We start from the raw sequence: 142,076 nt of genomic DNA on the forward strand, positions 1-142,076 counted from the left end.
AGAATAATATATTAAATAAATATTTTTATAATTTATTTTATTAATATTATTATTTCTTTAAAATTACTAGTATTTAAATTTAAATCTAACTTTTTTTCTTTATACTAGTTATATTTTTTTTAAAAAAATTAAATATTTAAAATATATAGTTCTTACCACCTTGGATATAAGACTATATTAATATATTAATATTTTTTTTAATTATAATTTTTTCTTAATAATCAATAATTTATTAAATAAGTCTTAACTTTTCTTCATGATAGCTGTTATTTTTATTTTATTAAATTTATTATATTATTTCTTTATATTTTTACAGATAATATAAAACTTATTATTATTATAAATTATATCTAAGTTCTCTAGCATCCTTTTTTCTATTAAAATAATTTATATAAATATATTAGTTTATATCTCCTGTAGAAATATAAATATTATTATAAAAATTAATATTTTATATTACAGAATTCTACTAAGAATAAAGTTAAATTAAAAGTTTTTAATAAATTTAACTACTATAATATATAAAGATTACTTTATATTAAAGAAATTATATATAATATTTTAATATAGTATAATACCATGCCTGAAAATAATTTTCTAGAATATTTAATATATATTATTAATATATTTTTTTATATTAATAAAATCTATAAATAGATCAAGCATCTTGTCTGATCGATTCTAAATTAATTATAATTAAATAATTTTTAAATAAATTTATTATATCTTATATTTTATATATTTATTATCAGATTTAAATAAATTTTTATTAATTAAATCTAGTAATTTAATATTCTTAAATATCTGCTTAACTTAGAAATCTTATTTTAAAAAATTTATATATCTCTTTAATAAGAGTAGTAATTCTGGAATCTTATTAAGTATTTATTTAAATAATTTATTTATTTATAACTTAGATATTATTATCTTTTCTTCTTCTAGAGAAAGATTTTTAAATAATATTTTATATTTAATTTCTCATGCTATCCTGCCTGTTTAATATATTTAATATAAATAAATAAATAAATTATATAATATATTTTCTTAATATATATAAGTAATTTAATTAGATTTATTAGATTTATTAAAACTAGTATTCTATAGTACTAGAATATCTTATCTAATAGTAAATAGCTGGTTGTAGCAAGTCCTGAATAGCTTTATAATATAAAAACCAGGCTTATAACCTGTTGAGGAGTGCTCTACAGAAACAATTAAATAAATAAAATAAACAAATAGAAGCAAAAGAGTGAGTTGAATTGAGCTATCTAGGAGAGCAAAACAAAGCAACACAAAGAGGTGCTTTGTGGGCGGTCCGAGCGCAGCACGTGACTAGCCTACATGAATGCCTCGACATATTACACCAGGAATGAAGGATGATGAGTGAGTATATGCGGTTAGGAACCATTCCAGAGGCATGAAATGGCGGAGGAAGACGGGGAAAGAGAAAGCGATTGTTAGGGGTCGCCCCTTGGTTCCAAGAGTACATCGCCTGTTGGACAAGAAGGAATAGCTGCTGTTTAAAACAGGGTCTCAGAGTTCTTAAGATTTTATATATTATATTTAATTAGTAAATAATAATAAGACTAGTTAACCAAGTTTTTTAATAAAAGATTTATTTTATAATATTACCCCTCTTCTCTAATAAGATGATAATATGGAGACAGGTATATTTATAAATTAAAATATTTTAAATTTAAATTTTTAATTAATCTACTTTACTATAGTTTTATATTTTATTTTAGTCTTTAATCTTTTTATTTATACTTTTATTTTAATACTTAATTTCCAGATTTTATACTATTCCTGCTTCTCTTACTCCCGGATACTTAATATTTATAAGTTTTTCTTTCCTGTATGACGGCAAGTGACATCTCAGGATCACATGACTTCTGTTTTGTTTACTTTATTTATCTGTCTTATATAGCTTACTTATCTTTATATAATTATATATTTTTCCTGAGCTTCTTTCTTTCTTTTCTCATACTAAAAATTTTTATTAAATAATATTAAATTTAACTATTTAAACAGCTTCTATATAATTTCTAATATTACTTTATTTTTTATTCTTTAAATTAATATTATATACTGCCAGCTATCTAGCTCAGTAACTGGTATTATTTCTTATATATATTTAATAATATTAAATACAGCTAAAATAGAATAACCTGACTAAAATCTAAACTAAAATAATTAGTAAAAATACTTATAATAACCAGAGAAAGCTATACTAAATCAGTATTATATACTATAAATCTTTAATAACACCTGATAACCCTGCTGGTGTGACAGTGAGTGACATCTCAGGGTCACATGACTTCTGTTTTATTTACTTTGTTTACCTGTTTTATATAGCTTATATATCTTTATATAATTATATATTCTTCCTGAGCTTCTTTCTTTCTTTTCTTATACTAGAAATTTTTATTAAATAATATTAAATTTAATTATTTAAACAGCTTCTATATAATTTCTAGTATTATTCTATCTTTTATTCTTTAAATTAATATTATATACTACTAGCTATTTAGCTTAGTAGTTAATATCATCTCTTATATATACTTAGTAATATTAAATATAGTTAAGATAAAATAATCTAACTAAAACCTGAATTAGAATAATTAATAAGAATATTTATAATAACTAGAGAAAGCCATACTAAATCAGTATTATATATTATAAATTTTTAATAATATCTGATAATCTTACTAAAAGAAAAGCCTGATAATAAAAAAAATATTATCTATAATTAATTCTATGAATTATATGTAAAGGATTCTGATAAAATCTTTAATATAATTTTTTATATTATAAAAGAAATAGAGATAAAGATATATAAGATTATTTATTAGTAAAATAAGCTTAATAATAATTATAATAAATTAATATATAAATATAATTTATATATTATTTAATTTTTTTAATTTAATAACCAGAGTAGCTAAGCAGCTGAGACTTCTAAATCTAAATAATTAATAAAAATCTTTAATCTATCTTTATTTAATAATAATAAGATTATTAACTTTAAAGACTAGCTTCTTATAATATAATAAAAGCTAAAAATTAATATAAATTATCTAAGTATAGTTATTATCTGATAAACTTATATAATTAATTATTATAAAAATAATATTAAAAAATATTTAATTTTCTGATTTTATTCTGATACTTTAAATCTTTATATAAATATAACTAATATATTTAAATATTTAAAAATTATTTATATTAATTTAAATAAGTCTTATAATATACGCTGACAGTATCAGGAGCTTAAAATAATAATTAATAATAAATTTTATAATTTTATATTTATATTCTACTATCTTACTGTAGAGATAGATATTGTTAAAATCTATTAAAAAAAGAATTTTTATTAGTATTTTTTATCTAAATTATAGAAGCTGATAATATTCTGCTTTAATAATAATAATATAATATTTAAATAATATATTAAAAAGTATACTTAATTATTAAACTTAATTAATAATATAATAAAATATTATAATAAAATAATTATTCTGAGTTATTAATTATTTATATTAATTATTATTATTACTATGATTATAATCTTTTTTATTTTAATTAAGATTTTTTATAATACTAGCTGTACTACTAGTATAGAGCTAGAAAAATATATTTATATAATAATTAAAAAATATTATTTTATTTATTAAAAATAAAAATACTTAGCTCGGGACTGTTTAAAAAAGAAAATAAATTAAATTAAATTATTAAAAATAATAAAAAATAATAATTTAATAAAAAATAATATCTAGAAAAAGTCTTCTTTCTAGATAAAATAAATATTAATATTAATTTATTAAATTTATAAGATCTGCTAGATCAAGAGAATAAAAATTTTATTATTAAAATTTTAATATTAAATAATAAATTAGTAATATCTGTATATACTCTTACTAATACTAGAATTAATATTTATATTTATATAAATACTATCTTTACTATTCAGATAATTTATTAATTTTAAATTAATATTATTTTTTTAAGATTAACTGTACTATTATAAGCTTTAATAATAAAATTATAATATTTTTAATTTATATTATTTAATTTATACTTATAATTAATAAATATTAGTTTTATAATATATTATTTCTGATATTAAAATTAAGCTACCATGATATTATTCTAGAATAAATATAATTTATAAAATAAGAAATTTTATTAAATTACTAGTAAGATAAGCTAGTATAATTTAATTATCTTTTTTTATAAAATAAAATTAAGACTAGACTACTATAATAAATCCTCTAGAATATTTTATTATAATATTTAATTAATTAAAATTATTAATAAAATATTATCTGATAAGACTATAATTTCTAAAAGATAATTAATATTTTATTATAAATATTCTTTTTTAAAGTAAAGCCTGAAGTACTTTAAATCTATTAAAGTATTTTATAAAAAATTTTAATTAAGATATACTGAAATTTGGTAGACCAGAGCTTTTAATATTAAATTTTTAAATTTTTTTAGAATTTTCAGAAAAGAAATATTCTAAAAAAAATTAAGATAGCTTTTATTAGAATTATTATCTTTTATAAATATTTTTAAAATTTTAAATTAAAAATATTTATTATATTTTTAAATATAATTGAGAAGACTATTACAGAGAAAATAAATTTTAATAATAAGATATTTAAATTAATTAAAAAAAAAGATAAAGTAGACTCTTTTTAAATATTATTATAATTTAATAAATATTTTTTTTTAAAAAAAATTAGATATTTTACTTATCTTCTGATCTTATGATTATTATATTTAATTAAAAAAAATAATTTATTAAAAATAATTTTTTTTTATAAGATAATCTTAGAAGAACTTAAAACTATCTGTAATTATATTATTAAAAATCTAAAAAAAAAAATTTATTATATTTAATATAATTCTATTTATCTCCTTTATTCTGATAATAAAGAAATCCAAAGAAAGACTATATTTATATATTAATTATTAAAAGTTTAATATTCTGATTTATAAGAATTCTTATTTTATTTTTTTAATTAATAAGATAATAGACTGCCTCTAGAATATAAAGATATTTATAAAATTTAATATTTATTAAGATTTTTACTGTATTTATATAGATTCTGAATCTGAAGATTTAATTATTTTTTAAACTTATTATAAAATTTTTAAATATTAAATATTATTATTCAGATTTATAAATAAGCTAGTAGTTTTCTAATATTTTATTAATAAGATTTTTATAGACTTCCTGGACAAGTTTATTATAGTATATATAAATAATATATTAATTTTTAATAAAAATAAAACTAAATATAAATTTTATATTTATTAGATTTTTAAATATTTTTAGACAGCTGGATTCTAAGCAGTAATTTATAAATATAAATTCTATATAATAAAAATTAGATTTCTAGATTTTATTATTATTACTACAGGTATTCAGGTTGATCCTATAAAAATTATTATAATTATAAAATAATAATATTTAATTATTATTAAAGAAATCTAATTATTTTTTAGATTCTGTAATTTCTACTGATATTTTATAAAAAATTATAATTAGATTAATAAATCTATAAATTAATTTATCTAGAAAAATATTTTATTTATTTAGAACTAGTTTTGTAAGATAATCTTCTAGATTTTAAAATAAGTTTTAATATTAGCTTCTGTACTAGTCTATTATAATTTATTTAGATTTATATATATTAAAACTAATATAATTAATAAAGTAATTATAAGAATTCTTTATTAATAAATTAAAAATATATAATATCCTATAATTTATTACTTAAAGATTATATTTTTACCTGAATATAATTATAATATTTATAATAAAAAAATATTAATTATTATATATATTTTTATAGAATAGAAAGCAGAATTAAAGAATTTATAATAATTAAAAAAATTTATAATTCTTACAGATTACTGAGTCCTGGAATATTTTATAATTATTAAAAAGTTTAATGCCTGGCAGGCCTGCTGGATAAAAATATTATTTTAATATTATTTTATTATTAAATATTAATTAAAAAAGAATAATATACTAGCTGATTATTTTATATAAAAAAAAATTAATTTAAAAATAATTAATAATTACTATTATTAAGTACTGCTAAAGCCTGAGTCTTTAAAATCTAATATAATTTTTAATCTAGTATTAATAATCTTTGTGGAATAAAATCTTTATATTATAAATTATATTCTAAAAATAAACTATATTTATTATTTTTTAAAAGATCTCTGGGAGTAAGCTTGCCAGTAAAAAATTAATTATTTTTTATAAAATAAATTACTTCTATATTAAAATAGACTAGTAATTCTTAATAAAAATAATTTTTAAATTTAATTATTAAATAAGATTTATTAATAACCATCACTGGCTTATTCTAGGTAAATAAAGATAATAATATTAATTAAATAATAATATTTTTAGAGTACTTAGAATAGAGATATCTGATATTATATAAATAATTATTTAATTTATAAAAAAAAATATATATTAAGATTTATTATCTAGACTATTTTAATTTTTTCTGATTCTTAATTAACTATAATAATATATATTTATAGACTTTTACTTCTTCCTGAAAGATTATTATAGGTTTAATATTATTTTTATAATAATAAATTATTTTAGTAAATATATAGTATCTATTCTCTGTATAAAATAAACTTTTATATAAAATATAATTTATCTGTTTATTAACTAAATTTATATTTAAATAAAACTTTCTAATATTATTATCTCTAACTAAGAAGGTTAATTTATAACTAATTTTTAGAATAAATTATATTAAATTTTATAAATTAAATTAAAGTTTTTAATAATATATTATCTGTAGACTAATAAGTAAACAGAAATTATTAATTAATATATAATTTAATAATTTATTTTATTTATTAATTATTTCCAGAATAACTAGTTAAAATTATTATTATTTATTAATTTTATTACTGCGGCTCTGTTCTATAAATTTATTAAATTATTTTTATTTATAATTAAAAAAAAATATAAATTTTAAATATTATTTAATTAGACTTTTCTAACAGATCTGTTATTATATATTATTATTTAAAATTAAGCCCGTGAGTTCACTCATTACATGGAATAAATCTAGATTTTTATATAAAATAAAATCTAGAAAATACAGGGCTGGTAGATATAATAAATTAATTAATTTTATTATTTTATTAATTTTAATATTAATAATAAAATCTTTATTAATATCTATAATTAGAGATGAGGCTAGCTCTTATAAAAGTTATTAAAAAGCTAATATAATCCTATATTTATTATTAATAAGATTAATAATATATATAAGATTTATTTTTTTAAAAATATATATATATATTCTATCTTTTATCCTGAGAAGCTTTATCTGTATAATATATTTAATTTATTATTAGAATAGATTTAAGATATTACTATATTTATTAAAATTAATAATTAGATAAAATAAGAGATTAAGAATATTCTAATTAATTATCTATAATATAATTATTTTTAATATAAAATTAAATAGCTAGTATCTAATACAGCTGATTATATTTAATATTTAATAAAGAATTTCAAGAATATTTTCTTTTATTTCTGGAATTATTATATAAAATATCTTACTTATTCTAGATCTTCTAAATATTTCCTGTAATAATTAATGATTATAAAGACTAATGAATTTATACTAGAGTATAAAGAAGATAATTTATCTCTGGTTAAAAATAACCAGACCTAAATAAAAAAATAATATAATAATAAATAATATCTTAAAATTATATAATTTCTGTTTTATTTACTTTATTTATTTATCTTATATAGCTTACTTATTTTTATATAATTATATATTCTTTCTGAGCTTCTTTCTTTCTTTTCTCATGCTAGAAATTTTTATTAGATAACACTAAATTTGACTATTTGAACAGCTTCCACAGCTGGAAGGAAAGCCTGATAATAAAAAAAATATTATTTATAACTAGTTCTATAAACTGTATATAAAGAATCCTGATAAAATCTTTAATATAATTCTCTGTATTATAAAAAAAATAAAAATAAAAATATATAAAATTATCTACTAGTAAGATAAGCTTAATAATAATTATAATAAAGTAATATATAAATATAATTTATATACTATCCAGCTTCTCTAACTTAATAACTAAAATAATTAAGTAGCTGAGATTTCTAAATCTAAAAAATTAATAAAAATCTCTAATCTATCTCTATTTAGTAATAATAAGATTATTAGCTTTAAAAACTAGCTTTTTATAATATAATAAAAACTGGAAGCTAATATAGATTATTTAAATATAATTATTATCTGATAAATTTATATAATTAATTATTATAAAAATAATATTAAAAAATATCTAATTTTCTAATTCTATTTTAATATTTTAAATCTTTATATAAATATAACTAACATACTTAAATACCTGAAAATTATTTATATTAATTTAAATAAGTTTTATAACATGCTCTGACAGTATCAGAAATTTAAAATAATAATTAATAATAAATTTTATAATTTTATATTTATATTTTATTATCTTATTATAAAAATAAATATTATTAAAATTTATTAAAAAAAGAATTTTTATCAGCACCTCCTGTCCAAGCTATAAAAACTAATAATATTCTATTTTAATAATAATAATATAATATTTAAGTAGTATATTAAAGAATATATCTAATTATTAGATTTAATTAATAATATAATAAAATATTATAGTAAGATAAGTATCCCAAATTATTAATTATTTATATTAACTATTATTATTATTATAATTATAATTTTTTTTATTCTAGTTAAAATCTTTTATAATACCAGTTATATTATTAGTATAAAACTAAAAAAATATATTTATATAATAGTTAAAAAATATTACTTTATTTATTAAAAATAAAAATATTTAATCTAAAATTATCTAAAAAAGAAAACAGGCTAAGTCAAGCTATTAAAAATAATAAAAAATAATAATTTAATAAAAAATAATATCTAGAAGAAATCTTTTTCTTAAATAAAATAAATATTAATATTAATTTATTAGATTTACAAGATCTGCTAGGCTAAGAAAATAAAAACTTTATTATTAAAACTTTAATATTAAATAATAGACTAGTAATATTTATATATATTTTTACTAATACTAAAGCTAATATCTATGCTTATATAAATATTATTTTTATTATTTAAATAATTTATTAATTCTAAATTAATATTATTTCTTTTAAAATTAACTATACTATTATAGATTTTAATAATAAAACTATAATATCTTTAATCTATATTATCTAATTTATACTTACAGTTAATAAATACTAATTTTATAATATATTATTCCTAATACTAGAATTAGACTACTATAATATTATTCTGAAATAAATATAATTTATAAAATAAGAGATCTTATTAAATTACTAGTAAAATAAATTAATATAATTTAATTATCTTTCTTTATAAAATAAAATTAAGACTGGACTATTATAATAAATCTCTTAGAATATTTTATTATAATATTTAATTAATTAAAATTATTAGTAAAATATTATTTAATAAAATTATAACTTCTAGAAAATAATTAATACTTTATTATAAATATTCTCTCTTGAAATAAAGCCTGAAGTATTTTAAATTTATTAAAATATTTTATAAAAAATCTTAATTAAGATATATTAAAATCTAGTAAATTAAAATTTTTAATATTAAATTTTTAGACCCCCCCGGAATCTCCAGAAAAGAAATATTTTAAAAAAAATTAAGATAACTCTTATCAGGGCTGTTATTTTTTATAAATATTTTTAAAATTTTAAATTAAAAATATTTATTATATTCTTAAACATGATTAAGAAAATTATTATAAAAAAAATAAATTTTAATAATAAAATATTTAAACTGATTAAGAAAGAAAAAATAAAATTAATTTTTTTAAATATTATTATAATTTAATAAATATCTTTTTTAAAAAAGAATTAAATATTTTATTTATTTTTTGATTCTATGACTATTATATTTAACTAAAAAAAAGTAATTTATTAAAAACAGTCTCTTTTTATAAAATAATTTTAAAAAAATTTAAAGCTGCCTGTAATTATATTATTAAAAATCTAAAAAAAAATTTATTATATTTAATATAGTCCTGTTTACTTCTCTTATTTTAATAATAAAAAAATTTAGAAAAGAACTATACCTGTATATTAATTATTAGAAATTTAATATTTTAATTTATAAGAATCTTTATTTTATTCTTTTAATTAATAAGATAATAAACTGCTTCCAGAATATAAAAATATTTATAAAATTTAATATCTGTTAAGACTTCTATTATATTTATATAAATCTTAAATTTAAAGACTTAATTACTTTTTAAATTTATTATAAAATCTTTAAATATTAAATATTATTATTTAAATTTATAAATGAGCTGGTAGCTTTCTAGTATTTTATTAATAAGATTTTTATAGATTTCCTAGATAAATTTATTATAGTATATATAAATAATATATTAATCTTTAATAAAAATAAAATTAAATATAAATTTTATATTTATTAAGTCTTCAAGCACCTTCAGATAACTAAATTCTAAATAATAATCTATAAATATAAATTTTATATAATAAAAACTAGATTTCTAGATTTTATTATTATTATTACAAGCATTCAGGTTGATCCTGTAAAAATTATTATAATTATAAAATAATAATATTTAATTATTATTAAAGAAATCTAATTATTCTTTAAATTTTATAATTTTTATTAATATTTTATAAAAAACTATAGCTAGATTACTAAATCTATAAATTAACTTATTTAAAAAAATATTTTATTTATCTAAAACTAATTTTATAAAATAATTTTTTAAATTTTAAAATAAGCTCTGATATTAGCTCTTATATTAATCTATTATAATTTATCTAGATTTATATATATTAAAACTAATATAATTAATAAAATAATTATAGAAATTCTTTACCAGCAGGTCAAGAATATATAATATTTTATAATTTATTATTTAAAAATTATATTTTTATCTAAGTATAATTATAATATTTATAATAAGAAAATACTAATTATTATATATATTTTTATAGAATAGAAAGCAGAACTGAAGAATCTATAATAATTAAAAAAATTTATAATTTTTATAAATTACTAAGTCTTAGAATATTTTATAATTATTAAAAAATTTAATATCCGGCAGGCCTGCTGGACAGAGATATTATTCTAATATTATTTTATTATTAAATATTAATTAAAAAAGAATAATATATTAGCTGATTATCTTATATAAAAAAAAACTAATTTAAAAATAATAAATAATTATTATTACTAAATACTATTAAAATCTGAATTTTTAAAATTTAATATAATTTTTAATCCAGTACTAATAGTTTCTGTAAAATAAAATCTCTATATTATAAATTATATTCTAGAAGTAAACTATACTTATTTTTTTTTAAAAATTCTTTAAAAATAAATTTATTAATAAAAAATTAATTATTTTCTGCAAGATAGGCTGTTTCTATATTAAAATAAACTAGTAATTTTTAATAAAAATAATCTATAAATCTAATTATTAAATAAAATCTATTAATAATTATTATTAACTCATCCTGGGTGAATAAAAATAATAATATTAATTAAATAATAATATTTCTAGAGTACTTAGAATAGAGATATTTAATATTATATAAATAATTATTTAATTTATAAAAAAAAATATATATATTAAGATTTATTATTTAAATTATTCTAATCTTTTCTAATCTCTAATCAGCTATAATAATATATATTTATAAATTTTTATTTTTTCTTAAAAAATTATTACAGGTTTAATACTATCTTTATAATAATAAATTATCTTAATAAATATATAATATTTATTTTTTATATAAAACAGATCTTTATATAAAATATAATTTATTTATTTATTAATTAAGTTTATATCTAGACAGAGTCTCTTAATATTATTATTTTTAATTAAAAAGATTAATTTATAACTAACTTTTAAGATAAATTATACTAAATTCTATAAATTAAATTAAAGTTTTTAATAATATATTATCTGCAAATTAATAAATAAATAAAAATTATTAATTAATATATAATCTAGTAACTTATTCTATTTATTAATTATTTTTAAAATAACTGGTCAGAACTGTTATTACTTATTAATTTTATTATTATAATTTTATCTTATAAATCTACTAGATTATCTCTATTCATGGTTAAGAAAAGATATAAATCTTAAATATTATTTAATTAAATTTCTTTAATAAATTTATTATTATATATTATTACCTGAGACTAAGCCTGTGAGTTTACTTATTATATAAAATAGATCTAGATTTTTATATAAAATAAAATCTAGAAAATATAAAATTAATAAATATAATAAATTAACTAGTCTTATTACCCTGTTAATTTTAATATTAATAATAAAATCTTTATTAATATCTATAATTAGAGATGGGGCCAGTCCTTATAAAAATTATTAGAAAACTAGTATAATCCTGTACTTATTATTAATAAGATTAGTAATATATATAAAATTTATTTTTTTAAAAATATATATATATATTCTATCTTCTACCCTGAGAAGCTCTATTTATATAATATATTTAATCTATTATTAGAACAGATTTAAAATACTACTATATCTATTAAAATTAATAATCAGATAAAATAAAAAATTAAAAATATTCTAGCCAGCTGTCTGTAATACAGTTATTTTTAATATAAAATTAAATAATTAATATTTAATACAGCTAATTATATCTAGTATTTAATAAAAAATTTCAAGAATATCTCTTTCTATTTCTGGAATTATTATATAAAATATTCTATTTATTCTAAATTTTTTAAATATTTTCTATAATAATTAGCAGCTGCAGAGACTGATAAATTTATATTAAAATATAAAAAAAATAATTTATCTTTAGCTGAGGGCAGCCAGACCTAAATAAAAAAATAATATAATAATAAATAATATTTTAGAATTATATAATTTTTATTTTATTTACTTTATTTGCCTGTCTTATATAATTTATTTATCTTTATATAATTATATATTCTTCCTGAGCTTCTTCCTTTCTTTCCTCATGCTAGAAATTTTCATTAGATAGCATCAAATTTGACCATTTGAACGGCTTCCACATCCTGTACTCTGATCTCAGTTGCCTATCTAATATAATTTTTATTATTATTTTAAACAGAAATTCTCTCTCTAATACAGATTTGCCTGATTAGTTTATTAGTTAGATAATTAATTTAAATTTTTATAAAAAAAAATCTTTTTTTTTCTTTTTCTTCTCTTTTTCTTTTTATTTATAAGTAAAGGCGGTCTATATCTCTAGCCAGATATTAGATTAATCTAGATTAAAAATAAATATATATAAAAATATAGACTTACCATCTCCTGTATCTAATAAAAATAAGAAGATTTATTTTTTTTATTTTTAGTTTTATATTATTATTTTTTTTATTTTAATTTTATCTTATTTTCTATTCCAGCTATATTACTTATAGAGCTGCTTTACTTAACTTTAATAAATAAAAAATATATTCTTAGTATTTCTCTCAGAATCATGATCTTCACTCTAAGTCTAGTGTGATGGTGAGTGATGTCTCAGGATCATGTGACTTCTGTTTTATTTGCTTTATTTATCTGTCTTATATAGTTTATTTATCTTTATATAATTATATATTCTTTCTGAGCTTCTTTCTTTCTTTTCTTATACTAGAAATTCTTGTTAAATAGCATTAAATTTAATTATTTAAATAACTTTTATATAATTTCTAATATTACTTTATTTTCTATTTTTTAAATTAATATTATATATTACTAGCTATCTAGTTCAGTAGCTGGTATTATTTTTTATATATATTTAATAATATTAAATACAGTTAAGACAGAACAATCTGACTAAAATCTAAACTAAAATAATTAATAAAAATATTTATAATAACCAGAGAAAGCTATACTAAATTAATATTAAATATTATAAATTCTTAATAATATCTGATAACTTTACTAGAAAAAAAGCTTAATAATAAAAAAGATATTATCTATAACCAGTTCTATAAATTATATATAAAGAATCCTGATAAAACCTTTAATATAATTCTCTGTATTATAAAAAAAATAAAGATAAAAATATATAAAATTATCTATCAGTAAAATAAGCTAAATAATAATTATAATAAATTAATATATAAATATAATTTATATATTATCCAGCTTTTTTAACTTAATAATTAAAGCAGCCAAGTAGCTAAAATCTCTGAATTTAAAAAATTAATAAAGATTCTTAATTTATCTTTATTTAATAATAATAAAATTATTAATTTTAAAAACTAGCTTCTTATAATACAGTAGAAGCTGAAAATTAATATAAATTATTTAAATATAATTACTATCTAATAAGCTTATATAACCAGCTACTATAAAAATAATATTAAAAAATATCTAGTTTTTTAATTTTATTCTGATACTCTAAACCTCTATATAAATATAATTAATATATTTAAATATTTAAAAATTATTTATATTAATTTAAATAAATCTTATAATATATACTGACAGTATCAGAAGCTTAAAATAATAATTAATAATAAATTTTATAATTTTATATTTATATTTTATTATCTTGCTGTAGAGATAGATATTATTAAAATTTATTAAAAAAAAAATTTTTATTAATATTTTCTGTTTAAGCTATAGAAGCTGACTATATTTTATTTTAATAATAATAATATAATATTTAAATAATATATCAAGAAATATACTCAATTATTAAATTTAATTAATAATATAATAAAATATTATAATAAAATAAATATTTTAAGTCACCAGCTACTTATATTAATTATTATTATTATTATAATCTTCTTTTTTTTATTCTAGTTAAGACCTCTTATAACACTAGTTATATTATTAATATAAAACTAGAAAAATATATTTAAATAATAATTAAAAGATATTATTTTATCTACTAGAAATAGAAATATTTAATTTAAAATTATTTAAAGAAGAAAGCAGGTCAAGTTAAACTATTAAAAATAATAAAAAATAATAATTTAATAAAAAATAATACTTAAAAAAAGTTTTTTTTCTAGATAAAATAAGTATTAATATTAGTTTATTAGATTTATAAGATTTACTAAACTAAGAGAATAAAAACTTTACTATTAAAACTCTAATATTAAATAATAGATTAATAATATTTATATATACTTTTACTAATACTAGAGCTAATATCTATATTTATATAAATATTATTTTTATTATTTAAATAATTTATTAATTTTAAATTAATATTATTTTTTTAAAAATTAATTATATTATTACAGGCTTTAATAGCAAGATTATAATATTTTTAATTTATATTATTTAATTTATACTTACAATTAATGAATATCAGTTTTATAATATATTATTTTTAATACTTAAATTAGACTACCACAATATTATCCTGGAATAAATATAATTTATAAAATAAAAGATTTTACTAGATTATTAGTAAGATAAGCTAATATAATCTGATTATTTTTTTTTATAAGATAAAATCAAGACTAGACTATTATAATAAATTCTCTAGAATATTTTATTATAATATTTAATTAATTAAAGTCACTAATAAGATACTATTTAATAAAATTATAATTTTTAAAGAATAATTAATATTCTATTATAGATATCTTTTTCTAAAATAAAATTTAAAATATTTTAAATCTACTAGAGTATTTTACAGGAGGCTTTAACTAAAATATATTAAAATTTAATTAATTAAAATTTTTAATATTAAATTTCTAGAATCCCCCAGAGCTTCTAAAAAAGAAATATTTTTAAAAAAATTAAAATAATTTTTATCAAAGCTACTATTTTTTATAAATATTTTTAAAATTTTAAATTAAAAATATTTATCATATCCCTGAGCATAATTAAGAAAATTATTATAAAGAAAATAAATCCTGATAATAAAATATCTAAATTAATTAAAAAAAAAAATAAAATAAACTCTTTCTAAATATTATTATAATTTAATAAATATTTTTTTTAAAAAAAGAGTCAGATATTTTATTTATTTTCTAATTTTATAATTATCATATCTAACTAAAAAAAAAATAATCTATTAAGAATAGTCTTTCTTTATAAAATAATTCTAGAAGAACTTAAAGCTGCCTGTAATTATATTATTAAAAATCTAAAAAAAAAATTTATTATATTTAATATAGTCTTATTTATCTCTTTTATTTTAATAATAAAGAAGTCTGAAGAAAGATTATATCTATATATTAATTATTAAAAATTTAATATTTTAATTTATAAAGATTTCTATTTTATTCTCTTAATTAATAAGATAATAGACTGTTTCTAGAATATAAAAATATTTATAAAATTTAATATTTATTAAGACTTCTACTGTATTTGTATAGATTCTGAATCTGAAGATTTAATTATTTTTTAAATTTATTATAAAATCTTTAAATATTAAATATTATTATTCAGATTTATAAATAAACCAGTAACTTTCTAGTATCTTATTAATAAGTGTGGAAGCCGATCAAATAGTCAAATTTGGTGCTATCTAATAAGAATTTCTAGCATGAGGAAAGAAAGAAAGAAGCTCAGAGAGAATATATAATTATATAAAGATAAGTAAGTTATACAAGGCAGATAAATAAAGTAAATAAAATAGAAATTATATGATTCTGAGATATTACTTACTATTATATTATTTTTTTATTTAAGTCTAGCTGTCTTTAACTAGAGATAAATTATTTTTTTTATAATTTAGTATAAATTTATTAATCTTTACAGCTATTAATTATTATAGAAAGTGCTTAGGAAGTCCGGAACAGATAAAATATTTTATATAATAATTTTAAAAATAAAAAAAGATATTCTTGAAATTCTCTACTAGATATTAGATATAATTAATTATATTAGATATTAATTATTTAATTTTATACTAGAAATAATTATATTATAGATAACTAGCTAAAATATCCTTAATTTTTTATTTTATCTAATTATTAATTTTAATAGATACAGTAGTATCTTAAATCTATTTTAATAATAAATTAAATATATTATACAGGCAGAGCTTCTCAGGATAAAAGATAGAATATATATATATATTCTTAGAAAAATAAATCTTATAAATATTACTAATTTTATTAATAATAAATATAGAACTATACTAATTTTCTAATAATTTTTATAAGAACTGGCTCTATCTTTAGTTATAGATATTAATAAAAACTTTATTATTAATATTAAAATTAATAAAGTAGCAGAATTAATTAATTTATTATATTTACTAATTCTGTGCCTTCCAGATTCTATCTTATATAAAAATCTAAATCTATTTTATATAGTAAATAAACTTATAGACTTAGTCTTAGATAATAATATAAAATAACAGATCTACTAGAAAAATCTAATTAAATAATATTTAGAATTTATATTTTTTTTTAATTATAAATAAAAATAATTTGGTAGATTCATGAAGCAGAGCTATAATAATAAAATTAATAAATAATAATAATTCTGACTAGTTATTCTGGAAGTAATTAATAAATAAAATAAATTATTAAATTATATATTAATTAATAATTTCTATTTATCTATTAATCTGTAAATAATATACTATTAAAAACTTTAATTTAATTTACAGGATTCAGTATAATTTATTTTAAAAGTTAGTTATAAATTAATTTTTTTAATTAAAAATAATAATATCAGGGGATCTTATCCAGATATAAACTTAATTAATAAATAAATAAGTTATATCTTGTGTAGAGGTTTATTTTATATAAAAAATAAATATTATATACTTACTAAGGCAGTCTATTATTATAAAGATAATATTAAATTTATAATAATTCTTCAGAAAAAAGCAGAAGTCTATAAATATATATTATTATAACTAATCAGGGATTAAAAAAGATTGGAATAATCTAAATAATAAATTTTAATATATATTTTTTCTTTTATAAATTAAATAATTATTTATATAATATTAGATATCTCTGTTCCAAGTACTCTAGAAGTATTATTATTTAATTAATATTATTATCTTTATTTATCTAGAGTGAGCCAGTGATAGTTATTAGTAAATCTTATTTAATAATTAAATTTATAAATTATTTTTATTAAAAATTATTAATTTATTTTAATATAAAAATAGTTTATTTAATAAAAAATAATTAGTTTTTTACCAGCAGGCTCACTCCCAGAAATCTTTTAAAAAGAAATAAATATAGTTTACTCCTAAAATATAATCTATAATATAGAGATTTTATTCTATAAAGATTACTAATATTAGATTAAAAATTATATTAGATTTTAGAGACTCAGGCTTTAGCAGTACTTAATAATAATAATTATTAATTATTTTTAAATTAATTTTCTTTTATATAAGATAGTTAGTTAGTATATTATTCTTTTCTAGTTAATATTTAATAATAAAATAATATTAAAATAATATCTTTATCTAGTAGGCCTGCCAGATATTAAATTTTTTAATAATTATAAAATATTCCAGAGCTCAGTAATCTATAAAAATTATAAATTTTTTTAATTATTATAGACTTTTCAGTTCTGCTTTTTATTCTATAAAAATATATATAATAACCAGTATTTTCTTATTATAAATATTATAATTGTACTCAGGTAGAGACATAATTTTTAAATAATAAATTATAAAATATTATATATTCTTAATTTATTAATAAAGAATTTTTATAATCACTCCATTAGCTACATTAATTTTAATATATATAAATCTAGATAAATTATAATAAATTAATATAGGAATTAATATTAGAGCCTGCTTTAAAATCTAGAAGATTTTTTTATAAAATTAATCTTAGATAAATAGGATATTTTTTCAGATAAGTTAATTTATAGACTTAATAATTTAATTATAATTTCTTATAAAATACTAATAAAAGTTACAGAATCTAAGAAATAATTAAATTTTTTTAATAATAATTAAATATTATTATTTTATAATTATAGTAGTTTTTACAGGATTAATCTGAATACCAGTAATAATAATAATAAATTCTAGAAATCTAGTTTTTATTATATAAAATTTATATTTATAGATTACTGCTTGGAATCTAGTTATTTAAAGATATTTAAAAATCTGGTAGATATAAAACTCATACTCTATCTTATTTTTATTAAAAATTAATATATTATCTATATATACTGTAATAAACTTATCCAGGAAGTCTATAAGAATCTTATTAATAAAATATTAGAAGACTACTAATTTATTTATAAGTTTAAATAATAATATTTAATACTTAAAAATTTTATAATAAATTTAGAAAATAATTAAGTCTTCAGATTCAGAATCTATATAAATATAATAAAAGTCTTAACAGATATTAAGTTTTATAAATATTTTTATATTCTAGAGACAGTCTATTATCTTATTAATTAAAAAAATAAAATAAAGATTCTTATAAATCAGGATATTAAATTTCTAGTAATTAATATATAAATATAATTTTTCTCTAGATTTCTTTATTATCAGGATGGAAAAGGCGAACAGAATTATATTAAATATAATAAATTCTTTTTTTAAATTTTTAATAATATAATTATAGGCAGCTTCAAGTTCTTCTAGAATTATTTTATAAAAGAAAACTGTTTTTAATAAATTATTTTCTTTTAATTAAATATAATAATCATAAGATCAGAAGACAGATAAAATATCTAATTTTTTTTTAAAAAAAATATTTATTAAATTATAATAATATTTAAAAAAAGTCTACTTTATCTCCTCTTCCTCAGTTAATTTAGATATTTTATTATTAAAATCTGTTTTCTTTATAATAGCCTTCTTAATTATACTTAAAGATATAATAAATATTTCTAATTTAAAATTCTGAAAATATCTATAAAAAACAGCAGTTTTAATAAAAATTATTTTAATTTTTTTAAGAATATTTCTTTTTTGAGGACTCTGGGAGACCTTAGAAATTTAATATTAAAAATTCTAATTTATTAGATTCTAGTATATCTTAGTTAAGATTTTTTATAAAGTACTCTAGTAGATACAGGATACTTTAAATTTTATTTTAAAAAAAATATTTATAATAAAATATTAATTATTCTTTAAAAATTACAGTTTTATTAAATAACATCTTGCTAGTAACTCTAATTAATTAAATATTATAATAAAATATTCTAGAAAATTTATTATAATAATTTAGTTTTAACTTTATCTTATAGAGAAAAATAATCAGATTATACTAGTTTATCTTACTAATAATCTAGTAAGATTCTTTATTTTATAAATTATATTTATCCCAGGATAATATCATGGTAGTTTAATTTAAATATTAGAAATAATATATTATAAAACTAATATCTGTCAACCGTGAATATAAATTAAATAATATAAATTAAAAATATTATAATCTTACTATTAAAGCCTATAATAGTATAATTAATCTTAAAAAAAATAGTATTAATTCAGAATTAACAGATTATCTAAATAATAAAAATAATATTTATATAAGTATAAATATTAGCTCCGGTATTAGTAAGAATATATATAGATATTATTAGTCTATTATTTAATATTAGAATTTTAATAATAAAACTTTTATTCTCTTGGCCTAGCAGATCTCATAAATCTAATAAATTAATATTAATATTTATTTTATCTAAAAAAAAGACTTCTTTTAAATACTGTTTTTTATTAAATTATTATTCTTTATTATCTTTAATAACTTAACTTAATTTATTTTTTTTTTTAAATAATTCTAGATTAAATATTCCTGTTCCTGGCAGATAAAATAATATTCTTTAATTATTATATAAATATATTCTTCCAGCTCCATGCTGGTAATACAGCTGGTATTATAAAAAATTTTAGCTAGGATAGAGAAGATTATAATTATAATAATAATAATAATTAATATAAATAGCTAGTAACTCAGAACACTTATCTTATTATAATATTTTATTATATTATTAATTAAATCTAATAATCAAGCATATTCTTTAATATACTACTTAAATATTATATTATTATTATTAAAACAGGATATTATCAGCTCTTATAACTTAAATAAAAAGTACTGATAGAAATCTTTTTTTTAATAAATTTTAATAATATTTATCTCTACAGCAAGATAACAGAATATAAATATAAAATTATAAAATTTATTATTAATTATTATTTTAAACTCCTGATACTGTCAGCATGTATTATAAAATTTATTTAAATTAATATAAATAATTTTCAGATATTTAAACATATCAGTTATATTTATATAAAAATTTAGAGTATTAGAATAGAATTAAAAGATTAAATATTTTTTAATATTACTTTTACAGTAGCTGGTTATATAAGCTTATTAGATAATAATTATATTTAAATAATCTATATTAGCTTCCAGCTTCTGCTATATTATAAAAAACTAGTCTTTAAAATTAATAATCTTATTATTACTAAATAAAGATAAATCAGAGATTTTTATTAATTTCTTAAATTTAAGAACCTCAGCCGTTCAGCTGCTCTGATTATTAAATTAAAAAAGCTAGATAATATATAAATTATATTTATATATTATTTTATTATAATTATTATTAAGCTTATCTTATTAGTAAATAATCTTATATATCTCTATTTCTACTTCTTCTATAATACAGAGAATTATATTAAAGATTTTATCAGAGTTCTTTATATATAACTTATAAAATTAATTATAAATAATATTTTTTTTATTATCAGGCTCTTCTTCCAGCAGGATTATCAGATATTATTAAGAATTTACAGTATTTAATACTAATTTAGTATAATTTTCTTTAATTATTATAAATATTCTTATTAATTATTCTAGTTCAGGTCTTAGTCAGATTATTTTATTTTAGTTATATTTAGTATTATTAAATATATATAAGAGGTAATACCAACTACTAAGCTAAATAACTAGTAGTATATAATATTAACTTAAAAAATAAAAAATAAAGTAATACTAGAAATTATATAGAAACTGATTAAATAATTAAATTTAATATTATCTAATAAGAATTTCTAATATAAAGAAAGAAAAAAAGAAGCTCAGAGAGAATATATAATTATATAAAAATAAGTAAGCTATATAAGGCAGACAAACAAAGTAAACAAAACAGAAGTCACATGATCCTGAGACGTCACTTGCCGTCACAATAAGATTCTTATAGATTTTCTAGATAAATTTATTACAGTATATATAAATAATATATTAATTTTTAGTAAAAATAAAATAAAATATAAGTTTTATATCTGTCAGGTCCTTAAATATTTTCAGATAATTAAATTTTAAATAATAATTTATAAATATAAGTTTTATATAATAAAAATTAGATTTCTAGATTTTATTATTACTATTACAGGTATTTAGATTAATCTAATAAAAATTATTATAATTATAGAATAGTAGTACTTGACTATTATTAAAAAAATTTAATTATTTTTCAGATTCTATAACTTCTACTGGTATTTTATAAGAAATTATAATTAGATTATTAAATTTATAAATTAAATTATTTAGAAAAATACTTTATTTACTTAGAACTAGTCCTGTAAAATAGTTTTCTAGATTTTAAAATAAATTTTAATATTAGCTTCTGTATTAGTCTACTATAATTTATCTAGATTTATATATATTAAAACTAATATAATTAATAAAATAATTATAGAAATTCTTTACCAGCAGGTCAAGAATATATAATATTCTATAATTTATTATTTAAAGATTATATTCTTATCTAAGTATAACTATAATATTTATAATAAAGAAATATTGGTTATTATATATACTTTTATAAAATAAAAAATAAAACTGGAGGGCCTGCAGTAATTAAAAAAATTTATAATTTTTATAAATTATTAAATTCTAGAATATTTTATAATTATAAAAAAATTTAATATCTAGCAGGCCTGCTGGGCAGAAATATTATTTTAATATTATTTTATTATTAAATATTAATTAAAAAAAAATAATATACTAACTGACTGCTTTATATAAAAGAAGATTAATTTAAAAATAACTAATAATTACTATTATTAAATATTATTAAAACCTGAGTTTTTAAAATCTAGTATAATCTTTAATCCAGTACTAGTAGTCTCTATAAAGTAAAATCTTTATATTATAAATTATATTTTAATAATAAATTATATTTATCTTTTTTTAGAAGATCTCTAGGAGTAAGCTTACTAGTAAAAAATTAATTATTTTTTATAAGATAAGCTACTCCTATATTAAAATAAATTAATAATTTTTAATAAAGATAATTTATAAATTTAATTATTAAATAAGATTTATTAACAGCCATTACTAGCTTATTCTAGATAAATAAAAATAATAATATTAATTAAATACTAATACTTCTGGAGTACTTGGAACAGAAATATCTAATATTATATAAATAATTATTTAATTTATAAAAAAAAATATATATATTAAGACTTATTATTTAAATTATTCTAATCTTTTCTAATCCCTGATTAGCCATAGTAATATATATTTATAAACTTTTATTTTTTTCTAAAGAATTATTATGGATTTAATACTGTTTTTATAATAATAAATTATCTTAATAAATATATAATATTTATTCTCTATATAAAGCAGATCTTTTTATAAAATATAATTTATTTATTTATTAATTAAATTTATATTTAGACAGGGCCCCCTGATATTATTATTTTTAATTAAAAAAATTAATTTATAACTGATTTTTAGAATAAATTATACTAAATCCTGTAGATTAAATTAAAATTTTTAATAATATATTATTTATAAATTAATAAATAAATAGAAATTATTAACCAATATATAGTCCAGTAATTTATTTTATTTATTAATTATTTCTAGAATAATTAATTAAAATTATTATTACTTATTAATTTTACTATTATAGCTCTGTTTTATAAATCTATTAGATTATTTTTATTTATAATTAAAAAAAAATATAAATTTTAAATATTATTTAATTAGATTTTTTTAATAAATTTATTATTATATATTATTATCTGAGACTAAGTCTGAAAATTTATTTATTATATAAAATAGATCTAGATCTTTATGTAAGATAAAATCTAGAAGATATAAAGCTAATAAATATAATAAATTAACTAATTTTATTATTTTATTAATTTTAATATTAGTAATAAAATCTTTATTAATATTTATAATTAAAGATAAGGCTAGTCCTTGCAAAAGTTATCAGAAAACTAATATAATCTTATACTTATTATTAATAAGATTAATAATATATATAAGATTTATTTTTCTAAGAATATATATATATATTCTATTTTTTATCTTAAGAAACTTTATTTATATAATATATTTAATCTATTATCAGGACAGATCCAAGACGCTGTTATATTTATTAAAATTAATAATTAAATAAAATAAAAGATTAAAAATATTCTAGCCAGTTATTTATAATATAATTATTTTTAATATAAAATTAAATAACTAGTATCTAATATAATTAATTATACCTGGTATCTAGCAGGGAATTTTAAAAATATTATATAAAATATTTTATTTATCCTGGACTCCCAAGTGCTTTCTATAATAATTAACAGCTATAAAAGCTAATAAATTTATACTAGATTATAAAAAAAATAACTTATCTCTGGCTGAGAACAGCCAGACCTAAATAAAAAAATAATATAATAATAAATAATATCTCAGGATTACATGACTTCTGTTTTATTTACTTTATTTATTTATTTTATATAACTTATTTATTTTTATATAATTATATATTCTTCTTAAGCTTCTTCCTTTCTTTCCTCATACTAGAAATTCTTGTTAGATAGCACCAAATTTGACTATTTGAACGGCTTCCACATCTAGTAATAAAAAATAGATTCTTATTATTTTTCTTTTATTTTTCTTATTTTTTCTTTAAATTATATTTATTCTCCCCTGTGTTCTTCTTTCGTGTAAGATATATAAAAATAATCTCTTTTTTTTTTTTTTTTTTTTTTTTTTTATATTTCTTTTTCTCTTTCCTTCTCCCTCTCCTGCCTCTGGCTTGGTTCTATTAGCTCCTGTTCTTGCTCCAGTCCTGCTTTACCTGCTCTAATCTTGTTTTACCATATTAACTGGCAGGCCAAAAACCTTCTTTACCAGTGTTTACTGTATTTTCTAGTTTACTAACCTGCCTAATAATCTATTACAAGAAAAAATAAACTTACTTGTACTTTAGAATCTTATTAAATTCTATTATAATTTATAATTTAAATATAATATTCAGCTAGTTTATATAGCTTCTTATCCTTTATTACTACAGTTTATAAGATTTCTCTATAATTTTTTTAAAAAGATTAAGGTTATATTAAAGAATAATAATAAATAAGTATAATTATATTTTTATAATATCTATTATTAATATTATTTATTCTAGTTATAATTTTACTAATTCTGTTTCTGTTTTGGTATTTATTTTAGTATTTAATAAATATATTAGTAATCTGTAAATTATTTTTAATAATAAGTATTTTTAATTCTAGACTTACTAGATTATATTAATTTCTAGTTATATAGATAATTGAGACTGTTATTATTATTTTTTAGAATATTAATAATTAATTTTTTAGAATATTAATAGTTAGTTCTTCAGGGTATTAATAATTAATTAAATAATTTTTTTTATTATTATTTTAGTTTAATAAGACCTTCTCTAGTCCTGATAAAAATATACTGGATTTAACTATAATTTCTTCTAGAAATTTTTTTATATATAAATAGCAGTAGTATTTTAGAGAGTCTTAACTAGTTTCTAAGTATTTTATATATAATTTATTTATTTAATTTAATAATAAAATCTCTAATCTTATCTTCTTAGTTACCAGGTTTTTCTAAAATAGTTTCTATTAGGTATTCTTCTTTTTTATTAATATAGATAACTAGGAATTACTAATTGTTTTTTTATTAGAATAATAATTAATCTATAGCTATTAAATATAATAAATTTATATAAAATATATTATAAATTCTAGCAGGCATATCTAGATAAATAAAATAAATATTTAATATTTTAGTAATTTAGTACTTAGTATTCTTTTAATCTAGTTTCTTACTTAGTTAATTAATATTAATATTCTTTAAATTCAGCTAGACTATATCTCTAGCCTGGTATATTAAAATAAATAACTATAATTAATTTATTTATTATTTTATTTTTTATTAAATATATATTAATAATACTCTAGTCCAGTTACTAGTTTTTTTAATAATATAAATAATATATTCTTTTACTTATACTGGACTTTAGAAGATCTTATTATATAAAATAAATTAATTTTTAATAAGATTAAAAAAAAATAATTTATATTTATAATTTAGAAAGAACAGGGATATACTAGTAAATATTAAAATTTAAATATTAATAATTAATTTAGTAAATAAAAGAAACTAGTTCTAGTTATTCTAGTTATACTGGATATAAGTCTAGAAATAGATTTTTATAATATTATTTATTTATTTAATAGTTCTGTCTGTTTGGGAATAATATATTATAAATAATTATTTTTTAATATTTATTAATAAGTATAATTATTTTCAGATTTTATTTATAAATTATATTTTATAATCTAAGATAATTATTTATAATAAGCTATATTAATATATATAATTATTTAAAATTATTTAAATTAAGTTTTTAATTATTATTTTTTTTATGATTATTAATACTATTTTTTTTATAAATTAATTTATAATAATTAGAATATTTGTACAGCTGCTGTTTTCTGATAGTTTAATAATAAAATTTATATTAATATTTTATTATAAGTATTTAGAAATTAAAAAAGATTTTAATAATTTATATTTTTTTTATATTAGACTTTTGTCCTCCCGCAGGTACTGTAATTTTATATAAATATTTATATATTTTATATTATATTAGACTAAAAATATTTTTAATTTATTATTAAATATATTTATTTTTAATCTAGATATTTTATTACTGGTAAATTATAGATTTCTTATATTAGTTTTATTTATAAAAATTTATAATCAGAAATTTATTTTTATTTTTTAAAAATCAGGTTCTCTTGCGAGTCAATTATATATTTTAAGTGTGGAAGCCAATCAAATAGTCAAATTTGGTGCTATCTAACAAGAATTTCTAGCATGAGGAAAGAAAGGAAGAAGCTCAAAGAGAATATATAATTATATAAAGATAAGCAAGCCACACAAGGCAGGTAAACAAAATAAATAAAATAGAAGTTATATGATTCTAAGATATTACTTATTATTATATTATCTCTCTGTTTAGGTCTAGCTGTCCTCAGCTAGAAATAAGTTATTTTCTTTATAATTTAGTATAAATTTATTAGTCTTTATAGCTGCTAACTATTATGGAAGGCACTTAGAGAATTTAAAATAAATAAAATATTTTATATAATAATTCCAGAGATAGAAAGAGATATTCTTGAAATTTTCTACTAGATATTAAATATAATCAGCTATATTAAATACTAGTTATTTAATTTTATATTAAAGATAACTATATTATAAACAGCTAGCTAAAATATTCTTAATCTTTTATTTTATCTGATTATTAATTTTAATAGATATAATAATATTTTAAATTTATTTTAATAATAAATTAAATATATTATACAGGCAGAGCTTCTTAAGATAAAAGATAAGATATATATATATATTTTTAGAAAAGCAAATCTTATAGATATTATTAATTTTATTAATAATAAATATAAAATTATATTAGTTTTCTAATAGCTTTCACGAGGGCTGGCTCTATTTTTAATTATAAATATTAATAAAAATTTTATTATTAATATTAAAATTAATAGAATAATAAAATTAGTTAGCTTATTATATTTACCAGTTTTATGTTTTCTGGATTTTATCTTATATAAAGATTTAGATTTATTTTATATAATAAATAAATTTATAGACTTAGTCTCAGATAATAGTATAAAATAATAGATTTATTAAAGAAATCTAATTAAATAATATTCAGAATTTATATTCTTTCTTAACCATGAATAAAGATAACCTGGTAGATTTATAAAATAAAGCTGTAATAATAAAATTAATAAATAATAATAATTTTGACTAATTATTTTAGAAATAATTAATAAATAGAATAAGTTGCTAGACTATATATTAATTAATAATTTTTATTTATTTATTAATCTATAGATAATATATTATTAAAAATTTTAATTTAATCTACAGGATTTAATATAGTTTATTCTAAAAGTTAACTATAAATTAATTTTTTTAATTAAAAATAATAATATCAGGGGGCCCTGTCTAAGTATAAACTTAGTTAATAAATAAATAAATTATATTTTATATAGAGATCTGCTTTATATAAAGAATAAATACTATATATTTATTAAGATAATTTATTATTATAAAGATAATATTAAATTTATAGCAGTCCTTTAAAAAGAAGTAGAAATTTATAAATATATATTATTATAATTAATCAGGGATCAGAAGAGATTAAAATAGTCTAAATAATAAATTTTAATATATATTTTTTTTTTTATAAATTAAGTAATTATTTATATAATATTAAATATCTCTGTTCTAAGTACTTTAAAAATATTATTATTTAATTAATATTATTATCTTTATTCACCCAGGGTGAGCCAGTAATAGCTATTAATAAATTTTATTTAGTAATTAAGCTTATAAATTATTTTTATTAGAAATTATTAGTTTATTTTAATATAAGAACAGTTTATTTTATAGAAAATAATTAATTTTTTACTAGCAGACTTACTTCCAGAGATCTTTTAAAAAGAAATAAATATAGTTTACTCCTAGAATATGATTTATAATATAAAGATTTTACTTTATAAAAACTACTAGTACTGGATTAAGAGCTATACTAGATTTTAAAAATTCAGACTTTAGTAGTACTTAGTAATAGTAATTATTAATTATTTTTAAATTAGTCTTTTTCTATGTAAGATAGTCAGCTAGTATATTATTTTTTTTTAATTAATATTTAATAATAAAATAATATTAAAATAATATTTTTATTTAACAGGCCTACCAGATATTAAGCTTTTTAATAATTATAAAATATTCTAGAGTTTAGTAGTCTGTAAAAATTATAAATTTTTTTAATTATTATAAATTTTTTAGTTCTATTTTTTATTTTATAAGAATATATATAATAACCAATATTTTCTTATTATAAATATTATAATTATACTTAGATAAAAATATAATTTTTAAATAATAAACTACAGGATACTATATATCTTTAATCTACTAGTAAAGAATTCCTGTAATTATTCTATTAGCTATATTAATTTTAATATATATAAATTTAGATAAATTATAATAAATTAATACAGAAACTGATATTAGAACCTGCTTTAAAATCTAAAAAACTATTTTATAAAATTAATTCCAGATAAATAAAATATTTTTCCAGATAAACTAATTTATAAATTTAATAATTTAACTATAATTTCTTATAAAATACTAGTAAAAGTTATAGAATCTAAGAAATAATTAGATTTCTTTAATAGTAATCAGGTATTGTTATTCTGTAATTATAATAATTTTTATAAAATTAATTTAAATACTAGTAGTAATAATAATAAATTCTAAAAATCTAGTTTTTATTATATAAAATTTATATTTATAAATTATTATTTAGAATCTAGCTGCTTAAAGATACTCAAGAATTTAATAAATATAAAACTTATACTTTATCTTATTTTTATTAAAGATTAATATATTATTTATATATACTATAACAAACTTATCTAGAAAGTCTATAAAAATCTTATTAATAAGATACTGGAAGACTGCTGATCTATTTATAAATTTAAATAATAATATTTAATATTTAAAGATTTTATAACAGGTTCAGAAAATAATTAAGTCTTTAGATTTAAAGTTTATATAAATATAATAGAAGTCTTAGTAAATATTAAGTTTTATAAATATTTTTATATTCTAGAGACAGTCTATTATCTTATTAATTAAAGAAATAAGATAGAGATTCTTATAAATCAGAATATTAAGCTTCTGATAATTAATATATAAATATAATTTTTTTTCAGATTTCTTTATTATTAGAATAAAAAAGATAAATAGAACTGTATTAAATATAATAAATTTTTTTTTTAAATTTTTAATAATATAATTACAGGCAGTTTCAAGTTCTTCTAGAATTATTTTATAAAGAAAAATTATTTTTAATAAATTACTTTCTTCTAGTTAAATATAATAATCATGAGGTCGGGAGACAGGTAAAATATTTAATTTTTTTTTAAAAAAAATATTTATTAAATTATAATAATATTTAAAAAGAGTCTACTTTATCTTTTTTTTTTTAATTAATTTAAATATTTTATTATCAGGATTTATTTTCTTTATAATAGCTTTCTTGATTATGCTCAGAAATATAATAAATATTTTTAATTTAAAGTTCTGAAAATATCTATAAAAAATAATAATTTTAATAAAAATTATTTTAATTTTTTTAAAAATATTTCTTTTCTGGAAGCTCCAGAGAATCCTAAGAATTTAATATTAAAAACTTTAATCTACTAGATTCTAGTATATCTTAATTAAAATTTTCTATAGAATATTTTAATAAATATAAAATATTTTAGACTTTGCTTCAGGAGAGAATATCTGTAATAAAATATTAATTATTTTCTAGAAGTTATAGTCTTATCAGATAGTATTTTACTGATAACTCTGATTAATTAAATATTATAATAAAATATTCTAGAGGATTTATTATAGTAATCTAGTCTTGATTTTATTTTATAAAAAAAGATAATTAGATTATATTAATTTATTTTACTGGTAATTTAGTAAGATTTTTTATTTTATAAATTATATTTATTTTAGAATAATATCATGGCAGTCTAATTTAAATATTAAAAATAGTATACTATGGAACTGGCATTTATTGATTATAAATATAAATTAGATAATATAAATTAAAAATACTATGGCCTTGTTATTAAAACCTATAATAATATAATTAATTTTAAAAGAAATAATATTAATTTAGAATTAATAAATTATTTAAATAATAAAGATAATATTTATATAAATATAGATATTAGCTCTAGTATTAATAAGAGTATATGCAGATATTACTAGTTTATTATTTAATATTAAAATTTTAATAATAAAGCTTTTATTCTCTTGGCCTAGTAGATTTTATAAATTTAATAAACTAATATTAATATTTATTTTATTTAAAAAGAAGACTTTTTTTAGATATTATTTTTTATTAAATTATTATTTTTTATTATTTTTAACAGTTTAATTTAATCTGTTTTCTTCTTTAGATAATCCTGGGTTAAGTATTTCTGTTCCTGGTAGATAAAATAGTATTTTTTAATTATTATATAAATATATTTCTCTAGCTCCATGCTGGTAGTATAACTGGTATTATAAGAGATCTTGGCTGGGATAGAGAAGGTTATAGTAATAATAATAGTTAATGTAGATAACTGGTAATTTAGAATACTTATCTTACTATAATACTTTATTATATTATTAATTAAGTCTGATAATTGGGTATATTTTTTAATATATTACTTAAATATTATATTATTATTATTAAAATAGAATATTATCAGCTTCTATAATTTAGACAGAAGATACTAGTAAAGATTTTTTTTTTAATAAATTTTAGTAATATTTATCTCTATAATAAAATAGCAGAATATAGATATAAAACTATAAAATTTATTATTAATTATTATTTTAAGCTTTTGATACTATCGGTGCATGTTATAAGATTTATTTAAATTAATATAAATAATTTTTAAATATTTAAGCATGTTGGTTATGTCTATATAAAAATTTAAAATATTAGAATAAAGTTAAAGAACTAGATATTTCCTAATATTATCTTTATAGTAGCTAGTTATATAAGTTTATTAGATAATAATTATACTTAGATGGTTTATATTAGTTTTCAGTTTTTATTATATTATAAGAAATTAGTCTTTAAAGCTGATAATCTTGCTATTACTGAATAAAAATAAATTAAAGATCTTTATTAATTTTTTAGATTTAGAGGCTTTAGCTACTTAGCTGTTCTAGTTATTAAATTAAAAAAGCTGGATAGTATATAGATTATATTTATATATTAATTTATTATAGTTATTATTAAGCTTATTCTATTAGTAGATAGTCTTATATATTTTTATTTTTATTTCTTCTATAATATAAAGAATTATATTAAAGATTTTATCAGGATTCTTTATATATAGTTTATGGAACTGGTTATAAATAATATTTTTTTTATTATCAGACTCTTCTTCTAGCAGGATTATCAGATATTATTAAGAATTTATAATATTTAATACTAATTTAGTATAGTTTTCTCTGATTATTATAAATATTCTTACTGATTATTCTAGTTCAGGTTTTAATCAGGTTGTTCTGTCTTGACTGTATTTAATATTATTAAATATATATAAGAGATAATACCAGCTGCTGAGCTAGATAACTAGTAATATATAATATTAATTTAAGAAATAAATAATAAAATAATACTAGAAATTATATAGAAGCTAATTAAATAGTTAAATTTAATATTATTTAATAAGAATTTCTAGCATGAGGAAAGAAAGGAAGAAGCTCAGGAAGAATATATAATTATATAAAGATAAATAAGTCACGCGAGGCAGGCAAACAAAGCAAATAAAACAGAAGTCATGTGACCCTGAGATGTCACTCACCATCACATCAAGATTAAAATTTTTAATTCTAGATTAGATAGGAATCTCTGGATATTCTTTTAAATTATTTATCTAATTTTTTAATATTAATTATCTTATTTCTTAGTTTTTTTTTATGGTAATGTTATACTAATAAATATAAGAATTATTTTTAAAAATCTAGTCTTAATAATTCTATAATATCTTTTTGACTAGAAGAGTTAGAAAGTTTATATAATAATTTATTTATTTTAATAATTAGATATATCTTAATTCTTTTAAAAAAATATATTAGTTTAATTATTCTTTATATTTTTTTAATAGATAAAAAAGAAATTAAATTTACTAAGAAAAAGATTTTATTAGATATATTTTTCTAATAATTTTCTTAGAGTGTAGAAGTATTCTAGATTTTTATAATTTATAATTATTTTAAATTTAAAGATAAAGTATAATTTAATATTTTAAATTTTTATATATTTAATAACAGCTAATAGTTTCTTATTATAAATCTTATAATTATATTTTATAAATATTAATTATTTTAAAAAGTAAATATATAGATATAGTTTCTTTTTCTAATTATATTAAAATAAGTATTTTTCTAGATTATAACTTAAAAAATTAGTTTTAAGAATAGTCTATCTATTAGAATTAAAAAAGATAAATATTAATTTTATATAAAATATTTTTTTTAAATATAAGAAATTTTTCTGATATTCCTGAGTCTACTAGAACTGTATATTTTTTTTAGTAAAATTATAAAGAGACTTAAGTAATTCTAAGAAATTTAATATAAATTAATAGTAGAAGTTAGTAAATCTAATAAATTTCTATATTTTTTTAACTGTTATAGATAGCTCTTATTTTTAGATTATATAAATTTTTTCTAGATTTATACTTATTTTCTGTCTAGCTTTAATAATAAATTTAAAATATTTTATTTTCTTCTACTTAAATTTATATTTATTAATATCTAGATATAATTTAGTATTTTATAACTTGATTAGAACTCTTTAAATTTATTTTTAATATTATTATAAGATTTTAATTAAAAAAATAAATATATTATCTAAATAAATAGAGTAGAATTTATTTAAGTATTTTTATAAAATCTAGTTAATATATTTTTAAAAGATATTAAAAATATTTATAAACTTAAATAAAATAATTAATTATTTATAAAATCTATATTAAATACAGAAAGCCGTCATCTATTCTTATTCTTTAATAATATATATTTTATAGAATATTATAGAAATATTAAGCTTGGTAAACTACTATACTTTTTTAATCTAATTTAATATTTTATAAATTAAAAAAAAAATATTAATTCTTTTTTATAATAATATTTAATCTATAATAATTAATATAAAAATAAAAATCTTTTTTTAATTTCTAGATAAAAAGTATAGAAGTCATAGCTAATAAGTTATTTATTTAAATAAATCTCTTATTTAATAATTCTATAAGTTTTTTTTTTAAATATAATAAATTCTTTCTAGAATATATTATATAAGAATCTCTATAAAAATTAAAATATTTTTTTATTTTTTTTTTTTAATTTAATAAAGTAGTTGATATCAGATTTATAATATAAAAATAAAATTTTTATATTTCTTAGTTTAAATAAATTTAAGAATTATTAATACTGTTCTAACAGCTTATTTTTTAGATTTAATTTAAATTTAATATATAAAGTCTTTTTTATATTCTTTAAAAATATAGTAAATATTTTTATTCTTAATTTTAGTATTCTTCTCTTTTTTTTAATTTATATTTAAAAGGCGGCAGCTGATATCTAGATAAAAATATATTTAAATTATAATATTTATATTATCTTAATCCAGGTCTGGATTATCTGAAAATAAATTTAATTTTAATTTAATTTAATCTTTCTATTATAATACTCCAGCTAAAGAAGATTTAAGATAATATTATATTTTAAATTATAATTAAATATATATATATATAATTTAGATTTAGTATATACTCTGATATCTAAATATATTTAAATAATATAATTAATAATTTTTCTTTCTCTAATTCCAGATACTGAAATTAGGGTGATAAAAATTAGATTTAATTTATTTTTTTTTATATATTTTAAATTAATAATATTATAAATAAAATATTTAATATTAATTATAACACAGGCATTAGTTACTTAGTTAATAATAATTTTTAAAAGTAATAGTTTAAAAGTTTATATACTTCTTTTTAAAAGTCTTTTATTAAAAATAATTCTTTTTATTTAAAGACTTTTATCTATAATTTTATATAAAAGTTATTTTTTTTCTAGTTCTTATTTTATTTATTATTTATAATTTTTTTTATTAAGTATTTTTTATGCTCTGTAATAGCTGCTTAAACTAGAAATTAAAATATAGATTTTTAATAATAATCTTAGATTAAATATCTGTTTTTTTTATACTAGAAACAGAGATTTATTTTTTTTTATTATAATTTTCTAGTTAAAATTTATTTAATAGAATAAGAATTATATTAGTTCAGACTCTTAAATTAAATTATATATTTCTATCTTTTATTATTTATTATTAAAATAATATATTTTTAATTTATAATATTTTTTATATTATTTATTAAAATTATATAAAAATTATAAATCTGTATATATAACTAGTAGTTTTAATATTTTTCTTTAAGTATTATTTATTTTATATTATTACTGTATTATTTAAATTAATTATAATATTTTTTATAAAAGATACTTTTCTCCAGGCTAATAATAGCTTATAATAATATATAATTAATTAAATTTTTTAATATTATAATTTTAAAAATATTTTTTTATATTGCGTTACCTACCTAGATTAAAATAATATTAAAATTTTTTAAAAATTTTTTAAAGCTCTTATTACCCTGTCAGAAAAAATATAGTTTTTCTAAAATTTTTATTTTTTAATTTTTATTTTTATAAATTTTATTTAATTTTTTTATTATTCTATTATAGATAGCCGTGCTATTTATATTTTAATATTATAATAAAAATTTTTTTTTATATTTTTTTTTAATTATCTAAATATATAAGCCACCTGGGATATATTATTTAAATATATAATTAAATTTATAAGAAATTTAAATTATAGATATATTTTAAATCTAAAATAATTTTTCTTATTCTATCTGTTAAAAAATTTAACTTTTAAATATATAAATTTTAATTATAGAACTATATATTAAAAAAAAAGAGTAATAATATTATAAAAAATATTATTTATAATTTAAATATTAATAATATTTTATAATTTTATAATATATTAATTCAGCTGTTCATGTTTATTCTATTAAATTTATTAATAATAATTTTATTAATTTATTATCTATTATTTAATTTTCTTTAGTCTATTAATAAGGTCGGTGAGGAATTATAATTATATTATATTATTTATTATTTTTTTATTTTATTTTATTCTATTTTATTATATTTTATTAGCTATATAGTTGGATTCTATACTGTGGGTTTATCTAGAAAACTATTTCTAATATTAAAGATTATTTTTTAGTTCTAAGAATACATCACTTATTAGATAAAAATAAATAGCTGCTATTTAGAACAGGGCCTCAGAGTTCTTAAGATTTTATATATTATATTTAGTCAGCAGGCAACAACGAGGCTGGTTAGCTGAGTCCTCTAGTAGGGGACTTGTCCTGTAACAGCGATGGGGTAGTAACGAAAAGGGCCCTTAGTATTAGATAGGTCTCTGGAACAGACCTGTCAGTGGAATATGCACAACTTAGTTTACAGCTATATGAAGCCCAAGCCAAGAAAGGAAAGGTCCACTGAGGACAAATACCTATATACTATTTAAAAACTCTGTTTTACTTGCCCAGATCATCTATTTCAACGATAGGATCTTCTTTTCTTGACTGTCAGCTGTTATTCAGAGTATATAAATATTAGTTAATGTGGCAAGCAACATAGCAGACTATTATCAAAGGTCCTCATATAAACATAGAAATCTGAGTTTAGCTAAAATATGAAATAGCTTGTGGCACTCCTTATATAAAGTTAATGATACATAAAATAACATATCATGGCCAGCGTATGCCCGGAGTAATTAACTCCTAGAGCGTAGCCTAAGATCTTAAATATAGCGCAATGAAATTTTGGAGCAGTAGATCATTCTTGGCGATTTTGAAGGTAATAGAGTTCTTGTTGGCCCAGTGCAGGATACAGTCTGCTCCCTTTCTGTGTTCAGATATGCCTTAGCTGCAGGGAACCAACAACGGAACACAATTGCGCTATTCGTCCTAGTTCTTTTCATGGACCGACCAGTGTAGCTGAATGCAAATTCGAGCTACAGTGTTGCACAGTAGAACCAAAAACTCTTGTTGAACCCAAGTAGTAGACATATTGATTGAAATATATTTTCCAGGCCTGCTTACCTCATGAAGTTTTCGTCCCGTACTGTTACATAATCCTATGTATATTAGTAGATATGGTATACATAACTGACTAGTTAGTTAGTTATGAAAGGCTGGCTTTAGTCAGCAAGGAACTCATAAGGCCTGTGCAGGCTCCTTCGCAGGAGACGATTTATTATAGTCAAATAACGAGGAACTCCTTTTTGTAGCATTAAAAAGGTTTGAAAAAGAAGGGCATACTACTACATAGAAAGAAATAATGAGGTATAGTGTTAAATACACCTTATTCTACGGGATTTTGACAAGCGCAAAGCTGCAAGGGTATGGTGGAATTTACCTTCTTTCAAAGACATTTGGAGGCACTTATCATCAATATATACTCAAACCCAATTCGAATTAAAACCAAGGTGTGGGGAGCTTGGTCTGATAATACTGCGATGAGCGCGCGGTGATAATACCTCTTATCTCTTATTCATTTTTCAAAACAGGAAACAGCTGCGCAACCGAGGTATACAGTTTCGGGAAGGTGAGCCGAGAGAGGCTCATAACCTAGTAGGTAGTACTTTGCATGTGATAAGAGGCCAATCACCCAAGATTCTCAAAAACCTTTTTGATCCGCGGAGTTTGCGTGGCGCCATCCCCTGTTATGCTTACTTTGTACAAGGTTGCAGCGGATGTGGAGTAAAGGATTGTAAGTGCGGCACCATATGCGCTGTCAGCGTGGGGTCCAAACGGAACCCTGGAGTCGAGTCCTGACTACTTCGTAGTATTGTCTTAACTGAATTTCTCCGATTCCGGCTATCCTCAGAGAGCCCTCTTACAGCAGAGCAATTAATTAAATTTAATTCAAATTAAGCGGTCGCACTATATGGCGCCTTTCCTGTGCCAAGAGAGTCCTCCACTCTATTAGTGCTTAGTACATTTTAGTAAGGACATCAATCAATGAGGGAATTATTTGTGCCCTCGCTGCTTTTTGGAGCGGGAAGTGGGGCCGGAAGAAAATAAAGAAATAAGGAGAAAAAAAGAAAAAGAAAAAAAAAGAAAAAAAAGAAAGAAAGAGGAAAGAAAAAGAAAAAGAAAAGTAAGAAAAAGAAACAAAAAACGAAATGGAAAAATGCAAAGGGAGAGGAAAACAACTTACTAGATACGTCTACTTACAGTAAGACTACTGCTGATCCGGCGCTAAACAGTTACAACTTTGCTCGCCTGTAACGAGCGAGTAAAGAGACTGAAGGGGTAAAAGGCTAACACAAGCAAACATTTTACATAAGCAAAAGCAAACAAAACGAATAGAATTTGTGGTAACGCTTGACCTAAACCGTGGAAGCCAGGCTTTGATACAACATAATTCCAAAATGGTAGATTGGGACATGCCCGCCTGGATTGCAATAGTGAATTTGAGCCATTGGATCTTCCCCATCACTCAACATAAATCTGGGCTCGACAATTTGTGGTCACCGCTGACGAGACCGACAGTAGAATGATTGTTGATGTGCACTTCATTTAGTGCAAGTTCATCATCAAGCTGTTCGAAATCCCGAGTAAGGTTGCCTTTCACTTTTCCGTTGAGCTTTCGACTCGATCTGCTACTATAAACACCACCGCTGTTGGAACTACCTTTCGCGCCATGGAGTGTGCCACTATTGAGTGTTAGCTTAAAGCTTTCGAGATAAAAATCAAGATTCCTTGTCAAGCAGTCAAGTGGTCAGGAGGTGTACGTACGACCCAAACAGCTCGTTGATAGCAGGTTTTATTGTGGGTAAACACGCGTTTACAACCCCAAGGTTTGGTTCCAATACCGAGTAAATGGCACCGGGTGTAACGCTGTAGGTCATGTCAGCTAGATTCCAAGTCCACAACCAAACGACCCTCAACAGCGAAATAACACAAATCCTGGCAAGTGTGATCATAGTAAGCAACCTGCTCTGCAAGCGACAAAGAAACAAAGGAGGAAGAGTATACTTACAACGCCCCGAGGCTAAACATTGCAGAGACGGCAATCTTTTTGGATAAAATCAGTTGTAAGTTGAAAACCAGAGGCATCGGTAGAACAACAATGAAAGTGTCAATAGTGAGATTGACAATGCCAGCAACGAGGTAGGCAATATTTTCACCAGTGCAATGTCCTTCAATCGATTTATCCCAGTTATATTGGACCGGTTTGCAAAGCGCGAAGGCTTCGATCAGTACCATGGTGAAATACGCGGCAGTGATGAACAGTGTGCCATAGCACAAACGGCAAAAGACCTTATTTGGAAAGAGGTCGATGTAGAGGTACAATATTGAAGCCTTGACACACGAGTTCGCCGCTGCCCACAGCAGTTGTGCAGGCACGAAAAGCTAAAGCAATGGCGAAGGAAAATCAGTCAATATTGTACCGTACAGGGTAGGACATTTACTAATATTCATCAACTTACCTTCATGTGTAGAGCAAACTTTTGAGGCGCCGTTGCTAAAAGCTCCTCTAAATGAACTCCCAAGCCAGCAGCAAAGCCAGCTAGATTGTGTGTGAGTTCAAAATGCTGTCTCTCCATTTCGAGGGGACCCAGAGTTGGAGAATCATACCTGCCAGAAACACGGACAAAGCAGATTCAGCCAGTACCAATGCTACCAGTGCCAAGTAATCGTTTGCAGCGAGCTTCCTTCCTTGTAGATATCTGGACCACAGTCTGAGCGCCACAGCGATGATAGCCATGGGGCCCACGATGAATGAGATCACGGCTAGCTGCACGGCTCCTAATGGGAGAGTCATTTTGGGAGAAAATGATATATCAGATACAGTCACTGTTTTAGAAGGAAGAAAAGATCGAGTTTCAATGATGTTGTGTCTTAAGGACTCTGAAATATGACGTGACTTCCAGTCTTAAGAGACCGAGTACCAGGGAGCTGTAAATAAGAGAGAGTCTGGAGAGTTGTGGGGGCCATATGCGCAATAGTCACAGATAATTCTCACGCTTGACAAGGATCAATTCTGCCTTGTGCAGCCTACAAGACAAGCCCACCAAGAGCACCGATCTAGGTACGTGGTACGTGTACACATGGGGATTTAAGGGGGCTGAGTTAGGAGTGCACTTCGCACTTGCCCTCACACTTCTTCTCTTTTCATCTTCTCCCCCTTCTTCTCCTCTCGATCTTACATCAAGCTCGAGAAGCAAACATCACCTGCTGTTACAACAACAATGAGTGGCCCACACACATCACCCACAGTCCCATTGTATTCTGAAGGTCTCCGGGACTGGCCGAACCGGCCGCCCCACCGCCGGCCGCGCACGGGTGCTTAGAGCCTTAAGAGTCTAAGCGCTTAGACACTAGGGATGGTGGATTGTAATTACAATTTCATGTAATACACCCATTTTTGGTCAAATTTCATGTAATGGGTTTGGCTGTTGTAAGGATTAAATCATACTAAATTTATATAGACTTAGCACCATGATTTAGCTAAAATTATAGGTAAGCAGGTAGATAAGCAGGTAGATAAGCAGGTATATTAACCAGTTAGCTAAATAATATGGTAGAAGTTACTAAGTATATACACAGGCAGGTAAGGCAGATAAAGTCTAATTTATTAAAAAATACCTTTAAATTATATAGATGCTAGTTTTCTCTTAAAATTAGTTTAAATAAACTAATCTTAAGCAAAATCATTAAAATTTATATATTCTTATATATATAGCAGTGTTTTCAATGTTTAAAAGATTAATATATATATATTTATAATACAAAATAATAAGAAATCTCTGATTTTCTTAGATTACTAAGGAATCAGGATCCTGATAATTTAATTAATTAAATTAGTTAAAATTAATAATATAATTAGTCAGTTATAGTATTCACTAAAATCATATAATAAATTGAAATTGTAATAGTTCAACTGAGTGAAATTACAGAATTACTGTAATGGCTTCCCAAAAATGAAATTACACCATCCCTATTAGACACAACTAAGTGTGATGGGCTAAGAAGCCGGGAGGACTACGTAAAGTACAGTAATTAGTAGAGAAGTTGAATTTATTAAAGAAAGAATTATCTAATCTATAAATAGATTAGTTTTTCTTATAAATAACTCTTTTAAAAGTTTTTCTTTGTAACTCCGGTAAATTCTTTTATTTATTCTAGAAATTTTTATTTTTCTTATAGATATCTTTGGGTCAAGATCCAGAACCAGATAGATTAAAATATAGATATTCTGATTCCAGATAACTGATAGAATTTAGTCTTTTTTAATTATTATTCTCCCCATTATGACGCAGCTGAGCTGATATAAATTTCTTTAAATAAGATAAGTAGATAGGATTATACTAGTATTTATAGACTTTAATATTATAAAACTCAGTTACTAATTTCTATATAGATTTAGTATATTCTTTTTATTTAATTAAAAATATTTTTTTATAATTATATTTTTTTTAGGGCATATTTTTCTTATTTATAATTTTTTTAATAATATATTTCTTAGTGCTGTCTTCCATGATAATAATATCTAATTATTAATTAATTACTTTTTGGATAGGTAGAGGATCTGTAATAATAGATTAAAATAAATTAATATAAAATACTAGATAAATTCCAGATAATATATCTAGTCTATATATATATATTCTAATTTATTCCAGTATTATAAATTTTATATTTCACTAGTCCAATTTCTTATTAAATTAGTTAGTTATAATATTTTTCAGATTTAACCAGATTTTATTATTTTTTTTATAGCAGGGAGCAAGATTTTATTATTAATTAATATATTATTTCTGTATTTCTTATACTGCTGTTATTATTAAATTAATAATATCTCAGATTTTTTAAAATTTACTGAGAATAACTTTAACCTGCTTTCAAAAATTCCTGGCCTGATTATATTTTAGAGAATTTATTTCAATACTTAAATCTAAGAATTTTATATAAAAGCCATACTATAAAAAAAAAAAACTTATTTTTATTAATATAGAGTTCTAGTTATTTAGAATTAGTTATATCAGAAGCAGTAATTCTTACTAATTAATTTATTATTAATTTATAAAGTATTATAGAAAGATCTTAATAATTATAATTTAGTACTTTGTTGCTCCATCTATTTCAGAATAATAAATAATAGAAAAATATTATTTAATATCTAGTACTTTATATAAGATTATTTATAATTTACTTATAAACTAAGAGCCGCAATCTAAAACTACTGACTAAAGTATCTTATAATAACTGTAAAATATTTAAATAAATATATTTATAAAATTTTTTATATCTATACTCGGGATAATTTTAATAATAATATCTTTAATTAACCAGTTAATAATAATTATAATATTTTTATAATCTTAAGACTCTAGAAGATTTACCAGAAAATTAATAGTAATATCTTACTAAGATTAATCAGAAATTAATAATAATTTTAAAAAATTTTATTTATAATTTTTTTAAATATAATTAATCTTATAGCTGTTATAGTTACAGCAGAACTAATAAATATTTTTATTTATATTTAGCCAGTAATAGTAGTAAATAATTATTTTATAAGTCTAGTCTTATCCGGGGTATCCAATAATTATATTATTATAAATTTCTTAAATAATCTAAGTTTATAAGAACTCTAAATTAAAGATCTAGACTTATTCTTAAAAAAATAAATATTGGCTCATATCCAGCTAGTATTTTATAATAGAGATTTTTAATTTTAATTATTTAAAGAGCTCGGGCCTGTCTTTAATTATTATTTTATAATATTTTTTTAAATTCTTATTAGCCTGTTCTGCTTGCTTCTATAAATTATTTAATATTAATTTTTTAGATTTTAGACTGGCAGGAATTTCTTTATTAAAGATTTTATTAATAAATATTATATAAATAAGTTCTTCTTCAGGTACAAGATAAAATAACTAGATCTCTTAATTTATAATATATTTATTTTTCTTCTTGGGCATGTCCTGGAATCTTTAAGATAAAATATTTAATTAAGTATTTATTATTTTTAGATAATAATTAATTATAAAATTAAAATAATTTAAGAACTAGGCCTAATATATTTATTACTTTATAAATTGCTGTTAGATCATAAAATATTCTAGATTTTAATAGTTACTGAAAATTTTAAAATAAGAAAATATAATAAACTCTAGTTTTTATTTTTACAGGATTTAGATAATTACTAGTAATTTTTTATTATAAATTTAGTAGTTATATTCTACAGGCAGGTTTTTCTTTAAAAAGTATATTACTAAATAAAAAATTTTTTAATTATTTTACTAGAATAGTACTCCTCCTATATACTATTTAGAAAAATTGATTTTTATTAGTATTTCTTATTCAGAATCTTAATATATAAAAATAAAAACAGTAGTAAAGATTTTTTTAAGAATTTTAAATATTTTTTAGATCTCTGGTATCCAGCTGAATTTAATATTTTTTTTAATAAATTATATTAAAGATTTTAAGTAGGTCTTCCAGTCTTTGAGAAATTATTAATAAAAATTAGTAAATCTTAAAAAAACTTTAATATTATAGATGGTCTTCAGTATTTTCTAATTTTATATAATTTAAATCTTAACAGGATCTATACAGATTCCTTTCTTTATTTTAATAATAAATTTTAGGTATTTCATAGTAGTTATCTTAAATTTATATTTATTAATATTTACTTAGAGATCTGTATCTTATAAGTATTCTAATATTTATTATATCTAGGTATAGTATATAGTTAGATTTTTATTTATAAAGATAAGAATATTATTAATATAGATAAAGCAGAATTTATTAAGGAATTTTTATAAGGTTCAGTTAATATATTATTAGAATATATTTAGATAATTAATAAGCCTAAACAGGACTACCAGTTATTTAAATAATTTAAAATAAGTATAAAATATAGTTTTTTATTTATCTTTTTTTTTAATCCGGATGTAGTAGAAGATTTAAATAATATTTAATTTAATATAGTAACAGATCTTTGAAATATATTAGAGAATTTCTTAAATAAATAATAAGAAATATTAGTTCTTTATAATTATTTAGTTAAGTATTCAGTAGTTTATGTAAAAATATAGATTATTATTAAATTTTAAAGTAAATAACATAGATATGGCTGCTGGAAAGTTACTAATTTTTATAAATCTTTTTTTTAAGAAGTTAATCAGGATCTTCCATAGTACTAAAAGTTCTAGTTAATTTATCTAGTAGAAAAGGTTCTAAAAGATCTTCTTTTTTTTTTTTTTAATATTTTTAATTATTTTAATAGCATGGTCTATCCCCGGGTAATAAAATAGTAGAATATCTGCTATTATTTTATTAAAAATATTTAAGTATTTATAATAAAGATCTGGTAGCTTGCTTTCTACTTTTATAGAATTTTTTAATTAATTAAGTTTATAAAAGACTTTATTAATATCTGTCAGGCTTATTATAAATAATTTTATTAAATTTTTTTTTTTTTTTTAATTTTTTTAAGTACACCACGCATTGACAGAGATTATAAATAATATTAAGAAATAATTTTATTTTTATCTATATTATACTTCCACTCCTGTACTCTAGATATTAAGTATAGAATCCTTAATTTAAAATATTATGTTTTAGTACTTTATTTATAAGAATTTTAATATAATATTATATTTATATATATATAGTAGAATATAAAAATATATATATTTCTACAGATTTTTATTTATATTTAATAATATTTTTATTAATTTAATTATACAAGCTTTCTTTTTTTTGAATTCTTTAATATTTCAGGATTTAATAAAAATATATTTTAGTTTATTTTTATTTATAAAGTTCTAGCTGATCATCCTGTAAGGTATATAGCTAATATTAATTAAAATATTTATAAAATAAATTTTATTAACTAATTCTAATATGGAGAAGATATAATGGCTTTTAAATTTTTAAATCTTTTTTTTAAATTTTTTATAATTATAATTAATTAATATATACCCTCCTAGGTAATGATCTAGGAGAGTTATATTTTTTTTAAAATAGGAATTTATTAAGTAACTGAATTCTTTAATACCTGACTAATTTTACTAGCTGGATTATCTTTAAGTAAAGCTTAGTAGACTTTATTTTTTAAATTTTAGAAATATTGTAGTAGCAGATAAAAGTATTTAATAATATAATATTTTAAGAATTTATAATATAAACAGAGTCCTGTCTTATAATATTTAATTAATATTTTTTTTAATATTTATTAAACTTATTAAGCAGGTTCTGCACTTACTACTATAAGTTTTTAATCTATAATATTATTTATAATTACTTTTTTAAGAGTGCTATCTACCTAGGTATTAAAATATTTTAATTATTTTTTTAAAAATTAGTTTATTTTTATAAATTTATCAGCTATCTATTTAACTTATTAGTAAAAGTCTTTAAAATCTGATTTTTATTTAATATCTATTATTTATTAGTAAATATTATTATTTAGAGCTTGATATAAGAGATTCTTTTTATTTAAATTCTTCTAATTATATTTTCCAGCCTTGATTAGCAGGCTATTAATTTTTATTAAAAAATTATTAATTATTTAATTTTCCTGCTTAAGAGTGAACAGCTTATTAATAATTTTTTTTTATTAAATTAGATTCTTATAGATTAGTTTAAAATAATTAATTAAAGCTATAATTAAGAAGAATAGAATCTTATAATTAGCTTTTATTTATAGATTAATCTTTATTTTAGCTTTTTTATCCAGGAATATAAATATATACCAGGCTTATTTAGTTAATATACTAATAAATTATTAGTTAATCCTGATTTTTACCTGTATATTATTAAATTAATTCAGAAACTTACTTTTATTTTTTTTATCAAAACTTATAAGTATTAGTAATTTTAGTTTCTTTATATCAGCTAGATTTTAGATTAGTACTAATATTAATACTAATATTAATATAAATAAAAATACTATAATAAATACCTAAGAAAGCAGGAGTTAAATATTAATAAATTATTTAATTTATTTAAAATTAGTCCTAATTTTATTATTTATTATTATATTCTATTAGAAAATAATATATTATATTTCTATACTCTAGATTATTAGTTCTTCAATACATTTAGTTAATTAGTTAATAATATTAGCTTGGATAGTATCTTTATAATAACTAAAAATATTTATTAATTTATTATAATTATTATATATTACCAATCTGTTATCTGATAAATACTTTAAAAAGAAATAAATTTAAAATTATAATAAATTAAAAAGCCAGAAGGACTACATAAGATACAGTAATTAATAAAAAAGTTAAATTTATTAAAAAAAAAATTATTTAATTTATAGATAAATTAGTCCTTCTTATAGATAACTTTTCTAGAAGTTTTTCTTTATAACTCTAGTAAACTTCTTTACTTATTTTAGAGATTTCTATTTTTTTTACAGGTATCTCCGGGTCAAGATCCAGAACCAGACAGGTCAGAACATAGATGTTCCGATTCCAGATGGCTGACAGGGCCTAGCCCTTTTTACTAAGGGAAGGCACGGGCGCTGACCCTATTTGACACAGCCCCTTTCATGTTTTCAAGTCTCCACATTTCACCTCCCTAACCATTAGTCTAAAGCAGCCGTCACACTCCGCTCTTGCACAGTAAATTACCCTCAAAGTACATTACCCTCAAACAGGCATATGCAAAGAGAAGCGAATGGTTTACTCTGAAGCCAGCTCTCCCCAGTCTCCACAGCAATAACCCCTCGAACACCCCGTCCACTTCGCAAACTACTACGAAAATTAGTCTCTTTCCTATCTGGGTAATGATAGTCGGACTTTCACCCGATGTATAAAATCTCGAACACTCTTAATCAATATGCTCTAATGTACTCTCTTATCTCATATGATCATGTGAACCTCTTAGCAGAGGGCTATGCACAGTCGAATAACTCGCTAGTCTAAGCATCGTAATCCCTACGTTGCCTCGTCAAGTTTACCCATATGAACTTCTTAAGAGCATCTCCACCAAAAAAATGTAGAGCATTTCTCACAGTAGAAGTCTTTTGCAACAAGTTCTATCTGTCCTGTAGCCTCATCTGCGCTTCATAAAAGGACAACAGAATATGTAGAAAATTCATCTTTCCCATTTTTTTAAATGGCCTTGGTCGTTACTAATTAGACAGCCACTTGGCAAGGTTGGCAAGGATCTAAACTAGAACTATACAAAGTCTACCTTACTGAACAAAGCAGGTGCACTCAGATAATCCACGACTTTAGCACTTTGATTGCAATGTAGCACTTTCCACGGTTGGCAGGCTGCAATCAAGAGTTTAAGCTAGTTCAGGGAGTTTACGCTTGACCAATTGGTGCGGAATACCTCATTCGCGTTCTCTATCAGCCTGCACTGACCTGACCCGTTTTCCTTATATTTTACGTCAAGTTTTCTATCTAGCTGGGTCCCACCAATCAACCGACTGGCGGCTTTACTTCCCACTTTCACGCACACCAGTCCCGACCATCGATGCAGCCCCGGAACCGCTCAAACCGCTCCAACCCCAATCCATGGGGGCAAAGTCTTTGAGAAGGGACCAATCATGCCACGTAGTAAAGGATCGGCCCCAAAATACTACAGTTTCAACCAGTACTATACAATGTAATCTTGATATATGAAGGGGAACTTGGGCGAAGGGTGGGTTCTCGCGAGTGTCCCTCCGCCTGCGCTTCTTCCCTTTCCAAAGCGTAAATCATACGAATTGAGCACAGTTTACTTGACTTCCAGGCTTACACTTCATGCGTCGTAGCCACCTTCCAATATATACGATTACAGCAGCGCCTAGCCCCTTACAAGCACCTCAATCTGAGAAGGAAATTTAAGTTACTGTATCATTTGTGATAACCTAGCCAATCAGAACTATTTGAAGAGCCTACCCGTTATTCTAAGGCAGGCCAGATTGTCTTTCTTTGGCTTTATTTAGAGAATACGCAGAGGCATAACGAAAAGTCCAATGAGCCACAGTGGGTAAATCTTCCAAGACCTCCGATCTCCTTCCCGAGTTTTGTTGTAGTAAAATCCCCAAACCACCATGGTGCCCGCGACGCACGCGGGGATGCAGGAAAGCCATGAGCGTTCAGCCGAGCCAACATCCCAAAACCAACAGGACAACGCTGTCCAGCCTATAATTCCCACTGCCAGGGCAGACCTCGCATTTTCATCTCCGATTAACAAGGGCACTGTTCTTCGACCGGTGATTCTATCTCCATCAATGTCCCGAAAATCCTGGGCGTGAGAAGTCGTCGTAATTGCTCCAGCGAGAACAAGGAGCCACATGAATGCCTTCATATCACCCGAAAAAACTGAGCTCTTTGTTGCAACTTCCAGTGGGCCGGAAAAGAAGCATGCGAACCCAATACCATTAAGCAAGTTCTTCAGTAGTGGATTTGACGCGCCGTTCCATTCGTTGTACCACAGACAGGAGAATGCCTCCAGAAGACAAGGCCCAACACCCCCCGTGGTGCCTGCAATTGTAATTGTGACGGGATACATGCAATATAAAAGAAGCTTGACTTGATGGGGAGTTATCCGGCCTGCTGGAAGAGGTCTCCAGGATTTGTTGATCTTGTCCTCTGAGATGGCAGACTCAGAGCGCTGATTATGGAGAGTGAAAAGAAACAGATTGCTCCATGACCAGAGGAACATTTGAGGTAAAGATAAAAGTATCTGGTGGAAAGGCAAAGAGGGACCCATGCCGAATTCAGGCGCCACAGATGCATTCACTACCCCGAATAAGAGCCCCAGGCAAATGATTTCTTTGATATTATCACGGACAAATAAATGGGCAGTGTATGCATGATAGAACGAGTATGATAGAAAAGACGCCATGATTGTAAATATAAGAGAAGTTAACTGATTTGAAGATAGGAAAAGTGAAGCAGTGTCTCCCAGCAAAGATCGTGTGCCAGGATCCATGATCTTGACTGCCTCTATTTATCGAGCGCCGCAATAGGCTCACTGTAAAATGGGGCTAGCTCGAAGGCTCATTCGGAGTTCACACAATCCATAAAACGTTTACGTACCCATGAAAAAGGAGGTAATACTTCAGTGGTGGAGCTGTATGACAAGTGGGTAATTCTATAGCAGGCTGGGAACCATCTGTGTCTCCATTTTACCTTAACTCTCGAGACGAACTTCTACATTCGCTTGCATTATTATTGTTAAGATATTTTATGTTTATCCGCTTATACTCATCGATATGTCTTTGGATAGTGGCGTCTAAGTAGTTCAGAAGCAATAGCTGCGTCAGGCTTTGGGACAAGAGCCCAACACATCTCAACCTCTGCCTTGAAATCAAAGATGAAAGGAATATCCATATTTATCGTACCTCTCTCCGTTAATATCTGTACCTCTCTGCTACATCTAGGTAGGGTTAAGCCTCAGTCATCTGACTTCAGCAAACACCCTCTTTAGTAGCAAGTTATTGTATTTGAAAACGGAATATTATCCGTCTGATTTTCCTTGTTCAAGTGCGTGCCCCTTGTGCTACTAATTTTACTGGTCAATCCTATTTCTGTGACTTCCCGGAGTGCCCCAGGAACTCTTACGTGAACGTCTCTGTTATCAGGTCTCTCTCGGAGGCTGTCCCGACCCACCAAAATTTATGATTATATTTATGTTCCTATTCCTTAGAGATGTGCCAAAGATTTCCTGTACATACCTCCATTAGAGACTCTAGCTGATAGACTGTCAAGTAACACAACCAGCAATTCTACCAGTAACGTTATCAGGTGTAGGCGGAGCCCTAACCGGGGACATTTGTTGGGGTTCCTTCCCTGTGAGGCTCTGGGGAACTCGGGAGGGCACTAGGTGGGGCTCCTGGCAGGGTAAATCATCCTGATAAGAAAATCATTTGCGTATGAACTATATGACTGGCTACTACAATTACCTATGAAGGTCTAGCGTATGGCCTAAGTGAGACTACACTGCGGCAGTGCCACTAATAAAACTCAGTACCAGGATACCATCATACGATGATCGAAGACAGGGTTACTGTTAGGACCCGCTGCACCTCACGGGACGATCCCCTAAGCAGTAAGTACAGACAACCAACCCGTGTCAGATCGCTGAACTCACAACCCGTTTACTCCATAGTCAATGCTGAATCGGCCGGGAGGAGCCCCGAGTACGCAAACGTCTCATGCATGGGGCCAAAATGCGTTCCACTAAGCAGATAGGAGTAAAATTCATGGGGCGGAAAATGCATGGGGCCAAATGAAGGCCGTTAATAGCCACGGAGAAGTCTACAGTCTTTGGCCGCAGATTACTTAAATTTCCGAAATAACGCAAGAACAGCCAAATTCCCAACTGGGCTAGCACTAGTAAAGAATACAGTATTCAACACTTTGATATTCTGGATAGGAATAATAGGTCGCAGCTATGTGAGTGTTATATAATATGAATGCTGACCATTGGCGCCCAATAGTACAAACCCTAAATTGTTTATTTTTCGAAAATTTAACAAATGTACAGCCAGAGACTGTATGGGTTTGGTAGGGCTGGGATTGCGCGAATGCATGTGACTGTTATTCGCACGAGGCCAAGAACACTGACCTCTACAAGAATATCGTTGAATTAATTTAGAGGATTGTAAGCCAACTTTCGGGCGGCCGAAAGTCTGATTTTCATTGGCTCATAACCAAACAAACATTCCAATGACCAATGGAAAGCCCCTTAGCACCGAACTTATGCAGCCGAAATTTCAGCTTACCTTTACACTGCCACATAACTCGTTATCAGCCTTCAAAGTCTGTAACCTAACCTAAAATCCTACGATCGCGGCGCGAAAGTAAGCTTTCCCAGTCTTCCAAGCTCTGTTCTCATTATGCTCCCAGAGTCCTCTCCCTAAGCCAAAAGTATGTTAAGTTTAGACTCAGTTAATATTTCAATATAGTTGTCTGTTCTCCACTTTTGAGGTTATTTTCTAGTAGTGATACATTTGTCTAGTACTGATACGTGTTTGTAATAAAGCCCACAATGACTATCTCAGACTTCGGTTTCATGTTACGTAACTACTAGCGGTTAGATATATTGGTGGGGCAGAAGCCGGTGATTTGAGATGGGTACTGTTGGGCGGGGTATAACTGGCATTTGTGGAGCTCATTCTAATGTTTCTTTGTTGACTGATGATCCTAGATAGCAGGCCATTCAATTATTCCCTCATATATATCTCTCTCCCGTCTCGGGGTATTCCTTCCTTCTTAGCAAGCTACTTCCTACATCCGAATTCTTTTTCTTTTCACACTCTCATCCAATCTGAATCTAAACCTGCACACAGTACAGAATGGCTACTACTGCATATGACTTTGTCGTCATTGGCGGCGGTACAGCTGGCCTGGTAACTGCTTCTCGACTGAGCGAGGACTCCAACAGCTCCGTCCTTGTTCTCGAAGCAGGTGCCGACTTGACAGCAGATCCCCGCGTGAACATTCCTATCTTTTATGCCGCGTTACTTGGATCTGACGCTGATTGGAAATTCCAGTCGGCCCCTCAGGTATGAATGGCCCCTGTCCCTATGAAGAGAGAGTGTGTAAGATAGCTAATTTATAATTCTTATAGCCGGGTCTCAATGGCAGAGTGATCGGTCTTAATCAGGGCAAAACACTCGGAGGATCCAGTTCATTAAATGCACACGTCTTTGTTCCCCCCTTTGAAGGGGCTGTTGACTCATGGGAAGAACTCGGTAATCCCGGATGGAATTGGGCCATATTGAAAGACTATTTGACCAAGGCCTACAGCAGTCCAACTGTAGCACAGGATGACAAGGAAAGCCTGGCAATTGAGGACTGGCCTGAATTGAACGGAGCGAAAGGTCCAATCCAAACATCTTTTGGCAACGTGACACATCCTATCCGCAAAGCATGGGCTGAACTGTTTCGCAGCTGTGGAGAATACAATGCCGGGGATCCGTTTATCCACAGTTCTGTAGGCTCCTTCAGCTGCCTTGCTAGTATTGACGCGGAGGGTAAGAGAAGTAACTCTGCCTTGGCTTACTATAAGCCTGTGGAACTTCGCCAAAATCTTCATGTCCTTACAAACGCTCTTGTTGAGAGAGTCTTGTTTGACGAAAGCAAGCCTCCCAGGGCTATTGGGGTCCAATACAGTCATGATGGGGCCTCAAAGACTGTTCAGGCAAAGAGTGAAGTCATACTTGCTGCTGGCGTTTTCCAATCTCCGAAAATCCTCCAACTTTCGGGAGTTGGTGGAGCAGAACTTCTAAACCAGCATGGTATCGATGTGGTTATGGACCTTCCCGGAGTTGGGCAAAATCTTCAGGGTATGTGAACAGCTTCCAGTCTAGCACCGGCGACATAGATAACAGGAACCCCTCTCCTTTTGACAACTACTCGCTTTGGGTTAAAAAAAGCTAACATTTAATGCTCCTAGATCACATGATCTCATATACCGCATTCCAAGCAAAGCCTGAAGTGGAAACGAAAGACTCACTCGTTAGACAAGAGCCTGAAGCCATTGGTCAGGCAATGCAGGAATATGCTGCCACGAAGTCTGGGCCCCTCGCGTCACTTGGAGTTCATACCTACGCCTATTTACCTCTTCCTGAACAGGACAGAAGTGATCTCCAGGCACTGTTCACCAGCGACGCTGCTGAGAAATCACAGCACAAGGCAACGCAATCCTACTATGACATCGCCAAGACCACTATTCTTGATCCCAAGCAACCATCAGCTGCGTACCTATCCGCCTTGGGGCAGACAAATTATGCCAAAGATCTCAGGGACGGAACTATCCCAGATGCTTCACCAGGAAAGTTTGTTACGCTTGGAGTAATGCTCTCTCAACCGCTTTCCCGCGGAAGCGTTCAAATGTAAGTTCATCTTTGTTGTTTACATCTTTCTTGATAGAAATTGTAGAACTGACAAACCGAACCCCAGTACCTCCAAAAATCCTGAAACCCCTCCAATCATTGACCCTGGCTACATGTCAAACCCTCTCGACCTGGAAGTCATGGCACGACACTTGCTCCGTATCAAGAAATTAGCAGAGTCACCTCAGCTTGGGGAACTGCTTGAACAGCCATTGAAGTTCCGTGACCCAGATGCAGACTTCCAAGGAGACTTGGATGCTGCAAAGAAGTACGCTCGGGACAATTTGGTCTCCATGTGGCACTTCGCGGGAACCTGTTCGATGCTGCCTCGCGAGAAGGACGGAGTGGTGGATTCCAATCTGAAGGTCCACGGTATCGAAGGCCTGAGGGTTGTGGATGCGAGTGCTATCCCGCTTATAAGCACGGCGAATCTGCAAGCTACTGTGTATGCGTTCGCGGAGAGAGCGGCGGACCTCATCAAGCAGGATGGGAAGAGAGAGTAAAACTAGTGTTGTAGATGTCTGTACCCACAAGATCTTTAGTAAACGAGTGGCAAGAATGGGGAGGCTGCCGAACCTCCCAGGGTTCTCACAGCCCGTCGCGCATTTCGTGGATAGTAATCAGTTGCGCCGGAATTCTCCCCGTTTGACCTCAGTGGATTTATGTTGAAGACTTCTAGATCTGCAATGGATTACTTAAATATCGAACCTGCACAGGATTTAGACCCTTTAATAATTTTGGAGTATACAAAAGCCTTATCTTCCCTTCATATACGCTCTTGCCTTTTCCTGAACATGACTCTTCCCAACCGTCTGCATGTAGATACTCATGAGCAGTCTCATCTAAGGAAATCCATAGAAATAAATGCAACTTAATGTTCTGCTTCTTGACTTTTTTTTTTTTACCCCTTTTTTCTTTCGTCTTCTTTTTCTTCAGGTATATATACATATTCATTTATCGGTCTATCCTATACTTCCAATTCAATCCAATCGATATTCTTATACCTCATAGAGCCTGCTCAGTAAAATGCTACCTATACCGGTGCTTACCTTTTGAAGCAAAGTATATGTTTCACACATAAAGAAATATGTGGCAAAAACTCCAGGTGTCTAGTAATGATTTAGATGACATTACGTACAGTATACGGCATCCGGGCATATGACCACAGAACTATTCTGCAGGTGGCCAGGGCGTCTGGATATTTAAAGGACATCAGAAAACCAAGACCCTTAACATATTCAACATGTTGCATCTTCTACCCTTCGAAGACAAGTCTAGACACGGAAAACAGTCACGCTACTCACCCTCATTGTGGTCATCAAACGGCCAGTGTCGATCCGTCATTTCGCGCTCGTGGTCTGTATCCAGTGAAGCGAGGCCATCAACTTTCATCTGACGAGCACGGGCACAGGCAGCTTCATAATCTTCTGAAGGGGTCCATCCATCAATACTGATACCAATAGCATTACGGATATGTTTCAGTTGGAGGTCAATCTCTTCCTGCATGCTTTGCAAATGCATGATAGAATCTGACCTGGCCGTAGAGATGGATGTTGGGCACGGGTCATTTGAGTATTCGTGCCAGGATTTGGCCAACAAGACAAGGTCGGCTTGAAGCGGAATATTGTTGCCCTCCCAGGGGTCGCCCGCATGGCTGAAGATGCGCCGAGTGAGCATGTTCGTGGTCTGATCCATAGCGCGGAAGTGAGGCTCATTGAACCTCTGAGTGAATGCCAAATAGAAAAAGTGGGTATGGCGTCGTCGAAAATCATAGAGAGCGTCGACCTTTTCCTCTTCGTCCAGATCGCTCAAATCAGGAGTAGGCGGCGGGCGGAAATGAATAGATTCAGGGTCATCGTAGTTCTGGAAGAACTTGGGGATCCCGGCGGCGAGGAAGAGCGGAAGGACAGCTGCATGTTGCCAGTCAATTAGCCCGACAATGTCCAGGTCATCTGAGACGAAGATGTTGTTAGGCTGAAGATCAGGGTGGCGAAGGACCGGACGTAAGAATTCATTTGATGGGAGCAGTCGAGGAGCAATCTTGAGGTAGGATTCCAGTGACTCAATATGCTCACTGGGGTCGGACAATCGGTAACCCATGGACTCGCGATATGCACGCTCAAAAGGGAAGCGTGGGCGGCCATATGTGCGCAGCCAGGCTAGTTCCTTTAACGCAGGATTTCGGAGAACATCGATCGGGTCCGCACCTAATATATGGTCAGCATTGAGACAGGCTGGCCTAGGAAGCACCTACAAGGACCGCGATCGACACGGAGAGAGGCACGCTCTGCAAACCACCATTTAAGAGCTGCACTAGGACCAATACAGACATCCGAATCTGGAACGGCGATGCGTGGTGAGTCTGATGGTAGATCGCTCGCGTAGTATATGCTTCCACTCGCAGGGAGCTGGATCGCATGAAGCTTTGCTTCAAACTGTACAAGCTGCAGGAGCACCTTAAGACGTTCACGATCAGACAATTCAAACCACCGGTCACCAAGTGGTCGTCCCGGTAGCTTCTCCATGATAATATACTCCGAGCCAACGGGGTTTTTTGCATCTGTGGAGTACGCATATACTCGGGGTACAGGAAGACCATGACCCCGAAGGAAAGCCAAGGTCGCCACCTCGCTAGCGACGGCCAATTGTCTTGGTTCAGTTGAGGGATATGGCAATCGGGCAAGAACCTGAGTATCGTCAAGCATGGTGATCTGTAGAACACGGTTGAAGCCTCCTTCAGCCAATTTTGTCAGACTCTGGATATCTGTATCGCATCTCTGTAGTGACTGAGCAGCGGTGCTTCTTAATGCATCACCGTTGAATTCCCCGCGACGCTCAGCAAGGCGGATGTTCTCGTTATATCTACCCATATAAGCTACCAAAAAGGAAGAGAAGAGGGCATCTATGAGCAACTCACATCCATCGACCAGACGTGCATTTGAAGAGTTGACTGTCGTCATTTATCGTACACACCATACGGGAGGTAAACGTTGATGAATGCATGATCCATATTGGAAACAGAAGTTTTCTAGTCACCGGACTTGGATGCCAGGTCCACGGTGCCATCGTAAGCCTGATCATGCCGATATGGCTTTTAACAGAAGTTCATTTGGAAGGTTGCGGGTTGCGGAGCAAGGGGGTGAAACGCGCTTAGTTTATCGATCAGTAGGCGGCTGAGTCACGTTGTGAGCTATAAATATCCCCGGGGAAATCTTTACTTCCTTTCCAACGACTTTTGTAAATTATAATCACCATTTTTTGTAGCCAAATAATGCATGTTCCGGCTCAGAAGACGAGAGTCCAACGATTCGAGGCATGTATGATCGCGAAGGGGGAAAGAAGGGGAAAGAAAACAAAAGAAAAGGGTGTAGAGTCAGCGTGTCCTTCATCTTCCAATGACAAACCATTTACGCAGAGCCATTATCCAAGTCTATGGAGAGACCTCTAACCGCATATGCAGTCCTACTACAGCGTAAAACAGCAACCGAGTCAGTGATTATAACAGCTTAATACGCTAGCAATGCTGAGTTATATGGTATATAGAATCCGGGTGGATATACTCCCTCCTTAAGGGGAGTGAGTCTGAAGCATAAATCACAATCACGTCCATCTGCCATATAGATCGGACTACTGGGATGCAGGACTTCATACATAATGAGGGGATTAACTTACCAATTGTTACCATGAAATTCGTAATCAGCCCTGAAAACACAAAGGTCCAACCTCCGTGGCAATGTCAGTCTAAAGTATCATTTTGGACAAGAAGAGTCTGAATGGAGCTGATGGGGCAATATTGACTACATAATCCTGAATTGAGTAGGTTCTATCTATTTTGCTGCCATTGATGAAGAACCCTAAAGGACAAAATTCCAAGGTTCCCACTTGCCAATTCGCAGTCACAAATAAGCCAAAATACCTCAACCTGAAACCTTCTTAATCTCAATCCAAGGTCCTGGATCCACTTTGCTGTCACCTGTGATAGGGTTGAGTAACCTTTTTTTGCGGGGCACGCCTTCCTTGTCCTTTATGAGCTGGTTATCCAGCACAATAATCTTCAGTTTCCATTCTCTCTGGCCTCCATCCGTAAATTTGTCTGAGTCCGTTGGGGATGAGCCGGGTGGTAGATGTGCGTGCAAAGTTACCGTCAGAGAGTTGCTGCAGTTGGCACAATTTGGCACATGCCACCGGCTGAAAACCGGCTCGAGCCCAACTAGAGTAGCTTGATCCCAATCATGCTCGTTGTCGGAAGGGAAGGCCCAAATAGCCACAACAAAAGAGCCCAGTCTTTGGCTCCGGCTGATACCTGTCACCCGTACAGCTGAGCGTGACGTGGATGGCGCTAAAGCTCTGACTGGCGGTGCTGGTACCGGCAGGACATCAATAGGTGGTGGAGGGGTCTTATTACGGTATTGATCGCAATCGTACGTGTATCCGAGCTTCTCAATGTTCACAACATGCTAGAGGTATTCATGGTTAGCGGATATATGAGATATCGTTCTTGGCCTTGTGGTTAACAGTTACCTTTGAAGTGTAGCGAAAAGGGGTTAACGGGGTTTCCATGTTGAGCTGGGAATCAGCACTCATACCCGGAGTTGGACCTTGACTATCAATCGGACTGGTTCCGGGGTAAAACGGAATAATATCAAACTTCTCTGTGGCCTCATGATGGAACTGCCAGAGCCAAAAGACCATGTCAATAAAGCAGTGATGAAAAAAGAAGATCGGATCGAACGCCGCCGTGTCATTCTCGCCCATGTCCCCGTTTGCTTGGGAGGGAGTTGTTCGGTGAGCATCCTTGTCAGGCATGTCATATCCACCAACTGCCAGATGAACTCCATTGTGTGGCCGCTCCACGGAAACCACAAAGTCATCCATCCATTCATGTTCACGACCAAATAGATCATCGTTCCACTTAGCAGCTGATGTGGTGTTGGAAAACACGGTGTAGTTGGGAGCCTTCCAGGCAGCATTGATGTAAAGCTGACGCATGCCTGGGACTCTATTCGTAGCGGGACTTCTTAGCCAGTAGAACACATTTTCATTCAGCCTCTTGGTAGCATCAGCCTCACTGATGGTGGCGTTGTAATTCTCTGTAGCGTCCTTGTCATCTTTCCCAACAAGTCCCGAGTAAGGACATCGAACTGTTTCATACTTTTTGGGCTTGCTGTAATCAACCCTTCTGGTCGTGGTGCCGGATTTGTCGGATGCAATTCGACCGAGGTTGTCGAAGAATCCTTGGGACAGTTTGTATGAATATAGGGGATTGTCAATCTCGCCCACATTGGGTAAAGTGTATTTTCTTTGTGTGAAGATTTTCGGCACCAATGAGTCGGCAAACTCATCCCAGTATGGCAGAGCTAGATTCGGCATCTTTGCAACTTTGCGGAGGGCGTCCTCCAAGCGAAGGACATACGCACGATGCCAGGTAGGAAAAAGCACATTGCCATGATGACAGTATCCTCCCCACCAATCTCGATTTCCATAGCCAGCACCCCTGAAGGGCTGGCCATGATAACCTGCGATGGTATAAAAGGAATCCTCATTTGGAGACTCTGCCGTTCCTGGACCCTCTTTCTGAAGTAAATGGAATGCAAGTACCAGATCGTCACGCTCTTTTTCCTCGAGAGCGGCAATGTTTTTGCGGAGCCGGAATGGAGACATAGCGTACGTGTTCTTGTGGTGAGAAGTCAGTCCTGAATTCGATGTGTTTGGGGAACTGAAAGAGAAATCAACTCGCTGATCAGAGGCAAGTCTTATAAATAGCGAACTTCACCAATTCAATACTTGCTTAGGTAGCGAGAGGAGCTGATTTACAGGTACGTACCTGCAACATTTTGAATTTTCCCGACCATACCACATCTGGAACAACTTGCTGATGCTGTCGTCAACACGCATGCATGGGCCTTCGCAAGGAAATGGCTCATAGCAGACGTCGACACGAGGCACCCAATTACTGAAAAGTCGCTATACCGTATTGTGGCTGCCTGAGTATCCATCTTACTGACAATACTAAAGATGGTTTTGACAATCCTCCTTATGCTTGGTGGACTAACCTAGACGACCATGCATCTCAAGGACAACAATCAGCGCATGAATTTCGGTCAAGTACAGCTATCCGCCTAAAACCAGCAGGTCTGTCGAGTTTGAACCCCACCAGCCCTATCACAAATATTATGGGGCACTGGCGAGTCAGAAAATGGGTATCGCGGCGGGGGTTTGCCCGAACCAACAAGCCAACCACCAACCCATGTTGGTGCGGGGTCAAACAAATCACATACTTAGCGGGCTCGATTAGATACAACCTTTTGCCTTGCAATGGATCAAATGAAAGAGTCAATATGCATAGTAGGCCAAGTGTTGAATGCCACGCACTATCTACAGCACACCATACTACTCGTACCCACATATGCGTATAATACGCAGAGGTTGCTGTCTTCCAATCCGATACTGTTCTTTATGTATTTCCTTCCCGGCCAGCAGTGACTACCACCTACTAGCTTCCTGTCGATCATAATGCGGAATTGTCTGTAAGAGCGCCGGAACTCCATTTACGGCAAGTTGCATATCAGACTATGTCGCTTCAACCGAGCTGATATAGTTGCACAGACCTCTACACGCCTTTAAGCACTTCGGGTTACTTAGGACCAGCATTACGCTAGCTGATGGTAACCATCGTGGGTAGGATCAACAGCTGCATGTATGAACAAATTGCTTATCGGACTCGACGGAATAAAATGGTACTGGGTATTAACGTGCTTTGACACCGTCCACGTAGGCAGTTGTTATTCCTGAGACGTTGCCATTTCTCACCCTATCGTTATCTGCATGCTTCCTACTCGGGAATGTCAATCCAACCCCGATGATGAGGTGTGAAGCTGCAGCATCATCGCTTGCCTGGACATCTCCTCGGAGCGTTAGAAAGTAAGCTGCATGCACTCAGGGAGAAATCAATGATTGAAAGAATTTAGAAGCCGGCATAGCTTCGTTTGATGAGCTAAGCCCCTCAAAGGGCAAAATACCCACGGCCTAATCTAACAGTCACGTCGGCTCCTCCAGCAACAATCAAGCCCCAAACCCACTGTGGACGGATGGAAACTCATTTTCTCCGTGGCACTTTCATAAATCTTTCATAGGAGTCATAAGTACAGAGCTAGCGAGCTGGAGGCCTCTTCATGCTGACCTAGCTATGGGGATCTGGGGCTGGGAATGAATCAAACATACATACACTAAGTGGAGCCTGTCAACAACCGACCCGAGCGCGTGTCTTCTAGTAGGCCCACGAATAATTGCCTGTGTTGGCACTCCAGCTCAGTCACAGTTCTCCCAACAACGAATATCACTTATATTGAGACAGGATAATTACTACTGGGTCGCTCGCAAACTACCAGAGTCAGTTCTCAGCATCAAAGCCAACCCCCTCCGGCTCAATCCTTCTTATCTGACCGAAAGACTCGATGGCAAAGGAGTGTTGCGGAGCCAAACTACTCAATCAAGCAGCTAGACGTCAACGGAATGAACTTATTGGATTTTGTATTACTCGGCGAGCAGAGCCGCGGCCAGTAATAGGCGTTGTGTCTAAACCTATCGGAAATCCAAAAATATATGAGTGGAACAGTACTAGGTTAAGGCTACTATACAGGAAGACTCTACCCCCACACCAGCCTATGCTTATGCCACAGCCTCCGACTATCCGCAGCTGCCCTCTTTCTGCACCCCGCCCACCCTGGAAGGTAAAGACTTGTTTTAGTAGATGCAGGAATCCTACTGCTATTATACTATGCTCAGATCCTGCCTGAGGCCCCGAGATGGTACCCGAGGTGTTATTATAATTACCTTGAGGTATCAAGCTGACGCTTTATGCAACAGGATATCATCAGGCAGAGGCAAAGGAATAGATGGTGCCTGACTGACTGACGACAGTGACTGTTTCGACATTCCTTTCAAGGTCCGCAGTTGATTATGACGCTAGACCTTGAATCTATATATATTGTCCACCTAATGAGCCGTCACTAAGCCAGTTACTAACGGCTACGAGGCTTTAATAACCACCTTCAGCTAGTCCAGGCAACCAGCGGAGCTGTCGGCATGTAAGATCTCCTTCACTGTCGAGCTCTATATAAGTCATTACTTCTTACACTTTCAACGTCCCACCGTGTTGTGTATACACCTTGTCACTGTTGGCGTTACCCAATAGGTGGCTGAACCTCTCGCAGCTGGACATCTCTCCAATCTACTGCAGGTGAGCCAAACCACCATATCTGGGGGATACTCCTTTTCTGTTACTACCAATAGCCCGATGAGTCTCGAGACTTCGCACATAGTTGGCCAACAAGTGTTATGCGAGCCATTGCCTCCAGAGAACACAAAACTTCCTCCACTACGGTGCCGACGTGAACCTCTCATGCAGTGATCCCTTCCTGCAGCACGGGAAAAGTCCCTATAAAGTCATGTTTCATTACAAATGCTACTTAACGCCGCAGCTACCATCGGTCATGACACATTGGTGCGGATGTTGCTGGACCACGGGGCTGAAATAGACGGACTGGAGCACCATGGTGGGGCTTCCCGAACATGATTTCAGCCTGATATTACGGATGCTCTAGTATCGGGACAGTCAAGTACTGTTCGAGTTCAGTCTGATCATGGCACGAGTATTCAAGGTCGCCTGTATGGAGGCTGGTCGGTTAGTCATGTACGCGGTCAATACAGGCCACTTGACGCTGCTCCAACTTCTACTGGAGAATTGAGGCAGACACGAGCATTCCTTATAATCCCGTGTATACCCTACGTAGCGCAACCTGCTCGATCATCGCGCGGAACGACGGCGCCTGATCATGGTCATGAACGCTCGGCTGCTGCTAGAACGCGGAGCGGTATTTCCCCGGGATGCAATACCCTCGGCTGCCTGCCACACAACACCTGACTTAATCCGCCTGCTCCTTCATTACGGAAACATCCCTACTGTCGAGTGGCTAAATCAGGGTATAAGGAGCCGGTGGCTTGACATGTTGCAGCTAATTCCCCAGGAGGGCATTGGCCTCGATTCTAGGGAAGTTAGATATTGCGCAATCATGTATTATGCAGCAAAGTAGTGCCGCGATCAAAGCCTCACGCAAGGAATGCCACAAACGATATGCAGGATCCCCCGCATCGAAAGTAGAGCAGATGCTCCTAGATAGCGTTGTTATTTCTCAGAAGCGCCATACATGGGATGGCGAGCGCTGATTTACGATGAATTCACGGCCTACGCAGGAAGGCAGGCCCTGAAGATCCAGATAATTCAGATGCCTCTACTCAGATGTAGGCTAACATCTGACTTTATATTGGGCGCGCACGTTTGCTGATTTGGTCCTCGGCGCCATTCGATATTCTTTTCACGGACCGGGACTTGGGACGTATCAGTCGGTTGTTTAGGTGACAGCGGTGAAAGTCTATGATCAACGCTCGCTGTAGCTCCTCATTCCAGAGAATATTTTCAAGCCGAAGATCGTCATGTACGACGCCCAATGAGAGAATTTTCCTTTCCGACCGTGAGATGGCACGCTGAATGGTTGGATTGTTCTCCATAAGGCGGCGCACATTCTCGCCACCCCAACCCATCAGAAGCATGTGGCGGATCTCGCCAGCACCGTGAAGGAAATATACCATATCTAGATCAATGGGCCCCAGGAAGACGGGCACCGCGGAGCCTTGCACACTTTGCAAGATCTGATATATCTCCGCTTCGCGCGAGACAACTGGCCATCGCCGTGATGTGGTGCCCTTTCCCACCACTGTATAACCATATTCGGCGGAGGTTATCTTGAACGGTGCTCCGTAGGACCCACGTTGTCCTATCGGGGTGCATAGTTCATCCAAATTCTTGTCCAGCTGCTGCTTGATCATCTGTACTAATTTAGCTGCCCGGATCGGATGATGGTCGATATCTTGTCCAGCCCGGTGAAGTTCTACATTGGGGCAACTTGTGTCTAACGCTGCGTCTCGTTGTAGGCTCAAGAGGCACTTTTGTGTACAAAAGTCATGATCATGTGGACGGCGCTGACCGGCACGATATTGAGAAGACTTCTGCGGCGTAGTCGGCGCCGATCGTTGCGTGGGCGGCGAGGACGCGATTTGGCTAAAGCCTCGCTTCCGTTGTGTTGCCGCTGTAGGATCGCTGTCAGAGCCCGGGGAATCTTCTCGTCGATAAGCATCACCTGTGGGCGCACAGCTAGTGAAGGCGCGGGTCGGTACGCGGCGACCCTGGGAGACAGGGGACTCAATAGGGGACGATGGCTGGTATTCAGAAGGGGTCACCTCGGAACTGGTGCCATCCAGGCTGATATAGTCTGACCCAGGAGGCTTCATTCGTAACTCGTTCGTTGGGATCTGAGCTCGCTCGTGGCTGAAGCCGGTCTCCCATTTTGGCAGCCTCGCCCGAGCAGCATTTCGCCATACCTGATCCCGACAATGTGAACGAAAACTCATTAGACAAAGACAAAGAACTCTCCCGATTGCCGTCCAAGGCACTTGCCCGTCTCCACCAGCACCTACATCCAGATTCGGCTCGCACAGACGATAGTACAGGATACCGCAATCGTCGGGTATCCTGAGCAGCACGATCCCAAGACCTGTCGTCAGATAGGAATACTCGAGTCCTTCCTGTATCATCACATGATACTCCTGCACAATTGCCGATCCTGCGAGACGGGCAGCGTTGAATGACAGCTTCTCAGGCCCACTAACAGGAATTGTTTCCGTTTCAACAATCTCCTCATAGAAGTTCATTGGCCGTAGCCCAGCCCTGAGATTTTCAATGGACAGTTTATGAGGCGGTTTATACTCGACAGTAGTCAATATTGCCTTTGTATTTCCGTGAACACGGTGGATGCAATACTGGTCAGGGCGGGAGTTTCCATTGTAAGGTGAGGAACCAGCATGATGCTCCTCTGGCATGATCTCATCTAGACCATTAGTATGACTATCGAACAGCAACCCGTCTCCTAGCCCAAACTCGTCTCGAGCGGCCGGTATCTTGCTTAGCGCAGCGATGATATCTTGGACCTGACTTTCCACGGCGGATCGCTCATGATACTCCAGGTCCTTTTCACTCGTGATAGGCCGATTGCTGAAACGCCGGTTGTCTTCCTCGAGTGCGTGTCGGGAACTGAATAACCGGGGAGGGTCTCGACCTAGGGGTAGGAGGTAATGGCAGACAGCATTGTAGATCTCCTGTTGCCTAGCATCGCAGTCTGTCCAGGGCTCTAGTCGCAGTGGGCAATATTTGCCAGTGGGCTGCGGGATCTCGCCAGTAGTTGACTCGGCGGGATGTCCGGCTCTCAAGGGGAGCGAACGAAGGGCGTGACAATATTGAATGAACTCTCGGAAAGTAGTCCGACGGGTTTGCTCCTGCTCGTGCTTCCTCAGAGACTCCTCCCGCTCCCTATCCTCTTCGGCCTGCTTTCTCGCCTCTTCGGCCTGTAGAAATAGCGCTTTGTAATCAACAGGGTCCTCGGACATTATCACACGTCACAAATTCTGAAGACAAAAAGATATATAAATTTTCGGGAGAACGCGAGGGCTTTAAACTCTCTCAATCCACATTAGTGGTGAGAGTTGGAGACGAGAGTGGGAGACTTGAACCCCTTCGGTAGTTTAAAAGCAGTACGGCCTGGCGGAAAAACTGATTGTCCGGATCGGCACCCCCAAGCTGTTCGCCTGCCCTACAGGGTATATTCTGGTCAGGTTGGTGCCTGATTTTACCAGCTGGATCTCGAAGCCCAACGAGGGCATGGCGTGCTCTGCACGTATCTACGCTCTTTCCTTTCTCCGCACAATCATGCTCTTGCCGGCGGGGTGGGGAAGTCTACAAAGTATACCAACCATTGGCTTAGACCATAGTTTGATCCGGGTTAATCCACAATTCGGGAACCGCTTGTGGGGACTGAGCTATCTACCCGTTAACTCCGCCGCAACGTTGACCGAGGTCCTTCCTAGTTCATGACTTGTCCAAAGACATCTTAGAACTGGCGCGGTATCGTTAACGCTGAAACAAGGTGGATTAGAATCCAAGGATGGCCTATATGTATAATCAGTGATGAAAGACAGAAAGCTGTCTACACCGTGGTCATTGTGAGCTCGGGCGGCATCACCATTCACTTTATTTCGCACAGGTAGGCTTGGCGCATACGTCTGCACCTCTTTCACTCAGACGAACCACGGTGACAGGAGGCTAGTTGTGATCGGGTAGATGACCTAGGTGAGTATCATATGAAGCATTGGCGATATCGAATATAAGGAATACGCGAGTTTCCCCCTTCTGCTTAGCCAGCAGGTTCAGTTCAGGTGTGTGGGGGTATGAACCCTACAAAAAAATTAATGTTTCTAATACCTCGACAGCTATTGGGGATATCCCCTCTGAAGAAGACCAATATTATTCCCAATATACTTCCGTTGGATACGATGACAAGGACTCGCTGCGGCTTCTGCTCCACCATACAGATAGCTACATGCATCAATTCCTTGACCGACATCATTAGCGCTCGGTAACTCAAATTACACAGCTTCAATTTAGTCTAAATTCTTCAAGTCGACGAAGCTGTAATTTGATTGGTACATGGATGTAGATGCGACTCCCATGAAGGCAGTATGTCGGGATACATGTTTCGCATGATACTTAGACCGATGGTGTCAGCGCCAATGCCTTGCCCTGAAAGCCCATCAGAATAGCACTGAAGGTTATAAGAGTAAGCCAAGAATAGAAATCATGACAGACGAAAAGGGCAGTTGCTTTTCTTTACTATATGACCGGTGGAGGCAAGAATCAAGTTCGTGGGAACACACAGCCTTAAAAGAGTACGGAGTACCAAATGCGTCTATTTTCTCGTAGGATCCTAGCATGCTTTCCAGACGGTCTCTCTGAGATACCATGTTTTCTCCCCAGATGCTAAGCCTCCGCGTCAATGCTTGTTCATTCGTGGGCTAATAGCTTAGTTGCCATGTGACGATTATGGGGCGGTGGCGCAGGAGCTCACGGACCCCCAAGAGAGAGACGTTTCTTAACGTACTCAAACATATTGCAATGCTGTCGTATCATTCTACTCTCACATAAGATTCACCCTGAACTCAATCCTGATTAGGTTCCAACAAACTAGAGTACATAAAGCCGAGCCCCTTCTACTAACATGGTAACTTCATCACCCAATCTTATGCAAAACCAGTCATACTACCCACCGAAGGCATCTCAATACCTTCTACACGTTTTTCAGACTACTTGTCCTCTTCTCAGTGACAGTGTTAGCCACACTCGGCGACCTTACACATCAGGCTACGCCCGTCGTTAAGACTGTAACCACTTGGGAAACTGTCACCGGATCTCCAGTTACCACGGCTGTTACCAAAACCGCGACGCCAGATTCCAGTGGAAATGCTATTAGCCTTTCCTGGAATTGTCTAACATCGACGCCATTATCGTTCTCTATCTCCTCGGCTTCATCGTCATCGACGGGGACAAGTACGTCCGAATCTACTGCTGCATCGACCGCCTCAGAGAGTTCTTCTGTGTCAACTGGGGGTGCACCTGACGTCACCGGAGGCCTTGCTATGAGCCTCGCTGGTGCTGCTGGAGCTCTCGGCTTTGCTCTTGCTCTGTAAGAGTCTTTAGATAGTAAAGGTGTTGAATGTGGTGGATGGAAGCTGGAAGATATAGCATGGCTTGCCGAATTTCATCGAATATTCTGTGCCTGGTTCTGTATACGAGCACCTGTCTACTTTTCTTGTATCTAACGAAATTATTCTTCGACCTATCATGCAGATCATATTGCGATGTAGCATACCAACCAGGTACACTTATCCGGGAAAAGAATCAATGGCATCAGCTTAATCATGAGTCATGCAATCAAATCCAACACCGAGCAAAGACATACTTGCGGGCGAGACCGCTCAACCGTCTCGGGGCGAGGCTGAGCTACGCCAAAGTAAGTAATAGCACTGGCCTAAAACCGCAATAGCAATTATAACGCGATTACTTAGCGGATCCTTCGTCCTAGCACGGGACCCCACCAATGCACATAATCAACAAATCGGATAGAGGAACGGGTGTACCTATGCTAAGAAACCTTGTCGGGTGCTTATCTGTCCAGCCTTCTTGGCCAGTGGTTCAAATTGCGGCGCAGTCAGGATGCATGAGGGCCCCGCTTCCTATTGGTAAAATGCACGCAATCATTCCTGCGCTAACAAAGACCATACTCAGCGCCGTGGTGTATAGGGTATTCCGCATTTCAGCAAAAATACACATGCAGCTAAAGACCCTAGATGCATACATCCGTACGCTCCGCACCAATCTATTTACCTATCCACACACCCAACACCATCCCTAACAACGGGCCCTATACACGGAAACCACCCCCGAGCACCCGGGCCACCATCACCTCCTCCTTCTTCTGATCCCCCCGAACGCTTTCTACAGTATTCAACAAATTTACCCTCTCCATATCCACTTCCATAATCATGCCCATGTCCACTACATCAACCTCCACCTCGACATCACCCAACACCTCACTATCAGATCAAGCCTCCCTCACAACCAACCCTCCACACCCAAACTCCCACCCGAACCTACAACTACCACCATCACCACCCCTCCTCTTCCCCTCCGCGCACCACGAATCAACCGAACTACTCCAGACCCTCACGCACATCCGCACGCAGCTCCACCGCGCCTCGCACCTCTACGCCCAAAAGGCAGCGTTTGTTGACGATTCAGAAAGACAATGGATTGAGTCTACGATTGCAGATACGGCAGACGCGGTGCATGCGTTAGCGGTGCTGGTTGAGCCGGTGCGCGTGGAGTGGGGAGTGAGGAATCAGCCCACTAGTCATCATAATGTCAAGGGGAGGAGTAAGCGGATGTCAATGGGTTTGGGGACGCAGTTGAGGTGGGTGTGTAGGGATGGACAGAGGGCGAAGGTGCAGAGGAGCAGGTTGATGGTTTGTTATTCGAGCTTGATGGTAGTTTTGGAGAGGTTGATGGGGGTGGGTTGCGATGATGGAGGGAAAGGGGTAGTAGGGAGAGGAGGCGGGGAGGTATTGGGTATAGAGGAGGTGGAGGTACAGGAGTTGCCTGGGGAGGGTGAGGCGGTTGGTATTGGCGCTGGCGCTTGTACTGGTGGTGAGGCGAGTTCGGGAGTGAACGTTATGAAAGGAGGAGGGTTGGGGTTAGATGTTAAGAATGAGATGCGGGATTTATTACGCTGGAGGCAGGCAAAGGGAAATAATATTTAGACGGTCGTTACTTGCGATATTGGAGTATCAAGGGGGCATTCATGGTCATGAAGCTATTACGACTCATTATATCTCGAACTTGGTTGAGGAAATCATATCTGTGAAATCGTCTCCTCCACCATCTTCTGGGGAGCCGGTAGTATGTCTCCCCGTTCATCACTGGTCTTTATGACGGCTGGCAGAACAACAATAGAGCCAGGAGATGGAGCAGACCAGACAAACTGGAACGAGCACGGCTGGGTAAACAGCCACACACTCAGCTGAGCAGCCTCCCTCACAACACTTGCCAAATGGCGCCTGCGATCTCCATCAGAGAGTTCGGGATTTTGGTATATTGCAAAAGCTTCTGAGAAATTGACTGCTAGAGCAGTGATATTATTTTGTGCAGCTGCCGAAGACAGGTCCACGTACTCCGGATGGAGACGAGCTGTCAGCATGCGCCACGCGAACATGTCACGAGTCGACGTCGAGGCTGAGAGAGGTTCAACCCCATGAGACTCCATGAACGGAGGATACAGAGACCCTCTAGGTTGAATTGCTTGTAAGATGGTTCGAGCCAAGACATGATTGAGGACAGGTCGACGGGCGCGACGGCTAGCTAAAGCGGTGATCAAGGATCCGGTAATCGAAGTAGAAGCATAGCTTTCTATGCGAATAGCTTCCTCCGGGCTTGGTGATACGGTTTCATGTCTTGCAGGCACGTAGTAGTTGTCGATATGCAGACCGATGTGGTCGAAGAGAGTCTGTATGCGCGTGCTGACAGTTTGGTCGTCGGCCGGCTGGGGAATAAAAGGGATCAAATCGAGGAGCGAATTTCGGCCGCCTGTCGGAGAAAGGGGAGAGTGACTCGATAGGGCTTGAACTCTGGCTCGCGGTTTCACCAACTCCACGCCACCCCGATCGGAGTCACCAGAGCTGCTAGAATGAGATGTGCCTTTCTTTCTTCGAAAGAAGAGTGCAGCCCCAATTATGGCAAGAAGAGCAGTCCCGGCAATCGATCCAACGATTGCGCCTGCCAGAGCGCCTTTGCTGACTCCGTTACTGTGCGATGGCAGGCTGGAAGCAGTGGTGGTAGGGGTGCTAGATGAGGAGGAACGTATCACACTTGCCGACGTGGTTTTAGGGGATACTGCTGAAGAAGAGCTCGGTGTAGTCAGAGTTGGGGATGTTGCGCTTGTCGTAGTGCCATACAAGGGCACCGATGTAGAACCATATTGCTCTTGGCGAGCTTGAATCAAGGCTTCCATTGTGGGAGAGGTCGGATGACAAAATAACAAAATGGGAGTAAAAATTCAAAGACCTGAACAGTACTCCAAAGCCCGTTTTATTAATGCACTTCTCCGCCCCAGGCGAACTAATTCAACTGGGCATTGCAGACAGGGGTATACAGACTATGGGTTGTTAGCGGCTATCGGGCAAAAACGATTTTGAGGTAGCAATGCCGCAGAACATCGCCATCTAAGCTCGGAAAAAAATTTCTCATGTGTCTAACCTAGATTGTTGAGAAGATTCTTTAAATCACACTAAATGGCTACTATTTTTACTGTATAATTATTACGAATTTCATAATGTAATACATTTAATGAGGGAAAAAGACGGCGATAAAAACTGACGCTAAATTTTGCGCTATGCACCCCGGTACCAAACTTTCCAGGATCAAGAGGACGCGCTTCTCGCAGCCTTGTCTAAGTGGAGTGGGGGACAAATTAGTTGCATTCACTAGAGTCGGACAGGGGTTCCAGTTGAGGGGCTTCGAGAGCCAGCTTCTGTCTCGCACGCGCCTCCGTCAACACTTCCGCTTCCCAGCATTACAACATGAGCGACAAAGAAGCCCTTGGTCCACCAACAAAAAGCGCACTGCACAGTGAGGAATGGCATCCCAACATCGTAGTGGGTGTCGACTTTGGAATGACACACACAGGTACGTAGAAAAGCTGTAGGCTATTCGACGTGAGTTTCTTGACCTAAAAACTTACTGCTGATCAGGTGTCGCATACTCATACGGACCAGAATGGCCACCTCCCAAAACCATCCAGCGATGGCCGGGCAAGCTACCTGGCGAGCTGGCCAATAAGGTCCCTACCTGTATTACCTATAGCTCTGACTCCAAGTCAGTCAGCCACTGGGGGTTCCAATGTGACATCGATAATTCCGAAGCAGAGACCAAAGAGTTCTTCAAGCTTCATCTCGCGCCTCAGTATGCGCGAGATGGGGGCCCAAGCCTGACAGAGGCCCAGAAATGGTTCCAGGACTATATTCAGTGCATCTATCGGCATGTGGTGTCCTACTTTGAGACCACTATTCCACAGTTTGTCATGCAACGTGTCGAGTTTATTTTCAGTGTTCCGACTACGTGGAAGGATGTGCGCATGGTAGAAGAAATTCGGAGACTGTTAATGCAGGTGATTGACGCACGAAATCCCAATCACCGTGCTTGCATCGGCCTTACGGAAGCAGAGGCCGCAGCTGTTTATGCAGGGAACGAGCATTACGGAGTAGGTCACCATTTCCATACCAAGAACCAAGTGTAGGGCACTTAACTAACACTCAGTACAGAGAGATGATACAATCTTGGTTTGCGACTCGGGTGGAGGAACGACAGTAACTTGCCCCTTGACCGCACCCTCACCCGTAGAATGTTGTAACCAACATTGATCGTAGGATGTAAATGTCCTCAAGCTTCTATCAGCGCAGGGCGAGCCTACGCAGCTGGCACAGCTTGGGCATGTCGAAGGTAGCTAGCTATCTAGGTTGTTCTCATATCGTCCTTAGTTAACAACTTGCCAGGACACCCTATCGGTTCGGTATTCATTGACAGAGAAATACATCGTCTTATGTGCAAGCGACTTGAAGTTATCCAGCAGCACTTGAAATCATCACCAAATACGACGGCGTGGAGAATGACATTCGGACGATTTCAGCGATACAAATGTGCTTTCGGCACCGAAGCCACGGTCACGCCTTGGCTCAAGCTGGATGTGCCGGGATTAGACCCCAACCTTGACTTCCCGGAGGTGGGGATATTCAATGGACAGATGCAGATTGCATGGTGAGATCTTACGTCAAGTTCTCATTATAGTGAATACTGATACCGGATAGGGAAGACATTCAAAAAAGCTTCGACTCGAAGGTAGAAGGTATATTCCAGCTTATAGACGCACATATCCAGCAACTGCAAGCCCAAGGCTCTAACGACGACATTGTACGCTTGGCAATGTAGTACGCATTTGACGCATCCAAGCTAACTCGTTTACAGAAATACCTGGTGCTATCCGGCGGGCTGGGTAGCTCCCCGTATGTGAGACAACGCCTCCAGGAGAGATACAATAGCTGTAACAAGGCTACTCAAACTGGAGGGATGCAAGTGCTCATGGCTGATGAACCGTACGTTGACTTCTTATCTTCGCTAATACCTCGTCATAATACTTACGAACTACAATTTCCAGGCAACTAGTTGTTGTCCACGGCTTAGTTATGGACCGCATTCAACAGCTCAAGCGCGGCATCCTGACATTCGGCTTCCGATGCGCACCAGTGAGCTACGGCATTATATGTCACAAGGTTTACAACCGCGACATTCACGTTGGAGAGCGAGTCCAGATGGACGTTCGCGATAAACGTCTGTATGCCCTTGATCAGATTGACTGGCTCGTTGTCAAGGTTCGGATGCCCTCACCCCTCACTTTGCGAAGCTTACACCATAACCGCAATTAGGGGCGTCCAATTCCACCTACCGGGGTAACAAAAGAGTTTCATCTGAGGACCGACGTCGGTTTGGAAGCCGTAATCCATAACGTTGAGATTGTCATGTCGACCGAGTTACCGGCGAGGCTCCCACGCAGCCTATGCCATGAAGGGTGGCAAACAGTTTGCAACCTCGACATCGCAACCGACAACGTGGATAGAAAGTTGAAGAATCGCCATTGGTACAGCTCTAAGCCTGCATTCTGGCGAACATCTTTTGAGGTGAGGGTGGTTGTTGGACCCGCAGACCTCACGTTCCAGTTGTGGTCTAGGGGAGAAAGAATCCGGAGCAAGCATGAGCCAATTTCGGTGCATTGGATGCCGGCGGAGAAATAGCAGATTGTTAGCCTGGCGTCATAGGCGATGGGTCAGGTGGTTGGAGTATAGTGTTTGACCCCTCAAAGTTCCTGATATAAACTTAATCCATCAATTACTTTTCACCGCTTAGACCCTCCGCTTCAGAAGCGATGAGAGCCTATCATGCACACCATGCCGCAATCAATGCTGCGTACGGATACTGTCCGATAATAGCTGCCAAGTCGGAGATGTCCGTTGCGTGCGGAGTCCCCATGGGGGATCAAGTACCCCAGAATGTAAATCCGGGGAAGATATGTGGGCCATATAGCCCCATAAAAGCGCAGATAGTATGGACAGTAACAGACCTATTTGTCCATACTCCACTATACATTTTCATTGAGCCATGGCGACGAAACACGACGAATATCCCCTGGACGACAGGGACTCCAAGATTGTCGTGGAGAACCTTGAGGATGTCTCTCATCCAGAACACTCGCTGGCTCAGTTTCCTCTTCTGCAGGAGAAGACTCTCACTGAACTCGAACATCTGGACAAAGCTGTCCTAAAAAAGCTGGACTACTACTTTCTGCCATGTGTGACAATGATGCTACTTATGAGGTGAGCTTGCTATAACTGCTACTATCAATCCCAAGCACTAACAACCCGTAGCTACCTGGACAGAATCAACGTATCCAACGCCCGCCTAGCCGGCATGCAAGACGACCTCCACATGTCTGACACAGAATGGTCCGCCGGAATCTCCCTCTTCTACGTGGGCTACATCATCTCCCAAATCCCAGCAAGCGTCTTCATCGCCAAAGGCAAACCAAGCATTATCTTCCCCTGTATCATGCTTACCTGGTCCGCCGTGACAATCTGCATGCCGGCCCTCACCTCTGCCTGGGGCTTCTGTCTCTGCCGATTCCTCGTCGGGGTCACAGAAGGCCCCTTCATCCCCGCCGTCTCCCTCATGACTTCATCCTGGTACACGAAGAAAGAATCCCCACTACGGATGGGCATCTGGCACGCGGGTAACATCATCTCCAATGTATTCTCTGGACTCCTCGCCGCAGCCATCCTCACGAACATGGACGACATCGCTCACCTCCGAGCATGGCAGTGGTTCATCCTATTAGAAGGGATCGTCAGTATCCTTGTCGCCTTGATTGCGTTCTGGTTCCTCCCGAACTTCCCCGATAATACTAGTCGACGATGGTTCAGTGAAGAGGAGGCTGAAATGGCAAAGTACAGACAATTTGTCTCAGCCGGGGGGATCCACGAAGATGACGATGGTGGTCGCTGGACGGGTGTGTGGCTTGCCGTTAAGGATCCATTTACGTGGCTGTTCTCGGCAATGCATTTTGCGCTTATCATTGCTCAGTCGTTCAAGGATTTCTTTCCTTCAGTGCGTATCAATCCCCTACTCTAAGATTCTACATCGTTTTAATAATGGTGACTATAGATCGTTGCAACCCTCAACTTCTCCGAAGTCGAAACCTACCTCGTCCAAGCTCCGCCATGGGTAATAGCCTACATCGCCACCTTGGTCCTCTCATGGTCCTGTGGCCGATTCCTCAAGCACTGCTGGCACATCGTGATACCCATGCTCATCACCCTCGCCGGAACAGTGATCATGATCTCAACCTTGAACATCGGAGCACGGTACTTTAGCTTCATCTTACTCTGCACGGGACCATTCGTCGGCCTAAACGTAAGCTAACCCACCACCGTCTATCCACATAAATTTTACCTCCCAAACTCTCTCCAACCAATCAAACTCATTCAAATATTAGATCCAAATATCCTGGGAAACCAGCGTCGTTCCGCGCCCGCGCACGAAACGAGCGGCCTTGGTGGCAATCGCGAACTGCGTATCGTCAGTCTCGCATTGGTTCACGCCGTACTTCTTCCTCACGTCGCAGGAGCCGAGGTATGAGACTGGAGGGGGGATTATTATTGCGGGGTGTGGACTTACGGTGTTGCTCTGCTTGGGGACGAGGTGGTGGTGTGTCAGGAGGAATAGGGAGCTGGAGAGGGAGGAGGTGGAGGGGATTGGGTCCAGGTGGAGGTTTGTTACTTAGGTAGGATGGAGGTATGCTGTTGGTATGTCGGTGAGAGGGATGAGATGGATAGTTGTAGGGCTGTCTGGGTGGGTGGTTGGTAGTGTGGGATATAGCAGTGATGAGGGAGTGTGTGACATTTATGATTTGGTATATTGACTTATGTCTCACTCTGTTTCTTCACATTAATTGTTCAGTATATTGCTGTTATGACTCATTCTGTTATTTCTTAGCACCAGAGTAAGTAACCATAGCTCTGAGGCTGTTCATACATGTGGGGATGGACATTTTCCGCGCTGTAGGAGAAGTTCCGGATGAAGCTATAGACTCATCGTCCAGCAGCCGGATATTCTCCGGATTGCGACATGAGACAACAAAAAATGCCCTCGATGTTAGCGACGAACATCAATATATAAGTAACAGTATAATCTCAGTTCAGCAAGATCATTCTCATCAATCGAACAACAATTTCCTGAACTACATCTCAAGTCAATCACCATCTACATCCAAATCCCAAACTACCACCAAAATGACCCAATCCGACCCCCAAACCACCAGCGTCTCGAACCCCTTCAGGACGCGCATCCTCTCTGGACAAATAACCCCCCTCCTAACAGCCAAATACCTAACAACCAATGAGCTCCCTCTTCTCTGCAAAACGACCTCTATCCACGCCATCTTCATCGACATGGAGCACTCCGCGCACGACATGCGCACTGTCTCGCAACTAATCCTGGCCTGCCACTGCGCAGGCATCTCGCCCGTCGTGCGCTCGCCCTCCAAATCGCACTTCCATATCAGTCGCATCCTCGACGCAGGCGCCTCCGCCGTGGTAATTCCCCATGTGAAGTCCGTCGAAGAGGTGAAGGAATTAGTCCAGCATGGGAAGTACGCTCCCCTGGGAAAGCGCGGCTGCACGAATAACCAGCCGGCGTTTGGGTTCCGGCATGTGTCTACAAAAGTGCAGAATGCGGTGTTGAATGAGCAGACAATGCTGATTCCGATGATTGAGACGCCTGGGGCGGTGGATATTGTGGAGGAGATTGTGGCTGTTGAGGGTGTAGATGGGATTTTGGTGGGTTCGAATGATCTCTGTTCGGATATGGGGATACCGGGAGGTTATGATACTGCTGAGTATCAGGATGCGGTGAAGAGGGTTATTAAGGCGTGTGTGGATGTTGGAAAGCCTGTGGGTATTGGGGGGATTCCGGGGAGACTGGACCTCTTGGAGATGTGGTTTAAGTTGGGGGCGACGTGGTCGTTGGGTGGGCAGGATGGGGCGATGGTGCAGGCGGGGATGAGACAGTTGAGTCAGAAGTATGAGGATATCAATGTGAGGTTGGAGAGGGTGTAAATAGATGGCTTGTTTGTATTTGATTGTGGTTATATATTGTTTTCTATATGTCCAGGAAGTGACCCGCAGCTGAAGATCCGTACACGTACTCCCCTAACATCCCGGCCTCCATACTCCAGAAGACGTTGTCCCCGAATATGTCCCATGATAATTGTTGGTTCTCTATGGCTGCATCTTGCAACTGTATCATATGGGCCTCGTTCGTACTTGCATCGGGCGTCAGAATGGGCCACGGCGGGTTATGTTCAATGGCGGGTGCAGGATGTTCATTTTCAGTATTCACACTACCGTCCAGGAGGAATTGTATGCTTCCACTTTGGTGAGTGGTATCAAATGGGATATGTTGCTCGCCATCCACTGCGTCTGGTCGTTGGTTCTTTGTCTTGCGCAAGATGTCGGCCCGCAATGCTTTATATAGAGCGACATAGTGAACCGCATCAGGAAGCTCCTGGACCATGAGCTTCAATGTTTTCTCGCCCTTCTTGACAGCTTCAAAAGCACTCTTTATGGTCTGATAATCAAGGTCCTCTACAACTGAAACACAAAACATGACAGATAATCCCGCAGTGAACAAAGTCTGGAAGTAACTGCGTGTGTATGTCACAAGCCCCTGGTCAAACATTGCACAGAAAGTAGTAATAGTCCCCACGGAAAATTCAAGGCAGATTCTGAGAAGGTCCTGCGGAGGCACATTGTTTCGTTTAGGCACGAGATCAATTGCTTTGCGGATAATAAGTAATCGCTCTCGCATCAGGAGCAGATCGTACCACTCCTGCCTCTCATACAAGCATTTTGGGTTGGAGAAGACAGGCGCAGAGTTCCTCCAACTCTCTAGCTCATTCAGTAGCTCGTCAAGATCTAAATATATGGTTCCGCTGGCTGTGGCCAATTCAATTTGTGACATCTCCTGCTCAGCTATCCCCTTGGCCTTTTGCTGAAATCTTGTATGGATCTTTGAGGTAATCTTGCGTAGTCGCAAGCAGAGGAGAAACACCGAAGTCTCAGTTGTATGCATAGAATCCAGGTGTGCCGTGCTCATGCAATAGAAGGAATCTAGGTCAGCAAATACACCAGACTGCCCGGCCAACTCGAGCTCCTCATCATCTGCGTCGGCCGGAAACCCGACCTGAATGTCTTTGTCGGCTATCGCGGGTGGGCGGTCCAACATTACAGAGGTGTATCGATCCAGCATATAACACTGCCAGAATACCCGTCTCCGCAGTTGCTCCTCTAGCAGATGGTCATCTGGGCTTTTTCGAGGTCGACACTTATGTAGACCCTGCTCAATACACATTCTGGTACTAAGTTGGATCAATTCCCATATAGAAGTACCTACAGACGCAGTCAGTAGTGGATACGACATTGATATTGCGAGGACACCGCACCAATGTGATAGTATATGCCAAATCTGCTTACGAGCAACAGATCCTGAATGGACTCCAAGCCTTTCAGGAGAAAGCCTTCTTCGAGGTGTTTCAACGCGGAAAGAAAATAGCCGTAAGGGTGGTACTGGTGCTTGCCGGCTCGGTACAGTGGGATGGCGCCGATGGCAAGTATCATGAATGTCCGAAATAGTTGGTGCTCCGTTGTTTGACCGCCGCTAGCACGTGCATGTTGGTCTTCCAGACTTTCGGGGAAGAGTGTTTGGTACAGATCCTGCACATATCGACGCAGCAAGAAGGGGTTCTGGACATGAGATGCTCCCAAGCTGTGATTTGTCAGCGTGGATATAATGTCTGCAATTAAGGGGGACACATACTAACTGTTGAATACAACCAAGGCCTCTTGAGCTGATGGCAGTGGATTCTGCTGGACACTGGTCTCTAGAATGGTGGCCCTCTTGGATAGATTTTGAAGAAGCTTCTGGTTTTGCTCCCTCCATCGGGGATCGTTGAATAGAAGACTCATAAAGCTGTTGGTCACTGTCAGCCTAAGGACCACGATTCTGAAGGAATATGAACCAATACCTAATCCCAGCACCCTCGGTGTAATTCGGGGAAAGGCTCATATTATTATTACATCCATCCGCGGTTTCACCAATGTGACCTAAGCTGTCATGGGGAGCGGCCCCCGGACTATTGTCGTCTGCCGATGAATGTTCCTCTGCATCATTCATCATGGGTTCTATGTCAATGACCCCTGTTTGAAGGCTTAGAACCTTCTGTTCCAGCTCATCTATATATCTTCGGCCTGTTAATTATTATTTCTGAAATGAAAAGAGGACACTTACTCCCGTGAGACCGGCTCACTACCATTCAGGCTAACCGTCAAACAAACTTGTCCACTCCTCATACATGGCGAGCATTTTGGACGAGCATTGTCACACTATTGACCTCCAATGGTCAAATCTATAGCCTAAATCGGCATGGTTTGTGTCTTAACCATTGGGATGTTTACCTTGGCTTTTTTCGTGTAGCATGACTGGCAGGCTGGAAGTCGTGGTAGTTGCCTGTCCTCATGTCCATTGGCCATGATGCTGGTAATTGCTGAAGCACACAACCTTCATCAAGAGCAGGCCAGTGGATTTGCAGTCTTACTATGTTTTGCTACTTCATGCCCTCTCCCAAGAGCTTCATGAACGAAATTGTGGGGAAACAATATGGAGAAGTGAATAGCCTCGGCTACCTGTGGTAGGGTCAATGTCTTAGCCCTGCCTTGCCTCGCACCTTCCCCGTAACTCAGCTAACACAGGTCTACAGCCGGTGTGCGAATCACTGCTTCGCAAAATCATGCTACATGTACATTATCATCTTGCATTGAAACTAATTCTGCAAGTACCAAGGTCACGTCTTTCCCTTTGCCATTAGGGATACATCTTCCGCATCGGACAATGTCCGCAGAACCCATCCACCCGCAGTGGGGATTCGGAAATTCTCCGCCGCACAGCTTCCCCGCAGCCAAGACCAGCATACCCCACGAGGGCTACGCACGTTTCTTGCACTTGTAGCGTGATGGCATCTCACGTACTCCGAAGTTCCATGTCTGGGCATTGAACCATGGAAGAAAGCCGTCGGACAAGTCCTACGCCTCAGAGTCCCACCGCACAACGGAGACTCCAAGCCTGTGAGAGATGCTGGAAACGGAAGCAAAAGGTGATTCTGTCCACTACGAAGATAATCTTCCTCACTAACTTGGTGCAATCAGTGCGACAGGTTGCTGCCGGGATGTACAGCCTGCATTGAAGCAAAAGCCAAATGTTGTCCACGAAGCGTCCAGTTAGGGGGCACCGCAGAGGATGCAAGTGGACTTTCCAATGCTGCGCTTCCTGAGTAAGGATACACTGACTTCACTATCGTCAGGTCTGTTTCAGAGCTGCTGTTGACATGAATCAGCTATATTGAGACGCTTAAAAGAAAGGCGGAAGATCTGGACGATCAGTCTCGGCGCCGACGACCTCGTTTATCAACCACCACAAGCGATGGGAGACCATCACTGCCATCCAATATCCCGACAGAGGCTGCACATGATAGTCCACAGACTTCCCACGACACTCCGTTGACGGAGCAAACCAGTCTCACTGAAAGATCGGTGCAAGCAGCTATGGGAGAGATTGAATTTTTGTCCCGCAATGCTATGGCAGAGCCCCGTGGTGAGGCAAGTGGATTTCCCCAGGAACTAGCAATAGGAAACATGATAAAAGCCTCCCTTGCTATTTCAGGGAAGGACCCAACACAGTCTTCATGCCCTTTGTCTCAAAAGTCGAAGTACAGCAACATGTTGGGACAGACCCCTACACTTACCAGAGAAGTTGTGGCTGATTGTATGGGCCGTTTCTTTGGGCATACCAAAGCCCTCTGCCCCTATATTAACGAGGGTGAGATGCTGGAATATCGTGACGCGTTCTTCGATAGTAGCCATGTCTCTCGTACAACTTCGTATACCACCTTCAGGGATTTCAACGTGTATATGGCAACAGCTATTGGGATGCTACTGTCTCCCGAATCTGGCATCGAATTGTTCGCCAGCAGTTTGCACAGCACGGCCATGCAGAGATTCCCTACTATCCTAGGCAGTAGCGATGACTTGAACATGTTGCATTCTATGCAATTGTTGATCATATACTCGATGTTCTCCTCGATGGGGGGATCCACATGGCACCTTGTTGGCCTGGCCATGAAGAAGGCGATATCGTATAGGTTCCATAAAGAGCCGCTTTCCGACATTGGAATACCGGAGCAGAAGCTCAATCGGAGAAGAAACATATTTTGGAACTTGTACATACTTGATAGGTGTGTGTTTCTTTGAACATTGACAGAAATCGTCTAACGTCCTGCAGAACTATCAGCTGCGCAATGGACCGGCCATTCAGCATTGAAGATGAAGATGTTACGCTTCAAGTACGTCTCAGGAAATAGTTCGATGCGTGTGCTAACATTATCAAAGCTTCCATCTCATGGAGACATCAGTCCACCAGACACGCTCGACTTTCCGGCGTACGTTGTCATGCACGCTCGACTAATATCTAAGATGCGAGGCTCTTCACATCAGCAATCAAGTTTCCACTACGGAAGTTTCTCCTACTGGAGAGATATACCTAGGGGATTGATAGGTTCTAATATACCACCGACTTCCTCCAGAACAATACGGCAGCTCACCTGTAAGTTCATGGTCTGCCTGGCGCAAATCAGTGGATTTGAGCGAAACACGGCCAGGGTTTTTGGGACCACGCATACTATCCGGCAAGATATAATAAACACGTGTAGTGAATATATCAGTAACGAGTATTTGGCGGTGGAGGATGACTGCTTCACGGGATCATTCGTCGATGCCTTCGATATCTTTTCTGCGGGAATGGTTCTTACCTGCCTGGGAAGGATTTCGCCATCTTCCGATGTCCCGAACGCAGCCAGTCTTCTCAACAAATGTACTTCTCTCTTGACTCTTCTCGGAGAGAGATTCTCGGCACTTAAAGCTCTTTGCAGAGTGCTCTGGTGCTTGCAGGAGTCAGCAGACATGGTAAGTAATGGTTTATGACCAATAAGTACTTACATCCGACGCCCTGCAGAGCTGACATGAAAGGCGCAGGTGATTGAGCTACCGGAAATAGTCCCTCACGCCCTTCGAGTGATGATCGAAGGTACGTTTCGGAGTAGTCGCCCAGTTCGTTGACTTGCGGACCGGAAAGACTGCCTTCGGAGAATGCCCGCCGGACGGAATCCGTACCACTCGGGCATATATCATGGCAGTAAATGTCCAACAATGCAGTCAGGACAATTACACAGTTGGTTTGAGAGACTCAAGACAAGCCACTACTCTTTCTAAATACAAGATGGCACCCAGCAGAGACGACGATTTGTTATCTTCCCGCCAAACGGTTGCGGATAAGCCAACGGTGTACCTTCTTGACACGTTCCCTCCCAAGGCAATCGAACATGCCAAAACACTATTTAATATTATCCAGCCTCAAGATGAAGGGTTCCAAAATTGGAGAGAGAATGCGCGCGCTTTGTTAATTCGAAGTTCCTATTTTACTGCCGAGGATGTCGCCAGTTGCCCGAATCTCATTGCGATTGGCAAGCACGGAGTAGGAATTGACAAGATCGACCAAAATGCCTGCGCAGAAAGAGGCATCAAGATCCTCAACACGCCTGGGGCGAACGCACGCGATGTGGCCGAACTGGTCGTTGCCCTTTCTCTGTCGGTTGCTCGTGGTATCCGGTCCATTACAACTCGCCAAATGTCAAAGCCAGTCCCCAAGGAGACATGTAACGGGCTGACGTTGTACCAAAAGACTGTCGGCATTATCGGCATGGGAAATATCGGACGGACTGTTGCCGAGATATTTCGGGGTGGCTTTCAGACCGACATCATCGCATACGACGCTTATATGCCGGAGGACATATGGACGCATATCCCGCACACTAGAGCCAGCAGCATCGATGATGTTATTACTCGGGCAGATATCCTCTCGGTCCATGTCCCTCTCACCAATGAGACACGAGACATGATTTCCTACGACAAGATCTGCATGATGAAGCCTGATGCCATCCTTATCAATGCGGCTCGGGGAGGGATTGTCAATGAACAGGACCTCACACGGGCATTATCCGAAGGCCGTCTTTGGGGTGCCGGGCTAGACTGCCACGAACAGGAGCCGCCCAGCTTTGAGAAATATGGCCAGCTCTGGGAGAACCTGAATGTGATTAGTACACCGCACATTGGAGCTGCCACATCGAGGGCACAATTAGCGAGTGCTACTGCGGCGATTGACAACTTGCACCAATATCTAGCTAGTCTGTGATATTTCAATCTAAAAGACATATTCTCGAATTTTTCTTTATGATCACTACTATACATACATCATATTTTAGCCTTCAAAACCCTCCCCCCAACCACCCCCCTACAATGCCACCTCACGACCTGCACATTCCCCTCCAAACTATCCGTAATAAACAAGGTCCTCCCATCCTCACCCCCAAACTTACAATTCGTCAAATTCTTCCCTCCATCCTTCGCAGTAACAATCCTCGCCTTCGGCACACCCTCCTTATCCACCACAAACACACACCCAAGACTCGGATGACATACAAACAAACTCCCCTCCTCATCCACCGCCAACCCATCAGGCCCCGCACACCCAAACGACTGGAAAAACAGCCCTACCTTCGACGTACTCCCATCCGCATTCAACGGCAACCTCCACACAGAATTCTGCCTCGTCATAGCAACATACAAGAACCGCTCATCGGGAGACAATACCAAGCCATTCGGAGAAATCCCGTTCGACACAAGACAATCTAGCTTCCCATCGGGGGAAAGCCGGTACACGCACCCAGACGGGTCCGTCATCCCCGTTTGGCCCTGGTCCGTGAAGTAGATCTCGTTCTTGCTGGAGATGATTAAGTCGTTGGGACCTTTGAAGCGTTCTAGGTTGCGGCGGGTGAGAAGGGGAGTTAGTGTTTGTGTTGTGAGGTGGAAAAGAAGTATTCCCTTCATCGTTTAGCAGCATCCTTTTTCTTTCTACTGGTTCTGGGATGGGGTGTATTCACCTGCTTATAATCCGCAATAACTAGACACCCGTCCTCTCGAACAACGAGCCCATTGGGTTCCCCATCGTAGCGGATACATTCCGTCACATTCTTGTCCTTGTCTATCTTCAGGATCCTCCCGTAGGGAACATCTACGATGTAGAGATCGCCGTTGGCGGTATAGACCGGCCCTTCGAGGAAGATATCAGATGCTGGGCGTGCCGAGCCGCTGCGCCACTCCGTTGGTTGGCCTGTGCAGCGCAAGTGGGAGGGGATGCGGGTATAGATTTCCGCTTGGATGGTTGGGGGGGTTGGGTAGAAGTTCATTTTGAAAATATCAATATTTAATGGGTTAAAGTAAATGGACGATGTGGCTGGTTGGTTGGTGTTGGTCCCCGCAATGTCTCGCTTATATATTAGTAGTACTAGTACTCGTAGTAGTGCCAATTCGTACAACAGGACTGGATCCGATCCGGTCGGACATTTCCCGGCGTTAGTGCTAGATTGGGTGTGGGCTGATACCACTAGTAATATGGGGATGAGACGCTAGGGTTTACTTATAATTTGCGACAATCCGGGGTTATCCCGTGCTTTCTGGGGTCTGGGGAACCTGTCATCTGCGGTATTGAGTGTTCAAGGTTCAAGTCAACATGGGTCTTATTACTGAGACGAGAAAGGCTATTCAGGATGCTCCGAAAGGCATGTTCAATGCTTATGTGTTGATGTGTACGTGTGTGTTTGCGTTTGCTGGTGTGGCTAAGGGGTTTGATGAAGGTATTTACTGGAGTTTACTGCGTGAAAGGGTAAAGGGCTAATTGACTATCTGTTGTTGGTAGGAAATATCGCTTCGCTTGTTACGCAGCCGCATTTTAAGGCAAAGTTTGGGATTGATCATTTGTCAAAAGATGATTATGCGAATACGAAAGGATGGATTGTATCTATTACTACTGCTGGTGCGGTTTTTGGTTGTCTTGGTGTATGTTGGTTTCGATATATGTTCGTGGTCATAAATACTAATGTGGATGCAGTGCCCTCGAATCAACGATCGATTCGGACGACGATGGACCTTTCGTCTTTCAACCCTCATATATATTGCGGGGATTCTCGGGCAAGGTCTATGCAATGGGAACCTGTCGGGGCTGTATGCTTCCAGGTTTATCGCGGGATTGGGATTGGGCGTGCTTACCATTGTGCCGCCTATATATATCTCGGAGGTATGCATGCATAATTCAGTAACGAGAGGTGTCTGTTCGACTAACCACCATAGATTGCACCGAAAACGATTAGAGGCCTTCTTACACTGCAGCACGCTGCTTGCCAGCAACTAGGCGTTGTATTCGGCTTCTTCATCAACTACGGCGTGACCAAAAGCTACCCTGGCGTTGATAAGCAGTGGATGCTCCCTACACTGTTACAACTCCTCCCGGCCACCATATGGCTTGTCGGATCCTTCCTCTGCTGCGAATCACCTCGATGGCTACTCTACAAAGGCAAAAGACACGACGCAGCCACAAACCTCGTCAAACTCCGCCACCTGCCCCTCGACCACCCCATCATAGTAGCCGAGCTAGCAGGCATGGACGCCCAACTCCTCCTAGAAACCGAATCAGTCGGCGAAGCCACAATATGGGAGCTCCTAAAAGAGACACTCATCCCAATCGAAAACCGACGTCGCTTCTTCCTCATCTTCATGGCAAACCTCCTGTCCCAATGGTCCGGAGCCAACGCCATCACGCAATACTCGCCCACGATCTTCGGCTACCTGGGCATATCCGGCGACGAGTCCACCTTCCTAGCGACAGGAATCTACGGCGTGGTTAAATTCGCCAGTACCCTCGCGTTTGCCCTCTTCATCGTTGACTTCATCGGTCGTCGTCGATCCCTAATAACCGGCATCTCCCTACAAATAGTCACACTAGTGTACGTAGGAGCCTACCTCGGCGCCACGAAGAACATGATCGCAACCCAAATCAGCGATACACCCAGTGCCTCGCACGCATCAACCGCAGCGATAGTGGCTATTTACATTCACGCCGTGGCGTGGAGTATTGGGTGGTTCGGGATTCCGTATCTTATCGGATCGGAGATTTTCCCGATTAGGATCCGGTCATTGAATGTGTCCATTTCGATGGCTTTCCACTGGGCGTTCTATTTTGGATGTTCGAGGGCTATGCCTAGTTTGCTGGCTGCTACGCATCGCTGGGGTGCGTTTCTGTTCTTTGGTTGTATTTGTGTGATTGGGCTGGTGTATGTGTTTTTTGCTATGCCGGTGAGTATACCTTGTTTGCTGAAGTGGGTTAGGATGAAGCTAATTGGGCATAGGATACGACTGGACGGTCGCTGGAGGCGCTGGATAGTCTGTTTCAGCGGCCTTGGTATACGGTGTATCGGGTGGCTTATCCGTCTAGTGAGGCTGTTCGGGTGGAGAGAGAGGATGCAAAGTTGGGGGCGGAGCATGTTGAGAGGGCGTGATGGACACTGTGTATACTCGTATGAGTCTTGCCATAGAACCTATCTGACTGGTCTTATTACAGTAAATAGTGAATTCTCAATTGTTTCAGGAATTCATCTCTAGAGAGAATGATCTATATTCAATCTCCTACCCCAATTCATCTCTGATCCGATCAGATAAGATAACACCTCGATCACCCCAAAACAGTAAAGCCCCGCGCCAATAATGACATCTTCTCTCCCAGTTTGATTCCGTTGCATCAATTCTCCCCTCTACCCTTCCACCAACACACCACCACTGCCACCACACATTGACCTCATCCCATGGCCGGAACAAAACGCACCTGGGACGGACAACCATCACCCAACACCACCACCCTATTAACAAGCACCCAGCCACAACCACCCACCATGGCAGACTCTACCACAGACCAACCCGAACAGCAGCAGCAGCAGCAGCAGCAGCAGCAACAACCCAACCCATTCATCTCGATATTCACCACCTTCCGCGACGAGCTCGACGAGCACCACGACCGTCGCGAACGCATAATAAAAGCCAGTCGGGACATCACCGCCCTCAGCAAAAAGATAATCTTCGCGTTGCAGCGGTATGCCCCAATCCCTTCCCCCCCTCCTCCTCCCCACCAACACCACCACCACCACCACCACCACTAACACAAACAACAACATAACAGTATCCGAACCCTCAACACCCCCCTCCCCCCCAACCTAACCAAAGAAACCACCACGCGCTTCGCACAAATAACCACGCACTTCACCTCCCTCCTCCCAGACCTCACCCCCGCGCCCAACACCCACCGATACATGCGCCAACTCAGCCCGGCGATCCAAGAATTCATCGAAGCGATATCCTTCCACCACTACCTCACCACACAATCCCTAATTACTCTCGAAGAAGTGCGGAAGCATCTCCCTGCGGGGATTCTCGTCACGGAGGAGGATTATCTGCTCGGGTTGTTTGATTTGACGGGCGAGATGATGCGGTTTGCGGTGACGGGGTTGTCCGCGGGAAGTACGTCCGAAGGTGATAGTGTGGGGCTAGGCGAGGAGCAAAAGGGCATTGTGGTGGATTTGAGGGAGATGAGGTGCGGGTTTGAGGGGTTGAGTGTTCCGGGGAGACATCGTGGTGTTATGTTGAGGGATATGGGGAAGAAGGTGGATGTTATGCAGGGGAGTGTGGAGAAGGTGGAACGCGCGGCGTATGGGATTTTGGTTAGGGGGAGGGAGAGACCGAAGGGGTGGAGGCCGGATTTGGTGGTTGGTGGGGGAGATGAGGAGTATTGAGTGGTGGTTGTATCTATCTTAGTTTCATCCTGGAGAGGGAACATCGGGGAGTGAGGGATGTTGTACGATGTACATGCATATCAAGCAAGTAACAACCAGTATCATGAAAATAAACATTGCATGACCATTACCTCATCAATCATGTACGAGTATACTAAATACTCAATATCTTCAGAAACAACCATCATAAATCAGAAGCATTCAAATCAATCAAAACACCAAACACCATATCCATCCACCCATTACCCATCATCCTCATCATCATCATAATCAATCATACCACCTCCCCTAAACAGTTAAACAGTCTAAACAGCCGGAAACCTCGGATCCTCATCCTCCGTCAAAATGCCCTGCGAGATCAAATCCTCGGGATTGGGCCGATTCTGAATCTTATGGTCGAGGTGATCAGCCAACATATGTTTCTCGAGCTCACGAGCATTGGCCTGCAGTGCGGGGGCGGCGTGGGTGGTGGGGAGGATGTTTCCTATCATCATCAACAATCACCAAGCAGTCAGCATGCATCCCTCTATTCCCTAGTATAATATGTATAGTATATAATGATGGACATACGCTCAACCAACTCCTCCCTCTCCGGCCGATGTTCGAGATGTTTCTTCAGCGCGTCTGTCGTGCGTTGGCGGGCGAGTTCTTGGCGGGTTGCTTGGAGGGAACTATCCTCTTTATTAGGTATCTTATTGTATAGATGGATGGAAGTATGGGAAGGGGGCAGGTACGGAGCAACATTCGTATCCAGCAGGATATGTCTGTCTTTGAGATCCTGCACGTCGGGACGATGCTGGAGATGCTTCTCCAGGGAACTGCGACGTTCGGGAGATGCGGAGAGGGGGGTCTCGTCGATGCTAGCAGCAGTAGTAGGAGTAGTAGTATTGAGGTCCATTGCGGGGTAGAAGAATGTAGGCTTGTTGTAGATGTAGATAGGTGGGAAGAGTTATGCTAGGGTAGATGTAAACGCTGGGCAGGTATGGATGATGGGCTGGGTATATACAGTGATTCGAAGAGTGGTGTGACTGGAATAAAGAATAGAAAGAAGGCTGGTTGTCCAGGGGACTAAGAGGGGAGGTCAAGTGATGCGTGCGGAGGACGAATCCACGGGACTGGCGCCGAGGAGGCCCACTGGACGATGTCATCACACCTGACTTCATTACTACCTACCAATCTCATTCTCACTACAACATCAACATTCAGGATTCAGAATCGGTCACTGTTGCATTCTAGTCACACTGGATAGTTAACAGTTAGCTAAGTAGCAAGTCGCAAGTAGCTCGGTCACATCGCCAATCTGTTTCCCCCTCCAATTATTCTCCGTAGCAATCGAAAACATGTCCAACAAAGAGTAACGCAAAGAATGACTGCTATATCTGTTTTGTAACTGCAGAGTAGAATGTCGAAAAGCGGCCTGGGAATTGCCCACCACAACGTGGCTAGGAGAAAAGATGTGCTCCATTTCTTCCCTCGGAAGTCCGAAGGATTGAAAGCAACGCCATATGAGGACCCAGCATCTACTACGCCTCTCGCAGCCTAAGCGACGCCCAGAGAGTTCCACCCGACGAGGGCCATACTGGATCGAAACTGTCCCGTATCCGATTCCTCTCGTCTACCGCATTTTCGCATCCATGCCGTCTGTCCAGGACCTGTCGCCCATCAATGTAGCCAGTCGCATCCGACAACAAGTCTGACCTTAGGCAGCCCGGGAATGGCAGAACATATCCTTTCTGCTTCGTGTAACAACCACAATGGTCTATTTCAAGTTTGAGAAATATTCATCCGTCCATCTGCACAGACTGACGGACCCGACCATTGATCAAGGAACCCAGAGCTTACCACGGCCGCGGCTGCTACCACGCGAAGGACCCCGAGAACCACCACGGCGGCTGTTCGAATAGTTCCGAGATGCCCCCGCCATGCCACGTGCGGCCCCGGACTGGGTGCTCAGATCAACCGTGGGCTGCTGCTGCTGCTTCGTCACACCCAGCGATCGGCTGAACGAGTTGGGATCGATTGGCTGCGTGGGAATCTCCATCGTAGCCTCCACCGGAGGGGCGACAGACTTGAATGCAGCGGCCTTGCGAGTAGTGCCGCCGCGCGAGCCACCTCCTCGAGTAGATCCTTTGCCGCGACCGCGGGGGACGAAAACAAGCTCGTCCTCGTCGCTCTCATCCTCGTAGGAAAGAAGAGACTTTGGCTCTGCGGTGGTCGTCTGGGTCTTCTCCACGTATTTGCACCGGTTCTTGTATTCCCGCTCCTCGTACTGGATGGATGTCCGCAGTTGATGGATGTTCTTAACTCCGATACCGAATTTCTGCGCCCAGACCTGGGTAGGCCGATCGTTCGTAATGAGAATGCATGTTTTTGCCGCGTTAGCTGCATCAGGACCGCTGTGCAGCCGCCACAAGAGGGCGCTGAGCAGCGGTCTGAGCATCAAAGGAACCGTGGGAATAGTGGACCCGGACGCAGAACGACGGTGTCCACTCTCCGGCTTCTTTTTCGCATCCTTGCCGACGCCATTGACAACATGAGAATTCGCACACTCGGGACTGGTGCGAGAGCTCCTGGAGGACGGCCGGGATGCAGGGGCGCTGTGAGTGCCGTTTGACGTGATCGAGACCGCATCGGATTCTTTCTTGAAATTCAACTTGTTGAGAAGCATCTGCGACAGATCGTCGGGGGCGGCGCCGTTCTTCTTCGTATCTTTGGGCTTATCCTCGCGATTCCGCTGCGCCACCTGGTCGCCCGGAAGAACTCCGTTGGCTTCGGGTTCCTCCTCGAACTCTGGAAGGAAGAACTTCTCCGCCTCGGTCCAGTTCTCATATTGCTCCATGGGGCCCTGCAGGATGACTCGTTCGGCGGAAATGTTATCCTTGCCGGAGGTAACACGGTCGAGGAAACGGACGGCCTCGCGGGCATTGATGGCGACTTGGGATCCGGCTCTCTTCAAGGCATGGAGGCGTTCAAGGGCTAGAGAGGCATCGGTCAGCAGATACGACTGGCGTGTCATCGAGTCACTCACTGTAGAGAGGAACGATAAGAGTGATGGCGCCGTTGGTGGTCCATTTTTTGATTTCGCTGATATTGGTGGTTAACGCCGTCTCGTCCACGGCACAGTGGAAGACCTTGCGTCCGGTCGACATGGCTGGCTGAGAAAGGTCGACAGGACCGGTCGCGTAGTTGAAGGGTGAAAGACTGGAAAGCCACAAGGGCCCTAGACCGAACAGCTTGCTTGGACGACTGCGACCGAGCCGCAGGCGTGGTTAGCGTGGTGCTGAAGCCCGCGAGGGAGGTTTGGATTGATTGGGATTAATGGAGGCGGAGGCCTGGGAATGTGGGGGCGCTGGTTCGAGGACCAGAACCATGGCCATTCACAGCCCGACCGCCAGCCAGATGCCAGATTGAAGGAATGAATCACTTACAATGAAAACCTCGCTCACTAGGGAAGATCATCTGCAGCATTTTGGGTCTTAAATCAGCGATCGTGGATGGAAAAGAATCAAGGCGAGATGGTGAGCGAGGCATGAATCCATCAGCGGATCAACTGAAAGCCGCGGGATTCGCCTGGGGCCTGACTAAGCGCCGAACGGATTCGACCGATTTTCCTGTCATCATCATATATTCTCCTCCACTATTGTTCCCCTCATAACACGCCCCTACCATCCCCCAGTGACTCAATGGCTGCCCCGGTGTTATCATCACCTTTACTCATCGCTACACGCTTATCTTATTTGGGATTTCCCGCGTACTTCTAGATGGTTCGATCTCTATCTGGTATGGTATAATTGCGGTTGCTGGAATCGAGATGGAGGGGAAAACGCTATGTCATACAAGACCCGACGATCATCAGGCCAATCCAATCTCCTCGCCTTCAAACCAACGTCAGCTGTCCTTTCTCCCGTCTCTACGTTGCCTTCTTGATGAGACCCTCCTCGGGTTTGACACGTTGTGCCCACTCACTGTCACCGTTGTCAGCCACCGAACCTTTGTAGAAAGTCAGGGATTGGGAAAGAACTTACGTCCAGCTGCCATCGTATACCCTCCGTAGGTTGGGCTCTCCGAACTCCGCTTCGCCTAGTGCCGTCTCAATGATAGTTGCTGTCACACCGGTGCCACAAGAGCTGATGATGGACTTGGACTCATCAATATCCTTGCCTTCGAAGATCTTGCGTAGCTCTGGCCCCGGGAGATAAGTCTTGGTCTCCGGGTCCAGCAGTTGTTGGAAAGCTAAGCTTTGGGAGCCAGGAATATGGCCCGATGACAGGCCCGGACGTGGCTCCGGATCGGTTCCCGCCCAGCGACCGTACGAGCGTGCGTCCAGGATCTCTACTTCCTTTGCGCCCTCCTTCCTATGCTCCTTGGCGATCTCCTTCAGCTCCCGGTAAGGGATCACGAGTTTCGAATCATACGTAGGTACGGGGTAGTTGGTCCGCTCCGGCTGGGAGGGCTCACCAGTCTCCGTCGGGTATCCTTCGCGAACCCACAACCTGTAGTTGTTGAGTAGATGAACTCGAGGGTGTCCAAAGACCCGAAGGGTCCATCCGACGCGGGGAGCGCTGAAGATGCCCAGCTCTTCGGTGTCGTAGACCACCACCTCGTCGTCGCGGCGAATGCCAAGCTCACTCATTGCTTCGGCAAACGTTTCGGCGGTAGGGAGCATGTGCGGGTAGGGCGAGTCATGATCCTTGACTCCGTCTAGGTCGAAGAAGCGAGCCTCGGGGACGCGATGCTTGCGGAAGATGTCAACTCCTTTGCGACCCTCGGGGTCGTTCGGCATAAACCAGGCCGCGCATAGCGGTACCACACGAGGGGAGGTGGAGATCTTCGTGCGCGGGTTCTTCTTGAGGGCGGAATCAAGCTCCTTGGGGGTAATCAAATATGAGTTGAAAGAGAACTGGCGACATTGGTTTACCGTGGACATGGTGGACCGAAATAGGCGAGTCGGTGAAGGGATGGAATTCCGAAGAGTTACAAACGCCATGTTGCGAGGCGGGGGGGCAGATGCAGTAAATATGAGAGAAATTGTTCAAGGATTATTTACATTCCGCTCAGACCGTGGTGTCTGATTAACCCACCTGCAGGTCCGGAAAGATGAATGAGGGGGGAAAGAAAGGAAGAGGAATAGTGTGGGAAGCGCAAGATCAATGGACAATGACGGGAGAGCTTCGCTATCAGTCCGTCTTTCTCCTCGCAAATGCGGAGGTGGCCATGTGAATTTCGGGAAAGCCTGTCCGCTTATCGCCCGGTCCACTTCCCTTTCCAACCACTCTTTCCCTTAACCTCCCCTTCCTCCCGACACTAAACGAGATCCCCCATTGCAATCCAATCAATCCTCCTCAGCCATGAAGGTCACCATTAAAGAGTGGAACGCCGTTGCTACTTGGCGCTGGGATATGCCCGACGATGAGGTGTGTGGTATTTGTCGGGTTCAATTTGATGGCACATGTCCGACCTGTAAATTCCCAGGTGATGATTGCTCGCTATGTATGTCAACAATACTCCTTTTTCACACTGCATAGTTATTAACGGGGAAATTTTCACAGTGCTGGGAAAGTGTGGTCACTCCTTTCATATGGTGCGATTGTGGATCTTGATGTTCTCATCGTGAAGACGAAACACTAACATTAACCAACCCAGCACTGCCTCATGACCTGGATTCAACAAGAGTCCTCCAAGGGACTCTGTCCGATGTGCAGACAGAGTATGTCATTCATATCCCTGCATTTAACTATGACTGCTAATCTAGCTGCAGAATTCGAATGGAAGCAAAACGACGAGGAGGATGAATAGCAACCTCAGTACTCGACAACCTAAGTGGGCTTGTTGAAGGCGTTGGTGGCTCCTTGCAAATTATGATACCCTGCGACTGTATTTCTCTTCTAGCATAGAGCTATTAGTATACTACTACTATTTATCTATATATATATTCTTGAGCACAGGTACTCCAACATCCGTGCACAATAAACAACAACTCTGTTTACCGCCGATCGGGTCACCTGACGCTATCGATAAGGCAGCAGATGATCCGCGACGAATGCGGCAAGTCAACTCCCTAGTAAGTAGTAAGACTAAGACTAAAGTAGTTCCCCAGATAAGTTAGTAAGTAGTACTATCTCAGGTACCGGCCCTGTCCTGCCACGCTCACCCTCCCTCTCTCACTCCCACTACTACTCATTCTAACAATGTAGCTCCTCCCCCCAGACATGTCTCTTCACAAACACACCTCCCCATCTCCCTTATCCTCCTCACCCTCCCGCCAATCAGTCCGCCGCACCTCAGGATCTCGCCCCCAGAGCATCATCGACCGGCCCGGCACCGCCCAACAAGTCACCGACATTCCGGAGGAGCACGACTCCCACGAAGCTGCACCTGCACCAGCTCCAGTCCCACAAGTGCACGCCCCTACCGAGCATGAAAAACCCAACGAGACAACATCAGCAACCACACCATCGCACACCACCTTCCAACCCTTCTTCACCTTAATCGAAGACGCCAACTCCTCCGAATACCACCACCCCACAGTACACTACATCTTCTCCGACGATGACACAGACATCGTGACAGAGGCAGCTCTACGCGCCCTAGAATCAGAGCCCGACCTTTTCGCAGCCAACGGAAAGGGTAAATCCAAACATACACAAGACCACAATCGTCAAGACGGTGGTGAACAAGGCACATACCCCGAAGACGATGACTACGCCCACCAGAGGAAGGAGTCCCTCCTCCCGGACCCTATCCCAGGTGTCCGCGATAACTACGTCATACTCGATGTAGACTACGCCTCGCCAGATGGTACACATCCGGAGACAACAGTCCCAAACACCGACGGCGGCGCGGCCAGCGCTCACGAAGCCCAAGGAACAGGACCTCCGCTTCCACAACAACAGCAACAGCAACAGCAGCAATCATCGGCGCATAAATACACCGTGACCTCCGCACACAGTTTATCCCCAGCATGGCAGGTTTTGAACACGCAACTGGTTTCGGCGCCTACCTTTGAGAATAATAATAATAATAACTCGTCTGGGGGACAGCCGCCGAATGGGAGTTTGATGCTCAAGATCAAGGGCACGGCAGGACTACCTATGAATATGCCGGGGAAGGACAAAGATAGAGAGAGGAGTAGTCAGCGGTTGGAAGATATGATGGATCAGTTCGCGAAGCGATTATCGGAGCTGAGACAGGTTATTGGTACGGAGGAGCAGATGGACGATGCGGAAGAAAGAGTAGAGGATGACACGGCATTGCCTGAGGAAGGGGATGTCGAGGGTGCTCCTGCGGATAACACTGAGGAGCCGATCGAAGCCGAGACTCGTGTTGAGGGTGGTGGGGAGAATGAGGGGCAGTCTGCAGAAAGTTGAGCTGGCAAGTGTAGATGTCCGGACTGGTTACTGTAACCATGCAGTGTGGCAAACATTATATGCAGTACTTATAGGCACCCACCACGCTACATACTACATCCTACGTTCTAATGTTAAGCAGAAATCATGACGCATTCAAATAGCCACAAATGGCTAATCTCTGTTGTAGCAGACGAGGTATCTATACCAGAAACAATGGTAACACAAACTCCCGAACACCATATTGCAAAGTTTTCGAAAACCACCCATCCCGCATTCAAAACAAGCACCCAGTCAGTGTCCGTCTCCAAACATCCAGTCAAAATACGATATCAAACAACCTGTCGTTCTTCAAAATGGACAAATCCCAGGGTATTAGGGTATCCCATAACGCCTGCCACCACCAAGCGAGACATTTTAATAGTCATGCACAATGCAAAACAAAAGAAGAGTCAAGCACGTGACACTAATTGAAGGGCTGGTTTCTCAGCCTTCTAGCGCTGGAAGGAGGAGGAACGTTCTCCGGCCCCTCCAGCATCCCAGCCATCTTCCTCGTCAGCTTCTTCTGCGATAGCTTGCTATCAGTCGAGGTGAGATTGGAGCAACGTCTTTTCGCAGGCGGTTGGTCGGTGTCTTCGGTTTCCGGGGTGAGGTCCATGGTAATCCGAGGGGTTTCCGTGCCGGCAGTAGATGATTTGCGGTCTCCAGCGCTAGATGCGCGCGGTTTTACGACGTTTGCATCGACTTCCCTAAGGCCCGTGTTGGAAGGAGTAACCGCGGTTTTGGGTGGTAAAAATCCTACCTCGTCCGAGGTGTCGTTGAAAACGAACCCTTTGGATGGGGGAGTTCCAGGAGAGCTGTCGAGGGTGGGGAGCTGATCTTCGCCACTGAATGGCAGTGCCGTGAACTGTCTCGATGTTCTCATCCGGGTTTTCAAGCAATCATGGCCTTCCGTCCGGGGGAGGTCAGACGGATAGTCGTAGGCGCGCTTCCTGGGAGTCACGCCAGTGGAGACATATTCCTCGAAGGCTCGGTTCCTGATGTTCTCTCGAAGATCGGTCAATGGCTTGCGGACTTCATCCGACAGTGGCATGGTCGACTCTTGCAGGTTGAGTTGTTGCTGAATTGCACCCTCTTGTAGCTCACTTAGACGGCCACCAAGCTCCGTGAACTGTGTGTTCACAGAATCATATGACTGGTGGACATTGGACGACATGTTCTGCAGGCTTGAAAGGTGGGCGTCACGGTAACGGCCATTCTGCGAGCGAGCTTTGGCGACGAAATCGTCCAGTGCTTCCATTTGTTTGCTCATGTTATTCACCTGAGCATCAACAATACGGACCGTCTCCTCGTGGACCGACTCTGTAACCTTTTGGATAGAAGCATTGCGTTGATCGAAGACCTACAATATTAGTATAAGTGGGCACAAGTATCCAGAGAGCAAAACTTACCTCCCAGTCACTTTGCATCCTTGACCTGATGTCGTCTTTCGATGCAGTGACATCCTTGGCAAATTGTTCCGACTTGAACACCCACTCGTCAACATGGCGGTCATACTGCGCGGTGGCGTGCTCCAGGAAGTCTCCAGAAGATGTAAGATCCGTGCGCATTGTCTCCACTCTACCCTTCAAGCGGCCAAATTGCCTCTGGCGGGACTCTTCAATCAAGGCCTTCATCTGCGACATCAAAAGGTCACGTTCAGCTTCAGCATTAGCACTTTCTTCCTCAAGGGTCTGTGCCAAGTGTGAAGATGCCCTGCGGTTGGCCTCGACCGCCTTGGTGTTAGCCTCCTGGAGCTCCAATCGCAACTTGTTGATCTCTGCTTTTTGTCCATTGAGATGCGTGACCATATCCTCGAACACAGTCTTCAAATCCTTGCCAAGAGCACTGTAAGAAGAATGCAGTTGAGCATGGAACTCAGAGAACTCGCCGATAACCTCTTTGGAAATGCGAGCAGCTGCGGCTGAGAGACCATTCAATCCTTCGCCAACCTTACGCTTAACATCCTCGCGTAGATCCTTGATCTCTTCAAGGACTTCGTTCATCTCATCATGGGCGCCCGTGGTCTGAGAATTCGCCTCACGTTCCGCCTTATCGAAGAGGCCTGCCGATTGAAGCAATTGCGATTGGTTCGATTCGATATTGCCGAGTTCACGCGTGACAAACTCGTTGATCTTCTCGGACATGGCTTCCACAAGCTCGGAATGTTGCTCCTGGAACGCCTCAACCTTGGAATCAATCACCGTAGTGACATTGGACACTTCCGCAGTAGACACCTGCCAGGCCCGCTTGTTGGTGGCATCCAGGTCAGTCTTGCGTTGTATCTTGGCGTGCAGGCCACTGATATCTTCCACCGTGGTATCCAAAGTAGACAGAAGACCTGCGCCGAGATCGCGAAGTTTCGCTTCTGTCTCTTCATGCGCTTTACGCAGCATTTCCTCCTCCTCGAGCTGAGCTTTGGTGTCCTTGAGAACAATCTCAGTCTGCTCAAGTACATCATTGGTATTAGCAAGAGCAGCACGTGTTTCTTCATTGTCCTTCTTCAAGTCGTTGAAATTGCTCGTGAGCGTGAAAAGTTCCTGAACCTTGTGTCGCAAGCTCGATTCCATGGACTCGATCTTTGCACGCTGTTCCTCATTGACGATCCTTCGTGATTCGCTTTCCATATGCATCTCTTCCCAGGAATCTACGCTCATATACACGCCATTTCGGTGTCGCGTAGCAATAAGCTCTCCCTTCAACTTCTCAATCTCTGCTGTGAATTCACGAATGAGCGTCTTCTTCGGCATCGTTGAGTTGATCTGTGGCTTGTTGCGAATATTCTTCGCTCTAAATGCATAATCCAGCGTGGAAATAGTTTCCTCCAGGTTACTGCGGGATGGTGAGACCGTAGCAATGATGCATGTCTTTGTTCGTCCTCCGAGAGAGTCTTGCAGCAGGCGGGTAAGCTTGGATTCTCGGTATGGGATATGGGGGCTTTTGTCGACCAAGGCGTTGATCACACGACCCAAAGTGAGCAAGCTCTTGTTGATTAGACCAGCTTCGGTCGCACGCTTGTTCTCAGCACCGCTGCGCTGGATATTCTCACTACCAGCCAAATCGACCAAATTCAGCTTTCCGTGGCTGATATGCTCGTCGCCGGACTCTGTAATCCGTTTCGTAAGGACGGTGATGGTGAAAACAGTGTGACTCCGGGAACTCAGGTCGTTGCATTTTGTTGCTGCTACTTGCCGCTTGTGACTTCCCTCCTGGAGCAGCTTTATTCCAGCCGACGCTGAGTCGATGAATGTTTCCTCCATACCCTGAACAAGCGTGCTCCCATGGCCCTTCTTCGACTCGTTTTCATAGATTTTGAGTTTCGAGTTATCCTCGTACGCTAGCAGATCGCGAAGCTCTTCATTGTATAGTTCGATGAAGGAACACTTCACCGTGCTCTCTGTTTCTTGGAGCTTGTGGAAGAGTGAGTAGAGCACACGCGGAATAATACCAGCATTGTCTGATAGTATGCCCAGGGTATCCGTCATGTCGCCTGACATTGTGTAAGTCTTTCCGGTTCCCGTCTGTCCGTAAGCGAAGATTGTGCAATTGTATCCAGCAAGCATTTCGTTAACAATAGGTAACACAACATCTTCATACACAGTCACCTGATCGGCAGCTGCTGAGAAGACCTTGTCAAATGTGTAGGCTTTGTTGGACAAGGCATTTGGGCCCATGGATAATTCAACGCATTTGCCTTTTACTCCTTCAGGAGTTGAGACGACGACTCCGCTCTTTTCCTGGATCTCCCTGTCATTGCGGCCGCGACATCTTACCACAACGTGGATACTGGTGTCTTCGTTGATTTCACGTTCATAGTCTCTTTCTTTGCGCTTCGCAATGAGACTGGTGGTAGATGATTCGGCCGGCGATTTCACCGCGCGCGAGCTACTAGGGGGCGCTTTCGCAGTAACTGCTGGAGAGTTGGCTCTGGTCGAAGAGGGCACTGTTGACCCCGCTCGTCGCGTTGATGGACGTGTTGCTGGGCGTGTAGCTGTAGTTGTCGTACGTCTTGTTGGCAGCCCAGAGGCAGGCCGTTGTGGGCCAGCCATAGTGGACTATAAGATGAAGTGTAACAGGTATCGTGTCGCTTCAATGCAGTGAGCAATGATGCCGCAAAATCTCAAAATAATTGATCAACATAAGGCGACAAAGTTGGCGGCGACTGTGGGGGATGTCGGATAAGGAGGTCGACGTTCGAGTATTTACCGATGTTGATGCGGGATTCTCAAAACGGAAAACGTAAACAAACCGGCCACACCGCCCACGTGCCGGCCCCCGTCATTCCCCCCTCTCACATGATCGGTCCTATGCGTTCATCGCCTTCCCCCCACGCCTTCTCCTCCTGACTGTCGCAACTCTTCTCAGACAGTGTTCAGTGTTCCAAAGCATCGGCTTGATTCAGCTTAGGGTGCTGCTCTTTTGTAAATCTAAGCTACGGGATGGTGCTTTGCCCATCCAGCATACTGTACTCTTGACATATATATACTACCGACTACTAACACCCACCGCCTCCTCAGCCGGCCGCCGCAGTATGAGAATCGGCCGTAACCCAACATGACTTCCTCCAGACCTTCACCGCAGGCTCAGATTTACCCTGGGAAAGGGTTGGGATTCATAAGCATGTTGAGTCACCACATTAACTTTTGGGCATGGCTAATCGGTGTCGCATAGCTCTCGGAGCCTCCCTTCACAATGTCCTAAGCCGCGTCAAGGCCCATCCCCAGATATACCCCGCTATTGATATTGCGTACTCCTCTGCAGAGCCCTTGAACAAGCCAGTAACCTTGCAACTTCCATCGAGTGGTCTTCGTCTACGCTTTGATGGACCCGACCAGCGACTTCGCTTGATCGAGGTGCTGGACTTCTCCAAGATTGCACTTGTTTATAAGAACCAGGAAGTACTGAAAGGTGTGAAGCCGGGGGAACAGTCGGTGACACAGCAAGGCCCCAACTTTCGCCATGTCTACAACCGTCTCTTTGGGCCATCTTATCCGGGAGAGTATATACCTCCGGACAGCCCTCAGTCACCATACGGCACCTATGTGCTATCGTACCCTGGTGTCGCATTCTCCTTCCCCTTGCAGAATTCGGCATGGTCCGATCAGTGTGACTTTGTAGCATTGCTTTCCTCCTCAGCAGCATTGCCAGCAACGTCTATGGCCATATTCCAGGGCTCATCTTGGCCCGAATCTCGAAACAAGCTATTCACACAGCAACCGCAATTTCCGCGCTCGCCGGCATTGGCAAGTAAAAGCCGAGAGTCTGTTCCGGATGAGATCGAGGAGTTTCTCATCCTTGGCGCCGGCAAGATCGAAGTGGTGCGAAGATCGAGCCCACCTGCACTTATCTCGCTGTCAGAAACCACTCCTCAAGACCTAGTCGCCGAGTTCGGGCCACCCGATGCCATCTACCGTAAACATGATCGGAGAATAGCTATTCATCGAGCCGCCGGCCGTAGCGGTGGCGAGGATGCTCTTCACATGGGCTCTTCTCCAGGCAGAGGAATAGATGTTACTGACATCGATCAATCTTCAAACAACAGTGTGTCTGACGATTCAGACGACGAACTCTTCCAACCAAACGCATCGGATCCTTCGTCACTACCGTCAGAATGCTTTTTCAACTACTTCCACCATGGCTTTGATGCGTTCATCTCCTATCCCACCACGCCCGGCCCAGCCTTCCCAGAATCTGACCAGAGAGACCCCACTCCACCCCCACCCCATTCGCAGTTAGTGGTGACCAAGATCATCCTACATGGAAATGTGCCGGGTTCATATCCTTTCAATCGTCATCGCCGCAGCCGGTGGAGGATCATTTTCAGTTCGCCTGATGATTTTGTTACTTCCGAGACTCGTTATGAAGAGGTGTCAGAGCGTCTCAGGTCAACCTGGAGGGGATCTTATGCGAGCCCTGCGGAGGAGCGGGCTCTACAGCGGCCCATGGTTTTGAACCGAGGGTGGGGCGACAGCCCAGAGAGCAGCGTCGAATTTCTCGGTGGATGGGAAGAGAGCACAGGCAAAGGGCAAAGGGCGGGCCACGACGCGCATGACGGCGGACTAGGCAATACGGAGCTCTTCGGATTCCCTGGTCTGTTGTTCGAGGTGATGAAGAATGGCGCAGTGAGCTGCTTGACTATCTATTAACCTGATCGTTTCCTCGCAAGGGTCGGCCGGAGTTTTGGGTTGGCGTCTTCTGGCAAGCATCAGATTCATGGATATTGCATACATTGATAGAAACATTGTACTAATTCAAGCCAACGTTGCTTTATGGAGAGGTTGCTTTTCGGGTTTACTATCTGTATCTAATTTTGGCTTCCGTATTGAATAACTGTCCCCCAATTATATAATGGTTGTTATTGGTTCGTCGCGTAACTTACCGTAATACAAATACACGCCTTTTGCGGCCGCATCGGAGATGGGTGGACATTATTTGAATCTCCGCTCCCCAACCAGAGTCACCACCCACCCTCTCGCCCAATCCCCCCAAACTCGAACAGTGGGATATGATACAGCGGTAGTATGCCGGACCTGCCACGGACGCTCGCTCGGTCCTGGTCGTCGACGCTCAAGCTCCCGAAATCGACGTTCCCTGCACGCGTGACGCCGGCCGATCGGACAAAGTACCTGCAGCGATGCACCGACGACCTCTACGCCTGGCAACAGCGTGAACGACCAGCCAGTCAGCCGTTCGTCCTACATGATGGACCACCATATGCGAACGGCGAACTTCACATTGGCCATGCCCTCAACAAAGTGCTAAAAGACATTATTTGTCGTGTGCAGCTGGGTCTTGGAAAGCGGATACGATACGTACCGGGATGGGACTGTCACGGCTTGCCGATAGAGCTGAAGGCTCTGGAAGCGCAAAAGGAACTACAGGGACAGGAACACAATGGGCCCGTTAGCGCAGCGTTGGTACGTAAGTCTGCGCGCAAGTTAGCTGATCGGACAGTCAAGGCGCAGATGAAGGGATTCCGGAGCTTCGCGGTCATGGCGGATTGGGAGAATCATTGGAAAACTATGGATAAGGCGTTCGAGAAGAGACAACTTGGCGTTTTTCGGGAAATGGTTGATAAGGGATTGATCTATCGGAGGTTCAAGCCGGTTTACTGGTCGCCGTCTACTGGTACGGCGCTGGCGGAGGCGGAGCTCGAATACAAGGAAGATCATGTGTCAACGGCTGCTTTGGTGAAATACCCTCTTGCTAGCATCCCGGAGCATCTGGCACAGGACCCCCTGCTCAAGGGTAAGGAAATCAGCGCTGTTATTTGGACTACGACTCCCTGGACACTCCCGGCAAATGCGGCTATCTCGGTTCACCCGTCTTTGGAATACACCATCGTCGACTCGGATACGCAGGGCTATCTTCTCATCGCACAGTCTCGACTGGAATATCTCGAGGGCATCCTGAAGGAGGATCTATCGGTTATTGTACCGGCTATTCCTGGCTCAAAGCTCGCTGATCAAACTACATACCGTTCTCTGTTCAAGGGACCCGATGCGGAGCCGCAACCTGTCATCGCCGCGGACTTTGTCACTGCCGACTCTGGTTCCGGTCTTGTCCATTGCGCTCCAGGCCACGGTATGGAGGACTACGAAGCCTGCTTATCCCGAGGTATCCCCGCATTCGCTCCCGTGGACGACAACGGCAAATTCACCGACAAGGCCATGCCCAGTGACCCGACGAGGCTCAGTGGAAAGAGCGTTCTGGGTGATGGCAACGCCGCTGTTCTCGAGTACGTCGAATCTCAAGGCCTGTTGATCACCAAGCACAGATACGAGCACAAGTATCCTTACGACTGGCGGTCCAAACTTCCCATCATCATCCGCGCCACGGAACAATGGTTCGCCGACGTAGCCGACATCCGTGGCAGCGCCATGACCGCGCTGGAAGATGTCAACTTCGTGCCCACTGCCGGAAGACAGCGACTAGAGAACTTTGTCAAGAACCGCAGCGAATGGTGTATCTCGCGTCAACGCGCCTGGGGTGTCCCTATCCCGGCGCTCTACCACCGCGGGACAGGCGATGCCCTGCTCACCAAGGACAGCGTATCCCACATCATGAACGTCATCGAAGAGCGTGGCATTGACGCATGGTGGACAGACGATGCCAACGACGAGGCTTGGATCCCACCAGCTCTCCGAGATGCCTCTGGACCCGGCTACAGACGCGGAACCGACACCATGGACGTGTGGTTCGACAGCGGCACCAGCTGGACCGAAATCGACCTGCCCTACCGTGACGGCGGATATCCCGCAGACGTCTACCTAGAGGGCACCGACCAACACCGTGGATGGTTCCAGTCTGGCCTTCTCACCTTCATCGCCCACCAGCTCGCTTCCGGACAGACTGCTTCCCCTCGCGCGCCGTTCAAGAACCTCGTCACTCACGGGTTCACCCTGGACGAGGAGGGACGCAAGATGAGCAAGTCGATCGGCAACGTGATCCAGCCGGAGTCGATCATGGACGGCACGCTCTTGCCCCCCCTGAAGCCGAGAAAAGGCAAGGGGAAGAAGCAGGCTGAGAACCAGGCACCTGTCTACGATGCGCTTGGCCCGGATGCTCTGCGGATGTGGGTTGCAAGCAGCGACTACACGCGGGATGTCGTGATTGGCAAGCAAGTTCTCCAGACGGTCAACACCAGTCTGCACAAGTACCGTGTGACGTTCAAGTTGTTGTTGGGTGCCTTGTCGGACTTCCGTCCGGAGGATCGTCTCCCTTATGACCAGCTGCAGCAGGTGGATCGTATCGCGTTGAAACATCTCTCCGACACAGTCTTGGCCTGCCAGAAGGCCTGCGAGAACTTTGAATTCTACAAGGCCGTGAATGCCATCAACCGCTGGGCTAATCTTGAGTTTTCTGCATTCTACATGGAAGCCATCAAGGACCGTCTTTACACCTACGCCGAGAACAGCACCAGCAGACGGGCTGCCCAGACGACTTTGTTCCACATCTATCACCACCTCCAAGAGGTGCTTGCCCCGATCACTCCGTTGTTGGTAGAAGAGACCTGGGAGCACACGCCCGAGGCCATCAAGACGCACTGCGAGCATCCGCTCAAACGGATTGTTTCGGCGCCCGCCTCCGAATGGCAGAACCAGGCTCTGGAAGCAGACTACCAGGACATCGTGGCCGTGAACTCGGTCGTCAAGGCGATTCAAGAAAAGGCCCGTGGTCAGAAGCAGATGGGCTCTTCCCTGCAATCGTTCGTCCATATTATTCTCCCCAAGGACGCTACAAGCGAATCAGCCTTCGCGCGCCTCCAGTCCGAACTGCCTGATGTGTTTGTTGTCTCGTCGGTCAGTCTCGGGGCGCACGAGGAGCCGATCCCGGAGGACATCCGCAATGCGGAGTGGCAGTATAGTGAGGTGTACGAGCTGCCGAGTGGAGGGACAGGCACGGTATATGTGTATACCCCGCAGGCGAGCAAGTGTCCGCGCTGCTGGCGGTATGTGGTGCCCGAGACAGAGGCGGCGGAGGAGACGGTGTGTGGGCGCTGCGAGGAGGTGGTGCAGGAGTTGGATGCATCGAGCTGAGTGGTCAGTTCCTTGTTAGCATTTGAAACGTACAAGCTAGTGCTGCATGTATATTATAATAGTAACAAATAGCATAGATCTGGGTTAGGTTTCCCTGGCTCGCCAGCATTAGCGGCATCTGTAGTACAAGTAAAGGACTAGAATCCCTGTCAAAGTCGATTGACTATTTCCCTGTCCGCTCGCCCGCGCTGAACAACCCGGGCAGGAGGTAAATATAAAAGTGCGTGTCCTATAGTGGATTTTGGACCAACTGAATTTAATGATACAACTCACCGAAGCCCTCCAGGAGATGATCCAGATGGATTCAGCCCCTCCGCGACGGCATCTGCCTGCTTCGTTGCTTCCGTGGTCCCAGCGATGACCAGTCAGGCGACTACAAAATGACAGTCTCCATCTTGAACGTATATATGGGGTAAAGTGAAGGGACGCTGGTCTGCTCAGCGTATAGTTGGTCTGTCAGCGTCTGGGGAGCGTTGTTTGTGGATGAGGTTTTGGCTAGTACTACCGACTCCTCCCACGTCCGAGATGATCATTCACGGGGTCGATCGCTCATTGATGTTATTGAGAAAGAACGCCTTTCCTCAGATACATATATCTCAGAATCTGTCATAGCTATCTAGTGGACTCTAAGTCTGCATACATATGTAGAAGATGGTAACGGATTTATTGGATTTCAGTGTCTTCCAGTGATGAGGGGAAAATATAAAAAAATATGTAGAATTTAACTTGCAGTCTCTATAACGAGTATGTCAAATATCAGGCTCTTTAGAGGTTGGTTGGTGGAGATATCTTGCCATGAAGACGTACATCTCTTCATTGCATGGAATTGACAGGCACTCAGGCTGCCTAGGTTTCCTCCGTTAAACCACCCTCTCCGAACCGTCTTTTCCTGACTACACACCCATATCCCCTTCGTTTCAGTGACCTCTCACACAAGATGTTTCCCTTCATTCCCGGGAGAGATTGTCCTGATTCTTTCGACGTTCCTGCCACAGCACGACTTGGCGCAGTTCGTGCTGGTATGCAAATACTGGTACAAGCTGCTCATCTCTCACCTGTACCGCCATGTAAAGCTGCCTTTGCATGACTACTGTGGCTCCGAATATGATCCCATTCGCTGTAACAGAGACCTCCCCATTCGTCGCTTTACCACGTTCATCCTAAATAAGCTGACATTCGCTCCCTTCATCCGCTCCCTGGAGCTATACGCTAGAAATTGCGAGGTGGAATGGTACCACCAAGGCCCGCTAGAGCCAGTGGATGAGCAAAAGTGTCGCAGTTTCATGTTGCCTTACGGCGATGCTAACAGCGAACATCGTCGCAAGTTCCAAGAATGGCGCCGAGACCTCAAACACAGTTCTGAACGACAAGACAGTCATCGTCCCTACCGATATGAAGACGCCTGGCTTGCATTGTTGATGGTACAATTGAATAATCTCGAGGAATTTGCTATCGAGTTGGCTGAAGAGTGGGACCATCTGGTTGGAGGACAGGTGGATCGACTTAAGAACTCCGTTCACTTTGAAAGGGTCCTGGAATGGGCGAGAAACCCAGAACTGGGAATTCTCACGCGTCTCGAGCGAGTTTCCTTGGCGAATGGCCCAGCATTTTGGCAGCAGGGGACTGCCATGAATGCTGTGTCGTTCAACAGAGTCATGCCCTATCTTAAGATCCCCTCCCTGAGAAGGATCTCCGTGAAAAAGGCGTGCGATAGAACTGAGTTTTCGATGCCCAGGGATTTGATCTTCCCATTGACCCATCTGGATCTTTTGGTGCCAAACGACGGCGTCCCTCATCTTCCCAGTCTTTTAAAAAGGTGCCCACAACTGCAATCGCTAACTCTCGAATTGGGAGATTGGGGAGAAAATGAGACGCACGGATACCTCGATTACTCGGCGTTGCACCTCCCCCTACAACGGTCTCAGTATTCGTTGCGTCACCTCAGCCTGACTTTCGAAGGGCACGGGACCTGTCAAGAGGCTAATATTCCAGCACCTGCATTCTTCGGGAGTCTTGTGAAGTTTTGTAATCTGCAATCCATCCATATGAGATGGAGCAACCTGATGTCGTTCTCCGAAGTTGGTCTCGTATATGGGGTCCATGAGCCCACCATATCTCTTCGGGACGTGCTTCCCCGCTCACTGCAACATCTTTGGATAGATGATTGTCTGATACAGTGCTCGTTGCCCTTGTGCAGGGAGATTGAATGTCTTTTGATTGATTCCTCTGAGACATTTGTCCAGCTAAAAACCATCTATCTCCGATACGCCGCCAAAGAGCAGGTATCTGAAGAAATATGCATACGCGGTGTTGGTGGTCATGGGTCTGACTGGCGGGTGATGAAAGCAGATCCCATCATCGGAGGCCGCTTGCTGGATTTGCAGGATAATTTCCGTGCATTGGACGTGGACTTTTGGGTGATACCTACAAGGGATACGGCAGTGTCGTTCCCTCCAAACGACGCTATCGAGAAGAACAGACCCGAAGGAATTTCTGGTAGAATTCTGGAATATACTTTTTTGTTGGGTTTGCTTGTTCAGGGGCCGTGGCTCACAGTCAGCGGCAGCCCAACCAATGAGTCTTTCGTGAAGGAGATCATCTGTGAGGTGAGATCAGAGTACATGACTGATGGAAAAGATCGTGGATCTAGTACAGAATCTAAAGTCTGCATATCACGTGCACTACTCTTGTTTGGCGCAGTGACTTGATACCTGTTGATGTAGGGCGGTCTAGGCATCTATGTGGATCAAGGGATCACCATGTGTAACTGGGGGTTAGCCAAGAGATGAATATCAGTGACTGTGATGCCCAGGCGACTCCTCTTCTGTGTATCTATTTACAATAATACAATAATACAATAATAACCTTTGACAAGACCTTCCTTTTAAGAAATCACACCCTGGGGGATAAGAATAGAACTATATCTGTAGCCTTAATTAAGAAATGATGAGCTCGATGAGGGTACCTTGTAGCTGAGTCATGACCCATTTGGGGATGGCGTCATGCCGCAGGGAGCGGCAATGTCTCAGTGGAGCTTCCCATCTTCCATTCCATCTTCCCATCTTCCCCATCTTCACCCAAGCGGAGACGCATTCGTATCATGCAACCACTGCTGACCAGCCAGCTTTCCAAGTTCCAGACAAACATGGACACGGCACCAATTCCCCCCCGGTTACACGGTTCCCCCTCAAGCCCGCGGTCGCATCCGCCGTGATTGGTTCTCTGTCGCTCTCGAATCTCAATGACGACAACATCGAGGTCAGCATGACGCTGGTCGCTGGGGAACGGAGAATCCCAATCGTTGCTCCTCTTTTTCTTCACTGGATCATGGCCAGCCTGCATCTCGGCTCTCCCGGTTCCCGTTAAATACCCAGTCGATCCCCCTCATATACGCTCCTTTCCCCCGCAATATCCTTTCGCATCGGACTGTCTCTACACCATCATCAGTGTCGATAGTTCTGTTGAAATCCATCAACATGATCGAGTCCTTCATCAAGGCGACTCCAACTCTCCCTTGGCCTGAGCCATCGCCCACCTCGTCGGTGGCGCCCATTCCCACCGTCGTTCCCGGCAGTGATCCTATCTTCCAGGTGCTCCATGACACTGGGAAACGGACACTATGGTAAGACCGTTGTGGACGGAGATGTGACGAGTTTAGCTAATATTGAGTTACACAGGGTGGTCACTGTGCTCATGGGTATCTCCTCTCTCGTGTTCTACGTTCTAGGTGCTCGGGTTCCTATCGTATGTTCTCAAGCTATCGTGATGATATTACAAGACAAGCAACTAACCTCAGTCTGGTTAGAATAAACGTGTGTTCCATGTTATTGTTGCTCTCGCCAGCACCATCTCCTTTATTGTCTACCTTGCTCTGGCGACTGGACAAGGCATGGATTGGAAGCTCGACATCCTCAAGGAGCACAACAAGCACGTCCCCAATACCACGCAGGAATACTACCGCCAGATCCTCTGGCTCCGCTATGTCCTCTGGTTCTTGACTGAGCCTTTGGGCCTCATCAGTTTGTCGCTGCTCTCCGGTCTGCCTGGAGCTCACCTGCTCATCGCCATCGCGGCCGACTTTATCATGCTGGGCTCGGGTATTCTGGGTACCTATGCTGGCCATTCCTCGCGCAGATGGGTCTGGTTCACTATCAGCGCAATCGGCTATCTGACGACGGTTTACCATATCAGTGTCCATGGAAGCCGGGCAGCAAGCAACAAGGATGTCCAGACCAAGCGGTTCTTCGGAACTCTATCGGGTGTCATGTTGTTTGTCAAGCTCCTGTACCCAGTGTAAGTTTCCCTCAGCTCAAGATGCGTTCAACGGTATACTGACATGGACTAGCGCCCTCGCTGCGGGAGCTTTGGCTCTGAAGATCAACGTTGATGTCGAGACTATCCTCTTCGCCATCTACGATATTTTCTCGCAGGGTATTCTCGGATACTGGCTGCTTATTGCCCACGACGGCGCTCCTGGAATGTACGTGTCAACTGCTGATCTCTTTGAAACCTAGTACCAAACTAACTGCTATATTAGTACTCTCAATGTTGACGGATTCTGGTCTCACGGTCTGGGTAACGAGGGCGCTATTCGCATTAGCGAAGAGGACGGAGCATAAGCAAGCCACCCCGGTTATCAGGTGCCTCAAGATTACATGGGTGGCGCGTCTTCGGTAATACATTACCTTGGTTCACCAATCAATGTGCCAGTCGCTACAATTCTTACCACTTACCTTCCTTTCACCATCTCACTACCCTGCTTACACTCTCTAATGATCACGACATGATATGACATGACACTTTCAGCATCATATGAAGCCAGTATGACACTAATATGCCCCGAATACCACGATATGGAAAAGTTTCGGTTACGCGTGGTGGCATTTATCTTTCTGAAGGATATAATCAACCCTACTTCTTTCTACAGGAACACTGTCTTTTGATTGCACATTGTGTATAGTTGTCTTCTCAATTAGGACGAAATTGGGCGTTTGGATATCGAGCTGCCTGTCTAACGCACATGTGCTTTTGTATGGTGTAGTTGGTTTACTTTGAGTTCTAGTTTAGTTCAGGAACGTATCTACAAGATCAGAATGTGATAACAAATAAACCTGATATCTACCCTTGTTTGTAGAACAAGATAACTCTTAACAGTAGTTACTCCTTGAAACATAATCCCCTTCGTCCAACTTGGTAGGCCTCCTGTACCACCATGGAACTACCACTACCATCATCATCCTCGTCATCTGATCAATAAACAAAACAACAGGGATTATTCCTAGTTCTGGACCCCTGTCTAGTCCAAAGGGGGATTTGCCAAACCACCAAGGTAGTCAGGTAGTCACCTGATCTGTGGCCCAATCCTGATGGAACAAACTAGCAAGGTGATATTCCATCAGCGTACCACTACAGCTAACTGGATGGAATTGCCACTATGTTATATTATTATGCTACTATCATTAGCGAAGGTAGGGAACGAAACTATATCTGATCAACCTCTCATTTTCTACATTCTATAAATCAACCATGCAAGCAGCCAAACTTTATATCTCGCCATAATTTCATATAAAATGCGTGAAATATCAGAGCCCATATGTCCCTCCTGATAAAAGCAGAATAATTTATCGAGCACAAAAGGCGAAGTTAATCGGTCTAGCCCTGCAATTATAGTACAGTCTGTAATACTGGCCCTAGCCAGATCGTTATTGAAACAGCATCATAATCGCTCCAGGCCATAGATGAACACACTGCTTTAGTTGCGAGTATGTAGTCCAGCAGGTGATGTATCTATCAAGTTTCTGTATTGCGCGGTTATATGTGGACATAAATCCGTTGCCATTATCCAGAAGTAGAGCATTTTTGGTCACGAGGGCTTTTTCTATGTCGACAGCGGATTATCATAACGTCTGTTTTTGACTCCGCCAGACAATAAGCCGTCGAATTTCCATAGCGGCTTAGCTTCGCATTAGGTTTGCCTTTGGTATGGTTTTCGGGTTAAAATATTACTATTTGTTTTTCAACAGCTTCGAAGGCGTCCATGAACTCAGCAGGTACCTCATATGCCCCGTAGGATGTGGAATATACCCCCGATGTAGTGTTGATAAGCTTTATTCAGATGTTGTAGCGTTGTAAGTTGGTAGTTCTGATAACCTGTATAGAGTCTCTTGATCTAGTTCCATGCCCATCAACCCCTTATAGGTTGTCGCCAAAAGCAGGGACTTGGGACTTGTCTCATCTTTGGCTTTATCTTTCGTGGTACATCGTTATTATCCTTTCTCCAGTTGGGTACCAGACGGGAGCAGCTTCCAGCGCTGTATCAGGTCGTTGGACTTCAGATCTGGGAGAGGATGCAACGTCGAAGGGGTCGAACAACGCCAGCTTGTCTATAACCACACTGAAAATGATCATAGCGTCATGAGGTCAGGAAATGTAGATGCTACTCTGGCTGTGCAGAGCGATGAGACCTCCACCATCGTTTCCTGAACGATCTCCAACAGATCAGACGTCAATCGACAACAGCATCAAAAGAAAGCAGATTTGCCCCCTTCGTCCTCTGTCCCTTTGTCAGCTCAGGAACAGTAGTGCTCCTTTCTTCATCAGACTTTCTTGAGGTTATGTATATCCCATTTTCACTTAGCCCAGACGGTGCATAACCACTCTCTTCTGTAGAAGAAAGATATTTAAATCATCACAGGATTCAGGACTATGTCTTGCGCATCGAGCACGCTGAGAAGAAGAGCTCGAGCTAGGCTTGAATAATCGCCAATTCGGAAACGAAGAACCTGTCTGATTGGCTAGAAAGAGCGGAAAACTCTTGTAGTCACTGAAGTATAAGTTCAATGATTGCGACGCAAACTGCAGTCCTCCAATCATCCATTTTGCCGTTCTGGAAGTCAACGGTTAAAAACATGGCACCGACGCCTATTGCGACACCAGCCGAAAACATATACAAACTTGTTGCTTTCCATTCCAGCTCCCTTCATCTCCCTGCGGTCTCCATGAAAAGCCAGCACCTGTCCAGAACCGTAGTTAATCGGCACCATGCGCGACGGTGACAACTGAGACAACAACGCAAGGAGGACAGGGCATTTCAATGTTCTGTTTCTATTCAGCGTAAGTCTCTTAGCAGCTTTGAGCAGCCCACACTCGCGCACATCATTACGAATGCTACCTTGGGTAGACATTACAGGTCACGTCTGGCGCAACAAATGATGAACTTCCAATGTCTTTGTGGGGACGCACAATAGTCCGATACCGACAGCGCCCGCCGCGCCGAAGCATTTCAAGTCTTTTCACGCGATGGATACTCCGCATTGGTCCCTTCTATAAAGGGAGGGACCAAGCTCCAGCTCCAGGATGGCACCTGGAACAGCGCAGAGGGTCTGGAGGCGATTCTGGCTGGCCTGGTGGAGAAGGAGGGTGCATTCGAGAAACCTGCTTACCAGGAGGCTGCTGTGCCTCTACGGCTGGAAGGGAAGAAGAAGAAGGCTCCAGCCTCGATGGAGCAACCTCCGGTTGCTATGAGCGGGGTCTGGTTTGTGGTGACGGTAATGATGAGTTGGATTAAAAAGGATGATCGTCTGTCCGATGACAATCTAAAGCGTCCAATGCAACAACGTGAGTCTAATATCACCGTGGTTCCCAGCTAATTTCTTGATACTGACACGTTGGACGCAGCCGCAAACTGCCAGCCGCAAACTGCCAGCCGGAGAATGTAAAGAAACGTCAACGCCCTTGTAAGGACTGCACCTGCCCACTAGCCGCTGAGATGGAGGCCAAAGATAAGGCACGCCAGGAAAAGGCCGACAAAGATCTTAATGTTCTCAAGCTCCAGTCTACCGAACTCAGCGACGAGGTCAATTTTACCGTCTAGGACAAGACGAGCTCCTGCAACAATTGCTCTCTCAGCGATGCCTTCCGCTGCTCGAGCTGTCTTTACGTCTGACTGCCGCCCTTCAAGCCTGGAGAGGAGGTCAAGATTTGGAATAACATAGTGCAGCTATGAATAAAAGACGTGTTTTTTGATTTACAGCGTATTGTTCGGATTCACGTATGAGGTGCTTTTTTGGTCTGTGCTTCAATAGATTTTGAGCGGGTGGATTTTTAGGTTCCTGCTCCCATTACGATAATGCCAATGGATGAAATGACAATCATACTTGATACCGATCTCTCGATTGATCAGTGTTCCTATAGACGACATAAACCTGCTGATTTCCAGTCCATGCCTACGTCCAGTATCGGAACAGGGGGTCTCTCATCGTCCACCAACTCGGCCGGTAATATAGGTAGCCGTGTCGGGGCTTTGGGTAAGCCTGTGGAAACTGGCGCTGAATGCGACAATCTCGAACTTGCTAGTGTATAGTTTTGGCTGTTTTGATAGCGGCTACGATGGACTCGGAGCCAGTGTTAAGGAAGAAGGACTTCTTTAGAGGGCGAGGGGTGAGGATGCGGGCTAGACGCTCGGCCAGGTCGACCACTGGCGCGGTGATCATGTTGCTGAGAAGGTGGTCCGGCACTGCGATGTGAGTTTGTACCACAGCCACGATGTCTGGGTGAGAATGGCCCAGTAAGGAGCAGCAAGTATTGCTGTCTATGACGATATGACTTTAGCAATGCTTACTGAAATCAGAATATTGCTGAATTCAGTAGGAAAGTTACGTTGTTACATGGCTATTTATGATCATTGATTGGTGATCTGCGATCGCATACATTTAGTACAACGCCCTCGATCCTAGAAAACCAGTCACATCTCAAGAATTAAGATGAGATGGGATGTAACGGTTAATTAACTCTATTTACTCTTTGTCATGTGACGGCAGAGATCTAGTAAGAGTCTTAGATTGATGACAATTGTATGTATGTATCACGTGGAAGTTGATCTGTCAAATTAGACTTTTACTTTGTATATTTTTATTTGCGGTGTATTTATATAATATTGCACTGCTGCCCGTCCAAAGATCTACAGTTTCTTATTCAAAGATAGATCGGAGTTCCGGATCCGACACTGAATAATCATGATTCTTGTAAAATTCTATTCCAGAGCTATAGATATCAGTATATACTAGGGCGAAATAGCATTAAGGAAGCTCCCACTGGCCCTATATCTCGAAAATGGCTTCGCTGTTAGATCCATTCCAGTTATTTCTATAGAATATTTTTACATATCTAAAGAGCTAATCCAAGTCAGTAGTCTTCCTAGTATTAGGGCGGAACCTGAACCCTACTTTACTATTAGTTAATTGAGACTTCAAAACTTAATGAATCTTTTTTTATAGAATTATCCCATAGCTGTACCATACAGTATGATAAAAATAACATACGAGTGGGTAGCTAGGCTATGACACTATAATAGGGCGAATACGGTAATAAGATTTTGGATAATTGTAACCCTCTGTGTCTTTCAATCTGCTAGTCGCTGATAGCCCTGGCCAGCCCAGTTATAAAGTTCTTTGTGTTACCTGCACTCTCCGCATTCGTCCTTGCTCAGTACGTCGTAGTTCAATGTCGCACGAAACAATAAAATATGACGAAACGTGATGTCAGCTGCTCCCAGGCCGGAATGCAACTTTACCTAACAACTTTTTCGCGGCTGAATGCATGGAGGTGGTTAAGCAGAAGATTAAGTATAAAGCCCCCTCTGCTTCTCCCAATTTCAGGCTTGTTTCCAACCCGAATAAGCAACCGAAATAGTCTTCCTCCCTTGGATACACACTATCGCCCAAGCTGCAACTCCACCATGGCATCAGTCCCTCTCAGCTTCGTTGGTGCTGTCAATATTGCGGTGCGGAAAGTTAAAGAGGACTATCCTGAAGCCAAGCTCTATGAAGCTTTAGCTACCACACCAAATGATCAATATGTGGATTCTCCCCGGGGGTTTTCGCACTTAAGAGTTGTCTTCAACGATGGAGTCGGTTATGGCACCGTCATAATAGAATCAACAGTCTGGGGTGAATTCGCTCCTTTGCAGCATATTGACAGTCCTTACCTTGAAGACTGTGTTATCCCGTGGCCTGTTCAGATGGATGCTCCTGAAGCAGACCAGCTTCTAAAGAATGCTGGTTATACTCAGCCCTATAACAGCATGATTTTGCGACACCCCCTTTACCCAGGGTTTAAAGAGCCATACTATATTTTTCATTTGGAAAAGGAGGGATTTATTTTTGTCGGCATCGAATCTCATAGGGTTTTTCCAGCTGATCAGGAGACATTGACAAAGGTGGAAAGGTCTTTGAAACAGCTCAGAGCTCTCGGCGAATAGGCCGGCTGGTGCGATAATCTGGAGAAAAATCGAGCTTCAGCCTGAGATACAGACTACTCTATGTAATTGTCAAAGGGGATCTAAAATCTGACACATTGTATAATCAGCCTCCGTCTGGGTTTTTCCCTCTAACATATAAGAGGTTTTCCCCATACGATTCTGCGAATGCAGGGGCTCTACTATAGAATCTATGGAGAATTGCGATTGCTTTGATATTAGTATTATTATTTATTGATTATTCATAATCAAGGTTAACGTCTCATATTGAGCAATTGAGATTGACAGGTAATTGTGGAGGATGCCGCTAGAGTAAAACTGGGGGCTATCAACTGACAAAGAATGCTCAGGAATCAGTCCAAGATCCCCGGAAACCATGTTTGATCCAAGCTTCGTTTTAACTATAAGTGTGTGCGCTGTGTATGCTATTTCGCATGGAAGGCTAGAGAAACTGTATAGTTTAAGGTTCTAATCATGGACTGGTGTCGTAGTTCGGAGAAGAATTAATTGTTCTATTCACATATGAAAACTCGAGAATTTATATACAAGATAAATATCAGATTGATTGGCACCTGATATGATCGCATTCGGAGTCAGTTCTGTATACGAAGCTCTATCCCCTAGGCGTGGTGCACCGCACCCTAGGGTGTCGTTTTGCGCCGCCTATTGGGTGAGATTTGATGTCCCCTATAGTCCTCCCGCCCGCTACGCGTGTCCCTGGCCTAACCTGGCCGTTTGCCACTCTAATCTATATCAATATTTTCAATAAATATCCATATTTACTAGGTAGCATTTGTCCTATCTGCTTCTATCAAAGCCCAGCGCTAACAAGTATTACTAGTAAAATTGCGAGTACATCCACTCCTGTAGTCTAGTTCTATAAATTTCTTTCTGAAAGCATCTGCTTTCCAAGATCTCCCTGTAGAGAACTTAATATCCTATTTATTATAAAGATAAAAATTTGGAATATCCAAAACTTCTATGTTTAATTCAATAATTGTAATTAATTTTGCTTCAGATCCGTACTCTAAAAATTCTATTATGTTAATAAACTGTTAATCTAATTTATAATTAGTTATAGTCTCAGAACATCCTGTCTGCAGAAGCTATCAGAATAAAAAATATAAAAAAATAAGAAAAAAAGCAGGAGCTCGTTTTGATAAATCTTATAAAATATATGGATTAGAAACTCCTATCTTTTTTTCTTCCAGTATCTCTTTTTATAAATTTAAAGAATTTTTATTAGAATAGGTATTTGTACGTGAAAAGGGCTAGGCCCTGTCAGCCATCTGGAATCAGAATATCTATATTTTAATCTATCTGGTTCTAGATCTTGATCCAGAGATACTTATAAAAAAAATAGAAATCTCTAAAATAATAAAAAAATTTACTAGAATTATAAAAAAAAACTTTTAAAAAAATTATTTATAAGAAGAACTAACCTGTCTGTAAATTAAATAATTTTTTTTTTAATAAATTTAATTTTTTTATTAATTATTATATTTTATATAGTTCTTCCAGCTTCTTAGCCTATTATAATTTTAAATTTATTTTTTTTAAAGTATTTATCAGATAATAAACCAGTAATATATAATAATTATAATAAATTAATAAATATTTTTAATTATTATAAAAATACTATTCAAGCTAATATTATTAACTAATTAACTAAATATATTAAAAAACTAATAATTTAAAATATAAAAATATAATATATTATTTTTTAATAAAATATAATAATAAATAACAAGATTAAAGCCAGTCTTAAATAAATTAAATAATTTATTAATATTTAACTTTTACTTTTTTAGATATTTATTATAATATTTTTATTTATATTAATATTAATATTAGTATCAGTACTAGTCCAAGATCTAACTAATATAAAAAAACTAAAGTTATTAATATTTATAAGCTTTAATAAAAAGGATAAAAATAAGTTTTTAAATTAATTTAATAATATATAAATAAAAATTAGAATTAATTAATAATTTATTAATATATTAATTAAATAAATTTAATATATATTCATACTCCTGGACAGGAAAATTAAAATAAAAATTAATTTATAAATAAAAATTAATTATAAAATTTTATTTTTTTTAGTTACAACTTTAATTAATTATTTTAAATTAATCTATAAAAATTTAATTTAATAAAAAAAAATTATTAATAAGCTGTCTACTTTTAAGTAAAAAAATTAAATAATTAATAATTTTTTAATAAAAATTAATAGCCTGTTAATCAAGACTAAAAAATATAATTAAAAAAATTTAAATAAAAAGAATTTTCTATATTAAGCTCTAAATAATAATATCTATTAATAAATAATAAATATTAAATAAAAACTAGATTTTAAAGATTTTTATTAATAAGTTAAACAGATAGCTAATAAATTTATAAAAATAAATTAATTTTTAAAAAAATAATTAAGATATTTAAATATGTGGAAGCCAATCAAATAGTCAAATTTGGTGCTATCTAACAAGAATTTCTAGCATGAGGAAAGAAAGAAAGAAGCTTAAAAAAAATATATAATTATATAAAAATAAGTAAGCCATGTGAGACAGATAAATAAAGCAAATAAAATAGAAATTATATAATTCTAAGATATTATTTATCATTATATTATCTTCTTGTTTAGGTCTGGCTGCTTTTAACTAAAAATAAATTATTTTTTTTATAATTTAATATAAATTTATCAGCCTCCACAGCTGCTAACTATTGCGGGAGACGCTTGGGGGATCCGGAATAAGTAGAATATTTTATATAATAATTTCAAAGGCGGAAGAGAGTATTCTTGAAATTTTCTACTAAATACTAGATATAATTAGCTGTATTAGATACCAGTTATTTAATTTTATATTAAAGATAATTATATTACAGATAACTAGTTAGAATATTCTTAATCTCTTATTTTATCTGATTATTAATTTTAATAGATATAATAGTATCTTAAATTTATTCTAGTAATAGATTAAATATATTATACAGATAAAATTTCTTGGGATAGAAAACAGGATATATATATATATTCTCAGAAAAGTAAATCTTATAAATATTATTAATTTTATTAATAATAAGTACAGGATTATATCAGCTTTTTAATAATTTTTATAAAAGCTGGTTCCATCTTTAGTTATAGATATTAATAAAAATTTTATTATTAATATTAAAATTAACAAGATAGTAAAACTAGTTAACTTATTATATTTACTAGTTCTATATTTTTTAGATTTTATCTTATATAAAGATCCAGACTTGTTCTATATAATAAGTAAACTTATAGATTTAGTCTCAGGTAACAGTATATAGTAGTAGATCTATTAAAAAGATTTAATTAAATAATATTCAGAATTTATATTCTTTCTTAATTATAAATAAAAATAATCTGGTAGATTTATAGAACAGAGCTGTAGTAGTAAAATTAATAAATAATAATAATTCTAACTAGTTATTCTAGAAATAATTAATAAATAGAATAAATTACTGGATTATATATTAATTAATAATTTCTGTTTACTCATTAGTCTGCAGATAATATATTATTAAAAGCTTTAATTTAATTTATAGAATTCAGTATAGTTTATTCTAAAAATCAGCTATAAATTAATTTTTTTAGTTAGAGATAATAATATCAGAAAATCTTATTTAAATATAAATTCAGTTAATAAACAGGCGGGCTATGTCTTGTATAAAGATTTATTTTATATAAAAAATAAATATTATATACTTACTGAGATAATCTATCACTATAAAGATAATATTAAATCTGTAATAATTCTTTAAAAAAAAGTAGAAATTTATAAATATATATTACTATGGCTAATTAGAAATCAGAAAAAATTAGAATAGTCTAGATAATAAATTTTAATATATATTTTTTTTTTATAAATTAAATAATTATCTATATAATATTAGATATTTCTGTTCCAAGTGCTCCAGAAGTATTATTATTTAATTAATATTATTATTTTTATTTATCTAGAATAAGCCAGTAATAGTTATTAGTAGATTTTATCTAGTAATTAAATCTGCAGATTATCTTTATTAAAAATTATTAATTTATTTTAATATAGAAGCAGTTTATTTTATAAAAAATAATTAATTTTTTACCAGCAGGCTTATTCCTAAAGATCTTCTAAGAAAAAATAAATATAATTTACTTCTAGAATATAATCTATAATATAAAGATTTTATTTTATGGAAACTACTAATACTGGATTAAAAACTATATCAGATTCTAGAAACTCAGGTTTTAGCAATATTTAGTAATAATAGTTACTAGTTATTTCTAAATTAATCTTTTTTTATATAAAATAGTCAGCTAGTGTATTATTCTTTTTTAGTTAATATTTAATAATAAAATAATATTAAAATAGTATCTCTGCTCAGCAGACCTGCTGAATATTAAATTTTTTAATAATTATAAAATATTTCAGGACTTAGTAATTTATAAGAATTATAAATTTTTTTAATTATTACAGGCTCTCTAGTTCTGTTTTTTATTCTATAAAGATATATATAATAATTAGTATTTTCTTATTATAAATATCATAGTTATATTTAGATAAAGATATAATCTTTAAATAATAAATTACAGGATATTATATATTCTTAATTTATTAATAAAGAATTTTTATAATTATTCTATCAGCTGCATCAGTTTTAATATATATAGATTTAAATAAATTATAATAAATTAATATAAGAGTTAATATTAAAATCTGTTTCAGAGTCTGGAAGACTATCTTATAAAATTAGTTCTAGATAAATAGAATATTTTTCTAGATAAGCTGATTTATAGACTTAGTAATCTAGCTATAATTTTTTATAAAATACTAGTAGAAATTATAGAATCTGAGAAATAACTAGATTTTTTTAATAGTAATCAGGTATTACTATTTTATAATTATAGTAGTTTTTATAGAATTAATCTGAATACTAATAATAGTAATAATAAATTCTAGAAATCTAGTTTTTATTATATAAAATTTATATTTATAAATTATTACTTGGAGTCCAGCTGCCTAAAAATATTTAAAAATTTAGTAAATATAAAATTTATATTTTATCTTATTTTTACTGAAGATTAATATATTATTTATATATATTATGATAAACTTATCTAGAAAATCTATAAGAATCTTATTAATAAGATACTGGAAAGCTGCTGGTCTGTTTATAAATTTAAATAATAATATTTAATATTTAAAGATTTTATAACAGATTTAGAAAGTAGTTAAATCTTTAGATTTAGGATCTATATAAATACAGTAGAAATTTTAATAGATATTAAATTTTATAAATATTTTTATATTCTGGAGACAGTCTATTATTTTATTAATTAAGAAAATAAGATAGGGATTCTTACAGATCAGAATATTAAGTTTTTAGTAATTAATATACAGATATAATTTTTTTCCAGATTTCTTTATTATTAGAATAAAAGAGATAAACAGGGCTGTACTAAATATAATAAATTTTTTTTTTAAATTTTTAATAATATAATTGCAGGCAGTTTTGAGTTTTTTTAGAATTATCTTATAAAAAAAAGTTATTTCTAATAAATTATTTTTTTTTAGTTAAATATAATAATTATAGAGTCAGAAAACAGATAAAATATTTAATTCTTTTTTAAAAAAGATATTTACTAGATTATAATAATATTTAAAAAGAGTCTGCTTTATTTTCTTTTTCTTAATTAATTTAAATATTTTATTATCAGAATTTATCTTTTCTGTAATAGCCTTCTTGATTATATTTAGAAATATAATAAATATTTTTAATTTAAAATTCTAAAGATATTTATAGAAAGTAGCAGCCTTAATAAAAGTTATCTTAATTTTTTTAAAAATATTTCTTTCCTGGAAGCTCTGGAGAGTCTTTAAAATTTAATATTAGAAATTCTAGTCTACTAAATTTTAGTATATCTTAATTAAAATCTTCTGTAAAGTATTCTAGTAGATTTAAAATATTTTAAATTTTATTTTAGAAGAGAATATCTGTAATAAGATATTAATTATTCTTTAGAAATTATAGTCTTATCAGGTAGTATCTTATTAATAATTCTAATTAATTAAATATTATAATAAGATATTTTAGAGAATTTATTATAATAGTCCAGTCTTGACTTCATCTTATAGAGAAAAATAATTAAATTATACTAACTTATTTTACTAGTAATCTAGTAAGATTTCTTGTTTTATAAATTATATTTATTTTAGAATAATATTATAGTGGCCTAATTTAAATATCAGAAATAGTATATTATAGAATTAGTATCTGTTAACTATGAGTATAAGTCAGATAATATAAATTAAAAATACTATAATCTTATTATTAAAGCTTGTAATAATATAGTTAGTCTTAAGAAAAATAATATTAATTTAGAATTAGCAGGCTATCTAAATAATAAAGATAATATTTATATAAATATAAATATTAGCTCTGGTATTAACAAGAGTATATATAGATATTATTAATCTATTATTTAATATTAGAGTTTTAATAATAAAACTTTTATTCTCTTGGCCTAGTAGATCTTATAAATCTAATAAATTAATATTAATATTTATTTTATTTAAAAAGAAAACTTTTTCTAGATACTGTTTTTTATTAAATTACTATCTTCTATTATCTTTAATAGCTTAATTTAATTTATTTTCTTTTTTAAATAATCCTGGATTAAGTATCCTTATTTCTAACAGATAAAGTAATATTCTTTAATTATTATATAAATATATTTCTCTGACTCCATGCTGGTAGTGCAGCTGGTATTATAAAAAATCTTAATTAAAATAAAGAAAATTATAGTTATAATAATAATAATAATTAATATAGATAACTGGTAATTTAGGACACTTATCTTATTACAGTATTTTATTATATTATTAATTAAATCTGATAATCAGACATATTCTTTAATATATTATTTAAATATTATATTATTATTATTAAAGCAGGATATTATCAGCTTCTATAATTTAAATAAAAAATATTAGTAAAGATTCTCTTTTTAATAAACTTTAGTAATATCTGTCTTTACAGTAAGGTAGTAGAATATAAATATAAAATTATAAAATTTATTATTAATTATTATTTTAAGCTCCTGATACTGTCAGTATATATTATAAGATTTATTTAAATTAATATAAATAATTTTTAGATATTTAAGTATGTCAGTTATATTTATATAGAGATTTAGAATATCAGAACAGAATTAGAGGACTAAATATTTTCTAATATTATTTTTATAATAACTAGTTATATAAGCTTATTAAATAGCAGCTGTACTCAGGTGGTCTATATTAATTTCTAGTTTTTATTATATTATAAAAAGTTAGTCTTCAAAGCTGATAATCTTATTATTATTAAATAAAGATAAATCAGAAATCTTTATTAATTTTTTAGATTTAGGAGCCTTAGCTGCTTGGCTATTCTAGTTATTAAATTAGAAAAGCTAGATAATATATAGATTATATTTATATATTATTTTATTATAATTATTATTAAGCTTGTTCTGCTGATAAATAATTTTATATATTTCTATTTTTATTTCTTTTATAATACAGAGGATTATATTAAAGATTTTATCAGGATTTTTTATATATAATTTATAAAACTAGTTATAAATAATATTTCTTTTACTATCAGGCTTTCCTCCCAGTAAAATTATTAGATATTATTAAGAGTTTACAGTACTTAGTACTGATTCAGTATAATTTTTTCTAATTATTATAAATATTCTTATTAATTATTCTAGTTCAGGTCTTAGTTAGATTATTTTATCTTAGCTATATTTAGTATTACTAAGTATATATAAAAAGAAACACCAGCTACTAAGCTAGGTAGCTGGTGATATATAATATTAACTTAAGAAATAAAAGATAGAATAATACTAAAAATTATATAGAAGCTGATTAAATAGTTAAATTTAATATTATCTAATAAGAATTTCTAATATAAGAAAAGAAAGAAAGAAGCTCAAGAAGAATATATAATTATATAAAGATAAGTAAGCCATGTAAGACAGGCAAACAAAGCAAACAAAACAGAAGTCATGTGACCCTGAGATGTCACTCGCCGTCACAAAATACCTGGACAGATAATATTATTTTTAAAAAAATAATTATAAATAATATTATAAATTAAAAATTTATAGTAGTAAGTACAGGATCTATTTAATAAATTTAATAAATATTAAAAAAAATATTAATTAAATATTATAAAATAAGATTTTATCTATACTATAAATTCTTAGAATATTATATTATTAAATATTCTTATTTACTACTATAATATTTTTAAGACTTGAAAAGTAAAATTTATTAAATTTTATTTAAAAATAATCCAGCTGGTAAAGCTAGTTAAATATTAAAAAATCTAATTATTTAATAATTTTTAATTTTAAAAAAAATATAATTCTCTTAGATTATTATCTAGAAGAATATATATTAATTAATTATAATTATAAAAAATTTAAAAAAAAAATTTAAGGATTTAAAGATTATTACACTTTTTTTATATTAAAATTAATTAATAAAATTTATTTTATAAATATTTTAATTAATACTAGCTGTATATCTTACAGAATAATTAACTAGAATTTTATAAATAAAAATAAACTAGAATATATCTTTATTAAATCCTGAAATATTAAAAAATTTAAAAAAAAGAAAATCTATATAACTAAATTAATAAAAATATTATTAAATATAAATAAAAATCTATAAAAATATATATATCTTTATATTCTATTATATATATATAAATATAATATTATATTAGGACTTCTATAAATAAAATACTAGAATATAATATTTTAAATTAAAGATTTTATATTTTATATCTAGAACACGGGAATAGAAATATAATATAAATAAAAATAAAATTATTTTTTAATATTATTTATAATTTCTGCCAACACATAGTGCATTTAAAAAAATTAAAAAAAAAAAAAAATTTAATAAAATTATTTATAATAAGTTTAACAGATATTAACAAGATCTTTTATAAATTTAATTAATTAAAAAATCTTATAAAAATAGAAAATAAGCTACTAGACTTCTATTATAAATACTTAGATATTTTTAGTAAAATAATAATAAATATTTTATTATTTTATTACCCGGAAGTAGACCATGCCATAAAAATAATTAAAAATATTAAAAAAAAAAAAAAAGATTTTTTAGGGCTTTCTTTATCAGATAAATTAATTAAAATTTTTAATATTATAAAAAACTCTGATTAATTTCCTGGAAAAAAAATTTATAAAAATTAGTAATTCTCTAGTAGTTATATTTATATTATTTATTTTAAAATTTAATAATAATTTATATTTCTATACAGACTACTAGATATTTAATTAAATAATAATAAAGAACCAGTATTCTTTACTATTTATTTAAGAAATTTTTTAATATATTTTAAAAATTTATTATTATACTAAGCTGGATGTTATCCAGACCTTTTATTATATTTAAATTAAAAAAAAAATAAATAAAAAATTATATTTTATATTTATTTTAAATTATTTAAATAACTGGTAATCCTGTTTAGGCTTATTAATTATTTAAATATATTTTAATAATATATTAACTAGATTTTATAGAAATTTCTTAATAAATTTTACTTTATTTATATTAATAATATTTTTATCTTTATAAATAAGAATCTAATTATATATTATATTTAAATATAATAAATATTAAAATATTTATAAAATATAAGTCTCCAAGTAGATATTAATAAATATAAATTTAAGATAACTACTATAAAATATCTAGAATTTATTATTAAGATAAAAAAAGAGATTTATATAGATTTTATTAAAATCTAAATTATATAAAATTAAAAAATATTGAAAACTATCTATAATATTAAGATTTTTTTAGAATTTACTAACTTCTATTAATAATTTTTTAAGAATTAAAAGATTTACTTAAAATCTTTAATATAATTTATTAAAAAAAATATCAAATTTAGCTGGATACTAAAGATCTAAAAAATATTTAAAATTTTTAAAAAAATCTTTATTACTGCTCCTGTCCTTATATATTAAAATTTTAAATAAAAAATATTAATAAAAATTAATTTTTTTAAATAATATACAGAAGAAATATTATTCTAATAAAATAATTAAAAAATTCTTTATTTAATAATATATTTTTTAAAAAAAAATCTATCTACAAAATATAATTACTAGATTTATAATAAGAAATTACTAATAATTATTTAAATTTTATAAGAATAAAAGTTAGAGCTTATTATATTTTCTTATTTTAAAATTCTCAGTAATTATTAAAATCTAGAATATTTTATAATTTAATAATAATTTATAAAATAATAAATATATTAAATCTAGTTTTTGAGCTGTTTTAACTTCATAATTAATTATTATTTAAAAATAATAAATATTTAATTAAATATTTTATTTTAAAGATTCTAGAATATATCCAAGAAGAAAGATAAGTATATTATAAATTAAAAAATCTAATTATTTAATTTTATATTTAAAGAAGAACTTACTTATATAATATTTATTAATAAAATTTTTAATAAAAAAATTTCCGCCAACCCAGAGCCTGGAAAACTAATATTAAATAATTTATAAGAATAAATAAAATAAATTAATAAAAATCTGAAAAAATATTATAAAATAATAATTAAAAATAAATTTAAATTTTTTAAATAATTAAAATTAAAAGTCTTTATTATAAAATATTAATTAAATATAAACTAATATCTGTTTTTTTAAAAGTAAGTCTGGATTTCTAATTCAAAGTTTTTATAAACTTAGATTATTTAAAAAATTTATAATAATATAATTATTAGATATTCTGGACAGGACTAGACTTATAAAATAATTATTTATTATTATTATTAATTAAATATAAATAAAGATATCTACTAGTTCTATTATAATTATAATAATTATAAAATTAATTATATTTAAAAAGATTATAAGTAAGATCTCTTAAAACTATTATTAATTTTTAATTAATCTTAATAAAATATTATTATTAACTTCCTGATAAATCTTCTGGAGTCTTAAGATTATAAAAATATTATAATTATTAATTAATTAATTAATTAAAAATATTATTATTAAAACTGTCTTGAACATAGATATAAAAAATTTTATAAATATATTTATTTAAATATTTTATAGTTATTATAAAATATTTTAGTTAATGGTTTTAGACTATAATTTTTAATTTATAAATAAATTATAAATAATCCTATATAAGATCTTAGATATTAAATAATATTTTTTTATTATTTATTATTCTGAAATAAATGGAGTAATAAAGTATTAAATTATAATTATTAAAATCTTTTTATAATATTTTATAAATTAATAATAAATTAATTAATAAAAATTACTGCCTCTGGTACAGCTAGTTTTAAATAATTAAGATTTTATATTAATAAAAATAAGTCTTTTTTTCTTATAATATAACTTTTATATAAAATTTTTAGATTTAAGTATTAAAATAAATTTTCTAAAATATAACCAGACCAGGAATCCCTGAGAATAAGTTAAAATTATTCTTAATAAATTTTAAAAAATTTAAAATATTATTAGTTTAATAATAACAGCAGTATAAGAAGTATAAAAATAATATATTAATTAATAATAAAATCCTGTTTTTTATTATAAAGAAAATAATAAAATCTAGTTAGATTTAAAAAATATTATAATTAATTAATCTAGTAAGAAATTAGACTAGTAAAATATAAAATTTATAATATTAAAATAAATTAGAATATATATATATAGACTAGATATATTATTTAAAATTTATTTAATATTTTATATTAATTTATTCTGATCTGCTGCTATAGACTTTTTATTTATTTAAAAAATAATTAATTAATAATCAGATATTATTATTACAGAAAATAATATTAAAAAATATATTATTAAAAAAATTATAAATAAAAAAAATATATTTTAAAGAAAATACAGTTATAAAAAAATATTTTTAATTAAATAGAAGAAATATACTAAATCTATATAAAAACTAGTAATTAAATTTTATAATATTAAGATTTATAAATACTAATATAATTTTATTTATTTATTTTATTTAAAAAAATTTATATCAGCCCAGCTGTATTATAGTAAAAAAAATAATAATTAAAAAAGACTAGACTCTATTAGTTATCTAAAATTAGAATATCTATATTTTAATTTATTTAGTTCTGGACCTTAATCTAAAAATATTTATAAAAAAAATAGAAATTTCTAAAGTAATAAAGAAGTTTACTAAAGTTATAAAAAAAAATTTCTAAGAAAATTATTTATAAGAAGAACTAATCTATCTGTAAATTAAATAATTTTTTTTCTAATAAATTTAATTTCTTTATTAATTATTATATCTTATATAGTCCTCCCGGCTTCTTAGCCCGTCACAGTACACCGTCCATTAGTTTAATTATAAGGATAAAGTACTATATAATAATTAGTATAATATATTCTATCAGTATTCTATAACTTATCTTACAGTATACTACTATTATATAATAATATTTCTCCAGTACCCTCTTCCTTCCTTTTATATTTCTGTTTCCTGGATAAGTCTTAGTAAGTAGTTAACTCATACACTTCTCCAGACCACACTAATTGTTAGAGGCGATGTAGGAGATGTGATAAGTTTTAATTTATATATAAATACTAGTAATTATTCTGCTTTGAACTTGTTACTATTTATCTAAGATACTGGAAGAGCTAGTAAGATATAAGATAAAAATAATTATATAATCTTATCTAATTTTTGTGTTTTACTGTCCAGTATTATTTATGTAATTTATCAAATTATAATAAGCTGGCTGCTTTATTTTAAGATTATTTTCTAAAGACTATATTCCTATAGTTATAGAGAAGTCTATATAATAACGCACAATAGTCTCTTTGCGTCCGCTCCGAATTGGTTGTCTTTGTGTGCTGCCTTTTATCACCAATGCGTTCTCATCTGAGTGTCGGGTACGCGGTGGCTGGTATAAAAACCAAATCGGCATATGCATGATCTCGTTATTCTGATATCCATATTGTACCTACAACGACAGGCTTTGACTTCTGCAGCATTGTGTTAGACATTCCTGTTGGTGCTTTTCATAGTATGTAAGTATACCCACCTGTGACGGGCTAAGAAGCCGGGAGGACTATGTAAGATATAGTAATTAATAAAAAAATTAAATTTATTAAAGAAAGAATTATCTAATTTACAGATAAATTAATTCTTCTTATAAATAATTCTCTTGGAAGTTTTTTTTTATAACTTTAATAAATTTTTTTATTATTTTAAAGATTTTTATTTTTTTTATAAATATTTTTAGATTAAGGTCCAGAACCAGACAGATTAGAATATAAATATTTTAATTTTAAATAATTAATAAAATCTAGTTTTTTTTAATTATTATTTTTTTTATTATAATATAGCTAGGCCGATATAAATTTTTTTTTAATAAAATAAATAAATAAAATTATATTAATATTTATAAGTTTTAGTATTATAAAGCTCAGTTACTGATTTTTATATAAATTTAATATATTTTTTTTATTTAATTAAAAATATTTTTTTATAGCTATATTTTTCTTAAAGTATATTTTTTTTATTTATAATTTTTTTAATAATATATTTCTCAGTGCTATCTTCTGTGATAATAATATTTAATTATTAATTAATTATTTTTTAAATAAATAAAGAATCTGTAGTAGCAGGTTAAAATAAATTAATATAAAATATTAAATAAATTTTAAATAATATATCTAGCTTATATATATATATTTTAATTTATTTTAATATTATAAATTTTATATTTTACTAGTCTAACTTTTTATTAAATTAATTAATTATAATATTTTTTAAATTTAATTAGATTTTATCATTTTCTTTATAGCAGAAAGTAGGATTTTATTATTAATTAATATATTATTTTTATATTTCTTATATTACTATTATTATTAAGTTAATAATATCCTGGATTTTTTAAAATTTATTAAAAATAATTTTAATCTATTTTTAAAGATTCCTAATTTAATTATATTTTAAAAAGTCTATTTTAATATTTAAATTTAAGGATTTTATATAAAAACTATATTATAAAAAAAAAAAAACTTATTTTTATTAATATAAAATTTTAATTATTTAAAGCTAGTTATACCAGGGGCAGTAATTCTTATTAATTAATTTATTATTAATTTATAAAATATTATAAAAAAATTTTAATAATTATAATTTAATATTTTATTACTCCATCTGTTTCAGAATAATAAATAATAAAAAAATATTATTTAATATTTAAAATCTTATATAAAATTATTTATAATTTATTTATAAACTGAGAGCCGCGGTCTGAAACTATTAATTAAAATATTTTATAATAATTATAAAATATTTAAATAAATATATTTATAAAATTTTTTATATCTATGCTCAGGACAGCTTTAATAATAATATTTTTAATTAATTAATTAATAATAATTATAATATTTTTATAATCTTAAGACTCTGGGAGATTTACTAGAAAATTAATAATAATATTTTATTAAGATTAATCAGAAATTAGTAGTAGTTTTAAAAAATCTTACTTATAATTTTTCTAAATATAATTAACTTTATAGCTGTTATAATTATAATAAAATTAATAAATATTTTTATTTATATCTAGCTAGTAGTAATAATAAATAATTATTTTATAAATTTAATTTTATTTAAAATATTTAGTAATTATACTATTATAGACTTTTTAAATAATTTAAATTTATAAGGACTCTGAATTAGAAATTTAAACTTATTTTTAAAAAAATAAATATTAGTTTATATTTAGTTAATATTTTATAATAAAGATTTTTAATTTTAACTGTTTAAAGAATTTAAATTTATTTTTAATTATTATTTTATAATATTTTTTTAAATTTTTATCAGCCTGTTCTATTTATTTTTATAAATTATTTAATATTAATTTTCTAGGTTTTAAACTGGCAGAGATTTCTTTATTAAAGATTTTATTAATAAATATTATATAAATAAGCTTTTCTTCAGATACAGAATAAAATAATTAGATTTTTTAATTTATAATATATTTATTTTTTTTCTTAAGCATATTTTAGAATCTTTAAGATAAAATATCTGATTAGATATTTATTATTTCTGGATAATAATTAATTATAAAATTAAAATAATTTAAAAATTAAATCTAATATATTTATTATTTTGTAAGCTATTATTAGATTATAAAATATTTTAAATTTTAATAATTATTAAGAATTTTAAAATAAAAAAATATAATAAATTCTAGTTTTTATTTTTACAGGACTTAAATAATTACTAATAATTTTTTATTATAAATTTAATAATTATATTTTATAAATAGATTTTTTTTTAAGAAGTATATTACTAGATAAAAAATTTCTTAATTATTTTATTAAAATAATATTTTTTTTATATATTATTTAAAAAAATTAATTTTTATTAATATTTTTTATTCAAGATCCTAATACATGAGGATAAAAATAATAATAAAAATTCTTTTAAATATTTTAAATATTTTTTAGATTTCTGGTGTCCAGCTGAACTTAATATTTTTTTTAATAAATTATATTAAAGATTTTAAATAGATTTTCCAGTCCTTAAAAAACTACTAATAGAAATTAGTAAATTCTAAAAAAATTCTAATATTATAAATAGTTTTTAGTATTTTTTAGTCCTGTATAATCTAGATTTTAATAAAATTTATATAAATTTTTTTTCTTACTTTAATAATAAATTCTAGGTATTTTATAGTAGTTATTTTAAATTTATATTTATTAATATTTATTTAGAGATCTATATCTTATAAATATTCTAATATTTATTATACTTAAATATAATATATAATCAGACTTTTATTTATAAAAATAAGAATATTATTAATATAAATAAAACAGAATTTATTAAGAAATTCTTATAAAATTTAATTAATATATTATTAAAATATATTTAAATAATTAATAAGTCTGAACAAGACTATTAATTATTTAAATAATTTAAAATAAATATAAAATATAATTTTTTATTTATCTTCTTCTTTAATTTAAATATAATAAAAGATCTAAATAATATCCAGCTTAGTATAATAATAAATCTTTAAAATATATTAAAAAATTTCTTAAATAAATAATAAAAGATACTAGTCCTTTATTATTATTTAATTAAATATTTAGTAATCTGTATAAAAATATAAATTATTATTAGATTTTAAAATAAATAATATAAATATAACTACTAGAAAATTATTAATTTTTATAAATTCTTTTTTTAGAAGATTAATCAGGATTTTTTATAATATTAAAAGTTCTAGTTAATTTATTTAATAAAGAGAATTCTAAGAAATTTTTTTTTTTTTTAATATTTTTAATTATTTTTATAGCATGGTCCATCCCCGGGTAATAAAATAATAAAATATTTATTATTATTTTATTAAAAATATTTAAATATTTATAGTAGGAGCCTGGTAGCTTATTTTCTATTTTTATAAAATTTTTTAATTAGTTAAATTTATAAAGAGTTTTATTAATATTTATTAAGCTTATTATAAACAGTTTTATTAAGTTTTTTTTTTTTTAATTTTTTTAAGTGTACTATGTGTTGGTAAAAATTAAAAATAATATTAAAAAATAATTTTATTTTTATTTATATTATATTTCCACCTCTATACTTTAGATATAAAATATAAAATTCTTAGTTTAAAATATTATATTCTGGTACTTTATCCACGGAAATCTTAATATAATATTATATTTATATATATATAGCAGGATATAAAAGTATATATATTTCTATAAATTTTTATTTATATTTAATAATATTTTTATTAATTTAGTTATACAGGCTTTCTTTTTTTTAAATTTTTTAATATTTTAAAATTTAATAAGAATATACTCCAGTTTATTTTTATTTATAAAATTTTAATTAATTATTCTATAAGATATACAGCCAGTATTAATTAAGATATTTATAAAATAAATTTTATTAATTAATTCTAATATAAAAAAGATATAATAATCTTTAAATTTTTAAATCTTTTTTTTAAATTTTTTATAATTATAATTAATTAGTATATACCTCTCCAGGTAATAATCTAGGAAAATTATATTTTTTTTAAAATTAAAAATTATTAAATAATTAAATTCTTTAATATCTGGCTGGTTTTACTGGCTAGATTATTTTTAAATAAAATTTAATAAATTTTATTTTTTAAATCTTGGAGATATTATAATAGTAAATAAAAATATTTAATAATATAATATTCTAAAAATCTGTAGTATAAATAAAGTTTTATCTTATAATATTTAATTAATATTTTTTTTAATATTTATTAAATTTATTAAACAGGTCTTATACTTGCTGCTATAAATTTTTAATTTATAATATTATTTATAATTATTTTTTTAAAAATATTATTTATCTAAATATTTAAATATTTTAATTATTTTTTTAAGAATTAGTTTATTTTTATAAATTTATTAGTTATTTATTTAATTTATTAATAAAAATTTTTAAAATCTAGTTTCTGTTTAATATTTATTATTTATTAATAAATATTATTATTTAGAGCTTGGTATAAAAAATTTTTTTTATTTAAATTTTTTTAATTATATTTTTCAATCTTAATTAACAGGCTATTAATTTTTATTAAAAAATTATTAATTATTTAATTTTTCTGCTTGAAAATAAATAATTTATTAATAATTTTTTTTTATTAAGCTGGATTCTTATAGATTTATTTAAAATAATTAATTAAAATTATAATTAAAAAAACTAGAGTTTTATAATTAATTTTTATTTATAAATTAATCTTTATTTTAATTTTTTTATTTAAAAATATAAATATATACCAGATCTATTTAGCTGGTATATTAATAAATTATTAATTAATTTTAATCTTTACTTATATATTATTAAATTAATTTAAAAATTTATTTTTATTCTTTTTATTAAAACTTATAAATATTAATAATTTTAGTTTTTTTATATTAGCTGAATCTTAAACTGGTATTAATACTAATATTAATATTAATATAAATAAAAATATTATAATAAATATTTAAAAAGATAGAAATCAGATATTAATAAATTATTTAATTTATTTAAAACTAGCTTTAATTTTATTATCTATTATTATATTTTATTAAAAAATAATATATTATATTTTTATATTCTAGATTATTAATTTTTTAATATATTTAATTAATTAGTTAATAATATTAGCTTAAATAATATTTTTATAATAACTAGAAATATCTATTAATTTATTATAATTATTATATATTGCTGGTCTATTATCTGATAAATATTTTAAAAAAAAATAAATTTAAAATTATAACAGGTTAAGAAGCTGAAAGAATTATATAAAATATAATAATTAATAAAGAAGTTAAATTTATTAGAGAAAGAATTATCTAATTTATAAATAAATTAATTTTTCTTATAAATAATTCTTCTGAAAATTTTTCTTTATAACTTTAGTAAATTTCTTTATTATTCTAAAGATTTCTATTTTTTTTATAAATATCTCCAGGTCAAGGTCCAGAACCAGACAGGTCAGAACATAGATGTTCCGATTCCAGATGGCTGACAGGGCCTAGCCCTTTTCACCACCCTGTGGCCTATGTACAAAGCCATCGCGTATGTCGAAAGAAAGACAATCTGCTCGTCCTTTGTCGGAGGATTCCAGTCTTCTGGTACCAGATGCTACTCGTTATCCCAGGTCCTTTGAACAACAGACCATGCCGCTAGTCCATTTCTCCAGGCCCTTGTAGTGGCAGAGATCATAGAAGGGTTCCAGTCTCACAGAGTGAACCACCATCTAGGACACATTCACAATATGCAGTTTTGGGCATGTATGATTGTCTTTCGGGTGCTCCACCATGAAGACAGGGCATTGGACGCATACCTTGTGCGTTGAGGTACCCTGATATCGGGTACCTTGCGATACCCTTTGGGATACATGGACGATTTGAAGTCGCCAAATTTGCATCGATCAACCGGGAGCGAACGACACCCCCTTCCCCATAGCCTGTCCAATGTGCTGGATAATTATCTGTAAGACACAGTCTTCTCCCCGTACAGCCGTAACGGTCTCTTTTGGCAGATCATATGTTCAAAGGCCCAGCGAAGTCGATCTTATGTATCGCACTGCTATTGGTAGTGCGTATGTCAGTAGCCATGCCACGTCTTTAGTAAATCCAGCTCCCTGAACGCACGCAGTTTTCTTTTCCTGCAAAGCTGAATGCTTTGAAGATTCCCTCTTCTGTCGGACCTATAGTACATTAGTATATGGGGCTAGCGCTGAACGGAATACTCGACACTTACAATTGCAAGCAAGGCCACTTGCTGCGGCGTCAACGCATCGTCTAGCCAAAATGGGGCGTTAGTCTGTGTGTTGGCGGAAGTGCCCTTGGCTTCGCCTTGCAGCGCCTCAAAATCTTCATCAGACAGGTCCATGTCATCAAGCTCCTCATCAAGCAGCCGCTTAGCAGCCTCACTAAGATCATGTAATTATGCACTTCTCGATCACTCGAGTACCACTGAACAAATGGGCATGGATATGGAACTTCCGAGTTCACCCTATCACCCAAGTGATCAGTCTGCGGATCGTGAGGCATGCTCTTTGCGTCGGATCCCACGCGCGCAGGAAGGATATTGAGCATGACTTCTGTCATTCTGCTCATACCAACGTTTTCACGGTTGCTGTCGATGGTAAATCCCATGTCCGAAAAAGCATTTGCGGAAGTGATCACCCAGTCATTTATAATGACTTTCGACTCCTTGCCTTGGCTTGAATCCGTAGTCGCAACTTTAGGTATCTCCGCTCCCAAAGACCGCCTCCTCTTGCGAAGAGAGCATGACGATATCCAACAACCTGTGCCATGTAAGGTGTGACAACTGTCACATCCTTTCCGCTGTAACCGCCATTTTGAAGGTTCTCGGGGATCAATCGCAATACCCACAGCCTATTTCCGTCGTTTGGATGGGATTCGTTCCTCTGAAACGAGGCATGCGAGAGATTGCTAAGGATTCTCCTTGCATCTCGTCCCGGCAAGTTCTTCGGAGAACTGACGACTCTTAATCCTATATTATCTCATCATATTCTGGGATCTGTTGGATACAGTTATTCCAGCGGCCAGCGGAAGGCATCAGGTGTGAAATCTCCTCCACGAAAGTGGAGTCCACCCTGATCACGCTTTGGGAAAAGAATTTCCAGTTCAGTTCGCTGTCAATCATTGTCCAAGCACGGTGGAGGTTGACTTGCCTTCTATATTCCAAGATGGAGGTTCCGGATCCTCCGAAAGACACTGTTCCAGATTTAGTCCAAAGCTGATAGCTGTTATTTCTGTGGCCGCCTCATTCTTCGCTGTCATTTCCTCCAACAGGTCCCTATCTGAAAGAAATATCTGGGGGTTGACATCCCCTTAATAGATATTCCGGACATCTGGTTGCGAGGTAGAAGCCGACCAAGCCAAGTCACGAGGATAGCCTCGCGTAGTTGTGTCGAGTTCCGGACTGGACTGGGTATTTGATTAGGCCAAGTATCGATCGCGGGACCAAGACACAGCAGCGCTATCCAGCGCCGCTCGCGACCCGACAGCCACTATAACCCTGACTGGGAGATTTATAATGGTTGGACAACGCTTGTACTCGATAACGTCGAACGTGATCGCCAGGCATGACGAGGCAACAGGAAAGCTGTTAGACAACACCGCGGGAAGCGTCGCGGCAGACGTAGTGGAAGAGACAGGACAAGAAAAAGACGCGTAGCAGACGATTCACCAGTGTAGTTCCTAGGAGAGCGACAAAATAGACATGTAGAGGCCGGTGCAGAACCGAGGAATCACCCATGCCACGAGCTCTGCTATTCCAGGAATATACCCTTCTGTCCCCGGACTTACTACTACGGGAGTAGTATTGAAATTGTCCAGAGCCTTTGGAATATGAGGAACGACCACCGACAGTCCTTGCGTATTGTTGCACCATTTCAACCACCTGCCCTAAGCGATGTTGGCATACTAGCCAGGCCCTATGTGGCCCGGAAGATGAGCTTGGTAGTCACTTCCTGTGCTCACTGATCGGTCGTAATATAGAGATGATATCTGCAGGTCCATGACTGTCAGGTTTGCTCTCGTGGTGCAGCCGACAACGGCGTTATGGCGGTTCATCAATGTCTCGATTGTATTCTTCCGCCGTTGGCTGTCATGTGTATGACGGGGATTTGGATTTTCTGCGAGCCCTGTCCTTTGTGTATCCCGGGGCAGAGGGTATGTATGATTCTTATGGTGCTGGGCAGTAAAAATTCAATCTATCTGTATATGAGGAACCTGCCACCCGTATAAGTTCTATCTTCCTATCAGGGATGACAACTGCAGGGGCTAAGCTAGATATGGTGACTCTTTTCTGACGACATCTGGGACAGAACCCAGTGCCGATCCCAGCGAAAGCATTTATAACCACTTGCAGTGTCGGTTAGGAGGAGTGCCAGAAGCACCTAAGAACCTTTTAGTGTGCAAACGCCTGTTCATAGGGATCGGCCCGTGGATGACTCCCGAAACTGTCAAGGACTTGGCGGTAGAGTCATGTACTCCTAGCAGTTTCATACCTTTGGCGAGGCTGGACTTGGCGAAGTCCCCTCGGACGGGTCGAATAATACCCCAAATTAGCATCTGCCCTTGTTCGGTTAGAAATCCTAGTCCTCGCTTTGCTTTCTGGTTGTTCCTGATCTGTCTAGCGTCTTTACTAAATTGTTCTTGCTCTGTTCGAGGTTTGCTTTCTGGAGATAGGTGGGGATCAAATGCTATACTCCTTGAAGGCAGATCACACGCCGTGCTTGGAAAATCGTATTGTAAAGCCGACTGTGGCTATTGTATCTCTTCCGCAGACGAGGATATTAATAACATCGCCACTTCGTGTACATCCGGAAAGGACAGATAGTTGCAGGAGTTCTGCAATATCACGGCCTATCGGTCGTCGAGGATGAGATTGTCAATCACAGGAGACGATGGTTGCCGTTGACTTAATGCTGTATGGAACGAGTCCCAGGCAATCTCCAGCTCGCTTTTGAATGTCGATGTATTGATTGCCGTGTTAATTGTCAGTTAATTAACTGAATTCGTTCGCAAAGCGGCCTTCGCAGTAATAGGAATTGTCGCGGATCATGTATCCAAATGGCGCAGTGTGTTCTCAGGCAGCCCATTAAACAGCCCGATGTTTCCGTCATCTGTGTGGTATAAAATGGCTTGAATGCCCCGGGCCAATTTCAGAACTGCCATGTGTGTTTATAGGTGGAGGACCACAATCAATCTCGCAGGAAAAGACTCGCATTTTGGTATATTGCGTTCATCATGCCACTGCAAGTCTCAAGTACTTAGCAAGAGCGTGTCGAATGGGAGAGTTCTCTCCATATTGAGCTTCTTCACTAATGACCAGGAGCAATGATCCGCTATAAACGGTCGCTTCTTGTTGGAGACATGTTCATTTGCTTCACAATGAGTTTTAGTATATATCGCATCGCAGTAGGCGACCAAATCCTCCTGCTGTTTTCCGCCGGGTCCCAAGCCCAGTGTATTCTGACACAGAATGCACATCTGATGGATTTCCAAGGCCTTCTGGATGCTGATACCCAAAAAAGATATATGATGAAGCTGCCCGATTTATTGAGGATGGTTGCGATAAACCGAGTAGAGAACACCAACAAGACCAGCAATGACTTTGGCTCTGACTGCCTTAAAGAATTCCGGTCTGTCCATAAGAGAGAGAACGCGGACAGGGGCCCAGTAACATTCATGATTGAATTTCCTGGCCCCATTCTAGACGGATATACTGAGATTCCAAATGGCCTCTAGCCCTCTAACGAGAAAACATTCTTGGGCGGAGTGACCACGGCGCCTGCAGGCGCGACAAACATTTCTCTTGCGCTGCATACATAGTTCCCTTGATAACTTGTACAGCCTATAATAACAATGACTATTAGCTTTGATACCTACGATGCGTCCTCGCCCTCTTCCTCCTCGGCCACCAGTGCCAATGAGCTGGTCCATTGAAAGAAGAAAAAAAAAACCGCATAACGGGTATGCGTGCCTGGTTTCTCGCACGTGAAATAATAGAGACTTGCTAAGAGCCTGCTGATATTGATGCTGTTGGGATCCTTCGGGCTCAGTCAATAGGCCACGGCACATCAAGCATCAAAGCACATTCTTTCCATGCCTTGATCGTCACGGCCCAAGTATCTCCGGCGACCTGGTTGTATAGAGTCAGCATATCTTGCGTATTATAGAGGTCAACTCTGCGTTCGTGTTGTTTGGCATGCTATGCCAACGATGTACCTTCCTCGAATGTCAATGACGGTTCAACAACTGTCCAAAGAGCATCGTTTGGACTACCGCGATGTGGTAAACAGAGTAAGCTCAAGTGCTGAGCGAGATGTCCATTGGGTAGGTGGATATTTGTCTGCTGGCATCCCTTCCTAGCTACTGTGTAGCTGAGACGTTGTGCATGTCAGTCAAAGGAACATGCGGAGACTGGATTCGGAATGAAGCCCTGCCGTCTCTCATTTGCGACTTCGCTCAGTTTGGTACGTCAAGAGGACGTGGAAGAAATGGCCGACGGCACGCCGCTAGTCCGCTTCATAGACCCTGCGGGAGGTTATTGGAACTCCCGCTTGTATTTCCTAGTGGAGTTTGAACAGCAAATTGATTCCCATGTTTCGGTATCCTTGTCAATGTCGCAGTTGGCAGCCGTAAACGGGCCGAGTACGTGGGTAGACTCAATCTTAAATGCTTGTAGCACCTGGTCTTCAATGGAGTAAGAAACTGATGGTATCGATGTAACCCCAATCACAGTGACACCGAGCTTGCAGCAGAGAGGGTTTACTGTAAGTAGAGGTCAGTATCAGAAAAAACCATATGATCAGAGACTGCGGGTTTCTGTAAAGCCAAAGGAAACACTCACAAGGAGACTGTTGTATTTCCCATAACATATGGGCTAGATTGACCAAGCACATGAGCTTAGAACAGGTCTCCACCCCGTCTGGACCTAATACCTCTTCCTTCCAGGCCTTGATCTGTTCTGAGGTCCAGAAAGACGCTAAAGCTCCCCAGAAACCCGGGAGCCCTCCAACAGCCGTTCGGTGGCCCTACCTGGGAGTGCCCGCGGGAGGCGGGGGCGGTCCGCGAACAAAAGGACCCCTTGTAGTCGGGGCCGCCAAAACGTTAGTCAAAGTCACGGTCTCGCCGCGAACGATGGCGGTCCACACCAGAAGTCATATGCGGCGACAACGACTTCGAAACTGTCAGACAGATCCACAGCAAGTGACGGCTTTCATCAACGCCCAATTCGATTTGATGGTTCTTTGTTCTGACTGTCTGGCAAGATATTGAAAGCAAGTCTATAATTTCCACGTATCAAATTCCATTTATAGCCAAGCATTGCTGTGGCACTCTCATTATTGATATAATCGAAGATTTCTGGAACTTTTTCAACACGTTGAAGTGTCGTCGCGTCGTATCTTTGTTATCTGTCCCAAGCACAAGGGAAACTTAAGATAGGATCCTTTCCCAATGCTTGCCATGCAGTTTCAGGGCTCACAGAGCCGAATATTCTATATAAGAGGGACGTCGGTAAGGCTTCTGTACGTAGGCCGAAATGGTAGCATGTATCGGACACACAGCCTAATCCGTACGATTTTTTGTATAAGTTGCATTCGTAACAACATCTCTGCATGGTTGGAAGATAGAGAAATGGCCCAATCTTCGGCACCTGGGCTGGCAGAATTCATTGAATATCTGTCCAATGGTATAGTAGGGAGAGATGCACATCTGGTGCATTAGATGGAGTGTGTCGTATGCAGTCTCTAAACAAGGAGTATTCGAAGATGTATTCAAGTTGAAATTTGGTGTTGCTGTTGACTAGGGTTCCGCAAAGGTTTGGGGAACCAATTCCAAACTTCTGTTGGGGTCACTAACCGCTGCCAATATGATTGCCGGTTGTTTCATCCACTGGGTCGAACGGTTTCAGCATGTCCATTGATCTTCAGTACACGATTGTTTATTTCGTGGCAAAAGACAAGTTTGGGTTCAATATTTGGGTGTCAATTATACTGTTTGTTTCCGTGTTGCGGTATGGACAGTAGATACCGGCATAATGCCGTGCCTGAGAAATTGCTAGTCGTAATGATGGTCACGGTGGTAAAAGAGTATGCAGCAACGGGTATATCACTCAGTATAGTGTTGAACATAGTACTGGTAGAAGTAGGGCAAGAATTTAAATGTAACCAGAGTACTGGACGGAAAGAGTTGGACTTAAGACTTTGTTGAGGACCCAAGCTGCATGTTCTTAGGATTAGTTCGCATCGCTTAGTTTCTATGGTCTTCGTAGACCCCAGATTTAATCCCCTGTGTCTTGAATAGCTTTTTCCAGTGCTCTCAGTCTCTGTCTGCAGATAGTCTTGCCAGTCACCTTATACTTCCTGGCGAGACTGTCTGCACTCGCCGATATATTGCTGAAGTCGCCATTAGCCTTCATGGAACCCGATCCCAGGTTCGATAAAGTTGTACTAAGATGTTGTATTTACCGCCCAGCCCATCAAAGTTTCGAGCTCTCTTCGAATAGAAAGAGCAATTCTCGGCTGTCGTAGTGTCTGACACCACTCTCTGGAGGGATGCAATTGCTAGACGGCATGTTACCTCCCTGATAGCTGGATTCTTCGTCAGCATGGCTTGGCAAGGCAACAATAATGGATCATTGGGTGCATATTCAAGGGCACTTCCTCGATTGGCTCGATTGGGTGCAGGGAAATCAGCATCAGGTATCGCCATGCACATACAAATGTGGGTTCCGTTCGACTCGCATGCCCAACAGGGCTTCTAGAACATATGAAGGGTGAGGCCGGTGCGGAGTAGTGCCGTCTGTAGGGCCCAGCGCATTCCGTTGTCCCAGCAGTTCCATGTGAGACTCTCGTGCCATGCCACGACAAAGGAACATTGTCCGTGGGCGGAAGTAATTGATAGCAACTATATTCAAGAGGCGCGGTTCGTAAGCCGCTCGGCTGATAATTTTTTGATTATCTCGTGGTTGTCGTGGAGCTGTTAGGTCGACCTATGTCCACAGTGAGTCTGATTGTTTGAAACAACTGGCTTTCAAATCGACATGTAGAGATATTATCTCGATGAGAATGTATAGTACAGTCTGTAGTTTCTATAACGATCGTGCGTCATAGCATACAACAGGTGGCCATCGTAGTAGATGTCATAATTGCTCGGTATAGAAGACATCTCAGTGGTCTTGATGGCCAGTAATATAAAGATTTTCTTCTTGATGATAATTATAAGAAAGATAGAGAAGAATGTAGGAGGGAGGAAATGTCTGGTATGGAAACTTCCGTCCTTTTATATCCATGGAAGACGGGAAGATGCAGTGAAATCTACGGAATGTGCCGTGAATCCTACAGCGGTTGGATATGAATGAGGACGAGTGGTAGGTAATAGAGCACAGGTAATTGAAACTAATTCCCAGCTAGCCCTATACAATTCCATATTATATTCCAAATATCCCTGCAAATTCAACGCCGCAGTAAAGGCTATATGTGAATTCTCTCCCTGTCGGGTGAGTATGTGGCGGATTGGGTGAATCTGGGGGTTAACTAAATTGATGAAGCAAGGGGGAGCCTTGTCTCTGCTCTTTCAAATCAATAATTGATGCTTGTTCGAACATCTACGATATTTCGAGTTGAGAGCTTTGATTGCTTTAAGGTAGACTGTGTGATGTACAGTCTAGCACAGTCATCGTCTTCCCAGACTGGACAAGCGTTCATTAGTAGCTCCATCATTTGCAGAAGCCATGCTTAGATGCAAGAAACGCCATGTTTCTATGGTTATTACTCGTATTATGAAGAAATGCAGCTCCTAGATCGCTTGTTCCGGTGGAACACAAACATCGAAGGCCTTCTACAGAGCGATTAAGAGGTCAACATCTTATCATGTAGGTGTAGTTCGAGTCGTCTGTTATTGGGTATTGTTTGCTAATATCATATCATAGTTGAGACAGATTTTCGTTTTGCGCGGATAATTCTCCTTCCTAAACATGCTATGTACTTGGCAAGGGCACCTCTCAGCGAATGATTGACTATTATTGATGTCCCATCTAAGTTCTAAAAACACAACGCACATCCCACAGATAGAGGGAGGGGGGAAGAGGGAGAGCAGACAAATATCTAATCCAAGTGCCCAGCATAAAAATGGAAATATCACATCAAGCCTTGGCCAATTCTCGCAAGCCAGGAGCAATCCACTTGCAGAGTGTCTCTAAACCATGTCGTGCCACATATAACTCTTCCATTTCTTCGAAGTGCCACTTTTTAATAAGAAAGTGCTCGTGAGTAACGTTCGGATCTCCTAGGTCGCTGTTCGTCCAGTGTCCGAATACGTTCACATCGCTGCGACTGATCGTAGCCATAAGTACTCGTACCTTCCCGTCGAACTTGTCGGCTCCGTCGTTTTTTCCGTAGGCCTTTTGGTAGAAGTATCGCAGACCTCCGAGCATTAAGGCGGCCAAGTGGAGGTTCCGGAGAGGGCCTTGCTTTGCGTCGATTCTCATCTCGACCGAAGAGAAGGGAAAAGCAAAATGTCCATCCACGACTATGGGGAACGCGAACTTGAGACTGTCTGGCAACTCATCGAAAGCAAGTTTATGATTTCCACGTATCGATTTCCAATTATAGCCAACGACGATGTCGGGGTCTGGTATACTGAGGGATCGTAGCACTGTCCCTCGCACCTCAAGGTGCTCCGGGGAGTTGCTCGCCGGTTACCTGCAAGAGCGTTACAAATTGTGCGATGAGCGATTAGCAACTGATGAACTTACCGATTCGCAAGAGTGACACCATTGATCAGTGTACATAAATGCAAGTTGTATTTTCCCATACCAATCAGTGGAATCAACCGCATTTAAGGGGATAAATGCTCAAACCCATGAGAGCTATATGTGTGCTCTCTGCCCGGGTTTCCATTCCATTGATACGTCGAACTTCAACTCCGACAATCAAGTGAGTCATTCAGTGATTGAAGTAGTGAAAAAAAGAAGGGTATAGAAAACATTAATGCAGCCAGACCGACAGAACGATTCCTATTCAAGTATGCATGTTTCAGAGGGTGTTCGGCTTCTGTAGGTACTTTCAATGTAGACGATAACTCGTAGTCTGGTTTGCGTTCCGTGTATGACGGAGAAGGTTCCTCTTCGATGATGATATTGCCGCATAAAAGGACATTTCTGTATGTAACTTCATCCATATAAGTAAAAGCTGTGATGGATCTTGGTTGATCCATAGTCGTGAGTGGGAATGAAGGAGAAGACGCATGGGTTGTTATGTCAATCTCAGGCCCGTGAGCGGGATCAGTATTATTGATACAGTCCAAAATGCGTTGTAATCGATAACCAAAAAGCCAGCCTGTTTTTCAAGTTAGCTAGCAGGTTCTGAGAAGCGAAGCAGGGAAGAAGAGGTCATGA

At 34.7% G+C, this 142,076-nt stretch overlaps 28 protein-coding genes across 28 annotated transcripts; 16 read left to right on the forward strand and 12 right to left on the reverse strand.

Annotated features, from left to right (window-relative positions):
• Window positions 1-38,543: 38,543 nt before the first annotated feature.
• Window positions 38,544-39,872, reverse strand: BO79DRAFT_226652 (uncharacterized protein; the record flags this gene model as incomplete). Its single annotated transcript, XM_025683813.1, has 4 exons — window positions 38,544-38,760; window positions 39,087-39,460; window positions 39,538-39,617; window positions 39,686-39,872. 4 exons carry the CDS (start codon window positions 39,870-39,872, stop codon window positions 38,544-38,546), a joined length of 858 nt encoding a protein of 285 aa, XP_025541720.1.
• Window positions 39,873-48,007: 8,135 nt separating this feature from the next.
• BO79DRAFT_142753 (UbiA family prenyltransferase) lies at window positions 48,008-48,916 on the reverse strand (the record flags this gene model as incomplete). The annotated part of the gene is made up of 1 exon (XM_025678291.1): window positions 48,008-48,916. One exon carries the CDS (start codon window positions 48,914-48,916, stop codon window positions 48,008-48,010), a length of 909 nt encoding a protein of 302 aa, XP_025541721.1.
• Window positions 48,917-51,244: 2,328 nt separating this feature from the next.
• On the forward strand, window positions 51,245-53,610 carry BO79DRAFT_286307 (GMC family oxidoreductase). The gene is made up of 4 exons (XM_025688455.1): window positions 51,245-51,581; window positions 51,647-52,364; window positions 52,475-52,913; window positions 52,981-53,610. The coding sequence occupies exons 1-4, from the start codon at window positions 51,372-51,374 to the stop codon at window positions 53,414-53,416; spliced, it is 1,803 nt and encodes a 600-aa protein (XP_025541722.1). The 5' UTR covers window positions 51,245-51,371; the 3' UTR covers window positions 53,417-53,610.
• Window positions 53,611-54,209: 599 nt separating this feature from the next.
• On the reverse strand, window positions 54,210-55,889 carry BO79DRAFT_191674 (phosphotransferase family protein; the record flags this gene model as incomplete). The annotated part of the gene is made up of 4 exons (XM_025680845.1): window positions 54,210-54,865; window positions 54,917-55,120; window positions 55,168-55,775; window positions 55,831-55,889. The coding sequence occupies 4 exons, from the start codon at window positions 55,887-55,889 to the stop codon at window positions 54,210-54,212; spliced, it is 1,527 nt and encodes a 508-aa protein (XP_025541723.1).
• A 941-nt stretch (window positions 55,890-56,830) lies between these two features.
• On the reverse strand, window positions 56,831-58,574 carry tyr1 (tyrosinase; the record flags this gene model as incomplete). The annotated part of the gene is made up of 2 exons (XM_025688126.1): window positions 56,831-57,352; window positions 57,435-58,574. 2 exons carry the CDS (start codon window positions 58,572-58,574, stop codon window positions 56,831-56,833), a joined length of 1,662 nt encoding a protein of 553 aa, XP_025541724.1.
• A 3,459-nt stretch (window positions 58,575-62,033) lies between these two features.
• On the reverse strand, window positions 62,034-64,472 carry BO79DRAFT_82035 (uncharacterized protein). Its single transcript, XM_025689787.1, has one exon. It carries the CDS (start codon window positions 64,410-64,412, stop codon window positions 62,232-62,234), a length of 2,181 nt encoding a protein of 726 aa, XP_025541725.1. The 5' UTR covers window positions 64,413-64,472; the 3' UTR covers window positions 62,034-62,231.
• Window positions 64,473-66,076: 1,604 nt separating this feature from the next.
• On the forward strand, window positions 66,077-66,910 carry BO79DRAFT_215885 (uncharacterized protein; the record flags this gene model as incomplete). The annotated part of the gene is made up of 4 exons (XM_025683291.1): window positions 66,077-66,079; window positions 66,219-66,541; window positions 66,706-66,868; window positions 66,902-66,910. The coding sequence occupies 4 exons, from the start codon at window positions 66,077-66,079 to the stop codon at window positions 66,908-66,910; spliced, it is 498 nt and encodes a 165-aa protein (XP_025541726.1).
• Window positions 66,911-67,293: 383 nt separating this feature from the next.
• On the forward strand, window positions 67,294-68,174 carry BO79DRAFT_236538 (uncharacterized protein; the record flags this gene model as incomplete). Its single annotated transcript, XM_025684595.1, has 1 exon — window positions 67,294-68,174. Exon 1 carries the CDS (start codon window positions 67,401-67,403, stop codon window positions 68,172-68,174), a length of 774 nt encoding a protein of 257 aa, XP_025541727.1. The 5' UTR covers window positions 67,294-67,400.
• A 44-nt stretch (window positions 68,175-68,218) lies between these two features.
• BO79DRAFT_208211 (uncharacterized protein) lies at window positions 68,219-69,429 on the reverse strand. The gene has a single exon (XM_025682343.1). It carries the CDS (start codon window positions 69,419-69,421, stop codon window positions 68,267-68,269), a length of 1,155 nt encoding a protein of 384 aa, XP_025541728.1. The 5' UTR covers window positions 69,422-69,429; the 3' UTR covers window positions 68,219-68,266.
• Window positions 69,430-69,989: 560 nt separating this feature from the next.
• Window positions 69,990-72,255, forward strand: BO79DRAFT_169939 (Hsp70 family protein; the record flags this gene model as incomplete). The annotated part of the gene is made up of 9 exons (XM_025679512.1): window positions 69,990-70,095; window positions 70,161-70,673; window positions 70,735-70,775; window positions 70,836-70,908; window positions 70,962-71,223; window positions 71,274-71,376; window positions 71,431-71,558; window positions 71,621-71,834; window positions 71,889-72,255. 9 exons carry the CDS (start codon window positions 69,990-69,992, stop codon window positions 72,252-72,254), a joined length of 1,806 nt encoding a protein of 601 aa, XP_025541729.1.
• Window positions 72,256-72,618: 363 nt separating this feature from the next.
• BO79DRAFT_281096 (vitamin H transporter) lies at window positions 72,619-74,296 on the forward strand (the record flags this gene model as incomplete). Its single annotated transcript, XM_025688127.1, has 4 exons — window positions 72,619-72,833; window positions 72,885-73,620; window positions 73,678-73,926; window positions 74,009-74,296. The coding sequence occupies 4 exons, from the start codon at window positions 72,619-72,621 to the stop codon at window positions 74,294-74,296; spliced, it is 1,488 nt and encodes a 495-aa protein (XP_025541730.1).
• A 508-nt stretch (window positions 74,297-74,804) lies between these two features.
• On the forward strand, window positions 74,805-75,629 carry BO79DRAFT_215890 (HpcH/HpaI aldolase family protein; the record flags this gene model as incomplete). The annotated part of the gene is made up of 1 exon (XM_025683292.1): window positions 74,805-75,629. One exon carries the CDS (start codon window positions 74,805-74,807, stop codon window positions 75,627-75,629), a length of 825 nt encoding a protein of 274 aa, XP_025541731.1.
• A 43-nt stretch (window positions 75,630-75,672) lies between these two features.
• On the reverse strand, window positions 75,673-77,934 carry BO79DRAFT_286313 (fungal specific transcription factor domain-containing protein; the record flags this gene model as incomplete). The annotated part of the gene is made up of 5 exons (XM_025688456.1): window positions 75,673-76,961; window positions 77,015-77,337; window positions 77,389-77,541; window positions 77,597-77,768; window positions 77,895-77,934. 5 exons carry the CDS (start codon window positions 77,932-77,934, stop codon window positions 75,673-75,675), a joined length of 1,977 nt encoding a protein of 658 aa, XP_025541732.1.
• Window positions 77,935-78,699: 765 nt separating this feature from the next.
• Window positions 78,700-85,069, forward strand: BO79DRAFT_281116 (uncharacterized protein; the record flags this gene model as incomplete). The annotated part of the gene is made up of 15 exons (XM_025688128.1): window positions 78,700-78,729; window positions 78,774-78,898; window positions 78,962-79,026; window positions 79,084-79,860; window positions 79,915-79,983; window positions 80,029-80,585; window positions 80,899-81,768; window positions 81,864-82,239; window positions 82,277-82,437; window positions 82,782-82,877; window positions 83,236-83,371; window positions 83,503-83,573; window positions 83,626-83,811; window positions 83,865-84,866; window positions 84,920-85,069. The coding sequence occupies 15 exons, from the start codon at window positions 78,700-78,702 to the stop codon at window positions 85,067-85,069; spliced, it is 4,671 nt and encodes a 1,556-aa protein (XP_025541733.1).
• A 390-nt stretch (window positions 85,070-85,459) lies between these two features.
• Window positions 85,460-86,353, forward strand: BO79DRAFT_142827 (translin family protein; the record flags this gene model as incomplete). The annotated part of the gene is made up of 2 exons (XM_025678296.1): window positions 85,460-85,656; window positions 85,744-86,353. The coding sequence occupies 2 exons, from the start codon at window positions 85,460-85,462 to the stop codon at window positions 86,351-86,353; spliced, it is 807 nt and encodes a 268-aa protein (XP_025541734.1).
• A 93-nt stretch (window positions 86,354-86,446) lies between these two features.
• Window positions 86,447-87,378, reverse strand: BO79DRAFT_208212 (RPEL repeat-containing protein). The gene is made up of 3 exons (XM_025682344.1): window positions 87,088-87,378; window positions 86,924-87,024; window positions 86,447-86,837 (listed from the first exon to the last, which is right to left on the reverse strand). Exons 1-3 carry the CDS (start codon window positions 87,249-87,251, stop codon window positions 86,659-86,661), a joined length of 444 nt encoding a protein of 147 aa, XP_025541735.1. The 5' UTR covers window positions 87,252-87,378; the 3' UTR covers window positions 86,447-86,658.
• A 797-nt stretch (window positions 87,379-88,175) lies between these two features.
• Window positions 88,176-91,340, reverse strand: BO79DRAFT_142505 (thiosulfate sulfurtransferase; the record flags this gene model as incomplete). Its single annotated transcript, XM_025678283.1, has 4 exons — window positions 88,176-89,329; window positions 89,382-89,599; window positions 90,268-90,318; window positions 90,379-91,340. The coding sequence occupies 4 exons, from the start codon at window positions 91,338-91,340 to the stop codon at window positions 88,176-88,178; spliced, it is 2,385 nt and encodes a 794-aa protein (XP_025541736.1).
• A 330-nt stretch (window positions 91,341-91,670) lies between these two features.
• BO79DRAFT_208215 (anaphase promoting complex subunit 11) lies at window positions 91,671-92,224 on the forward strand. The gene is made up of 4 exons (XM_025682345.1): window positions 91,671-91,843; window positions 91,903-91,934; window positions 91,997-92,060; window positions 92,112-92,224. The coding sequence occupies exons 1-4, from the start codon at window positions 91,702-91,704 to the stop codon at window positions 92,147-92,149; spliced, it is 276 nt and encodes a 91-aa protein (XP_025541737.1). The 5' UTR covers window positions 91,671-91,701; the 3' UTR covers window positions 92,150-92,224.
• Window positions 92,225-92,513: 289 nt separating this feature from the next.
• Window positions 92,514-93,802, forward strand: BO79DRAFT_208216 (uncharacterized protein). Its single transcript, XM_025682346.1, has one exon. It carries the CDS (start codon window positions 92,563-92,565, stop codon window positions 93,718-93,720), a length of 1,158 nt encoding a protein of 385 aa, XP_025541738.1. The 5' UTR covers window positions 92,514-92,562; the 3' UTR covers window positions 93,721-93,802.
• A 46-nt stretch (window positions 93,803-93,848) lies between these two features.
• Window positions 93,849-97,895, reverse strand: BO79DRAFT_286321 (putative kinesin family protein (BimC)). Its single transcript, XM_025688457.1, has 2 exons — window positions 95,151-97,895; window positions 93,849-95,101 (listed from the first exon to the last, which is right to left on the reverse strand). The coding sequence occupies exons 1-2, from the start codon at window positions 97,785-97,787 to the stop codon at window positions 94,166-94,168; spliced, it is 3,573 nt and encodes a 1,190-aa protein (XP_025541739.1). The 5' UTR covers window positions 97,788-97,895; the 3' UTR covers window positions 93,849-94,165.
• Window positions 97,896-98,292: 397 nt separating this feature from the next.
• On the forward strand, window positions 98,293-103,347 carry BO79DRAFT_169967 (isoleucyl-tRNA synthetase; the record flags this gene model as incomplete). Its single annotated transcript, XM_025679513.1, has 4 exons — window positions 98,293-98,365; window positions 98,410-99,860; window positions 99,995-100,038; window positions 100,253-103,347. 4 exons carry the CDS (start codon window positions 98,293-98,295, stop codon window positions 103,275-103,277), a joined length of 4,593 nt encoding a protein of 1,530 aa, XP_025541740.1. The 3' UTR covers window positions 103,278-103,347.
• Window positions 103,348-104,230: 883 nt separating this feature from the next.
• BO79DRAFT_281136 (F-box protein) lies at window positions 104,231-105,985 on the forward strand (the record flags this gene model as incomplete). The annotated part of the gene is made up of 1 exon (XM_025688129.1): window positions 104,231-105,985. A coding segment is annotated over one exon (1,755 nt), but the record flags the coding sequence as incomplete, so codon positions are not given.
• A 370-nt stretch (window positions 105,986-106,355) lies between these two features.
• BO79DRAFT_169972 (opsin family protein) lies at window positions 106,356-108,380 on the forward strand. Its single transcript, XM_025679514.1, has 5 exons — window positions 106,356-106,899; window positions 106,955-107,021; window positions 107,083-107,570; window positions 107,623-107,757; window positions 107,815-108,380. Exons 1-5 carry the CDS (start codon window positions 106,754-106,756, stop codon window positions 107,894-107,896), a joined length of 918 nt encoding a protein of 305 aa, XP_025541742.1. The 5' UTR covers window positions 106,356-106,753; the 3' UTR covers window positions 107,897-108,380.
• A 1,805-nt stretch (window positions 108,381-110,185) lies between these two features.
• Window positions 110,186-111,150, forward strand: BO79DRAFT_253095 (uncharacterized protein; the record flags this gene model as incomplete). Its single annotated transcript, XM_025685971.1, has 3 exons — window positions 110,186-110,302; window positions 110,525-110,894; window positions 110,969-111,150. The coding sequence occupies 3 exons, from the start codon at window positions 110,186-110,188 to the stop codon at window positions 111,148-111,150; spliced, it is 669 nt and encodes a 222-aa protein (XP_025541743.1).
• Window positions 111,151-112,955: 1,805 nt separating this feature from the next.
• On the forward strand, window positions 112,956-113,535 carry BO79DRAFT_281139 (uncharacterized protein; the record flags this gene model as incomplete). The annotated part of the gene is made up of 1 exon (XM_025688130.1): window positions 112,956-113,535. Exon 1 carries the CDS (start codon window positions 113,014-113,016, stop codon window positions 113,533-113,535), a length of 522 nt encoding a protein of 173 aa, XP_025541744.1. The 5' UTR covers window positions 112,956-113,013.
• A 19,225-nt stretch (window positions 113,536-132,760) lies between these two features.
• BO79DRAFT_142629 (uncharacterized protein) lies at window positions 132,761-133,360 on the reverse strand (the record flags this gene model as incomplete). Its single annotated transcript, XM_025678287.1, has 2 exons — window positions 132,761-132,843; window positions 133,102-133,360. Coding segments are annotated over 2 exons (342 nt in total), but the record flags the coding sequence as incomplete, so codon positions are not given.
• A 3,534-nt stretch (window positions 133,361-136,894) lies between these two features.
• On the forward strand, window positions 136,895-137,953 carry BO79DRAFT_215908 (uncharacterized protein; the record flags this gene model as incomplete). Its single annotated transcript, XM_025683293.1, has 4 exons — window positions 136,895-137,008; window positions 137,083-137,326; window positions 137,417-137,448; window positions 137,573-137,953. The coding sequence occupies 4 exons, from the start codon at window positions 136,895-136,897 to the stop codon at window positions 137,951-137,953; spliced, it is 771 nt and encodes a 256-aa protein (XP_025541746.1).
• A 2,869-nt stretch (window positions 137,954-140,822) lies between these two features.
• Window positions 140,823-141,456, reverse strand: BO79DRAFT_215910 (uncharacterized protein; the record flags this gene model as incomplete). Its single annotated transcript, XM_025683294.1, has 3 exons — window positions 140,823-141,318; window positions 141,348-141,381; window positions 141,435-141,456. 3 exons carry the CDS (start codon window positions 141,454-141,456, stop codon window positions 140,823-140,825), a joined length of 552 nt encoding a protein of 183 aa, XP_025541747.1.
• Window positions 141,457-142,076: the final 620 nt, after the last annotated feature.

The sequence above is a fragment of the Aspergillus costaricaensis genome (genome assembly GCF_003184835.1).
Source record: "Aspergillus costaricaensis CBS 115574 unplaced genomic scaffold BO79scaffold_9, whole genome shotgun sequence".
NCBI classification, from domain to species: domain Eukaryota; kingdom Fungi; phylum Ascomycota; class Eurotiomycetes; order Eurotiales; family Aspergillaceae; genus Aspergillus; species Aspergillus costaricensis.

Coding starts and splice junctions, on each gene's coding strand:
- BO79DRAFT_286307 (XM_025688455.1), top strand. CDS start 51,372: ATGGCTACTACTGCATATGACTTTGTCGTCATTGGCGGCGGTACAGCT. Junction 52,365..52,474: donor AGTTGGGCAAAATCTTCAGG/GTATGTGAACAG, acceptor TAATGCTCCTAG/ATCACATGATCTCATATACC. Junction 52,914..52,980: donor TCCCGCGGAAGCGTTCAAAT/GTAAGTTCATCT, acceptor ACCGAACCCCAG/TACCTCCAAAAATCCTGAAA.
- BO79DRAFT_82035 (XM_025689787.1), bottom strand. CDS start 64,412: ATGTCCGAGGACCCTGTTGATTACAAAGCGCTATTTCTACAGGCCGAA.
- BO79DRAFT_208211 (XM_025682343.1), bottom strand. CDS start 69,421: ATGGAAGCCTTGATTCAAGCTCGCCAAGAGCAATATGGTTCTACATCG.
- BO79DRAFT_208212 (XM_025682344.1), bottom strand. CDS start 87,251: ATGGACCTCAATACTACTACTCCTACTACTGCTGCTAGCATCGACGAG. Junction 87,025..87,087: donor CTGGATACGAATGTTGCTCC/GTACCTGCCCCC, acceptor TAAAGAGGATAG/TTCCCTCCAAGCAACCCGCC. Junction 86,838..86,923: donor GAGGGAGGAGTTGGTTGAGC/GTATGTCCATCA, acceptor TGATGATGATAG/GAAACATCCTCCCCACCACC.
- BO79DRAFT_208215 (XM_025682345.1), top strand. CDS start 91,702: ATGAAGGTCACCATTAAAGAGTGGAACGCCGTTGCTACTTGGCGCTGG. Junction 91,844..91,902: donor AGGTGATGATTGCTCGCTAT/GTATGTCAACAA, acceptor AAATTTTCACAG/TGCTGGGAAAGTGTGGTCAC. Junction 91,935..91,996: donor GTGGTCACTCCTTTCATATG/GTGCGATTGTGG, acceptor TAACCAACCCAG/CACTGCCTCATGACCTGGAT.
- BO79DRAFT_208216 (XM_025682346.1), top strand. CDS start 92,563: ATGTCTCTTCACAAACACACCTCCCCATCTCCCTTATCCTCCTCACCC.
- BO79DRAFT_286321 (XM_025688457.1), bottom strand. CDS start 97,787: ATGGCTGGCCCACAACGGCCTGCCTCTGGGCTGCCAACAAGACGTACG. Junction 95,102..95,150: donor GGATGCAAAGTGACTGGGAG/GTAAGTTTTGCT, acceptor CTAATATTGTAG/GTCTTCGATCAACGCAATGC.
- BO79DRAFT_169972 (XM_025679514.1), top strand. CDS start 106,754: ATGATCGAGTCCTTCATCAAGGCGACTCCAACTCTCCCTTGGCCTGAG. Junction 107,022..107,082: donor TAGGTGCTCGGGTTCCTATC/GTATGTTCTCAA, acceptor CAGTCTGGTTAG/AATAAACGTGTGTTCCATGT. Junction 107,571..107,622: donor GTCAAGCTCCTGTACCCAGT/GTAAGTTTCCCT, acceptor GACATGGACTAG/CGCCCTCGCTGCGGGAGCTT.